The sequence below is a fragment of the Pipistrellus hanaki genome, assembly GCF_964339955.1.
Source record: "Pipistrellus hanaki genome assembly, chromosome: 4".
In the NCBI taxonomy this organism is placed as follows: domain Eukaryota; kingdom Metazoa; phylum Chordata; class Mammalia; order Chiroptera; family Vespertilionidae; genus Pipistrellus; species Pipistrellus hanaki.
The window spans coordinates 99770771-99914262 of NC_140506.1; the positions used below are offsets into that span (position 1 = coordinate 99770771).

The window sequence follows — 143492 nt, forward strand, 5'->3', positions numbered from 1 at the left end:
GGTGATCGCCTCACCAAACATGCTTATGTCCTTATAAAACACATCGGGCGCACACTGCTCACTGCCGGAGGCACCCTCTTTTTTGGTGGATGTAGGAAATGATGTGATGAAATATTCAAAAGTCTATAACTACCTTTACAGTGCGGGAAGAGCCCCCCTGAGCATGAAGCCAACACGGGAGGGAGAGAGTAAGTCCTGATGACATCACTAGGCCCCGTACTGAGCTGAGCCAGACGCACCAAACCCTAAATCACTAGCCTTGCGAGCTAATCATTTTTTCAAAAACGTAGGTCATTTTGATGTGGGACTTTTCTTTTTATTTTTAAATATATTTTATTGATTGTTTACAGAGAGGAAGGAAGAGGGATAGAGAGTAAGAAACATTGATGAGAGAGAAACATTGATCAGCTGCCTCCTGCACATTCCCCACTGGGTATGTGTCTGCAACCAAGGTACATACATGCCTTTGAGGGTAACCGAACCTGGGACCATTGAGTCCACAGGCTGATACTCTATCCACTGAGCCAAACTTGTTAGGGCTATGTGGGATTTTTTTTTTTTTTTTTTTTTTTTTACATGTAACCTGAGAATCCTGACTAGTATGGTGTCAGCGAGTATTTGTCTAATAGATGAAAACATCAGAACTTTGCTAGAAGGAACTTTAAGAAATCTGGGTTTGTTCACTTTTTGTCATATCCAGAAGCTCAATGTGACACTCAAGATAACCTGTACTGGGTCTTCTTTCCCTTTGCAGCGATAGAAAGGAAATGTATGTTTGTTCAGATTAGGAAACATAGGAAGTAAGACATGCCTGCAAAGTATGTTCAGATATTGATTTTAGTGTGTTTCAGAGCACACTAGAGAATACAGAAAAGCACAAAGAAAATAAAATTATGGAACTAGTCATAAATAAACAGTATGGCATACCAGTTATTCCTTTGCATCCATGTTTTTTAAATAAAATTGGGATTATAATCAAATACTCTTGCAGTCTGAGTTTATTTTCATTAAAATATATTTAGATGATTTCCCTAGCCAACAATTATTCTCCTATAGCAACACGTTTGACCACAACCTGGAAAGAATTAGAAGTTACAGAAATGTACAAAGGACAACCTACTAAATACCTACGCACCCACCATGCACAATGAACAACTGTTAATATTTTGTTATATTTGCTTTCAATCGTTATTTTTAAAGAAAAGTATGTAACCAAATCCCCCAACAGGAGTCCTTATTAACTTTTCACAGGGTGAAAGGCCTCTGAAGAGCTCCCTGTGAACAATGGCGTGGGATGCCCCGCCCCCCTGGGGGGAGCCTCGGAGCAGTGGATGCTGGTCCTCTTCCCATGAGCGCCAGTTCCTGCTCTCCATCCCGCCAGTGCTGACTCTGTGAATCCCCGCCCTTTTTAAGATTCATTGGAGGAAGGTGGCATTTGGTTATTGTCATGGTTTGGAGTCTTTGATTCCTGCTGACCTGAAATGTGTTTTTTATATGCTCTGGTCAATTTGTGATTTTTCTATGTGAATGGCATTCTCAGGTCCTGTGTCCTTACTCTGTTTGAGTATTTATTTTCTCTGTTTCATTAAAGATACCTTCAGATACAGCAAATATATTCTGCTGTGCACCATTTGCCATTCAATTGAATTTATGGTGGTTTTGGATATATGTAAGTTTTTATTTTTTATAATAAGACCCATTAGCCTTTTCCTTTATATTTTCTGCTTAGAAAATCTTTCCCCATGTAAAATTATAAAATTATTTACCCAAAATATTTTCAAGTGTCTTTATGGTTTTATTTTTACATAAAACTTTTAAAATCACCTGTAATTAATTTTTGTATATGGTGTGAGGTAAAGATATTTTGATTTTTATATAAATGATTATTATGTCTCTTATCATCATTTATTGAATAAATCACTCTAATGAAAAATGCTAATTTTGGTACATACTACATTGCCTTTTAGATATATACTAGAGGCCCAGTGCACAAAATTCATGCACTCGGTGTGGGGTCCCTCAGCCCAGCCTGCGCCCTCTCGCAGTCTGGGAGCCCTTAGGAGATGTCTGACTGCCAGCTTAGGCCTGCTCCCCCCACAGGTACCAGGCCCAAACTGGCAGTTAGGCATCCTTAGCATTGGTGTGGAGCAGGGAAGAGGCTTCCACCACCGTCACTGCACTGGCCATCTGTGAGCCGGGCTCAGGGCTTCTGGCTGAGTGGCACTTCCCCTGTGGGAGCACACTGACCACCAGGGTGCAGCTCCTGCATTGGGCATTTGGCCCCTGGTGGTCAGTGCGTGTCATAGCAACTGATTGTACTGTCGTTTGATTGATTTGCATATTACTCTTTTATTATATAGGACTAGAAGTCCTGTGCAGGAATTTTGTGTGTGTCCCTCAGCCCAGCGTGCACCCTCTCCAATCTGGGAACCCCTCAAGGGATGTCTGACTGTCCGTTTAGGCCCGATCTAGGTAGGACATCCCTCTCACAATCCAGGACTGTTGGCTCCTAACTGCTTGCCTTCCTGATTGCTCCTAACTGCTTCTGCCTGCCAAAATGATCACGCCTAACCACTCCCATGCCACCCTGATTGATACTTAACTTATCCCTTGCCAGCCTGTTTTCCCTTAACTACCCTCCCCTGCAGACCTGGTCACCCCTAACTGCCCTCCCCTGCAGGCCTGGTCACCCCTAATTGCCCTACCTTGCAGGCCTATTTCCCCTCAATTGCTCTCTCCTGCAGGCCTGGGTCCCCCTTCACCTCCCCACTGTCCTTCCCTGCAGGCCCAGTCACCCCCACCTTCACTCCTCTACTGGCCTGGTCACTTCTAACTGCCCTTCCCTGCAGGCTTGATCACCCCCCACTGCCCTCCCTTGCAGACCTGTCTCTCCCAACTGCCCTTCCCTGATGGCTATCTTGTCACGGCGATCTTGTGTTCACATGGGGCCAGCCAAACCAACGTGTGATGGTCAACTTGCATATTACTCTTTTATTAGATAAGATATTAATTTCTAGAGTTTACTCTTTTTTTGTTGTTGTTTTTAATTTAATAAATCTTTATTGTTCAGATTATTACAATTGTTCCTCTTTTTTCCCCCATAGCTCCCCTCAACCTGGTTCCCACCCCACCCTCTGCCCTTACCCTCCCCCACCACTATCCTCATCCATAGGCATACAATTTTTGTCCAGTCTCTTCCCACACTCCCCACAGCCCTTTCCCCCCCAAGAATTGTCAGTCCTCTCCCTTTCTATGTCCCTGATTCTTATATTCACCAGTTTATTCTGTTAATCAGATTTTTAATCCACATATTTGTTGTTCATAATTTTTATCTTTACCATTTCTTCTTCTTCCTCTTCTTAAAGAATACCTTTCAGCATTTCATATAATACTGGCTTGGTGTTGATGAACTCCTTTAGCTTTTTCTTATCTGTGAAGCTCTTTATCTGCCCTTCAATTCTGAATGATATCTTTGCTGGGTAGAGTAATCTTGATTGTAGGTTCTTGCTATTTATTCATCACTTTAAATATTTCTTGCCACTCCCTTCTGGCCTGCATAGTTTCTGTTGAGAAATCAGCTGAGAGCCATATGGGTGCTCCCTTGTAGGTGACTAACTGTTTTTCTCTTGCTGCTTTTAATATTCTCTCTTTGTATTGTGCTCTTGGCATTTTAATTATGATGTGTCTTGGTGTGGTCCTCTTTGGATTTCTTTTGTTTGGGGTTCTCTGCTCTTCCTGGACTTGTAAGTTTATTTCTTTCACCAGACGGAAGAGGTTTTCTGTAATTATTTTTTCAAATAGGTTTTCAGTATCTTGCTCTTTCTCTTCTTCTGGCACCCCCATAATTCTGATGTTGGTATGCTTGAAGTTGTCCCAGAGGCTCCTTACACTATCTTTATATTTTTGGATTCTTTTTTCTTTTCTGGTTGAGTGTTTTCTGCTTCTTTGTATTTCAATTTTTTTATTTTATTCTTGCGATCCTCTAGTCTGCTGTTAGATCTTTGTATAATATTTTTTATTTCAGTCAGTGTATGCTTAATTTCTAGTTGGTCCTTTTTCATTTCCTCAAGGGTCTCACTAAATTTATCCGCCTTTTCTAGAAAATTCTTGAAAAACCTTATAACCGTGGTTTTGAACTCTATATCCAGTAGTTTGCTTTCCTCCATTTCTTTCATTTGTGAACTGTTTCTTTGTCTCTGCATTTTGGCTGCTTCCCTGAGTTGATAGAGTAGCTTTATGTGCTAGGTATCCTATAGCGCCCAGTGGCTCAGCCTCCCCAGTTACCTGAGGTGGATACTCTTGATGCACCCCTTTGTGGATTCTGTGTACAGCCTTTATTGTTGTTGGTCTCACTGGGAGGAATTAACCTCCCCGCTAATTGACTGTGAGGATCAGTTGTGTCTACGTTGGGAGAACTTCTGTGCTGGAGACACCCTTATGAGATAAAACTTGCAAAAGCCTCTGTGCTCAGCTTGGATGGGGCAGAGTCAACTCTGCCCTAATAGGCCCCTGTGTCTCAGTGTCCCATGGTAATCTCTGCAAGCACCTCTGAGAGAAAGCCGTCCTCGAGTTCTGCCCACTGCTACATAGTCCAGTTCCACCCCATATGAGTCTGGGTCCCCAGAGTCTCACCCGGAACTGGAGTTCAGTGCAGTCAGGAGCTTTTGTCTCCCTCCCGCTTGAGAAAACCAGCTGCACATTCAGTTGCCAGTCCTCTTCACACATGTGGGTGCATCTCAGTACTTCTGCCTCCTGCAGCTGCTCTTGGTCTCCTTGTGCTTTCCTCTTTCCTTCTAGTTGTAGAATTTCTACTCAGCCAGTCTTCCTGTGATTCTGGATGATGTCCATTTTGTTTTCTAGCTGTAGTTTTGAAATTGTTGTGTGAGGCAGCAGTTTAGGTGTTTACCTATGTTGCCAACTTGGTTTTCTCTAGAAAGTTTATTCTGTCTTTAAAATGTAGTTTCCTATCTACTCTAACATGTCCCCTCTTGGTAAAAATGATGGTTATTCTTATACTTTTGTTTCTCTAAATGGATGATTGATCCCTCACCATGTGAGCATGAAGACAAACTGAGGTTTTTCAGTGTAATCCTACCCAAGGCTTCCCACAGGAGATTCTGATGTCAGTGACCCTGGTGGAGGGTCTAGGCATCTTTAAAACACAGATAGTGAAATCATACATGTACATACACGGGTCAATATGTGTTATATGTAAAGGGATCTCTAGTGACAATGAGCCCCATCTCTGCCTTCAGAGTAAGAATCACTGCTCCAGCTCCAAAGGAGCAGAAAACATTGTGAACAGATATAGTGAAATCTTTTTACAAAGCGCAATTGACAATTTCATTGCTAAGCAGTGCTCTCTTCCTCTCTCACTCCACTGCCACCAGGTACAGGTGCTCCCTTGGGGCCAGCGGGGTGCTCTGTGCAGTTGTCTGGGGGATTCAGTTCAGTCTTGGACTTTAAAGGCTCTTTGGCTCATGTTAACATGCCCTCGGAATTAGTAACCCCTAGGCTAGCCTTGGCCACTAAGTCCCCACCTCCTTTCCCTCGGGCCTTTGTGTGGACTCTGCTCGGCCTCAAATGTTCTCCCTGCATTCCTGGCCTCTCCTCCGACCTCAGCGGCACTTTTTTTGGATAAGAGTTAATCCCTCCAGGATTATCTTGGACTCAGAGTCCAAGGCCCTGCTCAGGTGCTTTCTTGGGGGACGCTCGGGCCCTTCTCCTGGGTCAGGCCGCCTGGTCTGTTCTCTCACCACTTGGCCCTCCAGGAGGTGAGCAGCTCACTGGCCTCTTGCCTGGGGCTCCCTGTGGAGACAGGGTCTGAGGGCTGTGTGGGCTGGCTGAATGGGCCAAGCCAGAGTCGCTCTGGAGTCCTGATTTCCCTCTCAGTCTAGCCCTGACCTTTGAAAACGGTGCCATCTCCTTTATGCAAAAAGGAAAGCAGCAAGAGCCAGAAGCGGAGTGAAGGGCTCAGATGAGAGTGAAATTTAGGAGACACAATCAAGGGCTCTTGATCAGACCTCCTTCCCGGGGGATCCTCCTTGTAATAAATCACAGACTCAGAGGGCAATGCCCCTGAGGAACCGTGGCCAGGCAGAGCTGCCGCCCGATGAGCATTTGAGGGTAGCACTCTGCTCTGTGCCACTTGTGCTGCTCGCTAATCCTCAGCTCAGCTCCTGGGGCACCAGCCACCACTGCTGAGAGGAGCACATGGAGGGGCAGCAATTTGCCAGGATCACCCTTGTCATTAGGGGCAGAACTGAGCTGTTTGATGGGAGAACTACAGGCCAAAGCAGCAGGCCAGGGCCTCTGATGCTGGAGCCCAAGAGTCCTCCTGGGGCGGAACCCTTGCTGCAGCCCCGCCTCTGCTGCTGCTCCTGGTCCCCAGCCCACCCCCCACCTGGGCTCCCCAGCCCGCCCCTCCTCTCCCCGCAGGCCCCCTGTAGCCTGCCTGAGCAATGACATAACTCCTTTGAAAACTCCCGGCAAAGGGAAAGGGGCCAATCAAATGTGAGTAATTCCTATTGCAAATCCCCAAAGCCAGGAGCCCTGCATGATGTATCACAGTATAATGCACAGGCCTGCACACAGCACACCTTAAAGGTTTAAGGAGTCCCCTGGCTTTTCAGAACTAGTGTCCACACACAGGTGTTCACACACTGCAGTTACACATCGTCCCCACACAAATACCCACCCTCCACCCACAGGGGCACACTGCAGCCCCCCACATGTGCATGCACACACTCACTCTGCTTTTTCCTGAGGTGTGATCTTTGACTCTGTCTGACATGTTAGGTATATAACTCTGTACTCATTTTAAGTACTTTGGCTATTTTTAAGACAAAATTAGGAAATTTAAAAGCAGCATTTTGCTTACTCATGAAACTTATACCAGTGACTGGGAAAGGGACACCGGCGTTGGGCTGGGGGACTGCCTTTTCATGGGAGTGAGCCCCTCTTGCTCTGCTGGGATTCTTTTAAGCCATGCATCTGCATTGTCTTTTCAAGGCCTAAAAACAGAGGCATTTGGAAAAAGAACAGAAAATGGCCACTTGCTCCAAACAACACGGGCTTAGCGGAAAGCTCTATACCTGGTAGTTAAGATGAAGGCTGAGGCCCATCCTGGAGGGTTCACAGACCCCAGGGCCATGGTGCTCTGCCCCAAGGGCTCAGGCTGGGCTCAGGCTGCCCTGAAGGAGCCCAGAGGGAGGTTTTCTCCAATGGCTGCCCTCCCAGGAGCCCTCTGCGGGGCGGTTCCCTCGGCTGGCTCCCTGACCCAGATCTGTAAAGCTTAGGCCAGGACGCTCTGCAATCTACGGTAAGATGAAAATCCATCCCTTCCTCTTCAGGCTTAAGTGGAATGATTAATCCGGAGGGTCTGACTCTGCAGGGGGCTGACTGCAGCCTTTGAGCTCAAGTTCCTTTGCACCATGTCCTGTGATTTGAGAACCCTGGTCTCTAGTCTCTATGGCAGCTATTTTGGAGCAAGGGCATCAGACCCAGGGAGGACGGGGCCTGCAAGGTGGATGAGGACTTCCAGCCAGCTAATGAGAAAGCTGGGGCTTTCTTCTGAGTCCAAGGTAATCCTGGAGGGATTAACTCTTATCCAAGAACTTCTTAATGAGAGTCCACTTACCTCCCATTTTAGAGACTTTAAAGCTCCTGAAATTTAAAACTAATCAGCAAGCTGGTCTGCTTGGAATGTGAGGACTTCACACAATCAGAAGTTCAAAGGAAAAGAGAGCAGCTCAGTAGCAGCCCGTGCCAGCAGAGCGGAAAATATTAGCTGAAATTCAGCAAATGGCCTTGCTCTGCGTCCCTGCAAAAAGCACAGAGGTGCCAGGTCGGGTCTGAAATGTGGGGTCTGGCTCTGACTTGCAGATGTGTTTTGTTTAGTTCACAAAATAATTCTAAATTTCCAGAAATTTCCTGTGTAAATGTAGTTTTGGGCTTCTTTGTAAAGTAAGAGGCTCTAGCAGGAGCAGGCCTTATTCCTGAATCCGTACGGTCTCCTTGAGCTGCCTGGCGGCTGTGTCTTTGCGATGGGCTGTGTGTGCGCATTTGCCACAGTCTCTACCTTTCCCTATTATCCTTCCAGCTGACAGCCAGCAGGAAGCCAAGGCCCTCAGCCTGACAGCCCACGAGAACCTGGATCCTGCTGACACCCACCTGAGTTTGGAAGATGACTCTGCCCCCAGTTGAGCCTTCTGATGAAACTACAGACCTGGCCAATGCCTTGATGGCAGTCCTGAAGCATAAGACTCAACTAAACTGTGCCCCGACTCCTGAGCCTAAGGCACTCTGAGATAGTAAACACGAGTTGTTTTAAACTGCTCAGTTTCTGGTAATGTTGTTATGTATCAACTAATGTACATTCCTCTGGGCTTGGAGTTTCAACAACTGCATCCCTTCTCAATTTGACCTTATCTCTACCTCTAGTAACTTTACTCATGGTGTAAATCTGCTACATGGTGTAGATTCTCCCACATCTGGGTCATTTCCCAGGACTGACTTGTTTGATGAGGAGGGGGAGAGTGTGACCACACTCAGTTCACACCTTTTTTGAGTCACTCACCAAATGCGTTGCACAATGAAAGGTGTGTTTTTTGATGGTAGGGACTCTGTCTTGTTCTTCTTGACATCCGGGGTGCTAGATATTCTGATATGTGTTCAGCAAATTGCTATTGAATGAATGGGCGTAGCTGAGTGGCTGAATATCCATCACAGGTACTTTCCCCTCCAGGTTTATTCTTCATGACTAGATCGTCTTCTGTCCTTTGAAGGTGCCAGAGTTTAGAGAATTAGATTCCTTTTGGCATTCATCCCATTTCCCAATTTTTTGTTAATATAACCAATGCAGCAATTAAGCATTCTAATAGCCAAGTATTTGTGTCCATTTATGATTATTGCTGGGTCAAATTATACGCACAGTATTGTGGTTTTTAATAGTTACCAGGATTATATTCACCTTCCTAAAATATTCACTTTCCCGAGCACCTGCCAAAGCTAGATAGTATTTTTTCTTGCCAATTTAATAGCTGGAAATGGTATCTTGTTTTTATTTGCATTTATTTGCTTATGAATGAGGTAGAGTATTTTTATTAACTGTTTCTATTTCTTTTATAAATCTACTTTCATGTCCATTAACCATTTTTCTATGGGAACAGTTGCTTTTTATCTTACTGATTTGTAAGAGCTTTTTACATATTAGTTGTAAATGATTTACACCAGTTTTTAAAATTCTGTTTGGAACACATTACGAAGTTTCTATTTGGTGAAATTTACCAGTTCTTCATTTTATACTTTCTATTACACATAAAAAATTAGTTTTGACCTTCAATGTTTTACATTCATATTCCAATCTTTTCTGTAGGGAAGTGGTTGATCTACATCAGACGTGTTATTAAGTTCCACAGCTGACGTATGGCCTTCCTCTGTATTAGTAATGTTTTGTTTAAGCGTAACTGAAACCTAGTCATGGAGAATCAGACAGGGTCCCCTGCAGATTCACACTCATAGATTTTTAATTGAAGCCTTTTTTCTCTAAGTAAGACTCTAGAGACAGTCCTCCTCTTCTAATAGTGGAAGCCACTTATACCTTGCACTAAGTCCTGAGAATGAAGAGATTTCTTGGAAGACATAATCACCCATGAGAGTGAGGGGCAGCAGAATTGGGTCAGTGACATCATTAGACAACAGATAGCAGCCTGGACAAGTGTTCAATGTTGAGGATCCTACAGGAAGTGAAAGTGTCCTGATAGGTGATCAAATGGGATCGAACACTGGTTGAGTTCAGGCTCAGTGCTATGGACTATGCCAGTGCCTTAATATCCACTGTGTTATTTAATTATCCTACTAACTCTACAGGGTAGATATTATTGTCCACACTAGAGGCCTGGTGCATGAAATTCGTGCATGGAGGGGAGGGTGGTATCCCTCAGTCCACCCTGCACCCTCTCCAAACTGGGATCCCTCTCACAATCCAGAACTGCTGGCTCCCAACTGCTCACCTGCCTGCCTTTCTGATTGCCCCTAACCGCTTCTGCCTGTCAGCTGAATAACCCCCTAACTGCTCCCCTGCCAGCCTGTTTGCCCCCAACTTCTCTCCTCTGCCGGCCTGGTCACCCCGAACTGCCCTCCCCTGCAGGGTTGATCATCCCCAACTGCCTTCCCTTGCAGGCCTGGTGCCTTCCAACTGCCCTCCCCTGCTGGCCATCTTGTGGTGGCCATCTTGTGTCCACATAGGGGCAGGATCTTTGACCACATGGAGGCAGCAGTCTTGTGTGTTGGAGTGATGGTCAATCTGCATATTTCTCTTTTATTAGATAGGATAGAGGCCTGGTGAATGGGAGGGGGCCAGCTGGTTTGCCCTGAAGGGTGTCTCGGATCAGGGTGGGAGTTTTCTTGGGGTGTAGGGAAGCCTGGGCAAGGAGCCTGTGGTGGTTTGCAGGCCAGCCACACCCCCCGGTGACCCAAGGGGAGGTCCTGCTATCTGAAATTTATTTACCTTCTACAGTTGAAACTTTGTAGCCTGGAGTGGAGCCAAGCCTTCTGCTTGCTCCGTAACTGCCACCATTTTTGTTTGGATTTGTTTACCTTCTATAATTGAAACTTTGTAGCCTTGAGTGGAGGCTTAGGCTGGCTAGGGCAGGTGGAAAGCTTGGCTTCTTCCATTGCCTGGGAAACCCAAGCCTCCCTCCTGCTCTCTGTGGTCACAGCCATCTTGGTTGGGATTAATTTGCATACTCACTCTGATTGGCTGGTGGGTGTGGCTTTGTACATTAAACAAAGGTATGGTCGATTTGCATATTACTATTGTATTAGATAAGATTTTTAAAATATATATTTTATTGATTTTTTACAGAGAGGAAGAGAGAGGAATAGAGAGCTAGAAACATCGATGAGAGAGAAACATCGACCAGCTGCCTCCTGCACATCCCCCATTGGGGATGTGCCCGCAACCAATGTACATGCCCTTAACCGGAATCGAACCTGGGACCTTTCAGTCCGCAGACCGTCGCTCTATCCACTGAGCCAAACTGGTTTCGGCTGTATTAGATCAGATTCTAAAAATGAAGGAACTTAGCCTCAGGGTCTTGATTTAGGTTTGTCTAGCTCTGAAGCCCTTTCTACCTCCATAGACTGCTGCTTTTTCCCATGTGACACAGGGTGCAGCTGGCAGGAGCAGAATGGCCAGCTGTGGGCCATGTTTCTGGTGAGATGCCATGTGACATTGGTTGGCTACCAAGATGGGCATATAAAGGAGAAATTGGTGAGAGCTTCATGAACTCAGCCTATGGCAAAAATGCCCAGTCAGCTGCTCTGGCCTATAACTGCACATTGACTTCTTGCTAGAGCTTTCTAAATGTGTTTTCTTATATAGGGATAGGGTCATCCTATGTTAACCTGCACTTGTTGTGGCAAATTGCATTGACCCCTCTTCTTTAACCTGTAAGGTTGATGTCATTTTCTCATCCCTTGCGGGTGACCCATAAATGGACCCAATGCTCTCTTCAGTGTTGAGTACCGGAAGTGCCGTGGTGTATCTGTCATTTCTCTGGTGTTTAAGAGTAGCACTCACAATCCCAAGGTTGCTGAGGGATAAGGTAAGTTCACCACATGGATTCATGGAAGATGGACAATTCTGAAACCATATTTCAGTCATGTTTCCCACAAATGTTTATTGAACACTTACTATGTGCCAAGAACCACTTTGACTCTTGGACTGTGCCAAGTGAATTGATGCTTATAACATATCGAATGGCCCAAACTGAGAAAGAACTCACCCTCTAAGAGCTGACGTTCTAGCAGGGCAGGGGGAAGGAAGAGGAGGTGAGGTCACAAAGGTCATGGGTGGGGAGAGCGTGCAGGGCCATCTGGCTTTTCCTCTGAATGACAAGAGAACTATGGCAGGGCTTGCGAGGAGGGCATGACCTGATGCGTTTCACTGGGATCTGGTGGCTGCTGCACTGAGAACAGATTGTAGGTAAACCAAAGTCGAGGCAGAGAGGTTAGTAGGGATCGGGTGGAAAGCTGCGAGAGGATGGTGAAGTAGGCAGGGAGACCGGAATGAAAGTTGGTTGGGAGTGTAATCTGAAGCAGAGCTGATGGGATTCCCTGACATAGCAGATGTGGGATGTACAGTGAGAGGAGTCAGTTGCCATGGGCTGCCTTTAACTAGGAGAGGAAGGCCGTGAGAGACGAGAGAGAGGGGGAGATAAAGAGGTCAGTTTCAGGCATTTGAAGGCCTATTGTGCCTCTTCTATTGCTCAGCACTCAATCACGGAGTGTGGTTGAGATGACAGGAACTTAAACAACTCAGAGGGAACTAGGAAATGCACAGACAAAGCGGTGGGCCATGCCCACAGGACTCTTTTCTGAAAGTCCCAGGAGGAAGCTGCGAAGGGCCCACGGCACCACCGCACTGATCCTGTGGGCTCGCAAGAGCCCTCCAGGTCTCCCGAGAGTCTTTTTTTTTTTTTTTAAATATATATTTTATTGATTTTTTTACAGAGAGGAAGGGAGAGAGATAGAGAGCTAGAAACATTGATGAGAGAGAAACATCAACCAGCTGCCTCTTGCACACCCCCTACCGGGGATGTGCCCACAACCAATGTACATGCCCCTGAACGGAATCGAACCTGGGACCTTTCAGTCCGCAGACCGTCGCTCTATCCACTGAGCCAAACTGGTTTCGGCTGTATTAGATCAGATTCTAAAAATGAAGGAACTTAGCCTCAGGGTCTTGATTTAGGTTTGTCTAGCTCTGAAGCCCTTTCTACCTCCATAGACTGCTGCTTTTTCCCATGTGACACAGGGTGCAGCTGGCAGGAGCAGAATGGCCAGCTGTGGGCCATGTTTCTGGTGAGATGCCATGTGACATTGGTTGGCTACCAAGATGGGCATATAAAGGAGAAATTGGTGAGAGCTTCATGAACTCAGCCTATGGCAAAAATGCCCAGTCAGCTGCTCTGGCCTATAACTGCACATTGACTTCTTGCTAGAGCTTTCTAAATGTGTTTTCTTATATAGGGATAGGGTCATCCTATGTTAACCTGCACTTGTTGTGGCAAATTGCATTGACCCCTCTTCTTTAACCTGTAAGGTTGATGTCATTTTCTCATCCCTTGCGGGTGACCCATAAATGGACCCAATGCTCTCTTCAGTGTTGAGTACCGGAAGTGCCGTGGTGTATCTGTCATTTCTCTGGTGTTTAAGAGTAGCACTCACAATCCCAAGGTTGCTGAGGGATAAGGTAAGTTCACCACATGGATTCATGGAAGATGGACAATTCTGAAACCATATTTCAGTCATGTTTCCCACAAATGTTTATTGAACACTTACTATGTGCCAAGAACCACTTTGACTCTTGGACTGTGCCAAGTGAATTGATGCTTATAACATATCGAATGGCCCAAACTGAGAAAGAACTCACCCTCTAAGAGCTGACGTTCTAGCAGGGCAGGGGGAAGGAAGAGGAGGTGAGGTCACAAAGGTCATGGGTGGGGAGAGCGTGCAGGGCCATCTGGCTTTTCCTCTGAATGACAAGAGAACTATGGCAGGGCTTGCGAGGAGGGCATGACCTGATGCGTTTCACTGGGATCTGGTGGCTGCTGCACTGAGAACAGATTGTAGGTAAACCAAAGTCGAGGCAGAGAGGTTAGTAGGGATCGGGTGGAAAGCTGCGAGAGGATGGTGAAGTAGGCAGGGAGACCGGAATGAAAGTTGGTTGGGAGTGTAATCTGAAGCAGAGCTGATGGGATTCCCTGACATAGCAGATGTGGGATGTACAGTGAGAGGAGTCAGTTGCCATGGGCTGCCTTTAACTAGGAGAGGAAGGCCGTGAGAGACGAGAGAGAGGGGGAGATAAAGAGGTCAGTTTCAGGCATTTGAAGGCCTATTGTGCCTCTTCTATTGCTCAGCACTCAATCACGGAGTGTGGTTGAGATGACAGGAACTTAAACAACTCAGAGGGAACTAGGAAATGCACAGACAAAGCGGTGGGCCATGCCCACAGGACTCTTTTCTGAAAGTCCCAGGAGGAATCTGCGAAGGGCCCACGGCACCACCGCACTGATCCTGTGGGCTCGCAAGAGCCCTCCAGGTCTCCCGAGAGTCTTTTTTTTTTTTTTAAAATATATATTTTATTGATTTTTTTACAGAGAGGAAGGGAGAGAGATAGAGAGCTAGAAACATTGATGAGAGAGAAACATCAACCAGCTGCCTCTTGCACACCCCCTACCGGGGATGTGCCCACAACCAATGTACATGCCCCTGAACGGAATCGAACCTGGGACCTTTCAGTCCACAGACCGATGCTCTACCACCGAGGCAAACTGGTTTCAGCAGGTCTCCAGAGAGTCTTAAAGCCACACGATGTCTGTTCTCTCTCCATGGAGCCTGAGGGATGCCTTGCTACCAAGCTGTGTCCAGGGCACTCTGACAGAGCAAGTGTAGACTGAGTGAGATATGGGACGAGTGACAAAGACAGGGCTGCAGGTCCAGGAACTAAGTCCCAGATCCAGGTGTGGAATGGTGGTCTTCTCTTGGGGGCACTTCTAGTGCCTGCCCTCCCCTGGTCCTCAGCAGGCCAGAGGTGGCACAGCCCTGTCCCCATGAGGTTGGGCACGGCCATGTGATTCGTTCTGAACAATAGCTGGAATGGCAGTGACTTCATTGTCCTGTCCCTCTGGCTTCCTCTGTGGTGAAGAAGGAGGCCTGGGCTCCAGATGGTGCAGGCCCGGCATGACTCCGCAGAGCAGAGTCCCTGCACATGTACAAGGACCGCGAACTTGTGCTGAGCCACTGGCATTCCAGAGTGAATATGTCACCACGGAAAAGTTCCACTCTCTCCACTAAAACAGCTCTTAAGGACAGAAGCAAATTACACCTTACTCTGTTTCCTCCTTCATATCTTATCCTCTTAAGAAACATAAAATCTGTTAACGCTCTTCTAATGCTCGTGATAATACAGCAGGTGTCAGGGCCCTATCCATCCTGAGACTCCCCCACCCCCAGGGCACTCAGTGCTGGTACCTCTGTTAGAGCACTACCCACATCCTGTGCAAATAATTTGTGTGCATCTGAGCCTCCCACTGGACTGTCAGTGTCAGAATCCTCTTTCTCTCCTAAGAATTGGAGGGGACGAAGGACGGATACAGACAGACAAAAGGCACAGCACTGGGTCTCTTCCACCTTCATCACAGTGCTTTTAGTTGACTGCAGGTACTAGAAACTAACTCTTGCTAGTTTAAGTGAGAAAGGGAAATCGATTGGAGGGATAGAGTAGTTCTTGGAATCCAAGGGAAAGAATGCAAGGACCTGAGTGACCCAGGCCGGGCCTGGGATCTCACTCAGTGACAGGACTTCTCTCCAGGGCTCCATGCAGCTTCCCATCCCCGACTCTGCAGCTGTCAGTTGGACTTTCCAAGAGAGAGAAGCCAATGGCCTGGCTGTGGTAGGTGTCTTCCCCTGTCCCCAACACCAGTGACAGGAGAAGCGCCAGGGAGTAGAAACACAAAGGAGTGGCCTTGCAATGTGAGCAGCTGGAAAAGAATCTCACAGAAGCTCATGTCAGGTAGCAGCTGGTCTGACCTCCAGGAAGAGCATCTATCACCTCAAAGCTCTGCAGACTCTCTCGACATGATGCTGCCTGATGAATGCCAGCCAAGCACATCCCCGGAGCCCGCCTTCCATGTCCCAACTCACCCCGAACTTCTGCAGAAATACCTGGACACACATCTCTTTTTAGAGACCAGAATATGTCCAAAGTTTGGGTCATCTTATTTGAACTTATCTGGCTCTTCTGTGGCTCCAGCAACTTTTCTCCTTAATGTTTCTCATAGCCAGGGCCCCTCGTTCCTCTCATGGGCTGTGTCAGCCCTACTCGGGAACTGACGATGACTTTCTCCGTATCTGGCCCATAGGAAGTGTTGGCTGAATTAAGCTAGCTGTGTATCTTCTGGTCCCCTCTTCCGGAGTGGGAAACGGGAAGTGAGCAGGAGTCCACTGGGAAGAGTGTGTGCAGAATCAGTATTGGAAAGAGATCACCCCCACGTCCCATTTATGCATTCATTAATTCATTCAACAAACATTTCCAGGTATCTATTATGTCAATGTTTTTCTAGGTCTGGGGATATTAAAGTGAAACAGATCTTGTCTTGCCATTAACTCATATCTAGTGGGGGGATACAGACATTTAAACAGGTAACTGAAATTGTGGGTGATCAAATAAGAGTAAAATCTTATTAAAGATTATGGCTTGGGAAGAGACCTTGACATGCCCTAGCTAGTTTGGCTCAATAGATAGAGCATTGGCCTGAAGACTGAAGGGTCCTCGGTTTAATTCCAGTCAAGGGCACATGCCCAGGTTGTGGGCTCAATCCCCAGTAGGAGGCAGTCCGATCAATGATTCTCTCTCGTCATTGATGTTTCTATCTCTCTCTCTCCCTCTCCCTTTTTCTCTAAAATCAATAAAAATATATTTTAAAAGTATTTTTTTAAAAAGAGACCATGACATGAATGCTGCCTCCATCACCTCCTGGCTGCATGACCTCAGACAAGTTGTTTGATCTTTCCAAGTCTTCATTTCCTATGACAAAGGAAGGCAGAGTAACTCAGCTTTGCAGTGTTGTTGTATTAGATATAACACGTAAAGTATCTAACATATAATAGATTGCCAATAAATGGGAACTATTAATATAATTATATAATCCAGGGTATTTTTTACATACTTATGCTTTTTCCATAATTTCCAGGAAATATTGCCTAGCACATAAATCCTCAATAAATATTTTTGAATGAATGAATCAATGAACCACCATTTCTTGTGCACTTATCTCATCTTGGGCATCCGTGTACGTATCTGTAAAACAACTTAGAGAAATACAGCAATAGGAGTTAAGATCTTTGTCTTTGGTGTTGGGAATATTGGGTTCTAGCTTACTATGAACTTGGGCTCTGTCTGAGGTGGGTCCCTAGAAGCAGAACCCAAGGAGGGGTTTCTGCAAATGCTGATGCTGTACTCCAGAGGAACTTGTATGAAAGGAAGGAGATGAGGTAATGCAGCATAAGAAGCTAGATGAAGGCCTTGGCGGTTTCTGACGCCTCAGTCTGGCCTCTACGGAGAGCTGTGGAGATTGCATTTCACATCAGTACTGTACTAAAGAAAGGAAGCTGGCTTTTGTACCCCCACATCAATCAGCTGTGGTTGCCTGAAGAATCACCTCACAATTTCTGAAGTAACCCCAGGCATGGTGGTTCCCGCTGACTCCATGGCCATCCCTAGATGCTAGAGAGGAGCTGGGTGCTAGGGGTCTGGGTGCGGAGCCAGGAACAGACTTCCAAGTACTCCCATTGAAATGACAGCCCCTGCGACTGATGGCACACAAGGGAACTAAGAGGTCAGAGCTTAAGGGACGCATCAGAGGTTACCCAGCTCTAAGTAAGAAGTGAATCTTAACAATATCAAGTGTTCATAACAATGTCGGCCGCTGTTGAGCAGTCAGGTTACCGGGTGCTGGGCAGGGGAAGAATGCTTACATGCACCATCTCCTTCACTTCACTGCCCATCACAAACCTAAGGGCAAGTCGTCGCATTACCCCCCGTTAAAACGAGGGAACAATGCTCGGAGGGGCTACACAACTCGCCCAAACCACACTGCCAGGAGAGGCATGGCCAGGATTTGAAATGAGACATGTCAGTTTCCAAAGCCAAAGGATATTAACCACAACTCTAGGGAAATACTATGAAGTATTAATGTGGTTTTTATGTGCTCTACAAATTTCTGGTCCCCTTATCTCATTCCCTGCCCTGTATTCAAGCAGGGAGCAGTCTCTGCTCGCTTCATCACAGGACATTTGTAGTGAAGTGGAAATCAGAGAGGAGGGTGCCCTTTTGGGATTTCTCCCCTCCCCCCTCACCGAAGTCTAAGTTTTAGGGAAGGGGGGTCTAAGAACACAGAGTAAAATGGCTTGAAGAAATGGGAAGATTTATTCTAGTAGAATCAGCGTCTGCTGGACTGCGGAAGAAGGGGTAGGAAGAGGAACAGAGAGAGGGCGAGAGAGGGAGCATCCTTTGGATCCCTGGGCAGCGGGGAGGAACCCACTTCTCAGCAGCACAGAGAAGGAAAGCTGTGGTGTTTCTCAGTAGATGGACCACAGGACGCCTCCCTAAGCCTCTTTCCTTCAAGCTTAGAGTCACAGAGAGGGAGCAGGCAAGAAGAAGCCATGCAGATGGCGATGGAGAATGCACCGGAGATGTGTAGACAGATCACTGAGATTCAAATACGGCCACACTCTGATGCAAAGACATGGATGTGCTGACCTAGGAAGGACCAAGCTAACTTCCTGCAGATAACCAAGCTGAGCTGGAAAACAAAAGGAACATTTATTCACACCTGTCTGAAGTTTGAAACATATACCTATGACCAATGGGAAGAAATTGGCCTTAGGCGACAGGGAGGCATGGCCTGTGTTATGGTGAGTGGGGAGAACTTCTCTGCACTGAAGTCAGCATCACTGGTCATTGAAAGGCAAGCGCTTACCTCTCTGTTTGGCTTTCTCTACCCACTGTCCCTATTTTGAGAGCGGGAGGTATAGAATACTGAAGTCTAAGTAAACTAAGCTAGAACCCTGATAAGAGTATTGCCTCAGTGGAAGGGCATTGAGAAAATTGTCCTCATCATCGGCCCAGGGAAATAAATTGAGGAATTTGTCAGTAACCAAGGCTCTCTGTTAGAAAATTACAAAGCGAACTCACTCATGGAAAAAAGAAGTGCCGAATGTGCAACTCATGTTGATGTTGAAAATCAAATTATAGCCCAGCCATTGTGGCTCAGTGGTTGAGTGTCGACCTACAAACCAGGAGGTCATGGTTCGATTCCTGGTCAGGGCGCATGCCCAGTTGCGGGCTCCATCCCTAGTGTGGGGCATGCAAGAGGCAGCCAATCACTGATTCTCTCTCATCATTGATGATTCTCTTTTCTTCTTCCTCTCCCTTCCTCTCTCTGCAATGAATATAATAATAACTAGAGTCCTAGTGCATGACATTTGTGCACTGGAGGGTAGTCCCTCAGCCCAGCCTGTGCTGCCCTCTCGCAGTCCAGGACCCCTTGGGGGATTTCTGCCTGCTGGCTTAGGCCTGCTCCTCAGTCCTTAGTGCTGCCACAGAAGCGGAGGTGGGAGAGGCTCCCGCCACTGCCGCTGTGCTCGCCATCCTTGAGCCTGGCTTCTGGCTGAGCAGCTCTCCCCCAGTGGGAGCCCACTGACCACAAGGGGGCAGCTTCTGCATTGAGCATCTGCCCCCTGGTGGTCAGTGTACATCATAGCAACCAGACATTCTGCCATTTGGTCTATTTGCATATTAGTCTTTTATATGTAGATAACAATAATAATAATGTATGTGTGAAAATCAGATTATACTCCTGATAATTTAGATTTCTAAAGTGATAAAGTCACATTAAAATTTGTTCTAGAGTGATAAAAACCCCAGGGCTCTCTGAAGACATAAATACAAAACCACTCTGTAATACCATTGCCATAGCTCTAAGTTCCATGGGACTCCCTTGATATAAACAGTACCCACCAGGATTTAGCTGTAATTAAAGAACTATAAACTGTTAACTATAAGAATCACAGACAACACACACAGTAAAATTAACTATCTCAAGAACTTTAAGTAGCAGAATAGCAATCTAAAAGACACTGTAAGTCCATTTAAAATTTTTATTAATATAAAAGAAAAAATAGAAAAATCCTAAAAAAAATGTTAATATAAAAATGATAACAAGCAGACTTGAAAAAGAATCAAACAGAATGTCTGCCAATAAACTATGTGGGCACAGAAAATAAAACCTCAATAAACATGTTAGCAAATTAGACACTACTAAAAAGATAATTATTGAGGTATAAGTTAAAGCTTAGAATATTACCCAAAATAAAGCTCACAGAGAAGAGGATATGGCCAAGATGAATAAATGATATGGAGAACAGAATATACAGAGAGTTCTAGAAGGAAAGAATAGAGATGATGGGAAACAGGCAATATTCAATGAGAATTTTCAGAATTTAGGAAGCATAGTGAGTTTGAGCATAAACATATATCTACATATAAATCCAACAGGTTAAAACTGAAAAAGAACAAAGAAAATATTAAAAACAATAAAATTATCTGCAAAGAAAAAACACACACAAACAGATTGATAGCCACAACAGAAACTCAGACAATGGAATAGTCCCTTCAAACTCCTGAACAGAACCCTGCCAATCTATATTTCTATACTTAATGCAAATAACAACAGTGAAAGACAGAAAAGATGGAGGGAGTTTAATGCTCCGGGAATGTGTTGCAATAAAAGGATAGTGAGCATGGAATGAAGATGTAGGATGCCAGAGCATAAGTGACATCTGGGAGTAACTAAGAAAGCTTCTCTCTTTAAAAAATAGTAATTAATATTGGGGGAGAGGGGAAAAGCCAGGTGGAAATAGAATAACCAGGTAACAAAATGAATCAAATGAAAGAAGGGTGATGAGAGTTAAAGCTTCCCAAGGCCTTTGTGTTGCTCTGAGCAGAATAGAAACAGCAACCAACTGCAGAATCCAGGATGTATATTAAAATCTTAAGGGAGATCAGAGGAGACCATCAATCAGCTGTGACGCCCCAATAGGCGCAAACACGTGGATTCAAGGGAGTTTTTCAATCACCCACGGAACACCACATAACCAGATATCCTGAAAAGAGAGACCATGGGAAGACAAAGAAATAGCCCGCACATGAAAGAAAAGCAGGCATAACCAGAAAAGGAAGTAAACGAGTTAGAGGCAAGCCACCTATCAGAGCAAGAATTCAGAGTAATGATCATAGGATGGCTAAAAAGAATGGAAGAGAAATTTGATGATATGAATAAGAAACAAGAGGAAATGAAGAAGAACCAAGAGGAATTGAAGAAGAACCAAGAGAAATTGAAGAAGAACCAAGAGGAAATGAAGATGAACCAAGAAGAAATGAAAAATGACATCGTTACTATGAAGAACTCAATAGAAAGCATCAAGAGTAGACTAGAAGAAGCAGAGGACCGCATCAGTGACTAGAAGACAAGATGGAAAAAAATACCCAATTAGAGCAGCTTCTGGGGAAAAAAAATTAAAAAGCAGGAGGAGAGCTTAAGGGAACTTTGGGACAATACAAAACAAAACAATATTAGAATAATAGAAGTTCCAGAAGGAAAGGAAACTGAGGAAGACATGGAAAAAGTTTTTCAAGAAATAATGACAGAAAACTTTCCTGAGATAGAGAAGAAAAAGCCCACACAAATCCAAGATGCTTGCAGAGTCCCAAGCAAAATGAATCCCAGAAGACCGATGTCAAGGCATATTATAATTAAATTGGCAAACACCAAGGACAAAGTAAGAATCTTAAAAGCAGCCAGAGAGAGAGAGAAACTTACATATAAAGGAACCCCCATCAGACTAGCAACTGATTTCTCAACAGAAACACATCAGGCCAGAAGGGAATGCGATGAAATATATAAAGTCATGCAAAGGAAGGGTCTGAATCCAAGAATACTGTACCCAGCAAGGCTATCAATCAAAATTGAAGGTGTAATAAGGAGCTTCACAGACAAAAAAAAAAAAGACTAAAGGAATTTATCTCCACCAAACCAGCAATGCAAGAAATGCTAAAGGGTCTACTGTAAAAATAAAGAAATAGAAAGTGAAGAAGGAACACAGGGGTTTAGAATAAAAATGGCATCAAATGAGTACCTATCAATAATATCTTTAAATGTAAATGGATTAAATGCTCCAATCAAAAGACATAGGGTAACAGATTGGATAAGAAAACAAGACCCATATATCTGTTGTCTACAAGAAACCCACTTCAGAAAAAAAGACGCACACAGACTGAGGGTGAAGGGACGGAAAAAGGCTTTCCAGGCAAATGGAAATGAAAAAAAAAGCTGGGGTAGCAATACTTATATCTGACAAATTAGATCTCAGAGTGAAGGCCACTTCATAATACTAAATGGAGCAATCTAACAAAAAGAAATAACCCTGGTAAATATATATGCACCCAATACGGGAGCACCCAAATACATTTTAAAAAAATTAAAAAAAACTACTGGAGGACATTAAGGGAGAGATTAATAGCAATACAATCATAGTAGGAGATTTTAATACCCCACTGTCACCCTTGGACAAATCATCTAAACAAAAAATCAGCAAAGAAATATCAATCCTAAATGACCCACTAGACCAGGAGGAATTAATCGACATCTTCAGAACATTTCACCCCAAAGCCACAGAATATACATTCTTCTCAAGTGCACATGGGACATTCTCAAAGATAAACCACATTTTGGGACATAGGCAAAGTCTCTTCAAGTTCAAGAAGATAGAAATCATATCAAGTATCTTCTCAGATCATAGTGGCATAAAACTGGAAATTAACTACAATAAAAATAACTCTAAGAAATCAAACACATGGAGACTAAACAGCATGTTATTAAACAAGGACTGGGTTACCAGAGAAATCAAGGAAGAAATTAAAAACATCCTGGAAACAAGTGACAATGAAAACACAACAATCCAAAATCTATGGGACACAGCAAAAGCAGTTTTGAGAGGGAAGTTCCTTTCCCTACAAGCCTATTGCAAAAAACAAGAAAAAATGGTAACAAATTATCTAACTCTACAACTCAAAGAGTTAGAAAAAGAGCAACAAGAAAAGCCCAGTGTAAGCAGAAGGAAGGAAATAACAAAAATTAGAGCGCAGATAAATGACATAGAGACCAAAGAAACAATACATAGATAAACAAAACCAAGAGCTGGTTCTTTGAAAGGATAAACAAGATAGATGAACCTCTAGCCAGGCTAACCAAGAAACAAAGAGAGAGGACTCAAATAAACAAAATTAGAAATGAAAGAGGTGAAATAATTTGTTATTTGTTAAGTAACAAAGACCCCACCGAAATACAACGGATTGTTACAAAATACTACGAACAAACTGAACAAACTGGAGGAAATGGACATATTCCTAGAAAAATACAAACTTCCAAAACTCAATCAGGAAGAATCTAAAAATCTCAATAGACCAGTGACTTGGGAAGAAATTGAAACAGTCATCAAAAAGCTTCCAGCAAACAAAAGCCCAGGGCCAGATGGCTTCACAGGAGAGTTTTACCAAACATTCAAGGAAGAACTAAAACCTATCCTCCTCAGACTCTTCCTAAAAATTCTAGAGGAAGGAACACTTCCAAACTCCTTCTATGAAGCCAGCATCACCCTAATACCAAAACCAGATAAAGACAATTCAATGAAAGAGAATTACAGGCCAATATCCCTCATGAACATAGATGCCAAAATCCTCAACAAAATCTTAGCAAATCGGCTCCATCAGAACATCACCATGACCAAGTAGGATTCATTCCAGGAATGCAAGGATGGCACAATATCCACAAATCAATAAACATGATACATCACATAGACAAATTGAAAGATAAAAGTCATATAGTCATATCAATTGATGCAGAAAAAGCATTTGATAAAATCCAACACCCTTTCCTGATAAAAACTCTCAACAAGGTGGGAGTACAAGGATCATACCTCAACATACTAAAAGCTATATATGATAAACCCACTGCCAACATCATATGCACTCCCCATTATAATACCAATGCACTCCCCATTATAATACCAATGCACTCCCCATTATAATACCAATTTTTCTAGGAATATGTCCATTTCCTCCAGTTTGTTCAGTGAAAAATACCAACGGCATATTTCACTGACCTAGAAAGAACTCTCCAAAAGTTCATTTGGAAGAATAAAAGACCCCGAATAGCCACAGCAATCCTGAGAAAGAAGAATAAAGTAGGAGGGATCTCAATACCAGACTTCAAGCTGTATTACAAAGCCACTGTTCTCAAAACAGCCTGGTACTGGCACAAGAACAGATGTATAGATCAATGGAATGGAATTGAGAACCCAGATATCAACCCAAATCACTATGCTCAATTAATATTTGACAAAGGAGGCACGAATATACAATGGAGTCAAGACAGTCTCTTCAATAAATGGTGTTGGGAAAACTGGACAGATACATGCAAAAGAATGAAACTAGATCACCAACTTACACCATACACAAAAATAAACTCAAAATGGATACAGGACTTAAACATCAGACAGGAAACCATAAAAATACTAGAAGCATCCACAGGCAGCAAAATCTCAGACGTATGCCAAAAGAACTTCTTCACTGATACTGCCCCTAGGGCAATGGAAGCTAAAGAGAAAATAAACAAATGGGACTACATCAAAATAAAAAGCTTTTTTACAGCAAAAGAAACCATCAACAAAACAACAAGAAAGCCCACTGTATGGGAGAACATATTTGCAAATGTTACCACTGATAAAGGTTTAATCTCTAACATCTACAAACAGCTTATACAACTAAATAAAAGGAAGATGAATGATCCAATTAAAAAATGGGCAATGGACCTAAATAGAATATTTTCAAAAGAAGACAGAAGGAAGGCCAAAAGGCACTTGAAAACATGATCAAAGTCACTAATTATCCAAGAGATGCAAATCAAAACAACAATGTGGTACCATCTCACACCTCTCAGAATGGCCAACATCAACAAATCAACAAACGACAAGTGTTGGCGAGGTTGCAGAGAAAAAGGAACCCTCGTGCACTGCTGGTGGGAATGCAGACTGGTGCAACCACTGTGGAGAACAGTGTGGAGTTTCCTCAAAAAACTGAAAATGGAACTTCCATTTAAGCCAGTAATCCCACTCCTAAGAATATATCCCAAGAAACTAGAAACACCAATCAGAAAGGATATATATATGCACCCCTATGTTCATAGCAGCACAATCTACAATAGCTAGAATTTGGAAACAGCCTAGGTGCCTGTCAGCAGATGATTGGATCAAAAAAACATGGTACATCTACACAATGGAATACTATGCTCCCATAAAAAAGAAGGAATTCTCATTTGCAGCAACCTGGATGGAATTGGAGAACATCATGCTGAGTGAAATAAGCCAGTCAATGAAGAGAAACACCACATGACCTCACTCATTTATGGATAATAAAGAACATTATAAACTGATGAACCAAAAGATAGATATAGAGATAGTAAAGCAACAAGTAGACTGTCAAATTACAGCAGGTAGGGTAGGGAGATCTGGGGGAGATAATAGATCAACCGAAGGACTTGTATACATGCATATAAGTACAACCAATGGACACAAAACTCTGGAGAGGGAGGGTATGTATGGGGGGGGGGGCAATGTTAAAATATGTACACAGATAATAATTTAATAAAAAAACAAAAAAATTGAAAAAAATCTCAAGGGAAATGACTAAGAGAATAGAACTAAAATGCATAACTTCTGAAACAGCAGAAAGGAAAAAATGCCTAATTAAATCAGTATAAAAGTAGGCATATAAACTATAAAACATCATATCTAATAAAGAGGGAATATGCTAATTGACTATCACACCCCCACAAAGATGGCAGCGCCCACAGCCATAAGATGGCGGCACCCAGTTCCCTCAGCACCCACAGCCTCATTCAGCCTCAGTCCCCCAGTCCCCTCAGCTCCGCCTCACCCAGCATCAGTCCCCCAGTAGTACCTTCACCCCACAGGGGAAGTTAGTTGGGGGTGATCGGGCCAGCAGGAGAGGACAGTTGGGGACAGTCATGTTGGCAGGGGAGCAGTTAGGGGGCTATCAGGCTGGCAGGCAGAGTGGTTAGGGGCAATCAGGCAGGCAGATGAGTGGTTAGGAACCAGCAGTCCCAGATTGTGAGAGGAATGTCTGACTGCCGGTTTAGGCCTGATCGCTGGCAGTCGGACATCCCCCAAGGGGTCCCAGATTGGAGAGGGTGCAGCTGGGCTGAGAGACACCCTCCCCCCAGGTTTCTGGTTTATAATATAAAATAAACTCACTAATATTGTCAACTGTGATTGAAAAATCAAAAATATCTCAAAATAAGATGGTCAAAATAAATCCAAATGTACAATTGCAATCAGTGTAAATGGATTATTATTACAATGAACACACAGGGATTTTTGGACTGGGTAAAAAAAATGTATCTATGTTATTTATTAGAGATTTACCTAAATGGCAGCTTTTGAAAGTAATGGGATCAAAGAAGAGATCCCAGGCAAATGCTAACCAAAGGATGGTGCCTCTGGCTCTGCGGCATCTTCTGCACACAAACCTGGCGCTGGGCGGGGACGGAGCGCCCGGTCACCGGGTGCTGGGTGCAGAGCCGTGCTGCTCGCTGTCCGGCTGACACGGCTCATGAAGAGCAATTTCACAATGAAAGTGATCTGAATGCAAGGCGTGCCTTGGATCAGGCTTCCCAGCGGAGGCCCAGCCAGCGGCTCCGCTCGGCTGTCTGCAGGGAGCTTGCGGGCAGTTAGTGGGGCGGGGACAGATGTAAATGTGTATCACACATTCCCACAAATCCACAGAGGTACGTTCCTGCTCCAAATCCACAATGCGCACAAAAGCACCCAGACCTATAGAGAAGTGTACGCACAGAGCAGGGGCTCTGGGGTGAGAATCTCCCCCATCTGCTTGTCCCTCGGCTCCTGGCTGGGGAGGGTGGGGGAAGTGGGATGCACAGGCCTGCAGTGGGGGCTCCTGGCCACCAGACTGCGAGGAATGACCATTTCGCTTCCTGGCACATGTGTGTAAAATCTGACCCTAGATTGGAATCACAGGTTCTGGAAGCTTTATGTGTCCAATGAGTTTTCAATGATCTTAAAGGCTCATTGGTCCTATCTCAGCCTACATACTGGACATGGTGGAATGAACTCTGATTTCATCCAGAGGAATGAACCTTAGTGACTCAGAAACACTGAAGTGCCGCTTCTCCTACCCCACTTCCTTGTTTTATTTAGAAAAAGGCGAGAAAGGGAAAAGCAGGCATTTGGGAAAAGGCTGCAGTGATGGCTGTATTTCTCTCCTCAGCTCACAGGCAGTCACGCCAAACTTGGTGACTGATGGCCTGGAGGACAGAGCGGGGCCTCATGGGCACCTCTCTAGGCTGGAGAGCTGCCCACCAGACTCCAGCTAAACGGATTAAAGCAGGCAGCACAGTGGATGGCTACAAAACCAGAAGGTGCCGAGCAACTCACACATTACAAAACAATTGAATTAGCAGTGATGTTTTTTGGCCTGAGGCCTTTTTCCTGACTGTGGAAATAAAGACAAACTTTGATCTATTCCACTTGGAGCCTGAGGAAGACATGGGCCAGAATATTTCCTATAACCTTATAGGCTATTTCCAGACGTCGCTGTGGCTTCTTGGGGGGGAGGGGAGGGGGTGGTGGTGTCTGCATGCATTCCAAATGGACATACCCTGCTTCTGGTACAGCAACCCCGGGAGAGAGAAAGGGCCCCTAAGACTTGTGGGAGGCAGTGCTGCCCCCCAGGTAAAGCATTTACTCGCTGTTCCTCAATGTGCACATGCCATGCTTAGTGGAAGTAAAATATGAAAGAGGTGGAGAAATGACAGAACAACAAATATCATAATATATAAAAACTTTAGGTCCGTCACATCTACAACCACTGGAGGCTTGACCAACCAGAAGTCAGTGCTAGGTTGCCTTGGCGACCCAGCACTGACTGCTATGGCTGCAGGGTGGTGACCCAGCACTGACTAATGAGGGGGCTGCGAATCAGGCCCTGAGAGAGGATTGAAGAGAGAAGCAGGGTCTGATCAGTAGCCTCTGTGGCAGCTGTTGATCAGCACTTGCCTATCTCTTTCTTTCCGGGCCTGGCCAGCAGCTATGCCTCCATTTCTCTCCAGGCCTCCACCAGGGCTGCTGATCAACCCTGCCTTTCTAATCAGGCCCCATTGATAGGCCCAAAGATGCTGACTGGCATAGAAACTGACCAATCAGAACCAAATTGGCCATCAGAGGACAGCAGTTGAGGACAAGATCAGGCCAGCAGGGGAAGACAGATAGGGTGATCAGGCAGGCAGGCAGAGGTAGTTAGGGGCGATTAGGTCAGCAGGGGAGGACGGTTGTAATGGGCCAGTCCTGAAGGTGAAGGCAGTTGGGGGAGGCAGGCTTGCAGAGGAGGGCAGTTGGGGGTGACCAGGCCGGCAGGGGAGGACAGTTGGGGCCCATCAGACCAGCAGGGGATGGCAGTTGGGGGTGAGATCAGACAGGCAGGGGATGGCAGTTGGGAGTGACCAGGTCTGTAGGGGTGGGCAGTTGGGGGCAATCGGGCCAGCAGGGAAGCAGTTAGGTGTTAATCAAGCTGTCAGGGGAGTGGTTAAGGGATGATCAGGCTGGCAGGCAGAAGTGGTTAGGGGCAATCAGGCAGGCAGGCAGGTGAGCTTTTAGGAGCCAGCAGTCCTGGATTGTGAGAAGGATGTCCGACATCCACCAAGGGGTCCCAGATTGGAGAGGATGCAGGCTGGGCTGAGGGACATGACCCCCAGTGCACAAATTTCATGCACTGGGCCTCTAGTAGACTTATAAAAGACAGAACAAGCAAAGGTTTTCCTGTACTTAAATAAAAAAACAATTATTTTTCCAGGAAAAAAAATTAATGAAAGGAGGCCTGCCACTAACACACTCTAAAAATGTATTTTACATTTTGAAGATGAAGAAATTATGCAGCAAGCACTCAAGCAGGAAAATAATTATCTTCGAACACAAAAGGAAAACACAACTTATATATTTTTAAAAGATCCGGTGGCCCAGAGCTGCCCCTCGGTAATTAGTGTCAGAGAGACTCGGTGGTGCCTGTCTGGCTTTGAGAAAAGAAGACTGTCCCCTGCCAGATGCGCACCCTGGTGGTGTTGAGGAAGGCCTGTCAGGGAGTCCGGCAGAGGGCAAGTGTTGCAAAGCTCTTCAAGTGAAAAGAACCTGGCATGTAGAACCGTGGACCCTCCCCTGGGGGTCAGAGCTTTTTCCTAAGGGTGTAAGCCAGGGGTCTTCAAACTACGGCCCGAGGGCCACATGCAGCCCCCAGGGGAGTCTGATCCTGCCCGCCAGGTTTTTTGGGCAGTGAGCGCAGCCAAGGTGTTACAGTAGGAATTAGTAGTTCATATAGTCCGGCCCTCCAGCTCTCTGAGGGACCGTGATCTGGCCCCCACTTTAAAAAGTTTGAGGACCCCTGGTGTAAGCAAAGAGCTGTTGTGATTTGATGGATGTTAAAATACACACACTCTTCTAAGGTACATGAATGAGGAGGTATTGCATGCACTGAGCAAGAAGTGGTGAAGGCCTGGACTGGCACATGATGGTGGGATTTGAGGTCATTCTACAGCGATGTTGAAGAGAACTTACTGATAGATTGTGTTAGGGGTGGGGTGGAGAAAGTGAGAGTTCAAAAAATTTCAGATTTCCATTGGAAACCAAGAAGATGGTTGTGATTTACCAAAGTGAGAAACAATGGTGAGGTATGAAGATTAGTGAACTGACTAAGACATGACCAAGGAAGCACTTGGCTATGCATGTCTCACTCATGTCCTCAGCCCCACACTTCTCTGCATGCACCACACCATTCTCTCAAATCTTTCCATTGACCCCCCTGGAGCTCCTATATTGTGATCAATGAATCCCCAACATCCTCAGCCACCTCTACCCCACACCTCCTGCTCCTCCCTTGGTCTTCCTCATTCCAGTAAATGGCGTGTCCACACTGAATTCTTAACCCCCACGCTGCTCATACCTGCTTTCTCCACAAGCACCTCTGGCCTGCCAGCTGCTGAAGTCCAACCTTGAAATTATCACCAACTCCTCTTTTTGTCAACACCCACACCATACACTCCAGGAAATCCAGTGGCTTTCCATGACTCAGAATATAAACCAGGGATCTTACAATATCCCATAAAGTCCTACCAGATCTGCACCCTCTGATAGTATCTCTTGCTCTCCTCTCTTTCACTCACTTTGCTGCAACCACATTGGCTGCCTTCTTGTTGCCTGAGACTCTGAATACATCACCTCAGGGCCTTTGCACTGGCTCTTCCTTCTGTCTGCAGCACTTTTGCTCCCTTCTCCACTTATCCACGTGGTCCCCTCATTTCCTTCTCATCCTTCAAATATGCCCTCATTGGTGAGGCATGCCCTGGTCTGATATAAAGCAACGTCCTTTCCCTTCTTATCAGCACTTGGCATACTCTCTGTACTTATTTGTTTACTTATTTATTGTTGTTTTTCTCCACTAGAATGCAAGTACCATAGACCATTATCTTTGCTTTGTTTACTGCTGTACCTCCAGAGCCCAGCCTATGGGAGATGCCCAATCAATATTGTTGCTATATGTTGTTGCTAGTGACTAAGAATCAAGTAATCTGAAATTTAGTCTCAATTATAACCTCAAGTAACTTCCCTGAGATTAGTATTTCTTAGCTGGGAGGTGGGGAGAGTAATATCTGCCCTGCCTAGGTCAAGAGGCTGCTGTGCAGATGGCTTAGATGTTACAGAAAGATGCAGATATTTTTATAGGCCATAGTCCCATGGCCAAAAATGCATAGTAGAATGTATGGAACTCAACAAAGGGAAGGTTAGCAATTTCTTTTGCAATCACTATGGGGAAGAAAAAGAGTGAGGACCCTAAAGAAACTAGTGAATTCACAGGGAATTCTATGACGAGTTCTGATCTTAAAAGGATTGGTCCATAAAAGATGGAAAGGCAAGCTCAAAACCAAAGATGAATACAAAAGAGTGGTGAACAGGGGCAAGAATGGTTTTATGGAGGCTGTGACAAGAAAAAAAATAAATAAATAGCTAAGGTTCGCAAAAAAGCTAAGGATGAGAAAAATTGATTTGGGGACACATTGGAAGAAGAAGATAAATGACAGAATTGTGCCAGCAGATGACAGATTAAAAACAGAACTCAGATCTTAGTTTGCTTGCAACACTGAAAATGGTCTTCAAACTTGAAATAATAAATCCTTAAAAATGAAATTTGAAGAGCCCCTGAGGTAGGAAAAGAAGCCAAGAGTATTATTTCATTAACTGACATTGGGCCCCGAGACCCAATGTAATAGTCAATCTAATCCCCACTTCATTTAAGGGGTCTTTTTCTACTCTCCCCAAGTTTGGCAACCAGGTTCCCCCTCTGGTTCTGGGCATATCCCCCCCTCATGCACAGCTCGGCCGGATAGGAGATGACCAAGGAGCCATCTCTGTGTGCTGCAGAGTCTCTTCTTATCCACGACCAAGCCCTAAGGGCCCTGAGCCGGTCGGCCCACGTGCTTGGTTGTGTGTGTGTGTGTGCACAAGCGCATTTCTCTCCAGGGGCCGAGGAGGGTGTCTTCTGATGACAGTGAACTAGGCTTCATTGTTACCTGGCATCTTGTCCACCAGAGGCAGGAGAGTTTGGGGACCATAAGGGTTACTGCCCCCCTGCTACTCACAAGTACAAGACAGACATACTTTTGGTTTTCCAGCTCCCTATTAATACTCCAAGAACTTCACCTATTTTCTCCCTGACAGGCTGACCTTGACTGATGTACTCTGGCTGGCCACTGAGTTTCCATGTGGTCATCTGACCATTGGGACCCAACTCTGTACCAATGTGTGCCCCACTTCCCAGCTCATAGGAATGGGCTCCCATTTTGACTTCCCTTCTTTGCTCTTATTCTCACTCCAATGGGGCGCTGGGACCTGGCACCCATGGGGACACTTTCCAGACACTGCCCACTGTCTACCTGGGCTCCTCTGGGCCTTCCCCACCAGGCTCTCTCTCTTCACAGCCGCCACCGTGCCAACCACAGCCATGGAGGGTCATCACCTTGGGCACTGTGCCCTCCACCGAGCCTGGAGTCAGCCCCTCCCCTCTCCCTACCATTCTGTTTGTACACGGAGACTCTACTGTATGTCACGGTCTGTTGGACCTGTCTCCTCCATTCTGCTGTAAATTCTGTCCTTCATGACTCACTTAAATGTAATAGTTCTGAAACATACGAGAAGGAGATTCCCACACAACTTCCAGGAGAAGCAATTGGACTCCGTGAGGGGCAGAAACTGAGCCTCATTCATCTTTGTACCCTGGGACAACCAGCAGCCCTAAATTTTACGAGGAGATAATCCAGAGATTAGAAAGACTCTGGTCTCTATTTCCAAGAGAGACAAATGCCACGATGCCAGAGAGAGTTACATGCAAACCCTAAATGAATCCTTGCCGCTTTGCTTTGTGAGGCTTTGCTGGGAAAAGAAGGACATGTATGAAGCTGACCTGGTTTCCAGTTCTGAGGGGGTTCGTCTCAGCGCTGCCACACAGAATTTGTGAACCTCAAATCTTTTAAAACTATTTAATGTTTTAAAAGTGTTTTGAATTGTAGTAAAATACAATTGTAACATTTAAGTGTGTGTCTTAGTGGCATTAACTATACTCATATTGCTATGCAATCAACATTACCATCCCGCCACCTGTAGACTTTTTCACCTTCTCAAATGGAAAACCAGTAAGAGCCCCTGGCACCACCATTCCACTCGCTGGAAATGTATGACTGCTCCAGGGTGTATTGGAGGGACCGTTCAGCATTTCTCTGTCTGTGTCTTGCTTATTTCGCTAATGTGCTCAAGGTCCATCCATGTTGTAGCTGTGCCAGGATTCCCTTCCTTATTAAGGCTGAATAGTTGTGTACATGAGTTTTAACAAGACCTCTTTTCTCCCAGTATCTGGGGTAAATGGCAGGCACTGGATGCGGGAGGAGCTGTCCTGGGAAGTCCCACACTCGCCTGCCAGACTGCCCGGGACACATTTCTAACAATGACTTCACTGAGGACACGGGAGGGGCCAAGCTGTGTGAATGACACAAAAGTGGGCAGAACAGCTCTCCCGTTGAATGATAAATCTGAAGTCAAAACCTCTGGTCTGCTAGGAAGATATATTGAAACCGAGGAGATGAGAGTTAAGAGCAGTAAGTGCAGTGAGCTAAAATTAGGTTAAAGTGCACGCGTGCATGTGTAGCGTGTCCCCCCACCCCCCGAAGCAGATGAGGATGAAATAAAATGGCTCTAAGAGCAGCATGGCCAAGAGTTGTGGGTTTTAATTGACCACACGCTCAGTCTGAGTCAACAGTGGGATGTGGCTGCCAAAAAGGCAGCTAATGGGACCAGAGATGCACTAATAGAAGCAGTGCCCGCGGGGCAGGAAGTGGCCGCCTTGCTGGGAGCCGCGCCTGGAACGCTGAGCTCAGCTCACTGCCCAGAGGGCGAGGGGGTCCGGAGCCCGGGGCGTTGGACAGAGGACAAACAGTCTGGGAAACAGTGGTGTGAGAGCAGGAAACAATTCGGGGGGCTTGGCAGGTGGGAGAGAGGACTTCGCGGGGCCCAGGAGGTCTCTTTAAGATCTGGAAGGCTTTCTTTGGTGTGGTGTTCGCGAAGGGAACGGCCAGTCCTGGCTGAAGTCTAGGGAGGGCACATCTACCCAGAAAAAGAGAGCACCTCCCAGTGCTGCGACTCCTCGCCACCGGAGACTTGTTTCAGAAAAGTGGTTCTTAGGGCCGAGAGCCCTTGGAGTGGCCACCACAGGCGGCGCAGGCTGCTGGCCTCCAGGGGGGAGACCAGGATGCTTCTAAAGGTCCCACAACGAAGGCCCAGGATGGGGCCGGACAAAGCTCTGTCCGCCCCGTGCTCATGGCGCTGACCGAGGGCCCTGCTTTAGAGGAAATGGCCACTGCCATGTGCCAGCCAGAGGCCAGCCCCCGCTGGATCGCCTGCGGCGTGTCTTTCTACGTCACTTGCCACATTTCAGAACCTGCGATTCCACGTACAGACCTGGAGTCCTAGGCTTCCTGCCCCACACGCGGGCACCTCCCTGCGTGACAGCAGCGCCCGCAGTGAGCAGCTGGTGCGGGTTTGGACAAACCAGAGCTCTCACAGCCCCTCCTCACTCCCTGCGTGGCCCTCAGGCTCTGAGTCTGTGGCCCCTGTGCCCTCAGACCAGGGGTTCTCAGCTGTCTTTGCACTCAGGTGACCTGGGAGCTTCAAGCAAGCCCAGACCAATAGCCGGAGCCTCTGGGGGGACCAGGCTCCGGAGGGATCCAGGGCCAGTGCAGGGCAAGAACTCGGCATCTGGGGGAGGGACTCAAAGACACTCGTGGCCAGCAGACAGAACTTTTGTTTGTTTTTTGTTTTATGATTTTTAATGAAACATTTTAGCAAACTGTTTCCTAAACTGGAATTAAATTTAGTATAAAAATACAATCACCTCATTTTCTTTATTCTTCAGTTTGGCTTTTCTTCTTTTTATTTTTATTTTTATTATTGTTGACAATATTACAGATGTCTTCCGTTCCTCCACCCAGCCCCTACCCAGCCCCTTAGGTCAGTAGATAGAACTTCAAAGAATATTTTATTGATTGATTTGAGAGAGACAGACAGAGAGAGAGAAACATAACTCACTGGCCCACTTATTGATATAGTCACTGGCTGATTCTTGTATGTGCCCTGATCAGGGATTGAACCCGCAATCTTGACATATAGGGGCGACCCTCTAACCAACTGAGCTGTTCTCTCGGCACCTGAACTTCTAATCGTCAAAGAATTTGAACAACTGAATTCAGAAGTGAGCTCCATATTTCTGGAGGCAACAGATCAAGAGCATTTTCGAGAAGAAATCCCTACTTTGAAATACGTGACAGGGACGATGAAAACCTCCGGAGTGTCCTTGAGCACACGCTCAGGTTCCGTCCTGGGCAATTAGACCCAGACAAGGCGGGTGAGGGCTGCACAGGAGCCGAGAGAAAGCTCCGCAGGCGGGGCGGCCCACTCTGGGGGAGCCACGACCTCAGCCTCCGCAACGTTCAGGTCCTTAAAGTGCCTGTGTGCACTCTGCTCACGCTGAACTGGAAACACACGTTAGGGGAGGTAGGGGGAGGGGGTGGAGGGGCGACAGCAGGGGGGAGTGTTTGAGCACACATGAGGATGGTTTGGATTGAAAGTGCAAGGTTCTCTGAGTCAGTCTAATGCAGAGGCCTCAACTAAAGGATTCAAGGAAAGAACTGTTTTCTAGGTCCTAGCACTTTCTCTGACACACTTGCCATGTGATGTTTGCTTAAATAACCTCTTGGAAAGCAGCTGAGATGCTTGCGTGAGAGTTCTTAGCTTTGCAGCAGACCCTGGTGTTGCTGCTGTGAGCTGAACAGAATGCCATTCAGTGGGTACCAGACAGTGCAAGAAGGTTTTGAAACATGCCTGCTTAATAAAGAACAATACCTTGACTTATTAGAAACGATTATACTGGTTAAAATGTATTTTGCATGTGAAAATATTCACAATGTAAAACTCTGTGAGAACATTAGGTTACAGAACAGGACTGCAAGGTCTGATTCAATTTACTTTTATACTTACATACAAAATCTGGGGGAAATCTGAACCTCACGTCTTATACAAAATTAACTTAAGAAGGAGCGTGAACTTAAATATAGAATGTAAAACTGTAAAACTTTTAGAAAGAAGCATAAGAGGAAACCTCTAGGACCTTGGATCCAGGCCTGGTGCTGGGCCGTGTGCCTGTGCCAGGCTGTAGAAGGGAACGCCTGGGAGTGTGGTTTGGTCAAATGAAAACGTCTGTTTTGCAGAAGATCTGTTAAAGAGCGAAAAGGCCAGCTGCAGACTGCGGAAGATATTTGCAAACCATGTGTCCCACAAAGGACTAGCATCTAGAAGATACAGATGCTAGACTCAAGACTCAACAGTAAAAAATAAAAATAAAATAAAAAGACATGAAGGGGCTGTCCCCCAGAAGAACGTGCAGATGGAAAACAAGCACATTAAAAGATGGTTAGCATTAGCTCTCATGGAAACACACCACAACCACAGAGGGAATCAGCAGCCTCCTCCCAGAATGGCTGAAATGAACAGCAGTGCCGACACTAATGCTGGGGAGCAGGCAAGAAACTGGGCCCCTCGGACCCTGGAACATGATACAGCTACTCTGGAAAACAGTTTGGCGATTTCTTATAAACTAAATATGCAATTTCATTTGATCCAGCTATTTAGCTCTTGGCCATTTATCCCAGAGAAATGAAACTTATGTCCACATAAAAACCTGCATGAGTCTTCATAGCAGATATGTTTATAATAGGCAAAAATGCCCTTCAATGGGCGACTGACTAAAGAAACTATGGTACATACATACCATGAAATACTGCTTAGAAATAAAAAGGCATGAGTGACACAGCAACAATGTGGGTGGATCTCTGGGGAGCTGTGCTGAGCAACAAAGTCAATCTCAAAAAATTGCCTACTGTCTGATTCCATTTGTACAACATTTGAGAAAAGACACCGTTTTGGAAGCGAGGGGCTGCAGAAGGGGGTGGAGGTTCACTTTTGAAAGGGCAACATGAAGGACCCTGTAGTGATGGGTTTGCTCTACATGTTGACTGTGTTGGCGGATACACAAACATGAGATAATGTTGTGTGACACTAAACACACGCACACACATGCACACACACATCAGTACAAGTAAAACTGGGTAAATCAGAGCAAGGTCAGTGGGTTGTATCAACGTCCACACCTCGCTGTGATGTTGTGCTGTAGTTTTGGGAGAGGCTACCATTGGGGCAACTGGGCATTAGGATCTTTCGTTAGTTCTTACACCTGCATGTGAATCCACAATTATCTCAAAATTAAAAGTTTAATTAAAAAAAGAGAAATATGCATTGACATGTAAAGATGTCCACAACATAGAATTTCATAGGAAAATAAGATTACAAAATAGAATACAGATACCATTTATGTTGATCCTCTTGTGCATTTATATTAACAGATATAACATCTGGAATATATGTGAAGTGTCACATCAACTAAAAAAGAGTACAAAGCTGATGTGTCATTCAGAAAAGCGCTGAGATGTCTGGAGAAAGAGGAGGTGGGTACAGACAGTGGCAGCAGCAAGGCCGCCAGGTCCCTCCAGCTAGGAGCCACTGCTGCTGCCCAGAGCTGCTGCTGACATAGCTGCCCATCAGCATCATGGGTAACGGACTCTGGGTGTCCCCACTCCCCCTGCTACCACTTGCTTCCAGAACTTCAATGTGGCTGCAACCATTACCACAAGAGAGAGCAAAATGTTCAGGGCCTACTCAAGAAGGCAAATAATCCTCTCCACTAATATTTACAGGGTAAAATAAGATTGTTGTTAGAGTATTAAATTTGACAGTAGAATAGTAGTCAACTTTTTAAGCTAATATAAATTGACTAATTGAAATAAGCAAATACTCTAGAAAAAGTAAGTGTACTGGACAAAAAAACAAAACAAAAAACTGTTCCTCAAGTGTTAACTAAAATTTTTATTGTTAGTTCATCTCATGGTAAAATTGTGTAACATGTGATGAACCTAAAGCAGTCATATTTTATTGCAAAAAAATTAAAATTTAAAAGCTATCAAGACTACATTATAAAATTTCCAAAGGCCTCCTAATATTTAAATTAAAAAAGAGGGAATAGTAGGAGAATATCATGTAAGGAAAAATATCCTGTAAGTAAATTACATCTAGAATATTTGTACTTTAGAAAATTAACTTTCATTTGTAATGCTAACAGCAAGACACCCATGTAAAACATACATGGTGTCAAAATAAGCCAAAGGAAAATCATTTGGGTAAAAAATGAAAAAGGATCACAAATCAAATTTATAGAAAAGATTCCTTTATTAACTTTTGGTCAAGAATATGTTTATATATTTTAAGAAGACAACTCTGTGACCATGTGGATTCCTGCAACAGAGAGGAATTGACAGGACTGCTCCAGCCATGAAGACAGAAGAGAAACAGGCCAGAGACGGAAGATCCTGACGATGCCCTGCCATACTAGCAGTCAACAGCTGTGCGTCGCTACAGGTTTCCCAGGACCAAACCAGAGAGGGTCAGACCTGCATTACCACCATCCAGAACTGAGATATCATTGCATGTACACGTAAGGATCTGTTTGACATAGAAATTGGGATTCAAAAGAACTGTTGGCCCAGAAGGAAACTCACTTCATTTGCCTCGCAGCATAACCATTATTGCTTTCTCATTTTTGGTTCATATAAGTGTATTTTTTATGAGCTCAGAAATGATGAACAACATAGACTGATTAATAAGAACAGACCCAGAGGCAAGGAGGTATGGATCAGACTGTTGGACCTCAGAGGGAAGGTAAGGGAGGGCGGGGATAATGGGAAGAGATCAACCAAAGGACTTATGTGCAGGCATATGAGCCTAACCAGTGGTCACGGACAACAGTGGGGTGGGGGCATGTGTAGAGAGGGGTTTGGAATGGGAATGGGGAGGAGGGGGAAATGAGTTCAAATATGTGATACCTTAATCAATAGAAAAATTAAATAAATAAATAAATAAATAAATAAATAAATAGCAAATGGGGAGAGGAGAGAGCACAAGGGGGAAGGGGAGAGAGAACGAGAGTCCTGGGCTGGGTCCTTTGCTTCTGACTCAGCACTTGGGCCCAAAGCACAGTCACATGCTATCATTTTAAGGACCCGCAGCAAGGACACAAATGGAGGCCCACATACTCTGTGCTTAAACATTGGACAGCTATCAACCAGATCTACAAAATATTAAACAAAATAGATTCTATTATCCAATCCTGACATAAGCTTCAGAGCACCCTGGAAGGCTGAGTCAGACTTAGAATCTGACTCTGGAGTCCTTCACTTGAAGATGAAGGCATTGTTGTCGGAGAAAAGTGGACTTCCCCCACTGTGAGTGGGAGTGGGGTTCTTGGGGTGCTGCTGGAATAAGCATCTCCAGAGGCCCTCATGGGAGGGTGGGGTATGGTAGAAGTTTTGTTTCTAACCCGTGTTTCTGCGTCCCATTTCCCTCGGTCCAGTCACAGAAGATGTGTGGCTGGGGTTTCAGTAGAGCTAGAGGCAAAGCCAGTGTCCAGAGCTTTCTCCCATACTGGGGCCCAGTCCAGTTCAGCCTCAGGCTGGCTGCAGCCCCTTATTCTATTGTGTGTGGTGCCCATGCAAGGGGAGTGTGCCCCCAACAATAGAATCCCAAGAACATCAGAGGAATCAAGAGGGTAAACTCCTTTGTTTAGGGGATTAAGAATTGCAAATGTCACATCCTTGCAGTGGCCACACCCAATCTAGCCAATTACTTGCTCCCAGGGGTGATTGACAGCAAGCACCTTCGCTACTCCCCCTAACTTTACTGGGCATGGACCTATCTTCCCTTTCCTCCTGGCCTGGTATTAGTGACTAAGTGAATCACAATGGTGTCATTATGGGGCAGCCAGCCCTGGCCTATAGCTCGCCCCCTTCTCTTTCCACCCCTGGCTCACCTGCACTTCCAGCTGCCTCACACACAAGCACAGAAACATCCAAGCTCCAGCCCCTACCAGAAAGCTCCACTTCTGGCCCCCCTTTTGGCCTCAGGGTGTGCACGCTGGTGGCACAGCCCACTCTCAGGAGCAGGCCTGGGGGAGCTAGGTGGGCCTGGAAATGAGGGGAGGCTGTTGGGCCAGGTGTTTCCAGACCCAGGATGCCTGGAACGTGATGCCATGCAGGCCTCACAAGCAGGCACATGTCTCTGGTCCTGTGGCCGCCTCACTTCACGGGCGGGCACACAGCCAGAGCCTGCGTCTCCCTGTCTGCAAGGGAATGCAGGAACGTGAGATCTGACTCTTTCAGCTTCTTAGTGGAGGATAGGTTTGCCTGCCACCAAGCTCACTGCGTGAACACAGGAAGGCGCTCAGAGCTTCTGGCCTCAGAGAAGAGACAAGGTCCACCAGGATGCTTTAGCTCTTGGCTGCTCTGCATGGCCAACTCGGCGGTGCACAGAAGATGATGCAACCAATGGTGGCGATGCCGAGGAGGGTGACGACAGAGGCCGGTGTTTGCTGAGCATTCGCTCAGTTGGGCTCTGTGCCAACTGTGATTGGATCCTCACACCTCTAAGCTGTAGCCCTTTGGTACTGGCCCTCCAGCAGAGAAAAGACCTGAAGTGCTAAGATAGCCCACCAGTCACTGGGCAGCAAGCGGGAAAGACAGGACTGAACTCAGGCATGTGGGGTTTCAGGGCCCTCAGGCTTTCCCGCTGCCTTGGCGTCCTCTGGAGAGTCCACCTCAGAGGTGACTTTGAGCCTAAAAATCAAAATGTGTGTTAGCAAATATTGGCCTTGATTACAGAAACCTCGAATAACGCCCTCTGATCCTGAGTAAGGGTACGCTGCACAGAGTGTCCGCTGGGCCAGCTCTCAGGCTGAGCTCGAGTGCATTCGGACACCCTTCCCTCTGGCCAATCTTCTTTAGGACTGAGGATTCCCAGTGGTCAAAGTTCTGGAGACAGGGCTAGGAACCCTCGGGAAGGGAGAGCGGGCCAGAGGGAGCGCGTGCGTCCTGGTGGTGGAAGAGGGGGCTGGCTTTTGTCTCTCTCTCTCTCTCTCTCTCTCTCTGTCTGCCCCGCCAGGTGGAAGGCTGGGCGGCATGGTTTGAGGACCACCTGAAGAAAAGGCTTTTCAGATCTGAGGTGGCTGTAAGAGAAGAGAGGACTCTGCGTGGTGGCAGTGTTTGGACACATGAGATTCCGGGCTGAGTGAGGAGAGGTAAGATCTGGGGCTCGGGGTGCGGGAGAGAGTGCTCTGGGCAAGGCTCCCGGACGGTGTGCAGGCAGTCACGGAGCACGCTTTGGAATACAGCTTTCGAGGCAGAACCCAGTCCTATCGAATCCAGTCTCTCAGGGGGGCTACTCGTCAGCGGAAGGTTGGCCTGACTCAAAGGGAGAACGATCCGAAGCCATGTCTGGGCTCACCTCTGGAGAGGAGACAGGCGTGGGGCACTGAGCTGAAAGCAAGCACTGAGCTGGCAGTGTCACCTGGGCAGGAGGGAGTCACCAAGGCCTGTCAGGTGTCACAGCACCAACTACAGAGGACGCTGTGCTTCCACCACATGGCCCATCCTGCCGATGACCCAGACTCCCAGCCTAGCTCCGTGTGCTGTGCACCCGCCCCCTCAGCTCCAGGCAAGGAGAGCAGGTCCCACACCGCCTGCAGCAGGCAGCCCTGGCTGAAGAAGGCCACCGCAGCTTGCTTTGTTTTTAATGTATTTTTATTGATTTTTTACAGAGAGGAAGAGAGAGGGATTGATGAGAGAGAATCATTGATCAGCTGCCTCCTGTAAACCCCCTATGAGATGTGCCTGCAACCAAGGTACATGCCCTTGACGGGAATCAAACCCAGGACCTTTCAGTCCGCAGGCCGATGCTCTATCCACTGAGCCAAACCAGTTTCGGCTATGCCACACTTTTATAAAAGGAATGATTCATGACGACTTGGATGGTACAAATCCCCACCTACCCACCAGCTGACCTTTCTTTTGTTGTTGTTAACCCTCACCTGAGAATATTTTTCTATTGATTTTTAGAGAGAGTGGAAGGGAGGAGGGCAGACCCACAGAGAGAAACATCAATGTGAGAGAGACATATTAATTGGTTGCCTTTGACCGGAATTGAAACCAGGACCCTTCAGTCCTTGGGCTGATGCTCTATCAACTGAGCCAAACCAGCAAGGGCCCAGCTGACCTTCTTGAACTGTGTACCTGCCCACGGCTGAGGCCCACAGGGTCTGCCTGGGAGAGCAGTCAGGGCTGAAGATGTGGACCTGGAGGGCAGCCACCAAGCACTTTGTCAGAAAAGTTTGAGGTTCTTTCAGAGCCCCTCTGTCACAGACTGTGCTTTCTGTGACACCGTGTCTGAAGGGAGGAGCAATGATATCAATCTATAAGGACAAATCAAGTGAGAGGACACAGCAGCAAATGAGAGACTGCAATAAGAATTGGAAGCAGGACGTGGCCCAGCAGTGGCTGAATGCCTGAAGCAGGAAATGCCGCCTGCTTCCCAAGAATATTGAAATGGCTCAGTACTTGGAGTGTCAGGTGCTGGGATGAGGTTCAAGGAAGAAAGACGTACAAGGCTGAGCAGCCGGACTCCTAGGCATTCCTTGCCATGCACACAGCAAGGAAGTTGTGCTTCATTCTAGACACTGATTCTATAGACCAGTGTTTCCCAAAGTGTGGTACGCGTACCCCCAGGGGTACGGGAAGAGTTTGGTGGGGATATGCACTGCACCGTGCTTAGCTGCGCCTAATTCTACGTTCTCATGAGTACGAGGGGTACTCAGCATTACGAAAATTATAGAAGGGGTACACATATGTCAAAAGTTTGGGAAACACTGCTTTAGACCAATGGACTAACATGTGCTCCTGACAGGAGGCCCCGCACAGAGCCGTGGGAAGGAAATGTGTATTGGTGTGAACCAAGGGGAAGAAGGTTAAAATCACCATCTTATAAAGCGTGGGGCTAAAGTAAGCTTACAGTGTGAGTACACAAAACAGTTAATTCTTGTATTCTTATTTACTAATTATTATATTATTTTCCACATGAGCAACTGTAAACCAACTTTTGCCTACCCCTGTATAATAAGGATGTACTCATGGGTCCCATTCCAGCGTCTTCTCATTCTTCTTCATGTTTGAATGAGGCCAGTTCCAAGACTGCTAGCTGCTTAGATCAGTTTGGGGACAGGGTGGAAGGCGAAGATTTGGGCAGTTGGCAGTTTTTTTGGGGGGGTTTTGTCTCAAAATAATTTTTATGAGGTTGACAAGTCTTTAGCCCCAGGGGTGGATCATCTCTCTAAGTGAGATGAGAAGCCACAGAGAAACAGAAGGACCCCTTTAAGGGTTGAGTCGACTTTAGGAAGACCCATTGGGACTGTATCAATCAGTGTCTACTCAGGAAAACAGAACCACTCTAGGTATTTCAAACACAAGTAATTTAAAACAGGAGATTGGTTCCAATAGTGATGGAGGGTGGGAGGAGCCAAAAGGGAAGGATGCAGTTGCCTAGCAAGTAGCACTCAGGCTGCAGACACCAAGGGGGTGGTGATGATACCAGAGCCCATGACTGTTACATCACTGACTGCTGGAGCATCTGTTACTGTTACTGCTGCCTCAGGAACCACAGCCACATCCACTTTGCAGGAAGCTCAAGGTCACACTCCCACTAACACTGCAGGATCCTGTCTGAGAGGTGCAGGGTCTGTTACTCCTGTGTGTTTTGTGCTACTGAGGCTACAGAAATGCCCACTTCAACCTCCATGCTACATGAACAAGTAATTTGAAACCTACACCTAGCCAACACTGCAGCTGCTGCTAATGCCATGTGAGCTAATTCTAGGAGAACATGGTCTCTCCCCTCCATTGGTTGTCAGTGTCCAGCCAGCGCCTCCCATTGGGCAAACCTAATTGAAAAGCAGCTGGCAAAACCAAAATAGCTAGCCAGGGATACTGGAGAATGTCATTTTCAGGTTCCCTGCATCTTGCAATCCAAAGGGGAGCATGGAAGAGAGGGAAGAGAAATGAGAGGGGGGAAGACTGGGAGTGGCTATTGGAGGAATTAGGTGAGAAAGGACAGTGGCTTGGACTATGATGAAAGCAATGGAGGTGGTGAGAGGCAGTCAAATTCTGTATATTTTTTAAGGTAAGAATCAATAGGATTTGCTCACAGATCAAACATGGAGTATGAGAGAGAGAGAGAGAAAGAGAGAGAGAGAGGCTAACTCTGGATTCTTCTTGGATTGTTCTTGGTCTTAATGAAAGATTAAATTCCTATGCACTTGGATAATTAAGAGCATGATAAAAGCAGGTCTTAGGAAGTAGGAAGTTCAGTTGTGGACATGTTTAGTTTGAGATGCCCACCCATGAGACATCAGGTGGAGATGCTGAGTAGACAGTTCAGGGAAACAGAGATACAAATTTGAGATGTAGTCGTATATAAGTGGTATATAAAGCCATGGGACTTATGATGTCACTATGGTTGATAAATAAGTGATGATGCCCAGGGACTAATTCCAATGATTCTCCAAGATAAAGGTCATGGAGGCAAACAGAAACCATGGAAGAAGGTTGAGAAGAAGCAGGGGGGGGGGGGGGGCGGGGTGTGTGTGAGAACACCAGAAGAACATGGCATCTTGAAACCCCAGTAAACAAAACCTTTTAAGAAGAGTGTCAGTTGTGTGCTTATAGGTCAAGTTCAGCGAGGACTATGAATTGACTTGAGATTAGCACTGTGGACATCATTGGTGACCTTGAGAGGAACGGTTTTAGAGGAGAGGTAGGAGCATAAGTGTGATTGGAATGGGCTCCAAGACGAGTGGAGAGAAGAATTTGGAGGCCCTGGTGAGTAGAGATCCAATGCCTCCCCTCATGCTGCTGAACTGTATGTTTATCCCTATGTATCTGTCCAGTAAGCAAATGCTGGACAGCCACGCTCTTGAGGAGTTGAGCTTTGTGTGTTGATGGGAAGGGCCCAGTGGAGAGGGTTAAAGCTGGATTCAGGAGGAAAAGGGAAGGACTGCTGGAGTCGCATCCTTAAGGAGACAAGAATGGACTGGATCTAGTGCACAAGTGGAGGGGTTGGCTTTATTTAAATCAAGTCATTACCAGGAGGAAAATCAAACATGTGAACGTAGCTCCAGGCAGGTGGGGGAGGTGGTGGTAAAAGCTCCCTCCCAGTTGCTTCTGTTTCCCAGTGAAGTAGGAAGCTGATGAGAACAGGAGAGATGTTAGAGGTGTGAGAAGAGGAGAGAAGGAACTACATCCGGAATGGGACCTCGAAGCGGCCAGGGAACTAACTGTAGGATGATTGCAAGGAAGTGTTAAGGGTCCACTTGAGATTAGAAATGATGAGTTTTGAGTGATTTTGGTCATCATGCCTGTGCATTTGCTGTGTTCAGCAGTGTGGGTGTAGGCACTGGGCACTGGATGGGCAGAAAATTGATTTTAAGCAAGAAATACAGCACAGTGAGAGAGTGCTAAGGGAGTTGATGATATAAACAACAACAAAAAATGAACATCCTGTTTCTCCATGAGTTTAGACTGAGTAAAGAGGGAAGAGAGTTCAGCAAGGCAGTGCTCAATAAACAGATTCACCCCTTTCAGACAAGTTGCTCTAGATCCTCATGACTACAATTGTTGTCCTCCAGGTAAATGGGGTATTTGAGGGTCTTCCCTATATATTTAACCAACAAGCAATGCTGGACACTTGTCATGAGCTCTCTTACTTCCCTAGAATCATTTAAAATATCGGGGAGATAAGCTGGAAACAAAGCCAGAGCGGTCTTAAGTGATTATGGAGAACAGAGATTGATTTTATTCTATTGCCAATAAAAATTTCAAGTAGGTTGAAAGATGCATATCTAGTTGAAAAGTACATATGTGTATCAATCAAAATGGCTTAAATCCAGATGATAATTTATCGATGGGTATCATTTAAAAGTTTGCAGCCTAACAATGGCTAATGTTTATTGAGGGCGAATTGCTAGCCAGGCTCTGATGAAGAGCATTGCATCTGTTATCTGTGTAATCCCAGCAGCAGAGCCAGGATCGGAGGCATCTGCTTCCAGAAAATGCACTTCTAACCACTGCACTCTTGAGGAGATCTTCAGGCAAAGCTGAATCCAGGGATTCGGACATTATTCACAGGACTCAGTCTTTCACTCTCACTCTGCTTACTCTGTTGAATGAATTCCCATGCATGTCAGGCCCCCACCATTCATGACAGCTCAGGCTTAAACGATCCTTATATTTAGCATTTCCAGAGAAAGTCATTTTCCTCTTAAGAAAGTACTAGATCTACATCAGTCTGTTTATAATGTTAGAAAATAGATTCACAATATTTTTAAGTAAAAAACCCTCACGGTTTACAAAACGGTAGATATGGGCTGACCCACAGATAAATACATTTACAATTGGAAAGATATAAATAAAACACTAACAATCGTTATTTCTGAGTGTTATGATTTGGGGGACTATATTTTATTTTTGCTTCTCAGTATTTTCATTTGTTCCTACATTAAGAATATGTTATCTGTATGATAAAACTATTGAAGGTAAACAAAAACTCAATAACAGCAAACAAAAGTATCCCTCCATTCTGTTCTCTCAGGCTAGGTCCTTTCCCTCTCATCCCATCCGGTGCCGCTAGGTTCTGTGTCTCGGGAAATGGATAAATCGGGGGTGGCAGCACCCGAGTGACAGTCTTACCTGCTTCCGTTTGGTTAAAGCCGGGAAGAGGAGGAGGAGTACCCCAGGCCAGCTCTGCAGCATTAGTACTTATTTATTTATTAATCCTCACCAGATGATATTTTCCCATTGATTTTAAGAGAATGGATAGGAGAGGGAGAGACAGAGAGAGAAACATGAATGTGAGAAGAGACACCTCGGTTGGTTGCCTCCTGCATGCCCTGGACCAGGGCTGGGAGCCTGCATCCGGGGTACATGCCCTTGGCCAGAATTGAGTTTGTAAACTGATGCTCTATCCACTGAGCCAAACTGGCTAGGGCTCTGCCATATTATTGAACATGGGAACAGGCTCAGTATCTTTCCTGACACTGTAAGCACTTAGGTCCATTTTGAAATGGAATGTTAGTTCTTCCTGGCAAGCCCTTAGGAGGTAGCATTTAGGGATGCATCACGAAGGAAAGAAGACACGTAAACCACGGGGGTCCCCACTGAACATGCAGCCGAACTCCAGTACCAGGCTGATTCGGAAGTGGCTGTGTAGTCCCTGCCCTAAGGAGTTTCCGTCACATTAGGAAAGCAGGGCAGTCAGATAGCGTGGACTAAATGATGCCGAGCAAGGTGGGCTCCATGGTGCTGACCCCAGGGGAGACATGGCGAGAGCTGGTCGCCAGCCTCCGCGCTCCTGCTCAAGCACGGACGCCCCATTCTCCAGCCTGCGGCGCACACGAGAACATGGCAAATCCACCCGCTTCAGACCGCTTCTTAATTCCTCAAGTACAGATCGGAGTAATCCCCGCCTCCTGGCATGGGGAGAGGATTAAACTGGGTAATGTATCTAAATGCTTAGCCCAGTACCTGCAGCTGAGAAAATGCGCAGTAAATGGCACCTACCATTATTAGAAGTATGTTCGTGAATAGCAGAAGCAAGCCAACATGGAGATGACAAAACGTTTGGAATCTTACAAAGGGCTTCAAATGGCCCCTAATCTTGCAGATCTGGTTCTTTCTGCAAGCAGTATCTGGCTTCTTGAACCTTTGCCCTGTGATTTTGTCCAGAGTAGAGTGCACTAGCATGTACATGTGATTTTGTCCAGAGTAGAGTGCACTAGCATGTACATGTGATTTTGTCCAGGATAGAGTGTACTAGCATGTACATGTGATTTTGTCCAGGGTACAGAGTGTACTAGCATGTACCTGTGATTTTGTCCAGGGTACAGAGTGTACTAGCATGTACCTGTGATTTTGTCCAGGGTACAGAGTGTACTAGCATGTACCTGTGATTTTGTCCAGGGTACAGAGTGTACTAGCATGTACCTGTGATTTTGTCCAGGGTACAGAGTGTACTAGCATGTACCTGTGATTTTGTCCAGGGTACAGAGTGTACTAGCATGTAAAATCATCTTGCCCTCCTCCCAACCTCCCCGCAATGTGGAATGGGCTGTCGCATCCTCCTGGCTCGGATGGGAACTTGGCACTTCACACAACCTGCAGACCACATGGCTCCAATTCACAGTCCTTCGCTTCACCAGAACCACCCTCTTTGGAACATTTTCTCACATTTCACAGAACTCAGCTCGAGAGAGGAAGATGTGAAACTTACATTGACTAAAACTGAATAATAAGGCTTGACTGGTCCAACGACTTCAGGAAAAGAAAATGTCCTTGTTTTATAATTTTCAAATTCAAGGTCTGGAATGCAGGGTGTCAGAGTGAGAAGGGAGATGGTGATAATGCTGATGCACCAGAGACAGGCCCTCGGCGAGGGAGGAGCAGTGCCTTCTGAGATGCCGTTCTGACACTCCAGCTCCTCAGCCCTGCGAGCTCTCCCAACGTTCTTTTCGGTATGAGCTATTCTGAATTCTTCTTTTTGCTTACATTAGCCAGTTTCCGTTTCTGCTGCTTGCAACTCAGTAACCCTTACTGATTCCTAAATAAATGGGAGGGGCGGGAGGTGGGGGCAGGTATGAGTGAGAAGGAAATGAATAAGGAACAAAGAGCAGCAGAGAAAATGGAGAAAGCAGCTAGATCCTATGACTGCTTCACATTTTGAAGGGTTCCAGTCCTCGTCCAAACGTATCCTTTAAAGCAAGCCTCCTCCCCACCTCCACCGTCTCCCATGAAAATAGTCCCTGCTCCTTGTTACTGATGTGGCTACTGCTTTGGCATTGGTCAGGACTCGTTCATTGCAAGTAACAGAAAGATAACTAATCAGTTGAAGCAAAAAAGCGCAGGGACCATGCTTCTGGCGCAGCTGGACGTGGCGCTGACAGGGTGCTGTCTGAGCCCCACCTTTCAGTCCGCTCTCCTCTGTGATTGTTCCAGTCCCGCTCCCCCTCCTGCTGGCGAGGTGGCCACCGGAAGCTCCAGGCTCACTTTGTACTAGCTCATCACCTCAGACCAACAGCGTTTCTCTTTTCCAACAAAAGTCCTGTGGCTGATGCTCACTGGAGGCCTGAGTTGCTTTCAATAAAGTATGATTAGAAAATTATAGTTGTTCGGGCTTGGTCATATGCCTGCCCTTGAACTAGGATCAACCCACACAAACCACACAGGAGAAGAATGAGAGCAAAGCTTTTCTCCAGGAACATCACTTTTCTTGGTTCTTTCTGGATGACCCAATGCCCACGTTAGCCAGGTAGCGAGCCACACAGAGTGAATTCTACAGTCCGAAGGATCTCCATAGGCTTTGTTCTCACCAACCGAATATAAGTGGCAGCAATGGATACAGCGTCCAGGAAATGTCCTCAGAGGGATGTGCCATGTCCTTCTCTGTCCTTGCTTCCTTGCCTTTGTCCGGAATGCGGTCTCGACGGCTGGAGGTGAATAAGGCGCCTGGACTACCGGCCATGTAGGAATGGAGGAGACACGTGTTGGAGCTTGGGTCCCTAACACTGGAGCCACCAGCCCTGACTCACCTTCACCTTCTCCCAGGTGGTAGAAAAGGGAACAGGAGTGCCTTTGACAAACCATAACCCAACATAATCCTCCTCAATCCTTCCAAAGGAAACTCATGGTGCTGCTATGAAAAGGGGTGCGAAGTACTAGGCAGGCCTGTCCCCTGTCTTACTCCTGAGACACTCTGCCTACCACATGGTCGTTACTTTGGGTGGAACTTTGAGGACACAAAGCTGCTGGCTCTGGTGTATTAGAATACCGAGAACTTCAGAGTGTACACATTCAAAGGAAAACTAAGTTTAAAACGAAGCCAAGCACAGAGTTAAGAGAAGGAACTACAATCATTTTTCCCCACTAAGATCAAAATGCTGGTCAGAGTGAGTTAATCTAGATTTAACCTTGTAACTTTAAGAATGGAGGGCAGAAATAGCATGTTTACTTGTGAAAGTGCCTATTAGAACCCTTTTCAACATATCTGTGTTGACATTTTTATTTACAACTTTAGTGAGGAATTAAATTGTAATCAAACACAGATATGACATGATGCCAATAGAAGGGTTGTCTTGAATAACAGAACCATAGAACTACACATCAAAACCCAAAGAGGTTTTTGAAGTTAATCTTGACTCCCCATTTTACTGGTGAGAAAACTGAGGCTCGGAGAGGTCAACCAACTTGCTCCAGGTACACCTGGAATCAAGGGTGAAGCTGTCTGGATTCAATCTTCCTACTTTCTCTTTTTGAATAAATGAAAGCTATATCATGATTCAAGATTCAAGTAGACTTTTAAAAAAACACACACAAAAAAAAACTGGAAGCAGTGAGCTGATGAGACCAGCTACAATGCAATCAGGTCAAATGTGTAAGGACCTACATGCTCGGTCCAGAAAAGCCCACTGTCCAAGCACAGTGTGAGCTGATGTGCCTTAATCAGCAGCACTTGTAAGAAACATTAAAGATGTGAGTTAGCTGCAGGCTTGAGGTGCCAGCAGTGTGATGGGGCTGCAAGAAAGAGATAAAGCAGCCATAGAAACAGTTTGCAGAAGACAGGTCTGAGTCCTGTGAACCTTTCGATCTATACCCGTGATTCCTCCCTCAGTCCCAGGTGTCAAGAGTTTAGAAATGATCTAGACAAATTAGTTGGGCTCTAGGGTGGCATTACAGGGGAGTAGTCAAAGGAAGCGAGGGAACTGCAAAGCACTGTAACAGAGTCATGCTGCCTGGCCCCACCCCAGCTGTCAGTGACTGAGGATGTGTCCATTAAGCCTGGATCTCACTGTCCATGAATGAGAATGGATAACCCTGTCCCTTTGCAGGTAACGGAGGTAATGCATGTCATGTGATTTGCACATTACTGGCACAAAACAAGCACTCCATTAATGTTAGCTACTATCGGGATTAAGGAAGCAGAGTGATGTAGGAAAATGGTAATAACCTAATAGGCTGTGATGAATATTAAATGAGTTAACACTTGCCGAGTGCTTGAAAGAAACTTGGTAGCAATTATTATCTGCAATAGAGGGACTGACCTAAGATTTCCATGGATGGGCCTGGTTTAGGGGCAAAATGTACCCTGACAGGCTGTGGTCCACAGAGCCTGATCAGAAGGATGCTCAGAAGAGTGTGTGTGTGTGTGTGTGTGTGTGTGTGTGTGTGGAGGGGAGGGGAGGGGAGGGAGTGAGGATGGTCACTCAGATATTCTATGGGGGTACTCACTTGACCACCTGGGAAGGGTGGCTTGGCATTGTTATGGACTGACAGCTGCTTTCTGGGCCATGGTCCTTTAGGCCTGTTCTGATGACCTCTGAGTAGGGTGGTCACTCAAGCTTGCTCTGGTCATGGCCACTGAGGCTTGCCTGGAGGCAGACAGAGAAATCATTCCAAGTGGGGTGCTCCTAAGTCATCCCCTCTCTTCCCTTCTCCCTGGGCCAAGGCGGGGAGCAAGTCCCTAGTGCCCTGGACCTGAGACCCCATGGGAGCCAGGACAGCTACAGCAGTCCGCCGCTAGGGGGCGGCCGCTGAGAGGAGCCCGCCCGCGCGGAGTCCGCTCCTTTGGGGTCCGCGCACCCCCACGCCCAGCGAGAGGTGGAGTGACTGGGGTGGGGCGCACGCTCCATGGTGTGAGACAGCCAGCCGCGGGTGTGAGTCAGCGCGTGGGGGGAGGACGGAGGAGCTCCCTGAATAGCCACGGATTCACACTCCCGCTCCGCTCCTCCCGCGTCCCGTCTAGAGCCTGTGTCCCCGTCTCGCGTGTCCCCTCCTGCGCGTGTCCCCGCGGACGCACGGTGCCTGGGCCCCGCTCCGAGTCTGTCCGGGGAGGGGGGAGGGAGGCAGTGTCCTGTGGTTGTCTGTGCAGGTTAGGGGCTTTCTTCCTCCCACTCCACGTGGGTGCGGGTGTGTCCCAGGTGTCCCTGCCTGTGCGCGTGTCCCCGCGGAGGCTCCGCTCACAGGGCAGAGGCTCGGTCCGCGGCCGCGTCTGGCTCCGGGTGCGGCGCCATCTCCACTCAGCGCCCCCCACCCCCGCCCCGGCGTCCGGAGGCAGCGCGTGGGGTGCGGGCCCCTGAGGAGCAGGTGCCCACCCTCCCCACACCCGCTGGCAGGGCGCCCCGGGTGCGGCGGGGCAGGCGGTGTGCCCGGCGGACGGAGGGGCGGGCCAGGTCCCGGCGGGCGCGGGCTCGGGGCCGGCGGCTGACGTCAGGCGGCTCCTTAAATAGCGGCGGCGCCGCCGCCTTCCGAGGAGCGGAGCCTCCGGAGCGGCCGCGCCAGCGCCACCGAGCGGCCGCCGCCACCCCGGCGGGCATGGGGCTGCGGGCGCCGGGCGCGCTCCCAGCGCTGCGCGTCGAAGGGCCGGGAGGCGCCGGGAGCCCAGCCGCCTAGGACGGCGCGATGTGGGAGGCGCTGCGGCCGGAGCCCCGAGCATCGCCCGCCGCCCGCCCCCCGGGCACGGTGCGCGCCCCGCCGGCGGCGCCGGGCAGAGACGGCCGCCCCGCGGCTGACCCGCGTGGCCCGGGCGGCGCCGCCCGAGCCCTCTAGGCGGCCGCAGGGCCGGAGCTCGCCGCCAGCGCCCTCGGAGACCATGCCCCCCGGCGCGGGCCCAGGGAGCCATGGCCCTTAGGGTCCCGGGCCGCGCCGGGCCGCCCCAGGCGCGCAGGGCGCGCAGGCTGCTCTTCGCCTTCACGCTCTCGCTGTCCTGCACGTACCTGTGCTACAGCCTCCTGCGCTGCTGCGACGGCCGCGGCCGCGGCCGCCTCCTCCGCGCGCCCCGCGGCCCCCGCGCGGCCGTCCCGCCCGCGCCCCCGGAGCCCCGGCCCTGCGCCCCCCCGGGGCCGCCGCCCCGCGCACCCGCGCCGCGCCCCGCGGCTTCCAGCCTGTCGGGCTCCCCGAAGCCGGGCACCAAGCGGCTGCCCCAGGCCCTGATCGTGGGCGTGAAGAAGGGGGGCACGCGCGCCGTGCTGGAGTTTATCCGCGTGCACCCGGACGTGCGGGCCCTGGGCACCGAGCCCCACTTCTTCGACAGGAACTACGGGCGCGGGCTGGACTGGTACAGGTAAGGGGAGCCCCGCCCCGCGCCTGCTTCCCTTCCTCCCCCGCCGGTGCTCAGAGCCGCCCCGCCTTTTCTCTTCCCTCCATCCCGCCGTGTGTGTGTGTGGGGGGGGGGGGGGGTGGGGTGGGGGGAGGGCGGGGAGGGTCATCCAGAAGTTCCGTCTCTTCTCTGGACACGCGGTTTCTGGGGTGGCAAAGGGCCCCTGTCCCTGGAGGGAAGGGAGGGCTCTCGCCAACCTCAGGGCGGCGGCGGGCGGCGGGCTGATGGGTCCAGCCTTTGGGATGGAGCGCGGTGCGCAGGGGCGGGCAGGGAGGACGCTTCTCACGGCCTCCTGGCCTCCGCGGGCCTTCCTGGCCTCTGAAGGGCCCTGAGAAGGACGGAAAGAAGAACAGGAGGACTTTTGCGACAGGGCTCTGTGCTGGGGGGTTGAGGGGTCCCCTCAGTTGCAGCTGGATGAGCGAGGGCATCGCGGAGGTGCCGGGTGAGGACGCTCCTTCTGCAGGCTCACTTCCAGCCGCAGGCTCCTGCTTTGGCGGGGCTCAGAGCCCGGGTTCCTGGTCTCCCACAGGGAGAGGATGCCTGGGTGTGAGGCTTGGCAAATTCCTAAGACACTTTGAGCCTCGGGTGTCTCCAGCGTCACACGGGGCGCAGAAGCAGTGTGTGCCCTCTGGCTCCAGGCCTTTCTCCTGCTGTGTGGTGCCACCCTGGGTGACGCCTCTGCCGCCGCCAAGGTGGGCGTTTGGGATGCTGTGAGCTCTCAGACGAAGATCGGCCGGGTCGTAGGGGCAGCCAGTCCACTCCTCCGTGCACTGCTGAGGGTGAGAGTCACCCAGGTTGGTGGGTAGCCTGAAGCTTCTGGAAGGTGGCAGCTGCCGCTGTTCAGTGTCCATTTACCTCCCAAGCCCTGTTTGGTGCTGAGGGGCAGGCCTGGCCCATGTGTTGGCTAGCGGGGAGTCCTGGGGGTGCTATAATGTACAGGTTCCCCGTAACACATGGCTCACAGACTTCTAGACACCCCCCTGACCCTGTAAAGACTTTCTAGAAAGGTCTGCCTAGGATTGGAACTGGGGAGGGTAACACGGTACCTGCACAGTAGCTGAGGCTAATTTTTAAAATGTGTATAAAAGTAAACCCATTAGGAAGTAGAAAGTCCTAAGTATATTGGGCAAAGGACAACTTTATTAGAAGGACCCCACGAAGCTCATAATAGGGGGCCCTGGGTTTGCAAGAAGGGGGGCAGCGGGCTGACTGCCATCTTTGCCAGTTAGCCTCCAGTGGGCACGGTTGTGGGAGCAAGGGTGGCACATTTGCCATCCTCGGGAGACAGGCAGGCCTGCAGTCTCTGTCTCCGGGAGAGCCCGCTGGGATGGTGGGCCGGGGTGGCTCAGTGGAATGGGGTGGCCCAGAAAGGCAGGTCTGGTGCTTTCCAAGCTGTGTCCCACAGGTACCCTCTGGGCATCGGAGGCGAGCAAGGGCAGAGCCGGAGCCTGGCCCCAGGCGGGGACGCCAGTGCATGCCCGAGAGCCCTGTGTGGTCACAGCAGGGGTCCCTGGGGGAAAGGCTGGAGGTCATTGGGAAGCCCGTTGCCAATGTGAAGTGCTTTCTGTGTGGAAAAGTCACAAAATGCCGGCACCTGGCCGTTACATAGTGCGCCCCCAACCCCTGGCCCGCACAGGCGCTGCGCCCCCTTCCCGCGTCACCGGTGCCGCCCCGGGCTTCCTTCCCGGGGCCCTGTCATTCAGGGATGGCTGCTTTTTATTTTTAACCTTGGCATGTGTGACTCGAAGCCAGCTTAGCTGCGAACCTTCGAGATGGAGCAGTGCCTTTTTTTTTTTTTTTTTTTTTTTTTTTTTTTTTTTTTTTTTTTAGCACATTTGGATTCTGCTAAAATTCTCAGCTGAGTCTGGGTAGGTTTTATTTAACATCAAGCAGGCTGACAGCTCCACATCTCAGGGTCTGACTTTCCCTCCCTTCTCCCTTCATGTTTCTGAAAGAACAATTAGCCTGGGGGTCTGCTTGTGAATTGCCATCGATGCTAAGGTAATGCCATTTGGATCTGTTTCCATAATTTCTAGAACATTTCCATGTGTGTGCTTTGCCCTTCATCACCACTCAAATCGGAAGCATTCGTTGCAGAAATGAAGGGGGTTTCTGGGGTCCTTTAAAGGCCACGGCCCCACTTGATTCCTGAATTCCACAACTGAAGGGCAGGGGCCGTGACGCTGCTGCCCCCCGCTGTGTCACAGCTGTGAGATCGGGAACCCAAAGAGCTTGTGGGACAGGCTCACAGGCAAACTGAGGAAAGCTACATCCGTGGACCACAGTCCCCTGGCACGTATGTGCCAGCACGTGTGCATTCCAGCAGGTGCTCTAACCACGGCTCCCCACGGCTCCCCACCAGGAAGCCAGGGCCACTGGCACCTCGGTGATGGACTGTTTTCCAAAAGCGGAGTTGCAGAGTTCCTGGCAGTGGATCTCACATGACTTGTCCCTGCTAAGCCCCTTGGGGATAAGTTCCTGGGGCAGAGGCGGGACAGTAGGAAAACTAAAAGCTTCACCCTCAACCCAAAGGAGAGACTTTTTGCTGTGGGCAGCCAGATAAGCCAGGAGGTGACAAGCAGTGCCTGAAGGCCGGTGCCACAGCTGGAGGGACACCCTCGGCAGAGACCAGGAGGCAGAATGTGACCTTCCTTACTCTCAGCCCGAGCCCACCCTCTCAGGAACAGCCCGGGTCAGCCCCGCCCCCTGCAGTGGTACCTCCTTCAGGGATTTCCTGAGACCCCCTCCCAGAAGCTCTCCCTCACCTGCCCTTCTTACCTGGTTCCCTTCCTTCAATTTCCTTCCCACGGGGGCAGCTGGGCCTGCAGGTGGGGTCGGCTGGCTGCCCGCCTGGTGAGCAAAGTGAAACCACGCTGAGGAGGGACCGGCAGCACCTGCCAGAGGCTGGGTGGTCACCTGGGTGCTGTGATGGGAGGCAGAGTGCTCTTTCTGAATCTCCGGGTGCTGGGCATGGGCGGGCGCCTGCCTAACTCGGGGGGGGGGGGGGGTTGAAGAGTGAATGAAGCACTGTGTGGGAGTGCCTGGAACTCTGGTCCACGGAGATCGGGCAGAGTGTTACCCTGCAGCGACTGTCACCCACCCTCACTCCGCACACTCCTGCGACCACCTCGCACTGTTAGTATCAGAGAATGATTTCTGCCGGCTGCTCTCACCGGATGGGCGAGGAGGTAACTAATTGCTGGGAAACTCATTCCACGAGACAAGCAAGGGTCCTGGCCTTAAATCTCCTTTCAGTTCTGCTTCAATTTTATTTTCATTTTTGATCCCTCCCTTCGATAAAAAGTCACTTCACGTTTCTCGTTGTCAGTTTGCTCATCTTTAAAGTGGAAAGGCTGCCTGACCTGCTTCGCAGTCTGTGAGAGTCAGTAAGACGGCCAGGTGACGATCTTCCCGGATCTGAGGTTACGCTTAGCAGCCTGCCATCACCAAGGGCTGGGAGTGAGGCTGAATCGTCAGGCTCCTCATCTTTTTATTTTTTAATTGATTTCAGAGAGGGGGAGAGAGATAGATACATCCATGCTGAGGGAGAATCATTGATTGGCTGCCTCTTGCACGTCCCCTGCTGGGGATTGAGCCATGACCAGGAATCGAACCATGACCTCCTGGTTCATGAGTTGATGCTCAACCGCTGAGCCACACCAGCCAGGCCAGGGCTTCATCATTTATAAAGGGGTACGAGCTGTGCCTGGTCAGTGGTTTTTTTGGCGTCTTGGGGAGGCTGAGTTTGCGTTTTCGGCGATGGGTGGGGAGCTTCTCTAACACTGAAATGCCGGCAAGAGCAGGGCAGCGTGTGCCCCTGACGGCTCGGTGGCTGCACTGGGACAGAGAGCCGTTCTGGAAACGTTAGGCTCCCGTCGCCATGTGTGTATTTGTTCATTGTGGACGGTGTTCTGGGACCGGGTGAGACAGGAAGACACAGTATTTGCCCCAGGGGCAACGTTCACATAAGAAAGAGAATAAAAACACAGAGTAAGGTGTGTTGCTTTATCCAGCTCACTGCAGCGAAGGATTAATCTTTAAGGACAAACTTTAGGAAGGAATAAAACCGAAGGCAGAGGCCAGGGAAATAGTTAAGACACAGAAGGCTTGAAGCATCTTTAACAAAATGATTAAGACGCGCTGTTGAGGGCACAGATGCCTGGGCGGGCCCCCCGCGCACACCATTGCCTGTCCCCGCAGACTCTCCCCCGGAAGGCGTGTCGCAGCCTGGGTCCCGGAGGGTGTCGCACACACTGATTAAATGGAACCGCTCATAAATCCCCGCTCGCCTGGCAGCCCCTTCGCGGGAGCACCGGGTGACACAGCGTCCCTCCACCGCCCAGCGCTGGCCAGGCCTGGAGGGCGTGCAGAGTGGGCAAGCAGGACTGTCTTTTTGAGCAAAGGCAGCTTTGCTCCCCGGAGCTCAGAGGGTCATGGAAGAGGTTGCAATGAAATAATTAAAAAAGCACAGCTTTCCCCAACGCCTCGGTTAAGGCTGTTAGGTTAAAATGCGAAAATATCACCGACCCTGGGTTCTCAAAAGCATACCCCTCACATTTAGCATCTGACATTAGGGTCTACCTGACGATGGTGGGGTCTCAGCCTCCTGAGGGACCAGCTTTTCGGGGGGGGGGGGGGAGGGACCGCTCCCAGAGGCCGTCTGCCAGGAGACTGCTGGCGACGCCTGCTGGGCGGCCCCGCCTCTTGGGGTCTCTGCAACCAGCAGGCCTCTCTGGCCAGGGAGCTGGCCATTTGGGTGCTGATGGTCACGCTGCCCTCTCCCTGAAGGCGCCTGTCCTGAAATGAGGGAGCACGGGGGCTGACGGCCACCGATGGGTGGGGCTGTGCAGCCTGCTCTTCACAGCGGCTGGCCGCCAGCTGCTGCAGGTCCCCGGCCGCCCAGGGAGCGGGCCCTGTGCTTGCTGGTGCTCCCCGCACAGGCACGTGGGGCAGAATTGCCCCTTCCCGGGAGAGCCCACACCTCATTCCCGAATGGCCGAAAGAGGGGAAAGTGGCCGAAAGTTGGGGGTCCCCGAGGGGCCTCTGGACGGAGGCCTGAGGGCCAGGGGGGTAAGTGCGGGCTGAGTGGGGCTGGAGGGTCTGAAAGGTCACCCGGCCAGCCTACCACTGGGACTCACGGTCCTCCAGGCCCACCTGGGCGGGTCCTCCATTGAGCTGTCAAACGCCCACCATGGCAGGCTCAGTGCCAGGCCTGCTCCGCCACCGTTCTCTCGGCGGGCGATGGCAGTGATGGGCAGAAGTGCTCTGTAGCCCTGGGCAGCTTGACGAGGTGGAAAGCCACCAGCGAGGGGAAATGACAGCATTTAGAGGGAATTGCTGCCCATCACGCCCACAGCCGGGCGGCAGGGGTGCTGCCATGCTCTCCCAGGGCCAGGGCAGGGGCGGTGGTTCCTGCTGTCCACCTCAGTTTCTCCTCCAGCTGCAGCCAGAGGCACGCACAGGGGCTCCGCCGCCAGCTCCAGGCGAGAGAGCTGCTCTGCCCGGAAGAGGCGCTCTGGGCTCTGGGCAGGCAGGCTCCCCTGCCCCTGGCAGCTTCAGACGCCCTGGTGCTGCCTTCCTGATCCCTGCCCACCTGGCCCGTCCTCTGTGGTTATTCTCTTACTACCACTGGGTGAGCTAACACATTCAAAATTGTAATCTTCCCATACAGAACGGGATCATTTCCTTCGGTGTATATACCTTAGAATAGAAACAGTGGTCTCCTAATGCAACTCCAGGAGTGACCGAGGAGAGCTAATGAAACTGCCCTGGTTCCCTCGAGTCCGCCACGCCCCCTTTCCCGGCCACTCCGGTCCGTTTTGTGTGCCCTCTCAGGTGTAAGCACAACACACATCGTGCAAATATAGTTAAAATGCATATTTTTAAAAACAGCCTCATTTGAAAACCATCCTAAATGGAAAGCCAGTGTTACTTAGAAAATAATCGTAAAAATAAATAGATTGAAAACAAAGCAGTGCTCTTGGATGTTGCGGCCTGAGGAGGCCGAGAGGCCCAGGCCTGCCTGCCTTGTTTAAAGGAGTTGCTTCGGAAAGACCAGTCAGAGCAGTTAAAGAAACACCAGCAATGCCAGGCGCGCCCCGTAATCAGCAAGCGTGGGAGTGATGTGGGAAAGCTGATGAGGTTCGGCGAGGGGCAGTAGGTCTTTGTGGAACCTAAAACACCGGGATGGGTGCACGCCAGCCCCAGGGAGCCGGCTGGAGTCTGCAGAAAGCCCAGCTCAGTGCAGCCCGTTCCCAGCTTTCAGTTCTTTGATGTGTTAATGAAGAGGGAGACAAGCCAGAGGAAAACTCAGAACAAACGTGAGCATTAGGAAAAGCACGTTCCCTGGCCGTGTGGCTCAGTTGGTTGAGCATGGACCACTTAAGGGCTGCCGCTCAGTTCCCAGCCAGGGCACGTGCCCACGCTGAGGGTCCGGAGCCCTACTGGTGCTTATGGAGGCAACCCACCCACATTTCTCTTCGACATTGATGTTTCTCTCTCTGCCTCTCTTTAAAAATAAGGAACATTTTAAAAAATGTATTTTGACCTGCAGTAGTTGCGAGACAGTGGCCTTCAGAAGAGCTGGCTCCCGGCGCAGCGGCGTGGGGGTGTGGAGAGGCGGTGTGGAGGTTTCTCCGTCGCTCTCTGGTGAAAAGCAGCAGCGTCCGCTGGACTCTCCCTAGGCGGTCCGTATCGCAGGCTCAGGTTGCAGAAGGCAGCAGCAAGTTAAGGGGAAGGGGCCCGTGCCTTTTTAAAACTGATGAGGCTCATCGAAAAGAATGGCCTCCACCACCTGAGACAACATGGGTGGACCCAGAGGGAATGGTGCTGAGCGAAGTAAGTCAGACGGATGATCTCACGTATGTGTGGACTCTAATGAACAAAATAAACGGGCGAACAGAATAGAGACAGAGGCCTGGAAGCATGGGCAGACTGGTGGCTGCCAGAGGGGAGTGGGTGAAGGAGAAAGAGGCGGGATTAGGAAGGACACACTGGCAGTCACAGAAGAGCCACAGGTGAAGTACAGCAGGGAACAGAGTCGGTAGTGTTGCAGTTACTACGGATGTGCCACTTGAGTACTGGAAATATATAAATAGCTAACCACTGTGCACATACCTGAAGCTAATATAAAATAATACTGAATGTCATCTGTAATGGAAAGAGGAGATAAAACTGTTGAATGAGGATTTAAAGTTAGAAACAGCAAAGTGTGAGGCCCACGTGGTGTCTTTAAAAGCCAGGCTGCCGGGTTGCGCTCCGCTCTGCGCACCGACTGTGAGGCTGGGGCGTCCCCGGGCAGTCCCTTCATGCTCTCCACGGTGTCATCTCAGCCAGGGAAGAGGGAAGTGCTGTCCCTGGACACAGAAAGGAACTCCCGGACGTCCTTTATGTTCATTGGAAGCAACTCAAGGGCGTCTGAGAGTAGCCCCCAGGCTTGCCTCTCGTCGGGCAGGGGGCCATCGGGGCGGAAGGGAAGGCCGTGCGAGCTCAGGGTGCCCTGGCTGCGGCTCACTGCTGGGTGTGGGAGCCCCCGGGCCCCTCGGCTGGCTGGGAGCTGCCTGTGGGGGGCGGGCAGCAGAGGCATGGATGAGAGGCCCTCGAGGGAAGGACAGGGTGGCATTGCAGCAGTGATTCAAAGCGTGGGCTCTGGCATCAGATGAAGAGTGGAGACCTCAGTTCCACCTCCTGCCCGGTGTGTGTCCAGCCACCCCCCACCCCCTTGCCGTGGCCTCTCTGTGCCTCAGTCACACGGGGACATCACAGCACCTGCCACTCGGGCTGCTTCGGGGAGGACAGGCCTGAGAATGTTACCGTGCTCAGCAATGTCTGGCGTGTGGAAGGTGTCCATGTGTGTTAGCTGTCATTGTTGGTCACTGACTTCAGACTTTTGTTGAGCTAAGTGCTGAGGATCTAGAGATGAATAGGACGCAGACAATCCATTGGGCTCTACGTTGTTCGATGGGGTCATTACGTGCTCATGGAAGTTTTTACAGACGTCAGATGGTGGCAGGTACCATAACAGATAACAGGCAGAGCTATAGCAGGAGACAGAAGCACCTGCGGGGTCTGGGAACACGTCCTGGAGGAGGTGGCGTGTCACTGGGTCTCCGTGGGCAAAGAGGAGGACTTATGCAGGGGACGGTGGTCGTGTAAGGATGTTTTTTGCAAATATATTCATCCCATGGTTTCCCCTTTGCTTACAATCAAATCATAAAATAAAGTTGGTTCAGATTACTTGAGTTTGCATGCATTTATTGACCACATGCTGTATGCCAGGCACAGAGCCAAAGCCTGGGAAATGAAGATGAGAAAGAAGAGTCTCTTTAATGAGCTGAAGAAGTCCGATAGCAAGACTGGCTGAGAGAGAGCACTGCTGGACGTGGGGTCACCAAGGAGAGCCCCCTGGGGCAGGTCAGAGAGGCTGCGGGAGGCTGGAGCCCCCGCTCCAGGGGTTGCACTGCTGTGGCCGGGATCTGGCGCTTCTCCTCTTGTGGTCCCAGCTCACACGTCACTCACACACCTTCCGGGGCCGCGCTGCTCCGGCCACATCACCTGTTTTATTTGCCCCGTCCTCGCTGCAGTCCCAGATTTTCCTGGGCTTTGTTTCTTTCCCCACTCTCCCCCAGTAGACTTGAAAGTCCCTGAGAGTCTGTCGTGCTCAGGCCTGTACCCCAGAGCCAGAACGGTGCCTGGCAAACAGTGGTGCTCCATCACAGCTGCTGACTGTAGACAGTTGGCTGAGGGACGGGTAGGAATCGGCGAGTCTGTGCCGAGGCCGCACGCTGGCCCCACTCTCTGTAGGTTTTTCACGCGGGTCTCGGAGACGTGAGAGCGAGGATCCGGGCACTGTGACCCAGCCTCATCCCCCAGGTGTGCACGGAGCACTGCTCTGTGCTGGGTGCTGTCAGCATCCCTGGGGAGGGGGCAGTGAGAACAGCCCTGCCCATGGCTGTGGGTGGCAGCAGAGGGACAGAGATGGACACGCACATCACACCCATGGCTGCGGGGAGCGCGAGGGGAGAGGCAGCAGGAGGGGCAGGTCTAGGCAGGAGGGAGGGAAGGGCTCACTGGGAAGGAGCTGTGCAGCTGAGACCTTACACTTCCCAAGGCTCTGGGCTGCCTGTGGGGGGTGGAGGCAGGGAGCTGGTCAGGAGCTTTTGCAGTGACCTTGCGGGGGGGGGGGGGGGGGGTGACTGCAGGATGCGGATGGATGCGGGGGGCAAAGGTGGCCGTGGTGAGGACCTCTATGAAGGGTTTGACGTCTCTCCAGGCCTCACAGGTGACGGCTGGTGTTGGGTTCTAACCTCCTTCCCAGGCAGCCCTGGGGGAGCGGCAGGCCCATCTGTAGGTGCCCTGGACCAGCGGAGAGGCCTGTCCTGCGGGAACTCAGAGGCTTCCGGGCCCGCGGGCAGGTGGCGGGTGGCACAGCCCCTTTCTGGGGCTCACTGAGGCCTTTTACAAGGCACACCTCCTAGGCTCCCTCTTAGGTTCTCGGGCGGGTGGGTAGCTTTGTCGCAAACTGGAAAAAGGCGCAGGTCACTCAGCGTCTCACCCTTGTTCCAGCCTCTCGGACACGCAAAGCAGGGGAGCTGCTGGATGGCGTGCCTGGCTTAGGGCTTTGTGGGTGTGGTTTCCTCCCACAGAATGGAGCCCGGAATGGTTTCCTGCGAGCTGCCTGGGACCCAAGCCCCACGTTCCCCATGCCGCGCGGGGAATGTGCTCTGCTGTGGCAGCCTCTGCCTGCCGAGCGGCTTCGTTGGTTTTAAGGAAGATGTGCAGTCTTCGCACAGCTTCCCTTCTGCTCTAGCGGGAAGGCTTACCGTGGAGGCCTTTTCCCAGGACCAGCCCGCGTTTCCAGAAGTGGCTGGTAAGCCCTCCCCGCTTACGGCCCCTTCTGGCTGAAGTGCTGTGGAACCTGAATTATTAATTCCGTGAAAAATGTGTTAGTCATTGCAAAGCTCTGTGGTGGCAAACTTGTACTTGAAGCTCCTTTCTTGTATTTTCTCTGTGAACCAGACCTCGGGGCCACGTGGCCACTCTGCCAGCCGCTGCTCCGGGAGGGAGAGAACTGACTTTGTTCCATTGTTCTCCCTGCCGAGGACAGAGGGGGAATGGGCACAGGGACTGCGGGAGGTCCTGTGCCAAAGCCGTTTCCGTGGGCCCTCAAACCCGGACTCACTCAGAGGGCAGCTGAGCGAACAAGGCTGTCCGCAGCACGGAGCCCGAGCCGGGCCGTGGAGGCGGCCGCTGCCCGGGAGCGAGCGGGCGGACGGCAGCCCCGGGCCGCTCTGGGCACGGCCGCGGGCTGGGGCAGTGACCGCTGGGAGCAGCGATGGCATCACGGATCCCACATCCCAGGGACTCTGGGCGCGAACAGGAAGAACGAAGCTGGCTGTGGGACGATGGGGAGGGGGAGGAGGTGGGCTGTCCCATTTAGAGAGAGTGCTGGTCCCATGGGAGGGTACTTGTCCCATTGGGAGGGGACAGCTAGTCAATCCCCCAGGCTTTTTGCCATCCCTCTTTGGCCAGATCTTCTAGGTTTTGTTTTTTTATTTAAGAAAAAAGCTTGAAATATGGCATTTTAAAAAATGTTGTGTCTGACTGACTCAGGGCTTTGGGAGAACACGTGGACCCAGCAGGACACGCCTGTGGCCGGTGTTTGTCGGTGTTCCTCCGGCCTTAGCCTTCCCCGCCTCAGGGAGCGAGGGGGAGGCGGCCCTTTCTCAGCCGGCTCCTCCTGTTCCCGCCCTAAGGCAGTGGGCACAGCGTCAGAGCTGCTTAGGCCCTGTTCCTGGGACGTGCGTGGAGGAGGCATGGCCTCACCACGCTGACGGCTGTGCCGGGAGGAGAGGCCTGACGTGGACCTTGGCCAAGGGGAGGAGAGGGTCTCGCAGGCCATGGGGGCCCGAAACCCCTACTGCTCCTCATGTCACTCACGGTCATGCCCCGGAGTCCCTGGGGATGCGGTGTTTGAGATGCCACCACTGCTCCAGGCTGCCCTCCTGGCCCCTCTGCAGCTGATCCCTGTGCCCAGCCCGCAGTGCCAGCCCAGGCAGCGCAAGGTGCCCACCCTCCTGCACGATGCCCTCCACCCCGCCCTCCTTCCCTCCCCCCCTCCCTCCCTCCTGTACGGTGCCCCCCTCCCTCCCTCCCCTCTCCCTCCCTCCCTCCCCTCTCCCTCCCGCGCCCCGCCCTCATGGTGCCCACCCTCCCGCGGAGGCTGCCGGTGCTCCATAGGGCAGAGGTGCTCAGAGGTGCCTGCTTAGAGGCGAACTTGCTTGTGTGGCCGTGGGCACCCTGAGGTGGTGGCGGGTGCGGCTAGAAGTCCAGCCTGGAGAGGGGCCTCGCTGGCAAGGAGGGGCTGCGGGGGGGCCAGGAAGGTCAGCGGGAAGAGCTGCTGTTCCCTGGACCAGTGGGCACCTGCGGGTGACAGAGCACCTCCGGATGGCGGTGCCACGGGGGCTGGAGGGAGAAATGGCGGGGCCGAGGGCAGCCGCCCCTCAGGGGGACGGGTTGTGCCGGAGGTGGTGGGTTCCCTTTCGCGCCAGCCGAGCATGGGCCTGACCGCGGAGCGGTGGTGGGAGGGCTGGGTGAGCCATGGCCGGGTCCTCCCCAGGCACTGTGTCATCCAAGTTCCACCTGAAGTCTGACACCTTGTTCCTCAGTTTGCAGCCTTCCGGGCGCACCTAGAAAGACTTCATCTCCTTTGTGTGGTATTGTTGCCCACTCATGCCTTTTGACTTAACTTATTTACTTAAACATGAAACTTTGAGTCACCATCCTAAATGCGAGTCACCCTTGTTGGAAAGGGAGTTGTCATGGAAACCAAGCGATGCACTGAAGTCCCAGCCTCTCTGCTGCCTGGGCCGTGTTCTGGTGTTCTGCCCGAGGCAGCCCGTTTTCCTAATAAAGACAGAATCACGCTGTGAGGGGTGTTAACGACGTGTCAGCACTCAGACCGTCTCCATGATGTGATCCAGTGCTTCTGGTGGAATGAAAAAGGGAAGGCAGTTATTTCCCAATGGTGTGGTGATGTGGCTCTTAAAGCCAGGCCTGTGCGCCACCTGAACGTGTTTTTAACCACTGGCGTGTCATGCCCCGCACTTCGAGCAGTGCCAGCCTAACCACCCAGGTCCTTCTTGCTTTGAGGTCACCGGGTCATTTTATCCACAGCGCGGGGCCTGGCGGACACTCCGGAGTCCGGGGGTTTGCGAAGCTGTGGTTGCAGTTTAAGTGCCGGTCAGTGGGGCATCCCGGGGGAGCGAATCCTCGGAGGAGCAGCTGGAACAGACCAGCCACATGGTGTTTTCAGGCCTTTTTCCAGGGACAGTTTCAGGTAGTTTGGGACTCTGGGTTTGATAAGCTGAGGCCTAACCCAAAGTTTCCTTACAATCCCAATGTCCTTGACCCAGACAAACCTTTATTTACTGTTTCTTAAAAAGCTGAGAAGGTCGGCTCTCGAAGGCTTTGTGCGAGTGAAAGGAGGGCTGCGCTGTAGGGTGCCATTCACCACTGTGACACCCAGAGCAGAGAGGCTACAGGACAGAGCACTCCGTGGGCCCCTGTTTGGGGGGCCAGGGGCCGGGGCCGGGGGGAGGAGGGAGGTGGGTGCTGTGACCATCAAGAGGTAGGTGAGAGCATTGGAGGTCATGGAATATTCTGGACCCTGATTGTGTGGTAGTCACATGAATCTACACATGTTACAATTCATAGAGCTGAACACCAGTTAAAAAGTCGGTCTTCTGTAAGATACTTTAAAATATAAAATAAAAAGTAAAATTTTATATTAAAACATCCATGTGCCCTGGCCAGAGTGGCTCAGTTGGTTGAAGAGTCGTCCTGTGCACTGAAAGGTCATGGGTTCGATTCCCGGTCAGGGCACATACATAGGCTGCAGGTCGGATCCCCAGTTGGGGTGCATAGGGGATGCAAAGCAGTGCTTGCCCTCTCTCTCTTTCTCTTTCTCTCTCTCTCTCTCTCTCTCTCTCTCTCTCTCTCTTTCTCTCCCCTGCCTCCTTTCCCCTCACTCTAAAATCACTTAACATGTTCTTGTGTGAGGATTACAAAATAATAATAATAAAAGTTAAAAAATTAAAAAATCCATGATTAAGCAACTCAGCTACTGAAGGGCATCATACACCCCTCAGTAGTGGTTCCTATTGTCAAAGAGACCGAGCTCCCAATTTTTCTAGTTCACAAACCTCCCTAACTTTCATGCAGGTTATTTGTTAGAATCAGGGATAGTAATGGCCTTTAAATTTTCCCTATCACATGCCCACACTCGTGACTGACACTGTGGTCTGAAGCAAAGGTCCAGAAGATTCCATTTAGGTCTGGGGCCACCGTGGCCAGCACAGACACCCAGCAGGCACTTCACAGTCTCCTGACAGCATGTCTGTCCTGGTTAGAACCAGCCCAAGGACTGAGCTAGAAGCATCGCCCTGTCCACCCCACCTCCACCCTGAGCCAGCTCAGCAGGGACAAAAAGCTCCTGGAATGTGCCCTATCCAGCCAGCGCCGGGAGGAGCCGCCCCAGACGACAGACCCACACTTTCCTCTTCCCAGCCCTTGGTAAGGACCCCATGCTCCCACAGCCCCCCTGCCACAGACTCCACTCCCGCCTCTGCTAAGGTGGCCGCCAGTCATGTCCTCTCTTCCCGTGGCATCTGAGATCGGGTACAGAGACCACGTGACCAGCACAGTGCTCAGTGAAGCCTGACTGGTCCTGGTATGGATGCCACGGCGCCCTGTGACCCCCGACCCCCGGCTTTACCGAGTTGGCTGAGTGGATTTCTTTTCCTTGGGTGACTACGTCACTGCCTGGTTGGTTGGGTGGAAGTCACCTGGGCTGGAGGCAAAAACATGAATGTTACCACCTGTAGGTGGTAGTAGAACTCTCAGAAGTGGCTGCAGTAACTCAGGAGCCTGTGTGGCTGACGAGGGAGGTCACGGTGGGGTGTGACCAGGAAGTAATTTAACACAGTGAAGGGGAGGCAGTGATGGGAAGGTGGAGGGTGGGGCAGTTCGGTCGTAAAGCTCGGTGGAGCGGGAGTGTGTGCACAGTCGGTTCGAGGGCCACTCTCAACGGCTCTTCTGTGCCAGCTTCGGGGAGAGCTGGATTACATTGTCTGGTGCTACCACTTCCCAGTGACTGGTTTGCTTGGTTATTCATAGTAACCAATTTCAAAAGTGATGATCCTGCTACTTATCAAGACATCTGGCATCTGTTATGGTCACCATTGTCCCCAACATATAAATACTTGAACTTTTTCTAATTTTAATCCTATCTAATAAAGAGGGAATATGCTAATTGACCACTACACCCTCACAAAGATGGTGGCACCCACAGCCAATAAAGAGGGATTATGCTATTTAACTGCCACACCCTCACAAGGTGACGACGCCCAGTCCCCTCAGCCCCGCCTCATCAGCCTCAGTCCCCCAGCCCTGCAGGGGAAGGCAGTTGGAGGCAATCGGGCAGACAGGGGAGCAGTTAGGCATCAATTAGGCTGGCAGGAGAGTGGTTATCAGGCTGGCATGCAGAGTGGTTAGGGGCAATCAGGCAGACAGCCAGGTGAATGGTTAGGAGCAGCAGTCCTGGATTGTGAGAAGGATCCCAGATTGGAGAGGGTGCAGACTGGGCTGAGGACCCCACCCCCCATGCATGAATTTCATGCACCAGGCCTCTAGTTTATCTATAAGTAAATAAGTAAGCAATTAAGCAAATAAAGTTATATCCACATGGTGCAGGCAGCTTGGCAGCTAAAGAAATATACACTGGATTGAAAGTTCTGAAGCTTTCACTCAGTTAAAAATAACAAGGTGAAGAACGCATGCTCTCTTATGGGGAGAAGGTGGGAAGGAACAGTGTGTATCCCAATGTGGACATTTATGCAGAAGTTAGTTCTGAGAGGACACACAGGAGGAGACTAACAGCAGCAGGTCCTGGGGAGCTGGGTGCACAAGGCCAGGGGGGCTCTCCCTGCCTGCTGGGTGTGGGAGCCATGCCAGTATATCCTTCGAAAATTAAAATGAGAATTGTACATCGTGGGAAAGTAGGAAATTGATAAAAGAATTAGAAAGTTACCCAAAACTGTACTTCTGGTTGTAACTGCTGTTAGAATTTTCTTTATACCATTTGAGACAAATCATGTGTATGTCTTATATACTTTACATAAAGATACATACATGTATATTTTATTACGTTTTAGACATCATTTTATAACTTACAATACATTTAACAGCATGGCATGGCTGCCTTGCCATGACAGTAAGTGTGGGTCTACAGAATCATGCCCAGCACTTACACAGCACTTAGCTCTGTAGCCATACCATTAGCTATTTAACCAAATCTGGCGATGGAAGTTAGGATTGTCCCACATTTTATTATTAAACAATAAAAATGACAGCAGTAAGCATTCTGTCTGTTTCCAGGCTCAGGAGAAATCTCTCGCAGAAGAATTGTGGGTTTGAGAAGCCTGCTTACACACAGACACACTGGCTTTGCCACAGATTCTCCCCGCCCACCCCCAGCCCCACCCCCACCCCATCCACCCGCCGGGACCGCCTTTCAATGCCGGTGCGAGCTGGTCGGTCTTCGCCGTCTGATGCATGAACACAGACTCTTTAACTGGAAGCTCCTGGCTGCTTTAAAAATGTTTACTGCCCGTTTGCAATTTATTTTCTGAGATGTTGGTTACTGTTTTTCCTGCTGGAGATTTTTATTTTTATTTTTATTTTAAAAGGGGATGCTTCATGCTTGAGGCTCCTATTTGGGTTGCCTCTCACTGTCATCATCTCAGACATGTTGCTGGTGGGCGAACAGACGTTGGCTGCCTTTTAGCTTCTCATCTCTCCGTAAAGGAGTTCACATGTTCTGTGTGTTCTGATTATCAAGATATTTGGACATTTTTCTGTCATTTATTTTGTCCATTTTCATTGTTCATTCCCTCCTCTCCTGACTCTCTGTTGTTGAATTAGTGGGGGATTCGTTTTCCTTTTTCTTTGCTGAAGGAGCAGTGGTTACAGCATCATAAAACCTTCAGGCGTGCCACCTAACCTGAGGTCCGCACCGCCAGGCCGCCACAGCCGGAATCCAGCTGCCGAGGCGCTGTGCCACGCCACCGCCAGCTGTTTGCGCGCCCCCTTCCCTCTGCTAACCACCATCTGTGGGCGGCCTCTGAGAGCTCCTCTGTTCATTTTTGAGAAGATTCCACATATAAGTGAAATCATCAGTATCTGTCCTTATTTTACTTAGCATAATACCTCAAGGCCCGTCCGTGTTGTTGCAAATGGCAGGGTTTCTCACGATTTCAGCCATCATTTTCAGGGCGGAATAATAGTCCTGTATACACCCGTGTCATGGCTACTGTGGCCTTGTGGTTATTACCTCTCGTAAGAAGTCTTGGAATTCCTGGTGTGTGTTAAATGCATCTGCAGTTCTGGTACCAGGACAAATTTTTCCTATTTTTGTCACTAGCAGGACAGGGAGGTGGCGGGAAGCGGAAGCCGGCATTGTAACCGTCTTACACGTCCTGGAGCTACGGGCTCATTTGTGGGGGTTTCTCCCTAGGACCGGATCTGAATTCTTGGTCTCATGCTTATGGACAGCCCCTTTCTCCTCTTTCCTCCCTCACACCATCGAGCCTTCAGTGCCTGTCTCGCCGAGGGGGCAGGGTGGCCTCATCTGCCCAGAGTCCTGGAGCGCCCCCTCTCCCCAGCACCACTCACACCGGCTCCTTATCGGGACAGCGCGGGGCGTGGACACTCTTGACCTTGCCGTAGGTTTGAGTTTGGATTTTCCAGAAACCAGAGAGGAGCCAGGAATGTGAGCGCAGTAGTTGGTTTAGGAGGTGACTCCTGAAGGCAGGGTGAGGGAGTGGCAGAGGGACACAGGCGGGGAGGTCGATTCTGAGAGCTGCCGGCCCTGTGGTGCTGGGACCATCCCCTGGGGAGTCTCGGGAACGCTGGGGAGCCTCATCCTTGTCCCTCCAGGAAGCTCACTGGCTGAGCGTTTCCCCGGAGTGCTTTCTTCCTGGTGGCCCTGGCCTGGCCTGTGTGGGAGGAAGGCCGCACCTCGGCCTGGGGAAAGCCGGACAGCCTCAGAGAGGGGCTGGGGCCTGCCGCCGGGCGCTGTGGGTTCACAGGGCCCAGGACAGGCGGAGGGGTTGGGGGCGGCACAGAGGATCTGACAACGGGGCAGCCCTCTTGCTCAGGAGCTCGAGAAGAAGCCCGGTTCTCAGACTTGAAGGGCTCCCCAGGCCCAGGACCTCAGCACCCCAGGACCTACTTGGCTGCTCAGTACTGATCGCTAAGCAATGACCTTGAAGCCCAGTTTCCAGGTGGACTCGGTCTGGACAGAAGATCCCATTCTCCTCTGACCGTGGTCTCTGCTGAAGGCGCCTGTCCGGCTGGGGATGCTCTGCCTGCTTCCCCCAGGCCTCCTCCTCCGGGTGGGCCTCCTCCTCCGCTTCCGGGGCTGCCGGCCCTGTGCGGGCGGCCGGGATGTGGATGGTGGGAGCGGCCGGCCTTCACGCAGGAACACCACCTGTTCCCCTGAGGGGCCAGTGACACTCGCAGCCCTGCCCCCAGGGAGACCTGCTGGGCAGAGCCTCGGCGCTGGGTCCGGGATCCATGCGCTGGATCCGGGATCCATGCTCCGGGTCCGGGAAGTGCGTCAGCTGCTCGGGCTGGGATAAGGACGCGGTGCTCCCACTGCTCCCACCTGTAACTCTGAGCGTTCGCCGGGACCATGTATTCTGAGTGGATCTGAAAGGAAAATATTGATAGAAACTAAGTGCAAGAACATGGCCAGAATCTGGGGGTCGCCTGTGAGGGCCTGAATCTGGAGTCGGGGGCTTCCAGTTTGCTGTCTGCCTCTAGCAGCTCTGAGCAAAACCGCAGGGAGCTGGCGGCCGGGGCGGGGTCCGCGCTGCTGGCCTGTGGCTGCGGCCCAGGCCCACCAAGCACCCTCCGAGGCAGGGGTCAGGAGGCTTTTCCACACTTGGTTGGGCTCCTCCGGCTGCAAAATGAGTCCTTAAAAGTCACGCCACCCCTGTGCCTCCCTGGCTGCCCTGCGCCCGTGTTTCCCCCAGTCCAGGCTGTGGGAGCATTCGGCCAGCCGCCTTGCTGGGGCGTCGTCAGGAAGAGCTGTCGATTAGGTGTCCTCAGCTGCTGACGCCGGAGCCGCATTGAGGGCAGGGTAGGGGCACAGAACGGGCAAGACTGTGGCTGAGAGGACAGCGGCCTGCAGAGGCCTGGGCCCCCGAAAGTCTCCTCTCCTCCTGCCAGCTGGCAGGGTGGGTGGGACGAGTGTCTGCCAGGCGCCCCAGTCCCATCGAGAGCCCAGGGAATGCTGCTTCTTCTCAGGACATCCCGCCTGGGCCTCATGACCCCAGGACTCCGTGTGCACCAGCCACGCCGCCAGCACTGCCCAGCCACCAACCCCGCCCCTGCTCCCCGCACAGCAGCCGCTCCGCCCCGCCTGTGGCTCCCTCCTGATGACCCCCCGCCTCCTCGTGATGCTGAGCGACCGCAGTACCTGCCGTCGCTGTGACACGAAGCACACACCTGCCGCTGGCCACCTCCTCTGTGCGTGGAAAGCGCTGGTACCTGGCACAGAGCTCTGGTTGCTGAGTGAACAAGGATGTCTGTGTGAGTGCGGGCAGGCTCAGCAGCTCCAGGCTGGGAGGGAGTGACCGCCCTCGGCAGCGGGAAGGAGTGTCAGCATGAAGGAGTGCGACCGTGTTCTTCTCCGCCTGTAGCTGGAGTAGCGAGCGCCGTCTGTGCGGCCGGTCAGTGACATCGATAACCTGGGCCTCACCTCGCAGAGGCGTTTCTCAGCTGCACCTCTCCTGCACGGAGCGGCGGCTGGGCCTCCGTGAGCTCAGCGAACAGCTCTCTCCACGCCGTTCCTCTGCTCAGGCTTTTCTGCAGATGGCACGCTTTTCTCCTTTCACCCAGATTCCGAGACGCCCTCCCGGGACACAGAGCTCATCATGTGGGTGCTTCTAGCTCCCCTTTGCTTATCCGTTTCCCCGGGAATGGGGTGGAGGCTGTGCTCCCATCCCCCTCAAAATGACAAATACACACATGCCGCAGTTTCAGACAATTCCGCTTCCTGTGATGCAATCGACTGTGTCTAAATTTGGCCTTCCCAAAGAGCTGTCTTCTCACCTCAGCTTCTTCATGTAAACAGGGATGGCCACTTTCTGGGGGGAAAAACAGCAACCCTCAGAGTTGTGCAAACTAAGACAAAGAGTAGCCTTTAACTTTACTCAGAAGCCCGTTTCCACCCTGGCCGGGTAGTTCAATTGGTTGCAACATCACCCAAAAGCACCAAGGTTATGAGTTCGATCTCTGGTCAGGGCACGTACAAGAACCAGCCAATGAATGCACCAATAAACGGAACAACAAATTAATGTTTCTCTCTCAAATCTGTCAGTTTCTACTTTTGTTGTCGATGTTAATCCTCATTAGGGATATTTTTTCCATTAATTTTAGAGAGAATAGAAAGGAGGGGTCAGGTGGAAAAAGGTGGGAGAGACCCACATCAATTGGTTGCCCTCACATACACCCCAACCCAGACAGGGAATTGATCGGAATTGAACCCAGGACCCTTCAGTTCGAGAGCCAACACTCTAACCCACATGTGTCAAACACAAGGCCCGCGGGCCAAATCCAGCCCTCCAGGCCTTGCAATGTGGCCCGCACCACGCTGTCATCACTGCACTCCGCTGTCAGTTTATGACATTGTCAGTTTATGACTGTTCAGTAAACCATTCGGCCCGCGATTTAGGCTGGATTTTAGATTTTGGCCCCTTCTCTGATTGAGTTCGACACCCATACTCTAACCTCTGGAACAAGTCGTTTTCTGTGATAACACTGGCGCCCAGAGGAAGCTGAGGTGGCGGAGCTGTGCACACGGGGTCTTTGACAGCAGAGGTATGAGGGAGCTCCGTCCCGGGGGGTGGCCTGGTTCCCAGGCTGCCAGATTTCCTCCTCACGTTGACTTCACGCCACCTCATTTCCTCTGCTCCTGTCGGGGGTCACCTCCAGCCCAGGCTGTGCAGATTCCAGAGACATCACTTGCTTTTGCAAGTGCCCAAAGGAGCTCACAAAACAAGGACCCTTCGCTGTGTCAGGTGCTCTGGGAGGCAGCAGCAATGCCATCCGGCTGCGAACTCACCACTTCCCCATGCCCTGCCTCACGCCCTTCGGAGATGTCCCTGTTGTCTAGAATTTATCAATATTTTACCTTCTTCCCACAAAACACAAGAACCTTGGTATTCGAACCTCTACAGCAACCCCCACCTACTATGTTTGTCTAGGATTTTACTTACAACATGTTTTTACCGACGCATATCCTATTATTATAACTTCCTTTGTAGAAAATAGTCAGCATTTTTTAGAGATTTACCTGGTGGTTTCTTTTTAAAAATGTATATTTTTAAATTAATCTCAGAGAGAAAGGGAGAGAGAAACATCAATGATGAGAGAGAATCACCAATCAGCTGCCTCCTGCACACCCCCTCTGGGGATTGAGCCCAAAACTCGGGCATGTGCCTTGCCTGGGAATTGAACCGTGACCTACTGGTTCAAAGGTTGACACTCAACACTGAGCCATACCAATGGCGATCTGGAGGTTTCTGAGTTCCTTTTCCCTCACGACCTCTGACATGCCCTTTCTCCTCTGTGTCCCATTGCCATCCACTGAAGTATGGCCTTCAGTATTTTCTCCACTGGTACATTCTGCATCTTCTTTTCTGAAACTGTCTTATTATGCCATCAGTCTTGATTATTAGTTATCTCTGCATGGAACTCTAGGTTGTGGGCACTTACATAGTGGGTGGCTGCTCTCCCTCTGGTCCTGGACAGGGCACTGCCAGCGTCTTATCTCTGGCTGCTTTGGACTAGAGCCTCGGTGTTCAGTAACTTCACCCCAATGGGTCTAAAGTATGGACTTGTTAAGTTTGATTTTGATTGGAACACATTTTGCTTCCCAAATCTGAGGACTAATGCTTTTTTATCAATTCTGGAAAATTATCAGCCATCATTTATTTTAAGTATTTTTTTTCCTGTTCTCTCTACTTCCTTCTAAGAGCTCCTGTTAGATGTATGTTGTGCCTTCTAATGTATTTCTACCATCCTCCTATTTCTTTCCTTCAATTTCTCTGTATAGAAAGTTTCCTTTTTATTTTTTATATTTGTGGGAGTATTTATTTTTAACAAGAAAAAAACCCTCAATTTGGAAAGACTAGAACTTTTGCCAAAAATTGGATTTACCCATTTTTCCCCATAATGTGTTATCCTTTTATTAATATTTCTACTTTTTCTTTTAACCACTTCAATTATGTTAATTTTGCAAGAACAGACTCAAGAAAAAAGAGGCAGGCCAGACATGTGAATATGGACTGCCTATGGAAGATGGGCATGAGGAGAAGAGTGATCTCAATAATTAATAAGTGTACAGAGAGGGGCCACGCACAGACCAACGATGATAAAGCACAGGGCACAGAGTATGATTAACTCTCAGTGCAAGATGTTTAAAAGATAATCAGGAGAAACATTTATTCAGTTGGGAGTCTCACTTCTCTGTGACTTGCTGCCAGTCCATGTGGTATGCAGAATTCTGCCACTTTTTTTTTTAACATTGTCCTTCCCTTTCTGTTCGTGAGAAGCTCTTGAATTGCAGGCATTGGATCTTCTCTGTTGTTACATGGCTGCAGCAAGATGTGGTTGAAAGACGAATTCGGGGTTCAGATGAGCCTCTTGCGCTGATGCTGTAACCTTGGACAAGGTCATGTCATCTTTCTGATCCTCGATTTCCTCATTTGGAAAACAAGAGTGAAAAGACCTCTGAGGCCTGTTAAAAGGACTATTTGTGACCTGCTGTTTCCCATAGATGTCTACAGTAGCTGCTCAACCTCCGTGGATGGTAGTTCTGTCCAGAAATGAGCTTTTGTTAACCACAGACCAGAACAAAAGAAGTTGGCTTTAGGTTGGCTAAAACATGACTTCCAACAGAATTTTTTAAGCACCAGGATTGCTTCTGCGTATAGTTGTGCAACATTTTCCTTGGAGTGATACCAGGGAGGAATTCTGTGTTCACACCCGCCTCCACCATCCCACGCCCCAGCCCCATGTGTCTGCGCTCAGCCCTGAGGAGTCTGTGACTTCTCACTCTCCTTCCTCCCGCTGGTCTTGGGAGCAAGCCCCTGTGTGTTCACTCTGACTCCTCTCTCCTTTGTGCTCTGTCCGAGGGAGACCTATCGCACATGGGCCGGGCGATTGCTGCAGCGGGGAGAGACCTGACCCTGGCCTGTGGACCGTGGCACTTTGTGAGGCCTTGGGACTGATGTCAGTCATCTTCCCAGCAGGTCACACAGGCTGTAAAAGTACCCAGATGCTTCCCAGGGTCTTGCATTTAACCTGAGATGTCTTTGAAAGCCTTCGTATTTTGAACATTTTGGAAAATGCCCTGATTTTTTGTGATTTGGGGGTGTTTGCACCTTGTGCGCCTTCCCAATGTGGGAAGGGTACGTGGTGCATGTGTGCTCAGGCTCTTGGTGTTTTTGCCTGGAAGCAGCTTAAAGAAAAGGTTGATTCAGGGCGAACAGGGCCCTTATGCTCCATCTTTTGGGTCTGCTTCCTCTGAGCTATCGCGACCCTCAGGTTCTGGCAGACCCAGGCATCACTCAGCACAACACCCCGTCCTAGAACAGAGCCCCTCGAGCAGTTTCCATGCCCATCCTGGGAGCCCCCGCGTTGCCATCCTGAAGGGATTCTCTGACCATGCTAAGGTGATACAGTTCATTGCCATCTTGTCCCCACTCCTGGACCTCAACATGGGAGCAGCATTGCTCCTGTAACATAAAATGCAGGATGCCCAGTTAAATTTAAATCTCAGATAAACAACAGATTTTTAGTGTAAGTCAGCCCCAAATATTGCAGGAGACATACTTACACTAAACAATATTCATTGTTTATCTGCAATGCAAATATGACTGGATATCTTGTATTTTACTTGCTAAAAATAGCAACTCTATATGGGCACCCCTTCCCAAACCACACACAAGAACAGGTGGTTTCTCCAACACAAAATCAGATGCTGTGTTATCGGAACAAGAGACAATGTCCAGGGGGTGGTATAAACCATACGGCTGCTGGTGACAATGACTGTGATGGGCTGGATGGGTGTGATCGCCCTGCGGTGTGTATGTGGACTCTGGTCCTCAGAGAATGCCTCCCAGCAGTACAAATCTGTACCAGTCACCCACTGCTGTGTAACAAATGCCCCAAAACCTGGCCACTTAAACCAATAATTACTTCTCGGCCCCACGGGGTGATGGGCTTACACAGCACCTCATGCGGTTGAGGTCAAACACCAGGGAGGCTGTAAGCATCTGAGCAGTCTGCTGGGACGAAGGTCCAGGCCGGCTCACGTGGCTGGCAGTCGGCTGTGAGCTCAGGCGGGCTGTTGGGCAGAGTGACGACAGTGGCCTCTCCATGTGGCTTGGGCTTCTTAAGGAGCGGGGTGCTGAGAAGAAGCACCCCAGAGCAGGTGTTCTAGGAGGTCCAAGCAGAAGTTGCCGGATCCCAGAAGTCCCAGAACATCACTTGTGCTGTGTGCTGTTTGTCAAGCAGCCACTGGGGCTGGCCTAGATCCAAGGGCAGGGCAAGTAGGCCCCGTCTCTCATGAGAGGAGCAGCACACATGTACAGGAGAGAAGGCACGGACGGGGTCGCCTTGGAGATTGCCAACCACACGTACTTTATGTGCATTATGTAACGTACCCTCACGTTCACTATTAGGCAGCCGCTGACGGGGCCCTGTTTGTCAGATAGGAAAGTGAAGTTTTAATGCAGTCAGGGGACTTGCTCCAAATCAGACAGCTCGAAAGTGGCAGAATGTGGGAGCCCCTTTCATGTCCCATATGGTTCAGGGTTCCTGTTCAGGGTTCGGGTTTGGAGAAGGCCACACACAAAATGAAAGAGAGTAGAAAAGAATTAATTTGGGGAAATGGGGGCCAGGCGGGAGTCCACCTCTAAGGGGAGGACTACTCTGGCCTTGCTATCCCTTTTATTGAGGTTCTGAGATACACCCATATTCTTTTAAATATATGTGTGTGTGTGTATATATATATATATATATATATATATATATATATATATATATACATATAATTTTTTATAAGAGGAAGGGAAAGGGATAGAAAGCTAGAAACATTGATGAGAGAGAAACATCGACCAGCTGCCTCTTGCACACCCCCTAATGGAGATGTGCCCTCAACCAATGTACATGCCCTTGACCGGAATCAAACCTGGGACCTTTCAGTCTGCAGACCAATGCTCTATCCACTGAGCCAAACTGGTTTCAGCTACACCCATATTCTTTAGGCAGGAAATTCCAATAATAGACAATCAGCAAGAATTCACATATGACTAACAGGTGGAGGCTGCTTTAACTACCAATGTCTCAACTAAACAGTGAGTGATTAGCTCAGACCATTCAGAGTAATTAAGGTTGACCAGCCTTCCAGATTCCCTTTTCTCTATTAGTGACAATGAACGGTTTCGGCAGTGGAAAAGCACTGGAACTCAGGACTTCTGACTCCCAGCTGGTATATTTCTCTCCACTGCAGCCCACTCCTCTGGAGGGGAGTGCCTCTGCATGGATTTGAGGATGAAGATGCAGCTCCCTCCTCCCAATATAATGCACATTCTCCTGTCACGTGTGTTTCCACCCCCTGCTTGTTGTATCTGGGTCTCCTCCTGCATTATTTTCGATAATGCTAGAGGAGACCATTTATAATTATCTTAGTCTGAGATAAGATAATTGCAAAGCAGTGATGGTGTCGATGGTTGAGAGAATATGAGTCATTGTTCCATAAATACCCCTCCCCTCTCCCTTCTGTGCAGTGCGGTATGCTTCCTTACCTCATCAGTGCTGAGTGTGGTCATGTGACACATTTTACCCAAGGGATATTAGCTGTTGTGACATGATCAAAGGTTGGAAATGGGCTGTTGCTGGGCTTGCTCTGCAGTCACCATAAGAACATGGCCCAGGGAACCAGCCGGCCCTGGGAGGATGGGACACGTGAGGAGCCTGGGACCCGGCCTGCAACTTGGACCCCCCCCTGCCCAGGGGAGCCTGGCCCAGCTCAGCCTGGACAGAGGTCTTCCACTGAAAGGGAGTTGCTCGCCAGGGAGCACGTGGCGATGTCTGGAGGTAGTTTTTGTTGTCACAACTAGAAGGAGGGGGCCATGGCATCTAGTTGGTAGAGGTCAGGCGTGCTGCTGAGCACCCTGGTGCACAGAACGGCCCCGTGACAAAGGAAGATCCTGCCCCAGTGCCAGCAGCTGAGGCTGAGCACCTGAGCTAAGCGGGACTCAGGAACGTCCAGCCGTAGAGGCCTGCACAGCAGCCTCAGACTGTGACTGGGACCCTCTGGGTTTGGGCAGGTTTCCTGTGAGTGTGATGGGCAATGGCAGGTGGAGTGGCAGGCCTGTAAAGGCTCCTCCCGGGTGGACTTTGCCATCTCCTTGCTGGCTCTGGGCCCCAGGCACGACCTCTGGCCACGTGTGACCCAGCTGATCAGCTCGGACCCTGGGGCAGGAGAGCACCCCCTTGGCCTCAAAGATTCTTCCTTAGCGCGTCCTGGCGTCCTCTTTCTTGACTCCCGAAGCCCTCAGTGACCACCTGCCTCCCAGGCCCCCCGCCCTCCCAGTCACATTCAGCCTGTCTCAGGGATTTCCCCAGCGGGCACTAAGGCTTGTTTCTCCCCGGAGCCTTTTCCCGCGTCCTCTCCGGTGGGCCTCCCCAGCGCGGGTGTCTGTATGTCCTCCACGGTGCCTCATGTCCCCAAGGAAAGGAATCCATTCTCTTCTCCTTGAGGAAAGAGGAAAGTGTTCCTTTTGGTCCTTTATAAAATCTCCTAAGATGTTTTTACATAATCTTGGTTTCCAAACAGAGAGAAGGATCCGGTTCTGACTGTTCTGCACAAAGGAAGTTATAGAAACAGTTTCACTTACTGAACATCCAGCCTCATTTTATACCTTTAGCTGTTCCCTCATCTGAGGGACTTTTCAAACATTGAGATGCATTTGCATGTAGGGAAGTAGACAAGTCTGATCCGCTTCACATCTGTACACACACCAGCTGGGTGAAGAGCATGCAGCCCCTCAGCAAGGCCCTGTGCCTCTCCCGCAGTCACCACCACGGCGGTCATCTCAGTCTGCCATCATCAAACGTTCATGTTGCCTGCCCTGAACTTCACAGTCTATCATGGTACTTACTCATTTTGTCTGTCTTCTCGTCCACATAATGTTTTCAAACCCATCTTCTTTGTTGGGTGTGTATCATTTACAAGATTCATTAAAAAAAAAAAAAAATTCACGCTGGCTGGTGTAGCTCAGTTGGTTGAACATCATTCCATGTACCAAGAGGTCGTGTTCCATTCCTGGTCAGACACATCCAGTAGGGGGCGTGTAGGAGGCAGCCAATTGGTGTTTCTCTCATCAGCGTTTCTCTCCCTCTACCTCCTTGCCTCTCTAAAATGCATAAGAACTTGTTAACATCTTTTTCAATTACCGTTGATATACAATATTTTATTAGTTTCCGGGGTATGCGTAGTGGTTAGACATTGTATAACTTAGGTAGTGCTCCCCCTGGCACCATACATAGTTATTACAATATTACTGACTGTATTCCCTATGCTGTACTTGACAGCTGCATCACTGGTTTGTAATTACCAGTTTGTACTTCTTAACGCCTTTAATCCTCACCTGAGAACATGCTGAGAGAGAGGAGAGAGAGAGGGATGGGGAGAGAGAGAGAGAGAGAGAGAGAGAGAGAGAGAGAGAGAGAGAGGGAAACAACAATGTGAGAGAGAAACACATCATCCGTTGCCTTTCCTACATGCCCCAACCAGGGCTCAAATCCGCACTGGGCATGAGTCCTGAGTGGGCACAGAGCCGCAATCCTCTGATGCACAGGAAGGCCCGCCCACTTTATCTTTTCACCCCTCTCCCGGCCCACTCCCACCGGCAGCACCGGCTTCTCTGTGCCTGTGTGTTTTTGTTTCTGTTTCTAATATGTTTCTCACATGTTAGTGAGATCGTGCTATTGGCCTTTCTCTGTCTGACTTATTTCACTTAGCTAAAAGACCTCAATGGTACCCATGCTGAAGCAAATGGTAGCATTTTGTGCTTTGTCCTGGCCTGGTAATATCCCAGCACACACACTGTTAGTGTGCTCCTCCTCTTTTACCCACTTGTCTGTCGGCGGGCACTCGGGCACCTCCCAGGTCTTGGCTTGTGTATAATTCAGAGGCTTTGGAATGGCTTTCCCACAGGGAAGAGGAAGGATTTGGTACAATGGCTGCCACTCCTCTCTCAGGGGTCCCGGAGTGGAGGAGAGGGAATTAGGGCTTCCAGTGAAGATGGGCATCTAAGCCTTCTCCCAGCCCACACTCCTAGGACAGTGATCAGCCCCACAGGAGGGAACTGGCTTCACCTGTTTGGTAGAAACCTCAAGGAATCTGCGAGGCCGGTGCCGAGGAGGCTGGTCTGCAGGCGCCATGGAGGGCAGGGCACTTTGCCCAGGAAGAGGCCATGGGCGGGCAGAGATCCCTGCCCACAGCCAGCGTGGTGGCCGGGCTCCCTCCGACGCCAGAGGCTGCCCCGAGCAAACGCCACGGAAGGCACCGCCCTGCGCTGCAGCCACAGCAGATGGGAATCTCCGGGGACGGGGTCCTCAGAGGCTGCCTGTCTGGCCGAGCAAGAAGCGGCACACGCATTGGCCTAAGGAGGTTGACTCTTCTGTAGCCGATTTGATGATCTCTTCTTCCCTGGAAAAGCACCCATTTCACCCAACTTTTCAGTTTACAGGCAGGGACACCGGTGATCCACGTGAGACACACCCATCGGTTGCCTCCTGCCTCTGACCCAGGCCAAGGATCAAACCTCAAACCCAATAGGTCCCCTTGAATCCAACCCACAACCCTTCAGTGTACTGAGCCACGCTGGCCAGGGCTCACATTGCATTTTGAATCAGCTGATAGTTGGCTGGAGTATCACTTCAATGGTGTGGGATGTGAGTCTCAAACTTTCTGAGCCTTAAGCTGCTGAGAGTACCGTCCTGTGCCCGCAGGTTTCCGGAATCTTCTATGTGGGGATATCTGCTATCCGGTGCACAGTGGGGAAGGCAGAGCAGCCCAGGTAGAGTTCTTTAAAGTTAGAACATTACTGGGAGACATGTCTAGGTTTAGTGTCTTTCTATCAGTATTTTTCTGATTATGATTTTCACTCTTTTGAAACATAGAGTTGTCATTAATCCAGAAAACTGTTGATCTCATATTGAATATTGGCTTTGGAATCCTATTCACAGATATAGCTTTTCTACGTTCTACATCCTGTTCCTGTCTTTAATACCTGCCTCCTCTCACCACTTCCCCTCCTCCTCTTCCTCTGAGTCCTGGACCTTTTCCAGCTGTCCGTGTCGTCCCTCAGCGGCTCTCTCACGTCGTCCACTCAGCCCTGAGGACAGGTGCGCTGTGATGGCTATGCCATCGCCCGGAGCCACACTCAGCCCTCTTCCCCGTCCCAGCTCTGCTCCTGCTCCATGGAGTCTGCACTTTCTCTCATTTTATTGAAAGTACAAAGCAAATGCCAGTGGGATTTACTTCCGTTTCCTGCAGAAATCAAATCTCATTTGTCCTCTGCTTGTTGTAGGACACGGAGAGCTCAAGGCTTCACACTTCTAAATCACTTTTAATTGGTGGGGCTAAACCCAGGCCCGCCTCTCCTCCCAAGCAGAGGGCGCTGGGCTCCTCTAGGGCCTCCCTCCGCCGGTCCTGGGCTGGCTCTGCAAGTCCGGGGACTGAGCTGGGGACAGAAGGAGGGCGAGGCCACAGGTCACATGTGACAGGCCACATGGCAGGTTCCAAACACCCCTGGTGTCCAGACACCTCAAAATCCTGGGTTTTGTGAGGCTCTGGTCTCTTAGTACAAGTGACATTAAAAACAAACAAACAAACAAACAAACTGGCTTAAACGGAAGAGAAGTTATCTTGTTCAGCTGAGAAAGTTCAGGGGCCATTCTGCCTTCGGGATGGCGGGGTTCAGGGGCCATTCTGCCTTCGGGATGGCGGGGTTCAGGGGCCATTCTGCCTTCAGGATGGCGGGATTCAGGGGTCATTCTGCCTTCGGGATGGTGGGGTTCAGGGTATAATGCAGTTCCCTCCCCCCCCTCAGCTCCATGGGCTGGCCTGGTCCTCAGTCCTTCCTGGTGGGGTGATGCCTCTCACTCAGTCCTCATAGCCTCTCCTCTGAGTTCAGCAGGGGATGTCTTCTCTCCCGGCGTCCCAGGAAGAGCTCAGGCGTAGACCGTTGCTCTGATTAGATCACATGCCCACCTCTGAGCCCCTCCCCACCTCCTGGAGCGGGGCCTTCTCCGTTCGGCAGGGCGGCATGCCCCCTTCTCACGCAGGGCTGGACTGTGCCCCATGTGCATTCCAGAAAGACTGCTGGGGTCCGTACTCTGCGGGGGAGTGGTTGGCAGGCACGAACGATAGCCGCGCAGCCCAGACGCTTCTCCGATAACGGTGAGCCCGCTCGGCCCGCAGCGGCCAGTGTGCCTGGCCTGGCCGGGCTGCAGGGGCACTCGCCGGCGGACCCCACACCCAGGGCCGCACAGGCCGGCACGGGCACCCCGGCCACGTCCTCGCAGGCGGGTGCGGGCCCTTTGCTGCTGCGGAGGGTGCCTCAGGGGCTGTGTCACGGGCAGGCCTCTCGCCCGGCTCCTCGGCGGCTCTTCCCACGGGCTGCGAGCTCTCTCCCCGCGCTGCCAGTGCGGACGCGGCTTCTTTGGCTTATTTTTGCATGTTTAAGTATGTAAATCCTCAGTCTTGTGTCATCTTCCAGAAATAGAAAGCTTGCTGCCGATATAGGATTATTTCTCCCCGGCCCCCAGGTCTGGTCCGGCACTGAGGAAGCTGGCTCCCCGCTCCTGGGTGCCGAGCGTCGTGGTGGGGAGACGGTGGGCCAGGCTCTGGGAGAGAATAAAACGCGTCCGGAGATGCTGCACAGTCTCAGCAGCAGCCCTTTCCTCGGTGCTGACACTGCAGCTCATGCCCGGGTTTGTGCATGCGCTGTGTCCTCTGTCCTCACCCCCCCACAGGCACACCCGCCACCCCAAAGTAAGGAAAGGGGGCTCAGAGAGGCTGGGACACCTGTTTGCTTTTTAAAATGTGTGTTTGCCCTAGCCCATTGCTCAGTGCCCCAGACCAAAAGATCACAGGTTCAATTCCCAGCCTGGTCAGGCCCTCATGCTAGAAGCAACCAATTGATCTCTTTCCTCTCTCACATTATGTTTCTCTCTCCCTCTCTCTCTCTCTCTCTCTCTCTCTCTCCCCCCCCCTCCTCTCCTCCTCCCCCCTCCCTCCCACTCTCTAAAAAATCAATGGAAAAATATCCTTGGGGGAGGATTTTTTAAAAAGTATATTCAGTTAGGTCTCAAACCCATAACTTTATGTGAGATTTCCTGATGTTAAGTGTGATGACAAAAATAATATTAACTTTAATGACTCATGCAAATGTGGCTGAGGGTGTGGAATGGATTCAGGCCGCCTGGGTTCAGGTTGGGCTTTGGGATCTGGGGCCTTTATTTGCTTTTCTGGGAAATGGTAACAGTCCTGGCCTCCGAAGATGGTCAGGAGCCGAAACGCATGGCATGAAGGCTCAGCGAGTGCTGCCCTCGCCTGTCACTCCGTTTGCCTGTTACCCTCGGCTTTCCGCAGTCAGGGTTCACTCTCTCCGAGAAGACAGGAACGCGAACACGTACCTCGTCTTTCCCAGGGTCTCGCTGACCCCGCAGAGCCGGCCGGGGCGCCGGGCATCCCCAGGAGGGCTCAGGATGGCGCTAAGCAGAGCCGTGAAGTCATCTCCGTCCAGGCTGTGTCAGGACGGAAGGGGGATGTGTTGGAGGAAAGTTCACCTACAGCTTTAGCCACGTGCCCAGCCCACACCAGAATAAACCGGACAAGGTGTACCTCTGGATGGAACCGGCGCCCCCACTGTGCGCTGGGAGGGCGTCTCCGTGCCCGATGATGACAGCCCGGACGTCAATAGTGGAATGTGAGAGACGAGCTTCTAATCAATTCTTTTTCTGGTTTAGATTAAAGCACAGAAAATGCCCAAATGCTCCATCTGCTTCCTCTAAGATTTCTGGTAGGCTAGAGCCCAATTATGGCTGCCTTATCCATTTTTAATAATCTTCCTATGACATGCAAACGCAGGGAGGGTGCGATTATACCCACGTCAGCTTCTGTTTTAGAGCTTCCATCTCATCCATAATTGATAAGCACCGGGCTGCTGGAGGGGAGATGAAGGAGAGGCGGGAGGGGTCCCGAGGCAGCGAGCAGCGCCGACACCAGGAAGAGGCACAACCGCCGAGGTCAGGCCGGCCCGCTCAGCGGCGGCACCGGCGGCATCTGCTGGGCCTCGGTGCGGGCAGGCCCGGTTCCCCCGATGGCTGCGGCGGCCCTGGAGCTGGCTTGGTCGTCAGAGGGCCCAGCAGTCAGCTCAGTGAGGAGACGGATCCTGACGTTGAGCTCAGTCCCACAGCCCGGCTCCCAGTCCCTGCGCGGCTCTGGGTGACCTCAGACAGGTGCTGTCCCGCCCTGCCCCTGGTGGAGCCCAGGGCACCCTGGCACCGGCCTCCGGAGCGTGGGCTGCCCTCCGGGGGGCAGCGCTGCGGCAGCACAGGAAGAGCACGCGGGGTCGGAGGAGAGAGAAGCCCGCTCTGGCCCTGGTTTCTGACCTGCCTCCTCCTCCCGGCTCGGTGTCCGGCAAACCCACGCCTCACCCACACTCTGTGGAGTCGCTGTGACAGGAACAGTTTCTCTCCGGTTCGCACCCGGCGTGGCGCCTCTAGGAAGTCTTGGCGCAAGTGTTTCGGGGACGCACAGACTCGCAGAAGCCTAGGCGACGGGGCCCAGTAGGTTTTGCTGAAAATATAATTGAATCAACAATTTACCACTCGTTCTCATGTCGATGCTGCTGCTGCCAGGGCTGCCAGACCCCCTCCGTCCGTCCTTCCTGGGCGGCCTCAGGAATCCCCCCCACCTGCCCCCCTCACCTGCCCCCCCAAAGCGTCCCAGCTGGGCGGAGGGTCCCCCGCCCGAGCTGGGTTCTGAGCCATCCCAGGAGGTCTCCCTCTCCTTCAGCGTTCCCACTGCCATCTGAGCAGCAGCCTGGAATCTGCACCCCGTGCTGAGCTGGCCCTCCAACACTCACCTCTGGACGAGCTGACACTGCCCGATGGGGGGCGGGGGAAGGGGGGGAGGGGGACAGAACCAGAGCCGTATTTCTGAGGAATGAGGGTCACCTACCCTGGGGCCTCTCCTGGGGACGATGGTGGTTCACCTGAGACTGATGGGGAGGCAGGATGTGGGCAAGTAGCATGGGAGCGGGAGCAGGAGGCTGATTGCCCAGCTCCCCGGCCCAGCGCCCGCCCCCCCCCCACACCCTCCCCCCAAAGCCTCTGTGCCTGCTCGTCTGGCTGGACTTTCTGACCCCAGGAGGCCACCTGGCTGGTCCCTGCTTCACTCGAATCTCTGCCTCAGTGTGAGTGACATCCCCCCCGCCCCCCCCCCCCCCCACACACACACATTCTGGAACTTCCCATCCTACTCTGCTGCATTTCTTCACGGCGATCCTCACCAGCCACGTCCAGTTCAGCTTCAGGCCTGGGAGCTGCTTTCTGCCTCCAGACCCGGGGCTCTCTGGTCCCTCAGGGACTCTCGGCTTCGCCCCGGTGTCTGCTTGAGGCCTGAACGGAGCTGGGCCCGCTGGCCGCTGGCGCCATGTGCCTGTGGCCTGGAGGCGGCTGTGCCCCGGGAGGTCTGTGGGGAGGCGAGGTGACAAGGGAGCTAGAGGAGCTGTGGTCCGGCCAGCCCTCATGGTCTCTTGCAGACAAGCCTCTGCCACCACCTGAATATAATTAATTTTAACCCAGGCTGGCAGGAGCCGCCCTCCAGGAGCCATGCGTCCATGGAACTTAAATAAAAAACAGACCTCGTACTGTGCCTCTACCACCCGGCTGTGCCACCCTCTGCCGCTGGTCCCCTGCCCTGGCTCACACTCTCCATGGGCCCCTCTGCTCCTGAGCCTGGATCTCTTCCTACCCCGGGGCCTTTGCACCTGCGCCCTGGATGCTCTCCCCCCAGCTGTCTCCCTCCATCCTGAGCCCAGCATGGCCCGTTGGAGAGGCTGCTGCTTACGGGGGCCTCTCCCGTCCTGTGGAATCTCCGGGACATGCTTGCCTACTTGTTTCATTGGCACTGCTTGTCCTGCCCCACCCCCAGGGGAATGCGAGCTTTGTGTGGGAAGAGACCAGGAGGTTGGCTGTTCCTGCTCACTCGCTGGCCCCACCCCCTCCGCGGGTGGCCATCAGGGGCCCGGAGCCTGCCAGCCAGGGAAAGGGCTGGGAGGTGGTCAGTGCGCCTCACAGCGACTGGTCCAGCAGTCTTCTGGTCGTTCTGCCGTTAGGGTCAATTTGCATATTACCCTTTTATTATATAAGATACAGGCTTGGTGCATGGTAGGGACCATCTGGCCTGCCCTGTAGGGGGTGCCAGATTGGGGGGGGGGAGTGTCTCAACTGTGGGACGGGTCTGGGCTGGGCTTGGGGCTGCTGAGTGTTTTCAGGCTAGCCACACCCCCAGTCAGAGTGGGGGTCCCCACTGGGGGGCAGGACCTCAGGTGGTTTGCAAGCTGGCCATGCCCCCTGCTTTGTCAGGAAGGACGTCCAGAATGATGTCTAGCCAGTCTAATTAGCATATTACCCTTTTATTAGTGTATATATATATGGCCTGGTGCATGAAATTCATGCACATTGCAAGGAGATTAATTAGAGGAAATATTTTAACCCTTTGCACTCCGAACCATTCTGGACATTGGCTACCAGCTACTCGATGCTACTTTGCGGTGGAAACTCAATTCCCCGTAATCACTAATAAACTGCAATCTCCCCTGAGAGGGGACATCCGAGTGATATGCTAGAATTCCGATGTCCCCTGAGAGGGGACAGCGGAGTGCAAAGGGTTAATATTGCTATTTGCCCTTTCTCTACAATAGAAGTACCAGAGATAAAAGAAAATTAGTAAAATGTATATGAAAATCTCCCTCCTGTCAGGGGAACCAGAATCAAGTCCATGCCCACCTGCGCATGCTTCAAAATTGTGGGAGACCCAGCCCCAGCCAGCCCCACCCCTGTCAAACTCCGCAGGGCCTGGGCGCAGCCTCAGGGCCCCTGCCAAGCCCCACCGGGCGGGAGGTGCAGCCTCAGGTCCCCCAGTCCTGGTGCCAGAGCATGAGGGTGCGAGGGCAGGATGACCATTTGCATATTAGCTCTTTATTATATAGGATTGCATTTATTAAAAGGTTAAACCTCATTTAAGCAGATGTTTTTTTATGGGGAAAACATGATTCAAGAAGGTGTAGGAAAATTGAAAATATGCTAACAATTTTACATGCATTTGAAAATAATGTTCAAAAAAACTGCAAGACCAAGAAGATTTTATGTGTGAGTTTAATCAAATACTCAAGAGCCTAGGTTATTTATGCTGTTCAGACATATAAAAAAATGTGCTTTCATGTTTATCTTAGCAAATTGGAATCTCTGACACCAAACTGTGAATACAGATGCATAAACCCTGCATGATAGAGGTGTAAATAGTGTTCAGCAAATCAGCGAAAGGAAGTGCGGAGCTTGAGAGGGAGGGGGAGCTGCATCCAGAGGATGTCTCCCCAGAACCAGGGCCCCTGTTTCCCCGATGCAGCAGGTGGCTGTCCCCCTGGAACCAGGGCCCCTGTTCCTCCGATGCAGCAGGTGGCTGGCTTTCAGATGAGGCCTAATGGGAGTCAGTGGTCATTTACGAAAACAGTGACTTTGCACTAGAGGCTGCCTGCTTTATGCATCGGACTGGCACCCTACAGTGTGCTTCAGCAGCATTTAGAGTAAAGCCCAGAACAGCACGGGACTGCAGGGACTAGTATTGTTCTGGAAGGTACAGCCAACGTAACAGACAAGAAAGAAGGTAAAATAATCACAAATCCTGAAAAGAAGTGACCTCTTTCTTTTTCAAGATTAGCGGATAATGGTATTATCTGCCCAGAGAACCCAAGGGATCAACCAACAGTCTATTAAACCTAATAAGAGTTTGGCAGAGGGGAAAACACACACAAACACACACACACACTCACCCACACACACACAAACACACACACACAAACATTCACACACATACTCACACACACACAAACATTCACACACACACACATTCACACACACAAACACATTCACACACACACACACACACACACACAAACACACACACTCTCTCACACACACACACCAATTCAACAACATTGTGTGTGTGTTGGGGGTGCAGGTTTATTTACAATGTAAATAAAAATATTAAATAAATGCACAAAAATATACATATGAAGAAAACCACAAAACTTTACTAGATAATGTAAACAACAGTGGAGGGCATGGTGTGTACCTGGATGTCAGTTATTCTCAAATTAAGTGATTATTTCTAATCCTCACTCAAGGATATGTTTCCATTGATCTTAGAGAGCGTGAAGGGAGAAGGAGAAGGAGAGAGAGAGGGAGAGGGGGAGAGAGAAGCATTGACTGGTTGCCTCCTGTACGCACCCTGACCGAGGACTGAACTGCAGCCCCAAATCTGAGTAAGTGCCCTGACTGGGAATCAAACCCGCAACCCTTTTGTTCACAGACGATGTTCCAACCAACTGAGCCACAGGGGTAACTTATTCTTTTATTCAAACAAAGGGAAGCATACTCCTGGAGGTCGGTGAAAATACTGAAAAAAATTGTAAACATGGAGAATAAAGTTATTAGATTAAAACATAAGTTTATAATAATTAAAAGTATAGCACTACTATAAAAAGCACCAGTGGAATAGAATCCATAATTTAATATGATAAAATATTTGAATCTGTGGGACAGACTTACTAAAAAATGGTGTTGAGACAACTGGCTAGCTATTTGGAAAACATTCTTCTCTCACAGATGTCAGAATGTCTCAACGTGGTCACAAACTTAAATGTTAAAAACACCGTGGCGCCAGCACATGTATGCAGCTTGCATGGTCGCAGGTTCCAGACTGCAGCCATTTCTTTCCTGAGTGAATCCTTTTTGCTGAGGAATACCTGGGTGACCTTTTGGTTTATGATCAGCACATTTAGAGGCTCCAGAGAAGACCTGATCCCCCCACACCTCTGGGGCTCGTAAGCAAGCAGCTGCAGTACCACAGAGCTGGCGGCCTGGCCCTCACAGGGAGACAGCACGCACCTGTTAGAACTTTTGGCCTTAAAGGGACATACATTCTCTAAGGAAGAGTTGCAGTTTTCCAAACCCCAGCTCCTCACGCTGCTTAAAACTGACAGCTCCTCTCCTGGCCCTGCCCTGCCCTGCAGGGAAGTCCTCTGGGTCACGCTGAGTGCTCCTGGTTTGCAGATGGTTCCCATTTAAAGTGTGAAAATATGTGCTCCGAGGAGCTGAAAACCCACCCGCCACGCTCTGCAGCCTAGAGATACTGTTCTCGGGAAAGACCTCCAGCAAGGCTCCCGCCGCCTGGCTGCAGGGCGGCAGTGCTGCCCCTGTGCGTGCCAGCGGGGAGTGAGAAGCCGGGCACTTTTCCTCGTACGCGAGGCAGACCCAGAAGAGGCCTTCCTGGCACCGAGGGCAAAGGGCCATGAGGACCTGACTGTGGGTCAGTGATGCTTTCACAGAAAAACCTCATCGAAAGGGGAAATGTTAACTGACAGCCGAGGCCGGGTTTGGGGGGGCCTTAGGAGGAGTGCTTGTGCCCTCTGTCAGGTGCAAGCCCTATAGGAAGCACTCTTGTGGGGTAACAGCCCCTCCTCTTCCCCTCCCTCTGTGCTAGAGCTTCCTTTCCTCTGTGTCCCTGGGAAAGTGCACCTGACTCACCATGGTTGTACAGACCAGATTGTAATCTTTTTTTCTTTTTTTTTCAAAATAATTCTTTTTTGCTGGGGAAAAAATACAGTGAGTGCCCTTATCCATAGGGATACATTCCAAGACCCTCAGTGAATGCCCGGGACCACGGACAGTACAAACTCTATATACACTATGCTTTTTCCTGTACATTTATACCTCTGATAAAGTTTAACTTAAAATTTAGGCTCAGTGAGAGATTAACAACTACTAGTAAAACAGAACAGTTGTAATAATACTGCAGCGAAGTTATGTGAGTAGTTTATTAGTAAAATCAGGATGACTTGAACACAGCACTGTGATGTCTGGACAGGGACCTGATGACTGAGATGGCCACTGGGGGACTAACACTGGACAGAGGGATGAGTCACATCCTGACCAGGACAGAGCAGGACTAGATGAGATTTTATCACGCTGCCCAGAATGATGTGCAATTTAAAACTTATGAATTGCTTATTTCTGGACCGTGGTTGCCCACAGGTAACTGAAACCATGGAAAGCAAAACTGTGGTAAGGCCAGGACATCTGGTAAAAACTTTCCAAGAATGACACCAATAAAAGAAAGCATAAAGGAAAAGACTAAGAAATTGGGTTCCATAACTATATGAAATTATTTTTACTCTAAAAATATTATAAAGTCAAAGCAGAATGGTATATTCAACTCATATTCAAGAGTAAACTATCCCTGGAGAACCAAAATGGTGGCGACATAGGTAAACACCTGTACCTGCTGCCTCCCACAACTACATCAAAATTACAACTGAAATACATAACAACTGTCATCCAGAACCAGGGGAAAGCTGGCTGAGTGGAACTACTACAACTCGAGGTAAAAAAGAAAGTGCATTGAGACTGGTAGGAGGTGCAGAGGCATGGAACGGGCTGGCCCCTGACTGCACTACTTTTTTTAAATGGGAGGGAGATACAAGCTCCCACTTTCTCTGAGCTCTAGTGCCAGGTGAGATTCTGGGGGACCCAGACACATATGGGGAGAAACTGGACTATCTGGCATCGGGTCAGGAATGTGGAGACAGCTTTCTTCCAGATGGAGGTGCTCACAATGGTCATTGTTCCTGTGCTGGTATCTCCCTGGTGCAGGGCTGGCTGGCAGCCATTGCTGTTTGCTCCACCCTGGAGTTTCCCTGAGACCCCACGCTACCCAGTTTACAACCCCACCCAAGCTGTGCGCAGCAGCTTTTGCATATGAATGGCCTGTCTTTTCTTAGTCTAAAACCTGTCAAACAAGCTGCAGCTGGGTCAGGGAGCCCCAAAGATATCAAAAGAAGGCCAAAGGCCTGCACCACCAGCACCTGCCTTGCTTCACAGCTGGGCCTTATCTGGGCACTTCCAAACCCGATACAAAGTGGAGGAATCTGCAGATCTCTCTGTAGCTCCTGCTGGGTGGCCTCAGGCAGTGGCTGACTTTGCACCTTCTTGGAGATCCAAGAGCCAGTGCACCCAGTGGTCATTGTGAGACCATACCGGATTATAACTCTTCAAATTCATAAGCGACACACTCAACGAGCAGACTCAGTAAACACCAAATCCTCACTAAAGCAAGTCCTTCCCCATAAGGGTGTTTCTGCACAGCAGCTCTTCCAGTGTAGACACAGCTGATCCTCACAGCCAATTGGCCTGGAGGTTAATTCCTCCCAGTGATACCAACAACAATCAAGGTTTAACTACAACAAGACTGTGCACACAGCCCACAAAGGGGTGCACCAAGATTGTCCACCTCAGGTGACTGGGGAGGCTGTGCTACTGGGCCCTATAGGACAACTAGCACACAAAGCCACTCTGTCAACACAGGGAAGCAGCCAAAATGAGGGGACAAAGAAACAGGTCACAATGAAAGACATGGAGGAAAGCAAACTACTGGATATAGAGTTCAAAACCACAGTTATAAGGTTACTCAAGAATCTTCTAGAAGGGAGCCAGGAAATTTAGTAAGACCCTCAAGGATATGAAAAAGGACTAATCAGAAATTAAGCATACACTGACCGAAATAAAGAATAATATACAAAGAACCAACAGCAGACTAGAGGATCCCAAGGATCAAGCCAAAGATTTGAAATACGAGGAAGCAAAAAACACATAACAGAAAAGCAAAAAGAAAAAAAAATCCAAAAATATGAAGATAGTGTAAGGAGCCTCTAGAAAAACGGCAAGCATACCAACATCAGAATTATGGGGGTTCCAGAAGAAGAGAAAGAACAAGATATTGAAAACCTATTTGAAGTAATAATGACAGAAAACGTCCCCTACCTGGTGAAAGAAATAGACTTACAAGTCCAGAAAAACGCAAGAGAACCCCAAACAAAAGGAATCCATAGAGGACCACACCAAGACACATTGTAATTAAAATGCCAAGAGCAAAAGACAAAGAGAAAATCTTAAAAGCAGCAAGAGAAGAACAGTTAGTTACCTACAAGGGAGTACCCATACGATTATCAGCTGATTTCTCAACAGAAACTATGCAGGCTAGAAGGGAGTGACAAGAAATATTTAAAGTGATGAACAGCAAGAACCTACAACCAAGATTACTCTACCCAGCAAAGCTATCATTTATAGTTGAAGGTCAGATAAAGAGCTTCACAGATAAGAAAAAGCAAAAGAGTTCATCACTACAAACCAGTATTATATGAAATGCTGGAGGATATTCTTTAAGAGGAAGAAGAAGAAAAAGGTAAAGACAAAAATTATGAACAACAAAGTGACAACAAATACATATCTATTAATACATGAATCTAAAAATCAAATGAATAAAAAATCTGATGAACATAATAAACTAGTGAATGTAATAGAATCAGGGGCATGGAAATGGAGTAGACTGACAATTCTTGGGGGGAAAGGGGTTTGGGGGGGCAGAAAGAGATTGAACAAAGATCTTACATGCATGTATGCAGTACCTATGGACAGGAACAGTGGGCTGGTGAGGGCCTGGGGTGGGGTGGGAACAGGGTGGAAGGGAGCTGGGGGGGGGAAAGGAGGGGCATCTGTAATAATCTAAACAATAAATATTTTTTAAATAGAAAGAAAAAGAGTTAACTATCCTTAACTTGTACAGGTTGATAAAATATAAACAAGAAAGTGACAAATATCCTCATAGCAAATAAGGTAATGAGCACAAATAAGCAATGTGCATTTCTATCTACAAAAGAAAGCAAAATGATTGATTTTGTAGTCACACAGAAATATAAAATAACAGCCTCTTTTCACCTGGGAAGCGGGAGGTGGGAAGTACCCTCTTGTGGGCTGTTGTGAATGTCACTTGTGGAAGAAAAAGCCTTGGACTCAGTCACACACAAGAATCCTGCTTTTAGAAAACAGTTTCGAGGAAATAGCAGAGTAGATGCATGATGTTTAATATCTTTTGTTTAAATATTTTAAAAGGCCAACAAGTCTCCAATGTGGGAGATTGGCACGGAACACCACACAGCTGTTAAAGAGAGGAAGTGCATGGATGCAGCTGTTAACAGGGAGATGACCTATTGTGCAGTAGCACGCTTTAAAAAGTTACAGAACAGCACGTTCTTTTAGTGGGATTCTATTTCCTTTTCTGAAACTACTGTGTGTGCACAAAATCCTACAAATGGAACCATAAAAGGTCTGGGAGAATATACCACACGCTGTTAATAGTGTTTATTGCAGTGCTGGGCGATACAGGATCTCGGTTTCTCCTCTTTCCTTGTCCGGTGTGCTATTTCCACCGTCAGGCAGAGAGCAGTGTCAGGAAGTCCGCAGCAATTAAGTCTCAGATCCGTTTCTGAGCCCGGGCCTGCCCAGGGCTGTGGTTCGTCTAAACAGGATCCATCCACACCGTGCCCCGTGCCCTCCCTCCCCCACCCGCCTGCGGTTCCGGGCGCTGAGGTGTTCCTTTTCGGAGTGAGCTTTGCCGCCACAGCGCCCGGAGGTCTCCCAAGTGGGGATGCCACCTCATGCCAGTCCTTTGTGTCCCCTGCCAGACTTGGCTGGTGGTGCGGTGCTTTTCCTAATTGAATAAAGCCCATCATTGCGTTTTTAAAGCATGTGGGCCCATGAGTCATTAGACATTAGCAAATTGAAGATGGCCAATAATGAAGCGGCGTTTTAGGAGCTGTGGGGAGGACGCAGGGGGCTCTCGCAGAGCTGCCCGGAGGGCTGAGGACCTGTGACATCCCCGCCGCAGCGGTGGGACTTGCATTGTCAGGCGGCCAGAAGGAAGCCCAGTGAAGTCACACGACCGGCCTAGGAGACTAGCCCTCGGGGCAGCTGACTCTGCCTCGGCGAGGCCGCACTCGGGCCCGGGACAAGCCTCTGAACACCAGGTCTTCCATCTCACCGGGAGGCCGCGCCATGTGGCAGAAATGAGGATCACACCCAGCTCTGCCACCTTCTGGCTCTGGCCGTGGCAGGTTCCTGCCATGTATTGTATTTGGCCCACCCATGACTCAGTTTCCTGGTTCATTAGAGAGTTCTGAGCGAAACCCCAGTCTCTGCCCTCCGCCTCCTGCAGGCCAGGGCGCAGACGGAGCCCCTGCACACCATCATGGACCAGCGGAGGCTGGAAAGAGCCTTCGAGGCCCAGCCTTACTGGGGCCACGGACCCCTGAGAAAACCGGGTAAACACAGCAAGCCCGCCAGTGTACAGAGCACTTCCTGAGAGGTTTACACGCCTCACATGACCTCTATGGGCGGCACAGTGGTTACCGTCCGCGGGCGGACAGTGAGGAGACAGGTTCAGAGAGCTTCACCGCTACCCAGGATGGCAGGACGTGGCTCCGGTTGAACTGGAGTCCAGGCCATTCGCCTGCAGAGCACAGTCTGCCCCTGGGCTGTCCTGTCTGTGCACCCCCTCCCAGGTGTTTACATGCACAAAACGGCATTTCCCAGGCGGTTCGAGGCCCACGCACCACCGCCGAACCCGCAGGCTGCCCAGCGCTCTGGCGCGAACGCTGAGGACGGGGTGTCCGCAGTCTGACCACTGTGCTCGCTGTGGGAGCCACCCGTCACCCCGTCACCCGCTCCTTCCTCCACAGCCCTGAGACCTGTTGGACCCACAGGCCAGGTCACTCCTCTGCCTCGTTTCACCCGCCATCTACCACCTCCATCCCACCCCCTGCCTCTCCCGCTGTCCCTGACCTCCCTCCAGCTGCTCCCCCTCCGCCCGCACCAGCAGCCTGGCTTCCTCGGCCCTCGGCCGTGCACAGCAGCGCAGTCTCCTGCGTGCACTCCTCTGCGAGTCCGTTCTCTCCCTTTCTGTAAGTCTCTACTCAAATACCCCTCTGGGTAACGCCTCCCCTGGACCCCCTTTGTAAGACGTTAGCCTCCCTCAACCCCCAGCCTCCCTATCCCTGCTTCCTTTTTCTCCTTAGCATGTGTTTAATGAGCTGCATAGTTTATTCATCTTGTTTATTGTCCATCTCTCCATAGCAAAAAGCTTTCCGTAAAGGCAAGGATTTCTGTCTCTTGTTCAGGCTAACCCTGGACTCTGGCACAGTGCCAGCACGTAGTAAATGCTCAGTAAACAGTTGATGAATGGATGGACCTGGCCCAATACCCTTCTACCCTCGGGGCCTGTTATTGGAGGCAAAGACCCAGGGAAGCTAGCACATTGACTCGGGAGCAGTCGTGCCAGTAACGTTTCCTGGGCTGGAAGTCTGTGTGGCTCAGACTCCGATGTTGGCAGCGACCAGGACTCACTTCCAGGACCAGGGTGGCTTCCTGGGAGGGGCAGGCAGGCCTGGAGCAGCCCTGTGGGAGCCAGGGGAATGAGTCCAGATGGCGGCTGCCTCTCTGCAGTCTGTAGTCGACGGAAGCGAGGTCTGTGCCAGGAGGGGCCGAGGAGCACAGCAGAACTCAGGAGCGCTGCGAGCGTGGCCGTAAATCTCTGCCCAGACGCCCACCGTCCCCGGCTCTGTCATCCGAGCATCAGGATGTCCAGTGCGGCCCTGGAGATAGAGCGAGGGGAAGATTGTTTAACCCACCCATCACTGCGCTCATCGACCGCAGAGGTGATTACTCCAGACTTATTTTCCAGAAGATAAGCTCCCCCGTAAACACACCCTGATTTTATTGTCATTCACCCCGAGTTTTAGCTCCTGCACCAAATACAGCAAATGCTGCTCTTGTGCAATATTTGACCCAGAGAGGTCTTGTTTGGCTCACATGGTATTTGAGGAAAAGAAGTATTGGGGCCAACTTACAAATGAAGACATACCACGAAATGGAATTTCTGGCTTGTCTTAAAAAGGGGGCCATTGGACAGCAGCGGACCCCTATTCCTGCTGGCTGGAGAGAGGTGATCGCTCTGTAGATAAGCTGAGCGCCCCACCGCCCTACCCAGCTCTTCCCACGATTTCCTGCCTGACCCATGGAAGTGTCTGAACTGGCAACGCCAGCCTCCGCCACAGGGACCTGGCTGCTTTGCTGAGGGCACAGGAGGGGGCAGCTCTTGACTCCAGAACAGAAGATTCTCCCAAAATTCATCCCAAAGAATCCGAAATATAGATATGTTAAGCGATCTTCACTCGGCCTAAAGCTCTTGTGCTTGTAAAGAGGCAAAATGAGAAGAAGCTATTTACATGGTTTCCAGACGTGCAGCCGCTTCCACGGTGTGCTCCCGAGGAAGAAGGCTGGTGTCAGACCCTGCCACCTCTGCACTCACGTGACGGGGCACGGCTCCTAAGCTCCCCATGCCTCAGGCTCCCACATCTGTCAGTGGCGATAGCCGTCGTTCCTGCCCTGCCGGACTGGAGCTGAGAATTACAATGTTCATGGAAGCACTCCGGGCCCACGAGGGGCAGGTGGTCGACCATGTTTGCTGGAACAGGGACCGTGCGCTGTCAGGAAGGCACTGGAACTTGGCATCTTCAGGGCAGATTCCCAGGCCTGCCCTCCACTCTGAGGGAGACACACCGCTTCTCTGGGCCTGGGCCTCCAGGGCCCCCGGCCGCGGAATCCGCCGCGTAGGTTACCACGTGGAGCTGGTGGAGGCAAGAGGAGCCGAGCATGTCAAAACCACCACGCTCACAGCCTGGCACAGAGGAGACCTTCAGATGCCCAGCAGATCTCCTCTCACTTTTGTACCAAGTCTCGTGGACTCTTTTCCCTCGACTTCTACTCACATCTGACGCTCTGGGCGACAGACAACCTAGACCGAGCAGAGGGGATGGTAGGGGGTGGCTTTTGTTCCTGGCACAGGGAACTTTGACTACTAACCACCGCCTTTGCTCTTTGGCTTTTGTGAGTGACCATGCAGGGGATTCCGGTGGGGGAGTCCGGCCTCTGGCTGGGTCACACACGTCTGCTCTGGCAGTCTCCGACAACACAAATCCACGTGCTCCCCTCGGCTTTTGATGTGTAACCAACCACTCCACACTCTGGCTTACAACAGCCGCTACTGATCCCAGCCGCTCTGCAGGGTTTGGTCTGGCCTGAGCTCACCGGGCAGTTCTTCTGGTCCGGGCCTGGCTCACCTGAACTTGGCTGGACTCACTCATGCATCTGTGGCCAACCAGTGGGTCAGCCAGTGCAGGCTCGTGTCTAATGGCTTTGGTGGCTTAGTCCCGGTACACCAGATGCTGGGGCCCCACTGCCCATCGGTCAGCCTGGGATCCTCCAGCAGGTTCGCCTGGGCACGCTCAGTGGTAGCGACGGGGTTCAGGGCAGCAGGAGGACAGGCCTTAATGCGTGAGGATTGTTCAAGTGTTTGCATGTGTCACCTTTGCTACCACCTGTTGGCCAAAGCAAGTTATGTGACCAAGTTTGGGTCATTGTGGGAGGTTCTACCAAAGGGGCTGGCACAGGAGGGGAGTTCTGAGGCCAGTTTTCGCTGGTGGACCCCACCGGGACCAGTCGGCCGGCTGGCAAACTGCTCCCTCGACCTGAATTGAGTGGGAAACCCAGAGGGCGAATGCTCTGCCCCGCATCCCGCCTTCAAGTTCTCGGGCTCACAGGGAATTTGTTCCTTGGTGGCTGCACCACCCAGCACTCACCCTGCTTCCCCCGTGCCTGGTCCACAACGATGCCATTCCAGCCTCCAGCCCAGGCTTCCCACGTGGCCCAGCATGGCCGTCACTCGGGCAGTGGGCCCATGTGTCTGGCAGTCTGTGCCTCTTAAATGCCGAACTCTGCCAAGGCCATATGCTGTCTGGGAAAGGCATTGTTCGCTGGGAACATCATTGCTGGGAACCGACAGAGGCAGCTGCCGGGGCGGGACCTGTCGCAGTCGGGACCGCGCTGGGACCTGTGTGCCTGCAGGCCCAGGCCGCGGCACCGGCTGGACCCGCCTCCGAGTTCCTGGTTCTCCTCGGTTCTCTGGGCCCCACACCCCTCAGCCGCTAGCACCAAAGCGGGCAGTGTGTTCTCAGTCCCCAAGGCCCTCTGGCGGGGTTCGCCAGGGTTTACACCCCGGCACGTGGCTAGGACTGGACAATCTGGGGCCTGCCCGGTCTTTCTAGAAACCCTGTGGGGAGGCAGCATGGGTGATCCTGTGTCTGTATCCCCGGGCTGGGATGAGTGGGGCAGGACTCCTGACTGCAGCTGGAATGGGGGGCGCACCGAGAACAGGAAAGGGCCCGGAGGCAGGGCTGCAGAAGCATGCCCAGTGGGCCCTCAGCACCGCAGCCAACATGGCAGCACTCAGCATCTGCCTGCACAGTGGGTACTGTGCATTGGCATTGCTACTTTAGAGAGGGGAAACCGAGGCCGGGGGCACTGTGCTGGCTCAGCCAGGTGAGTGGAGGGAATGACCAGCATGCTCTGGTCCGTGCGTCCGTCACTACACCGGCTGCCAGAGTTGGGAGAACGAGGTGGTAGTGGGAGGCTGGAGGGGAACTCGGAAGGACAGAAGCAGATAAGTGGAATGAGTGAACCCAGAGATGGTGGTCATCCATGGTGGGGTTGTCACACGAATCATATCCCCTTAAAGGGGCCGGCACCCTGAGCTTGGGCTGGATGGTCTTGGGCAGCACCCCAGCTGGCCGAGGCAGGTTCCCTCAGGTCCTCTGCCGGAGCTGACCTCTGGCCTCTAGACTTCCAGGACCTCACACTCTGTTGAAGGGGTGGGGAGGGGGGAAATAATCCATTCTTCTCCCTTCTCAATCAGAACAGATGGAGTGGAACCAATTGGCAATCAAAAGCCAGCTCTGTCACTGAGGAGGGGGCTTCAGAGTGTAGTGGGAAGAGCCGCTAATGGCCTCTGCGTTAGACTCACCCCGGTACCAGCACGCCAGGCCGAGGAGGGGAGAGCACCTGTTTGGGGGAGCTGGGCTCGGGGCAGGGCTGCCCCAGCGTGGCTGGCTACTTCCCCAAACCTGCCAGCTCGCTAAGTCCCCCCGGGAGGGGCTGGGGGAGGGGAGGGACCAGGGTGTTAGTCTGGGAGGGCCTTTCCACATGCTCACGGCGGGCAGGGAATGGAGGTCACCCACACGCCAGACGACGCAGTGACGGGAGTGCACGTCCCCCTGTGCCGGGCGGGGAGCCTCTCGCGTGGACGGAGGAGAGGCCTGAACACCCTAGGCCAGTGGTCGGCAAACTCATTGGTCAACAGAGCCAAATGTCAACAGTACGACAATTGAAATTTCTTTTGAGAGCCAAACGTTTTAAACTTAAACTTCTTCTAATGCCACTTCTTCAAAATAGACTGGCCCAGAAGAGTGGGAGAGCCACATTCAAGGGGCCAAAGAGCCACATGTGGCTCTCAAGGCGCAGTTTGCCGACCACAGCCCTTGGGTCATGGCGGGCCCTGCGGAGGGTCAGGCCAGCGTCAGCTTGGATTTCATGCCAGACCCTCCCAACCCCAAAGCGCCAGGCGTGAGAACAGCTTCTCAGAGGTGCCGCCGCGCTGACTGCCAAAGCAGGAGCAGGCGTCGGGCACGGCGCTGGCACCGGGCACCGCAGGGCAGGGCTGTGGGAGCCGCACCGAGGGCGGCCTGAGCCTCCGGCCTTTCCACTGTCAAGGGCGCCTGAAGGGCAGTAGGAGCCCGCGAGTGCCATCCTGAGTGCTTTGTTGAAGGTTTTTAGAATTGGTTGCGTGTGTTACAATTTCTTAAACTTCTGTCCTTCTTGTGGCCCCTTCATGATTTTATGGATTTAATATAGAAAGTAAAATTTAAAAGTAAAATGTTATCACTGTGGTGAATGGAAAACTGGTATCTCTTGTCAAAGAAATACAACGAAAACAGAGGAAGCTGTCCGCTTCGGATAGACGCTGTTGTCTGCGGGGCTCAGACCTGAGACCCGCTCTCTTTGTCAGAAGCAATAGCAGTCAGAGAGGGCCTTTGTGGTCCAGTCTCTGTCCTTGACTCAGTGGACGGAGAGGGCCTGTCTGGCCTGCGGGTCAGTTAGTTCATGCTGAGCCCAGGATCACCCCAGTCACCCCATCCTGCGGCAGGCCTGTAGCCAGTGGGTTCCTGAGGATATTCAGCATGACATAATCCAAACAACAGAATGAGAAGGGATGGAGTACATTGAATGCTGGTAAGTGGTACAAAGCAATAAAACAAGACATGAAGATGGGGAGAGCCAGGGTAGGGGTTTCAGTTTTAAACATTGGTCAGCGATCTCTTTCCTGAGAAGCCGTGCTGCTTACAGACTTCGAGACGGAATGGGAGGTGTGGAGAATCGAGGGAAGAGCGGTGCTCCAGCCAGAGAGAGCAGCAGTGCAAAGGCCCTGTGGCAGGAACGTGTTGGGTGGGTTCAACTGCCAAACAGCCAGTGAGGCTGGAGTGGAGTGAGGGAGAGAGGAAATGGCTGGAGGTGAAGTCAGAGGAATAAGGGGGAAGGGGAATAGATGGTCTGCTGGCATTTGCCCCACAATTCAGGAGGGAAAGTGGAAACTTTAGTCAACCAGCTTGTACTTCATTTTCATCTCGTGATGAAAATGGATCGTCTGGCCTGGCTGCACACTCGACATTAGTGCAATGTCGTCAGCCACCTGGCGTCTGTGTCTGGAAAGCCCCAAGCTCAGCCTTTGCTTTCTGAGCAGTACCCAGAGTGACTGGCTTCTTTCTGGGATTCCAACAGGAGCCCCGAGGTTTCGGCGTCTCACCGACCAGCTCAGGAGCCCCAGTGGCCGAGGCCCGCAGAGGGGGCTGTGGCGTCGGAGCTGTCTGGCTCTGCCGGCTCCTGTGCGGCCGAGGGACGGGATGGCCTCCCCTGTGGGGTGGGTTCTTGCCAGGGCTGCGTGTCCTGGGCCGTGCCCTCGGGAGGGTGAGGCAGTCGGTGGGCGGCGTGGGTGGGGGTGGGCACCCTCTGCTGGGTTGGGGACCCCCTCCACAGGGATGAGCTATGAGCTGCTTTAAACCGCTGCCAACGGGATAGCATGGGTCACACACGTGGCGGCAGTTCCCTCCTGGTGGAAAGGCAGGCAGAAGGCCATTCCATCGAGCCTTCTGCCTCGACTCCTTTGGCCCCACACACCCTCCGCCCTGAGCCAGTGTGCCAGGGAGCTGGCCCACCTCACGTGGCGCTGACTGTGTCTAAGGTGTGGCGAGGGGAGGAGAGGCGCCAGGTGCTCACGGGCTGAGCTGGCGGCAGCGCTAAGGCGGCCACACACAGGCCTTGCGGCCCATCCGTCTGCCAGCTGGAGTGTAAATTAATCTGGAGGTAGAGGCCTCCAGGACGCTCCCACGATGCCTGAGTGCGGAATCTCTTCCTGGGCTCCCCCAGCTTTCCTCTTCTGCCCCCAAAGTGTGGGATTTTCCATGGCCACGCCCTCAGACAGGGCTCGGGCCCCTGGCCTGGAGGGAGACGGTGGTTGCCAACCCTGTGCTGGGCGGGTCCCTGTGAGAGAGAACGAGGAACCACCCAGCGCCACCAAGCTCCATGCGGCCTAGAGCCCAGCCTGTGGGCCTCTAGGGACGGTCTGCCTCCTCGGTATTAGTGAGTAAGCGGATGACCGAGGGAGGGCTCCGATCGGCCGAATCTCCTGTCTCCCTGTGTCTGTGTCCCGTAAAGGTGTGGGGAGAGCTTGAATGTCAGAGAGAACAGACCACCTGTCGACTTTGCCTACCCAGCATCCCTTCCCCTCTCTGGCCGGTGCCTGCCTTGGTTTTCCTCTGGGGAACCAGCTTTGTGCCATGTGGTCTTGGTGGGGGGTATAAGGCAGCAGCCCATCCACTGAGGTGGACACAGGACCTAAGCTGGCCAATCAGGGAGTCCCTTCCCTTGGCCATTGTGATGTGCTCAGGGATGGCATGTGACTCAACACGAGTCCGTCAGCGTTTCCCTGCGATGCTAAGTGGACTCGGCTAGAAGTCAGTCCCTTCCCTGCGGGAGCTCAAGTGTGCTGATGGCCGTCTACCGGGCACACTCAGTGGTGGGCGTGAAGTGCAGGCTGGGAGCTGCTCTTGTCCTGCCTCTCACCTGTCTACCGTTTCCTCCGCCCCCCCGCCCCCAGAGGCCACCCCCACCCATGCTCCAGTGAGGGCAGCAGGATGCACATCCCACCGTGTTTGGATGGTGAGGATCAGGGCATGGTTGAGAGAGAGGGGAGCGTGCAGGAAGCTGACAGGGTAGAAGAAAGGAGACTTCTGTGGCAGAATGCTAACTTCTCACCAATGACGATGCCGGGTTTCCAGGGCCTGTGGGAAGCCGGAGAGGACACTTCAGAGCATCTCGGAACTTAAATGTTTGCAAGGTCAAGTTCTCGGCATGTAATTGGCTGGTGCTGAGCGCACAGGCTGGGCACCGCAGCCAGGAGGACAGGTTTGAGTTGGTTCTCACCATGTCTTTGTAGCTATTGCTATTGTCCACAACCCTTTGCCCAACTGTCATCCTTGAGAAACTTCCCATGGAAATCTTTATTTCTGACTTTTCTGAGCGTATGTGAGCTTTCCAAAGAGCACGTGGGGCAGCGAGCAGGGCGAGCTTCGCTGCTCTCAGGTCCTCAGACTGCGGCCCAGCGCGGCCAGCCAGATGCTCCCATGGCCAGCCAGATGCTCCTGCGCCAGCCAGATGCTCCCGTGGCCAGCCAGATGCTCCCATGGCCAGTCAGGTGCTCCCGTGGCACGGGCAGACGCGGCCCAGCGCTGGCGGAGCGCTCTCTGTGCCAGAGGCCAGCTCCGAGCACGTGCCCCGTGTGCTCCCGCTCTGTGCCGCGAGGAGGGGAGATGGGAGCGCAGGCTCCTTTCCAGCCGAGCTGCCAGCCAGGTGCCGGCCCAGCAGCAGCCCCGCCGGGGGCCGCCTCTGAGAGTGAGGCAGGCAGTGGAACGGCCAGAGCGATGGGCAGTGGGCAAGAACTGAAGGAAGACGAGCCACTTGGCCAGGACAACAGAGTTCTAAACAGAAGTGTTTGAAGAGCTGTAACCGGGAGACCAGTCATGGCGGGCCCGCCGTGCTGTGGAAGATGGATGGAGTTCAAGGAGATGCAGTGAGGGGCTGTCGTGGGACGTCATTCGAGCGGCTGGCTGGCACAGCCACTCCACTGGTGGTGGTGGTGGGGCGGGGAAACGGGTATTTTTGTTTTGCTTTCTGGCTTGACAATAAAATATTAGTGCTGGCTGAGCTGTACACTTCCTCTGGTGTGATCTGAAGTTAGCAATTAATCACACCCTCCTCACTTCCTCGTTCCAAAAGATGAAGAGCATAGATGCCATGGAAATGAACATCAATTTCTACTTGCACTCCTGGCCAGGCCAAGAGCAGGCATCCTACAACCGACCACCACCGCTGCCACCTGACCTTCGGGCCAGCCTGCAGGAGAGGTGGGGCCCCAGCCAGCCGGCCGCACAGGACTGCACCAGCCGTGGCCGGGCGCTGGTCCTTGGAGAAGAGCCGAGTGGCGTCCAGACCGGCCTCCAGGGACCAGGAGGGCTGGCCCTGCCCTGAAGAGATGGATGCGGGCTCGTTTCTAGGAGCTGGAGACGGGGGGAGGGAGGCATGAGGTGAAGAAAGACCAGATGTCACCACACCAGTGTCCTTCCCGAGCCCTCACAGAGCGCCGCGGGGACTGTTTAAGGAGTCGGGCCATCCGTGTCACTGCGTTACCTTGTTCAGCGTCGTACCAACCTATGAGACACGACCAGTACTGTCTCCACTGACAGATGGGAAACCGGCTGAGGACACGCTGTTGAGGTTGAGCTGAGCTTCAAACCAGGCTCCTCTACCTCCAAAAGGGAGCTCCCGGCGCAGAGGGCAGGCAGGCAGAAGCCCCCCGGACTTTGGCAGGAGCTTCACATCCCTGTCCTGGCCAGGGTGGCGCCGCAGCACCGCTCCCCCACACGCAGGCTCGGGCAGCTGGGGCCGGTAAACCTCCGCCGATGGATGGCTGGGTAACATGGCGGTTCTCCCGCTGGGAAAGTCAGGCCAGTCTGATCCCACTGAGCCCCCTCCCACCCCTTTGGCCCCAAGCTCCACCCCCTGCGCCAGTGCCCTCACTCCCACATGCGGCACCACCCGCGTCTCTCTAAGGGCCCCCGAGAGGTGGCCGCCCACCCGGTTCCAAACCTCCAGTTCCGGCCAGGCCCCCGATGCCAGCTCAACCCGGAGATGCCCCTCTCCTGGGCCGAGGGGAGCCTTCCCTGGAAGAGCAGACCGCTCACCGCGGCGTGTCAGAGGGAAAGGAGGCCGTGGACAGCACCGCGGCCAGCTCAGCCCGCTGGCCCGGTGGGCAAAGGCTGGGAGTCAGCGGTTCCCAGGGACCCTCCTGGCCCGGCCTGGCTGTCTCGGAGGGCCGGGTCATTGGAACCAGGCTTGGTCCTCTGGCCCATGTGGGAGCCGGGCTTCCCACACCCCAAGACCGAGCACTGCGGGTGCCTGGCTGGGAGGAGAGCAGGTATCTGTAAGCAAAGGAGCCTGGAGGCCCATTCACTTCCCCCTCAAAACCTCTCCAGGCCGCTAGCTCCGCTGGGCAGCTCAAGCTAGCTGCACCGTCACACCCAGGGCGGCCGTTGGTGCAGAGACACGGGCCTCCCAGCAAACGGCCAGGCTACAGAGCTTCAGAGCAGGGAGCACACTGAACTACCGCCATCCCTTCCCTCCGGTGCCCACAGGCAGAAAGCCTTTCTCGGGAGCATGCTGGGGAGGGTGCTGGCAGCTAAGAGCGCGTCTGCATTACCTGCGTTCGGCTTGGGGACCCAGCATTGGGCCCATGTTCGGCCCAAGCTCTCAGGGCCACTTCCCGCTTCTGCTCCTAGTCCCCCCGCCGCTTGGGAGACGGCCTGGCAAACCAGGGGAGACAGGGCTGTCCCCATTGTCCCTTGGCTGGGCCCGCGAGGATTTTCAATGTGCCCAAAGCAGTGTGTGCGCCACCTGTTTGTCCTCCCGCCCCGCCCATGACCCTGCCAATCAGGAGGGAGGAGCCCTCGCCGCCCCCTGCGCTGCCTCCAGACCCGAAGGTCACCGTTCTAATACATGCAGAGCGCTGGATGACGGTGACTTACCGCCCCTTGAAAAAACATTGGCAGGAGAGATTCCCCTACATAAGCACAGTAACACGTGGGCTTGGGGGTTCTGAAAGGAGTTTTATTAAAGGAGCATTGCTGCACTTTTATTTATTTTTTTAATCGTTGGAATTTTTTCACCATAATGGGATCAGACCTTTGAACAGTTTCCCGCCTCTTTTCCTTTGGGGATATTTAATAAGCAAATTGTACGTCTACCTCAGAGGGCACAGTGCGTGTGCTTCGCCACTCTTTCCCTGGTCGCTACAGGGCTCGGCCCCACGCGTGCGTCTGCAGCGAGCGAGCGCTCCACACCTTCAAGGAGACGCCTCTTCCCTTTGCATCTCCCATGAAAAGGCGCGGCTTTGTTTTGTGACAGTTGTTTGAGGCCCTGGGGAGCATGAGACACCGCAAAGGACATTTAATTCTCATCCTTACACCCCTACCCCCCTCCCCCAGAGTGATTACAGCCATTATGTGATGTATGCGCCATAATCGGTCCCATTTTACAGATGAGAAAACTGAGGTTTTGGGTGGTTAAATAACTTACCCCGGATTTTTCAGTTAACAGGATCAATTCCAACTAGAAGCCAGGCCAGGCTGACTCCAGAGCTTGTGGGTTCAATCACTAAGTTATTGTGGGGGAAGGTCAATGGGGGGGAAGGAGATATATGTACTACTATATGTAATTCTTTAAACAATAAAATAAAATTTAAAAAAATTAAATAAAAATGAAGAGCTGTCACACTGGCCTGAGGCCTGAGGAAAGCCTTCTGGGGCCTTAAGTGAACTGAGGCTTTGCATGGAGGATCCTGAGGCGGCTGGGGTGGAGAAGTCGCCTGTTTGGCTGCAGAGGCGGGGTCTGCTGACAGTTTAGTTACTCCACATGGAGATTGCTGAGGGGGGTTCTGGTTAATTAGTGGTGGAATTTTAAAAAACAAGCAGATGTGCCACGGAAATGCATTTACTTCCCACGCCCTGGGGAAGCTGTGCGTGCTCACCCGTCCTGGCTGGACGTCGGCGGCGTGTTTTGCAAGACGCGGCTCTCCTGGCTGTGTCCCCGCAAGGCCCCTGCATCCGCGCCAGCGCAGGCAGCAGCTCCCCGCTCCGTGTCATCGTGGCCCACAGGCGCCTACTGTGCGCCCGCCGCCTGGGCGGTCCCTGCTTCATCCCCTGCGCTCAAGAAAAGCCGCCACGCGAGCAGGGTGCAGGGTGCTCACAGTCGTGTGTACACGCAGCAGTTTATGCTCGTATTAGTCTCTGTTAGCTACTGCGTTATTTCCCACAGGAACAACTGTAGACCCACTTTGCCCACCCTGTCCTGAGGGAGAGGGAGAAGACACCAGAATAGCCTGGGGCAGCTCCCGGTTACCCTCCGGGCCCAGGCACATGGCACACACACAGTCAGCATGCGTGCATGCACTCTCTGCCTGCACAGGATTTTCTGTTCACTGAGTTAAGTGAGTAATACTCCGTGGGGCAGCCTTTTACCATATGTGTAGCTTTCTGCAAATGTCTTAACATTGTGACAGGATAAATTGAAACTTATTAGCAAGCCATGATGTCCTGTGCCATGGAGAGTGAGTGCCCTGGGCCACAGAGAGTGTGTGCTCTGTGCTCTGTGCCATGGACAGTGTGTGCCCTGTGCCATGGAGAGTGTGTGCTCTGTGCCATGGAGAGTGTGTGCCCTGTGCCACAGAGAGTGTGTGCCCTGTGCCATGGAGAGTGTGTGTCATGTGCCACAGAGAGTGTGTGCCCTGTGCCATGGACAGTGTGTGCTCTGTGCTCTGTGCCATGGAAAGTGTGTGCTCTGTGCTCTGTGCCATGGACAGTGTGTGCTCTGTGCTCTGTGCCATGGACAGTGTGTGCCCTGTGCCATGGACAGTGTGTGCCCTGTGCCATGGACAGTGTGTGCCCTGTGCCATGGACAGTGTGTGCCCTGTGCTTTGTGCCATGGAGAGTGTGTGCTCTGTGCCCTGTGCCATGGAGAGTGTGTGCTCTGTGCCCTGTGCCATGGAGAGTGTGTGCCCTGTGCCATGGACAGTGTGTGCCCTGTGCCATGGAGAGTGTGTGCTCTGTGCCATGGACAGTGTGTGCCCTGTGCCATGGACAGTGTGTGCCCTGTGCCATGGACAGTGTGTGCTCTGTGCCATGGACAGTGTGTGCCCTGTGCTCTGTGCCATGGAGAGTGTGTGCTCTGTGCCCTGTGCCATGGAGAGTGTGTGCTCTGTGCCCTGTGCCATGGAGAGTGTGTGCTCTGTGCCATGGACAGTGTGTGCTCTGTGCTCTGTGCCATGGACAGTGTGTGCTCTGTGCCATAGACAGTGTGTGCTCTGTGCTCTGTGCCATGGACAGTGTGTGCCCTGTGCCATGGAGAGTGTGTGCTCTGTGCCATGGACAGTGTGTGCTCTGTGCTCTGTGCCATGGACAGTGTGTGCTCTGTGCTCTGTGCCATGGACAGTGTGTGCCCTGTGCCATGGACAGTGTGTGCCCTGTGCCATGGACAGTGTGTGCCCTGTGCCATGGACAGTGTGTGCCCTGGAGAGTGTGTGCCCTGTGCCATGGACAGTGTGTGCTCTGTGCGATGAAGAGTGTGTGCCCTGTGCCATGGAGAGTGTGTGCCCTGTGCCATGGACAGTGTGTGCCCTGTGCCATGGACAGTGTGTGCCCTCTGCCATGGACAGTGTGTGCCCAGTGTCGTGAGAGGCCAGACGCTCCTATTGGATTTAATTGATGCTTCTTTCAAATGTAGTGAATGTAGACATGATGACAATTCTGTATCTTCTTTCAGGAATTATGTCTTTTCCTCAGTTTTCTATTGCTGTGTTTTTCTTTTTGATTTGTAACTCTCCACGTTTGAAGATATTGAATAGACTGTTGTATATGGAACTGAGTCCTGGGGTTTCAGCATTTTACCTCCCACGTGATTTTTTCTCTTCCCAAACTCTTAAATGTTTCTGTGGCCACATGTGCATCTTTGCTCCGCCTTTGACATCTTGGTCATAAACCTCCCAGTTCTCAAGAGTGCACACACGTGTCCTCACATTCAAGCTCCCCTCCACTGTGTCCTCAGCACGGGAAGGGATCTTTAACCGGAACTGGCCCGGCGAGGGCGTGACTGAGGAGCCGGACTCGTTTCTCCCAGCTGACTGCCCGGTGCCGCCCGCTCCCGGTCCCAGCCGTGGACACGCCGCCTGTCTCCTGCGCGCTGCTGGTAGCGGTGCTGTGGTATTCATCCATCTGCCTCTTCCTGTCAAACACTCGGCGCCCTTTCCTACCCAGGATTCTTCCTTCTAACACAATCTTACCTTTACTATACATCCCGAAGAAACTTTATCATTGTAATGTCCAATTCAATCTTTAAATCCTCTTGGAATTACATCTGATTTATAAATTAATTCAGGGAGAATTGATGTCTTTCTAATATTGCGCACTTTCCATCCCCCCATTTATTAAAGTTTTAATTGAACTGCCTATAAATTATAGAACAGTATTAAATATTAATCGTGTTAGCAGGCATCTTTGTCTGGGCGAGCGTTAATGAGACGCCGCCGGGAGGTGACCCCCTCGGGCGCTGTGGTCAAACCAGCGGCTCTGGTGCTGGCTCAGGCAGGCCCCCGGGCCCCGCGGCTGGTACTTCTGTGCCAGAACCCCTCCGTGAAAAGGGAGGCCAACACCAGCCTGCCCGGTGCCGGCTGCCGCGCGGCTCCCGTGGCTCTGAGGCCGCTGCTTTGTGGGCGCTGGATGTGGAACCCTGAGCGCCTGTTTGGGGAAGCATCATCTCCCTCCGTGTCTGCGCTGAGGCTGGTGCTGCATTAGATGCCATGACGTGGGTTTCCCTGGCCTGCCGCTTCTGTCCACAGCCGCGCTTCGGTAGTATTGCCCGTCATCTTGTGGACAGAGCACGTGGCAGCTCGGCCCATCTGGCTGCCTTCGGAGGCCTTTGCCCTTAGCTTCTGCCGCACCTCGCCCCCCTCCGGCCCCTGGCCCACAGCTCCAGAGCTACGGGAACATTCTGTGGCAGGAATCCCCTTCCTTTCACTAGTGTCACCCATGCTCCCCGAGCCCCTGAACCATCATTCCAAGTCCAATATGCTTCCTGGGTCACCTCCCTTCTCCAAAACGTGCTCCGTGTGGTGCCTGTCGCCCGCTCTCACACTTCCTCCCCGCATTTTGACTGAACACTTTTTGTCCTTCAATTGAGGGCTGGCCCAGTGGGAGTGCCATGAGCAGCGCCCGCCCTGCCCTGGGAAGCCCTGCCTGAGCTGGCCCTGTCAGTCCCCACGCTCATTCAGTCCCATGGAAGGACCCCTCTGCTTCCCCTCTGCTTCCCCTCTGCTTCCCCCCTGCTTCCCCTCTGCTTCTCTGCTTCCCCTCTGCTTCCCCTCTGCTTCCCCTCTGCTTCCCCTCTGCTTCCCCTCTGCTTCTCTGCTTCCCCTCTGCTTCCCCTCTGCTTCTCCTCTGCTTCTCTGCTTCCCTTATGCTTCCCCTCTGCTTCCCCTCTGCTTCCCCTCTGCTTCTTCTCTGCTTCTCGTCTGCTTCCCCTCTGCTTCCCCTCTGCTTCCCCTCTGCTTCTCTGCTTCCCCTCTGCTTTCCCTCTGCTTCCCCTCTGCTTCTCTGCTTCCCCTCTGCTTCCCTCTGCTTCTTTGCTTCTCCTCTGATTCTCCTCTGCTTCTCTGCTTCCCCTCTGCTTCCCCTCTGCTTCCCCTCTGCTTCCCCTCTGCTTCTCTGCTTCCCCTCTGCTCCCCTCTGCTTCCCCTCTGTTTCTCCTCTGCTTCTTTGCTTCTCCTCTGATTCTCCTCTGCTTCTCCTCTGCTTCTCTGCTTCCCCTCTGCTTCCCCTTTGCTTCCCCTCTGCTTCTCATCTGCTTCTCTGCTTCCCCTCTGCTTCCCCTCTGTTCCTCTGCTTCTCATCTGCTTCTCTGCTTCTCCTCTGCTTCTCTGCTTCTCCTCTGATTCTCCTCTGTTTCCCCTCTGCTTCTCTCCTTCTCCTCTGCTTCCCCTCTGCTTCTCCTCTGCTTCTCTGCTTCCCTTCTGATTCTCTGCTTCCCCTCTGCTTCCCCTCTGCTTCCCCTCTGCTTCTCTGCTTCCCTTATGCTTCCCCTCTGCTTCCCCTCTGCTTCTTTGCTTCTCTGCTTCTCCTCTGCTTCCCCTCTGCTTCCCCTCTGCTTCTCTGCTTCTCTGCTTCTCCTCTGCTTCCCCTCTGCTTCCCCTCTGCTTCTCTGCTTCTCCTCTGATTCTCTGCTTCCCCTCTGTTTCTCTGCTTCTCTGCTTCTCCTCTGCTTCCCCTCTGTTTCCCCTCTGCATGTCTGCTTCTCTGCTTCTCCTCTGCTTCCCCTCTGCTTCTCATCTGCTTCTCTGCTTTCCCTCTGCTTCGCCTCTGCTTCTCCTCTGCTTCTCTGCTTCTCCTCTGCTTCCCTCTGCTTCTCTGCTTCCCTTCTGCTTCTCTGCTTCTCCTCTGCTTCCCCTCTGCTTCCCCTCTGCTTGTCTGCTTCTCTGCTTGTCTGCTTCCCCTCTGCTTCCCCTCTGCTTGTCTGCTTCTCTGCTTCTCTGCTTCTCCTCTGCTTCCCCTCTGCTTCCCCTCTGCTTCCCCTCTGCTTCTAGTCTGCTTCTCTGCTTCTCCTTTGCTTCCCCTCTGCTTCCGCTCTGCTTCCCCTCTGCTTCTCTGCTTCTCTGCTTCTCCTTTGCTTCCCCTCTGCTTCTCATCTGCTTCTCTGCTTCTCCTCTGATTCTCTGCTTTCCCTCTGTTTCTCTGCTTCTCTGCTTCTCCTCTGCTTCTTCTCTGCTTCTCTGCTTCTCCTCTGCTTCTCTGCTTTTCCTCTGCTTCCCGGAAGTGGAAGTGCTGGGTGAGAGGGCACATGCATTTCACATTGGGGGAGATAACATCGAATTTCCCTCCTCAAGGCCGCGTGGAGTTATGCTGCTACCAATACTGAAGAGTACGTTCCACACACTCTTGCCAGCAATGGCTGTTATAATGCACAGTGTCCCCAAAGTGTATACTCACTTCCACAGCTGAGAGCTCAATTTTGAAAATGAAATGTACTTCAATGAACACAGCCTTTATAATTATTCAGTGTGTGTGTGTGTACATTTTTGGGACACCCTATATTTCAAAATATATTTTCCATTATTATAGGTGAATAATATTATTCATGATTAATTTGCATTTCTTTTGTTTTAAGAGAGATGGAGTACCTTTCATATATTTCTTTCCACTCACAGCTCTTTTTCTATTAATCTTCTCAGCCTATGCTCCTAGTCTACAGGCTGTTTCTCCTTTTCTTACAGATTTGCAAGGACTTTGAAAAAATATAATTGAAATTATCCTTTGTTTCTCAAATACTTTTCCATTTTCTTTTATTTTACTCACCATATTTTCCATCCCAGAGCCTCACGTTTGCTCTGTAAGCTGTCTTCCTCCGTGATTTTGTCTCCTGCTCAGAAAGGCTGTCCTTGTGCCAAGACTGAGTTCACAATCTCACGTTACCTTCTACCGTGACAGTCACACTCGAACCCAGGTTCTGTGACTTGCTGTGTTGCTCTGGGGACTGGCTGTCGTTCTGCCGGTGCCAGTTCCCAGCGCCCAATTGGGCCTGGGGCAGTGCCGGCGTCACTGAGTCCGCGTGAGGCTGAGCAAGGTGGCTGGCGGCAGAGTGGGCACAGCCGCTGCACAGTGTAGCTTGTTTATGCCCGGGGCACCAGGGCCACGCCTCAGTCGGCGTGGGCTGCTACAACAAAACGCCGCAGACTGAGTGCTCGAACAAGACGAGTTTATTTCTCCCGGTCTGGAGGCTGGAGGTCCCGGACCAAAATGCCGGCCGATTCGGTCCCTGGCGAGCCCCGGTGGCTTCCTGCTGCGCCCGCACCTGGCAGAGGGAGAGCTCCTGGCTCCTCGCTCTCCTCTCTCTCCTAGAAGGCCCGGAGCCCATTCCCGAGGCTCCACCGCACGGCCCCCCAAATGCCAGTCCCTGTGCCAGGGCATCGGCGACGTGCGGGAACACGAGCACTCGGCCTTAGCGACCAGGCGGTGCTGACCATGCTGTGCCGCTCTCTGAAGACACACGCCAGGAGGATGTGAGGATGTGCTGACCTTCCGAACGATCGCCAAGTCAGGTTAAGTAACGTACCCACCACATTACTTAATGATGGCAACCTCGGTGAGGATCTGGTCTCAGCAGCTTGGAGTGTCTGGCACAGATCCTTAGTGACCGGCCTCCGTGCGTTAGGCCCAGGCATAGGGTCCTCGTCGCAGACAGTGTGCCCTTTGACAGCGCCTCAGCCCGGGCCTGCCCCCAGCTCTGAGTGCGGCTCAGACTCCACGGTAAGGAGCTCTCGGGGTGTGTGCCCGGCTCCTCCCTTGGCGACAGCGGTGACGTGTTCGGCGCAGTGAGCTGTGCCATGTCTGTCACTGAGCAGCAGAACGCGAACTCAGCTCTCACCCGGCCCTGAAGTGGCCACTACCCCTGCCTCTGCGCGCCTCTGTCAGGAGGAGGATGCCTTTCTAGTCTCCGTCGTCACCAGACCGGCTCAGGACACACACACACACACACACACACACACACACACCCCACACAGGCGTGGGAGGAGCAATGGGCGCCCGGGGAGGGAAAGGCAGCCGGGCCTGGCAGCACAGGCAGGCGTGAGCACTCTGCCTCCTCACTATCACCCCCAGGGACATGCCCGCATCTGGACAAATGGGCTGGACACCGCAGGGAAGGGGCTCTGCCCTCACAGCTCCGCCAGCTCCCCTCACACCACAGGCTGGGCAGCCTTGCCAGGCGGGAGGCCACATGACTGGGACCAGGCAGGCTGGGTGCGGTGCCCGCCGTTTCCAGTTCTCTGGAAAAGCCAGCTTCCAGCACGGGACCTTGGCACCTGCCCCCACTGGGCACAGGCACCCCTCAGCCAGAGGAGGCCCACCCTGTGGGGGCTGGGCACAGCGCCCCCTATGGCCAGAGGAGGCCCACCCTGTGGGAGCTGGGCACAGGCACCCCTCAGCCAGAGGAGGCCCACCTGTGGGAGCTGGGTGCAGCTGCTGCTCCTGCGGGGAAAGGGGCCCACCCTGTGGCTCACAGGCCGCCGCCTCGGAGAACAGAGGCTACCCCGGCCACCGTTCCATCCTCAGGGACAGAAGCGTGTTCGATGGGCGTCTGCAGGCACAAGCCAGGCCCTGTCAGCACGGAGGGGGGACACGGCCCTGCCTTCTGTGACCTCACACTCCGGCGACAGGGGATGAGATCATGTGTAAAACGGGCGATTCCACGTGGGCACGGTGGAACCTCGGGGTAACAGATGTCAGGAAAGGCCTCCTGGTGGAGGTGATGATGAGCCAAGAGCTGTGCCTAACAGGCTACGAAGGGCTTCACACAAACACACACACACACAATAGGTCAAAGCCTCTTAGCCTGAGCAGTGCAGGACTGGGGTTCGGAAGAGGCCCGCGTGGCCGGGGCGGCCAGGCCCAGGTCCGGAGAGCCAGGCGGGCCCGCCTTTCCTGGGAGCGGGAAGGGTACGGCTGCACTCGCTCCCGGGCGGTCAGAGTGGGCGGTGGGGCGGAGGAGGGTGCAGGGGCGCACCCCTCAGGTGTGGGGAGCAGGTTGGTTTCAGAACCAATTTCTTTCAATAAAGCCTTTTCCCTCCTTCTGCTCCTAATTGCCCCTCTGGAGACTTCGATGGTTTCTGAGGAGGCGGCTGCCCGGTCCGAGCTAATGAGTCACTGCAGAGCCCGCAGGCAGCGGGTCTTCCGAACACCTCCTCGGGGGAGCAGGTTTAGCAGAAAATAGGATCTTCCCGAGAATCCCTCCATCGGCGCAGGTGTGCCGCCCCGCAGACTCCCGGAGACCTGCCGTGCCGGCCCAGGCTCACTCACGCAGGGTGGCCCTGTGCGGAGGGGCGGCCACGGGAGCCGTCTCTGCCCCGCTGGGTGGTCAAAGCTGTCACTTCCGAGCTGACAAGGATGGAGGGAGGGTTTTCCTGTCGGTGGGGCTGCCGGAGGCCGGTGACTTCTCCTTGGGAAGAGGACCGGCTGCAGGCTTTGGGGACGGCACCCTCTCCCGGGGACACCCACGTGCTGCTGCTTCTCTGTGCCAGACGAAGGCCCGCCCTTGTGCTTTCCCTTCAGCAGGTATTTACTGCAGCCCTACTAAGTGCCCTCATCCCCTGGGAGCTGAGAACGCAGCCGTGTCCAAGACAGACCAACCCTATTCTCCCGGAGCTCTCAGTCTATGGCCAGGGCAGGCCTGGGCAGAGAGAAACATACAAATGGAATTGGATAGACAGCAGAGAGTACCGTCGTGTTACTGAGTGCACCTTACACGGCTGTGCTTCCCAAGTTGCTAAGAATCATAGCATGGGGGCGGGTGTTAAAAATGGAGGGTCCTGGCCTGCCCCCCAAAGCCACTGAACCAGAATGTACAGGGGAGGGGCCGGGGACTCTCTTTCTCTAGGGCAGGCCGGGTGGTCCTCAGACACGGTTTCAAAGGCTGAGTGGCTGAAGGAGCACTCGGTGTGCAGTCCAGGCTCTTAGCTCCGTGGCCCACATGGAGTGTCTGGGCTTTAAAACTGCAGGTGCCAGTCCTAGTGTCCAGCCCGAGCTTCTGATTAATGAGTCTGATGCGCCCCGGCACTTACGTATCCCTGAAGCCCTCCAGGTGGCCCCCGTGGGCAGCTTGACTTGCCCACCACCTCCCCTCGCAGCCCCAGGCAGCCCACAGTCCTGTCCTGAACACAGGGGCCGCAGCCAAAGGGCCATGTGCAGACAAGCCAGAAATGGCACACCTGTTCTTGGACATCTCACTCGACCTTCTTATATTCGGAGCGTGGACTCCCCAGTCTGTGAGCCTGAGCCTGGCACATGGAGCCCCTCCCTCCGCGGGACTCTCTGCAAACCCTTCCTCTGCCCACAGTCAGGATGTCAGCAAGAGGCTGGGCGCTGGACCAGCACCCCCGTTTCTGAGCCCTCAGGATGACCTCTCAGTGCCTTTGACACTAAAGGGCCTCTGATCCCTTGGCTGAACACCTATGGTATGCCAGGTATTATGCTAGACCAGTGGTCGGCGAACTCATTAGTCAACACAGCCAAATACCAACAGTACAACGATTGAATTTCTTTTGAGAGCTAAAGTTTTTAAACTTAAACTTCTTCTAACACCATTTCTTCAAAATAGACTTGCCCAGGCCGTAGTATTTTGTGGAAGAGCCACACTCAAGGGGGCCAAAGAGCCGCATGTGGCTCAAGAGCCGCAATTTACCGACTATTGTGCTAGGAGGGCAAAAATGAATAGGAAACACGCCCAGTGCTGAGGATCTGTTGACATGAATGGATGCATAGCTAATGGCTCCACACACTGGGACGGGGTCCTCGCAGCGGGAGGCACAGAGGGCCGTGACACTAACGGGGGGGCTCCCAGAGGATGTGACTTCCAGATTAGACCTGGAAGGGGAGTCAAGGCTCACCCCAGTGAGGGAGACAAGAAAGATGATCGAGAATAAAAACAAAAACCTCAGCAAGCACAAACCACATGAAAGAGCGAGACTTTGTGTTGAGCGTGGCACGGGCATTGGGTGGCCAGGAAATAGGAGAGATTATTCTGGAGAGGTAGGCGCTGGCCTTCAGACCAAGTCAGAGAACTCAGACTTTATCCAAAAGAAGAATTGATAACTGACAAGGTTGGGTTTGCTTTAGAAAGATTTCCCTGCTGAACCCGGAATACAGACGGGCTACAAGGAAGGAGGGATGAGAGCATGGAGGTCAGAGAGAGAGCTCTCGGTGGAGGAAATGACAAGAGCCTGAGGGGGAAACGTTGAGGAGGTAAAGCCTCTGAGAATGAGAGGCAGCTGGGAGACGGAGTCAGGGACGTAGGTTTCTCCGCTCTCTGAGTGGGCTCCGGGTGATGGCATCTGTAGAAACTGGCAAAGGAGAGAAGTGAGTGGGGGAGGAAGAAGGCAAGTTCAGTTGCTGAGGCAGGGAGCCAGTCCACAGGCAGCCGGGCATTCCAGCCCAGAGCATGGGGAGGCTGGAGCTGCTGCTGCAGATGCACGGTCGGCATCGCGCAGGCGGTGGTGGGAGGCCTGGGAAGGAATGAACGAGAGGTGGGAACACGCCTGTGGCCGGCCCAGAATGGCCTGAGCGTGTGGAGAATTTGAAAAGGGAGTGAGGGCTTCAACACATAACTGGATTAGACTGGTTGTTGGTTTCATTGTAATCTCAACAATATCGATGGAGCCTTTATTGTGCCGTGGACTGTGGCAGACCCTTGGTGATGTAGGTGCAGGGAAAGTGCACCCTGCCCTCGCGGAGTTTACGTTCAGTGGGTGAGCATCGCTCCCACCTGGAGGAAGCCAGGTAAGTTAGGTACTTGGGTTGCAAGCAACAGCTACCAACTATGACTAATATAAAATGGCAAGTACCTTTTTAGAAGGAGGTGTCATAACTCATAGAATGCAGGCAGAAGTGGGAGAACCAGGGCCAGAACTAAGACCACTGCAGGGATTTGCTAAGAGAAGCTGATGAGGAGGCTTTTCCAGGCCCCTATACCTGGTGGGAATGTTCAGTCCAAACATTTCAGTCTTTTTTTAATATATTTTATTGATTTTTTACAGAGGAAGGGACAGGGACAGAGAGCTAGAAACACCGATGAGAGAGTCATCAATCATCTGCCTCTTGCAGGCCCCTTCTGGGGATGTGCCCACAACCAAGGTACATGCCCTTGACCGAAATCGAACCTGGGACCCTTCAGTCCCCAGACCAACGCTCTACCACTGAGCCAAACCGGTTTTGGCTAAACATTTCAGTCTTGATGGCCCATTGTTAGTCTTTATAACACAACCAGAGGCCTGGTGCATGAAAACTCATGCACTGGAGGAGGGTCCCTGGCCTGTTTCCTCTCACAGTCTGGGAGCCCTCAAGGATGGGAGGCAACCTTATGATCAGGGGAAGGCAACACCCCCACCACACTTCTGCTGCTGCCACTGCTGGCAGCGCAAGCTTTGGGTGGCCCTGGTTGGCTGGGCAGCTGACATCCGAGGCTTGCCTGTACCTCAGGCCAGCCCTGGGCAGCTGGGGGTGGATCCAGCCGCACCATTTGCCTGCCCATCCCCTCCCCGCAGGGCTGAAAGGACTGGGGGACTCTGCGGGGCTGAGGGGATTGGACTCCACCATCTTTGTGTTGGTGTGACAATCAATTTGCATATTTCCTCTTTATTCGATAGGATTGGCACTGATTGGCCTAACTTCATTTATGGCCCACCTCTTGGCCCACCAAGATTTTATCCAAAGCAGGAGTGGTGGTTCCTCAAATATATAAAAATCAGGGGGCTCATATCAGATGTAGAGAAATCATTGCTGAGCAGGTTAAAGTAAGAGGTGGGAGGTAAGTCCAAAGGAGGAGTGTCTGACCATTACAGTAATTTTTGCAAAGCTCCATAGAGAATAAAGGAGGCTGAAGCTTAAGAAGGTTATAGGCTGAGAGAAAAATTCAACTGTGTGTTAGCAGCTGGAAGCAAGTAAACGAAATTTAAACAATGACTTGAAGAGGGACAATGAGCCTTAAGGAAAAGTGTACACCCCGGCCCACGTGTGCGAGCAGGGAGCCGCACAGCCAGGCTCTGCACGCTCCCCTCCCACAGGCTCAGCGCACTGTGCCAGCGCCGCTCTGTGCCAGCGCCACTCTGTGCCAGCGCCACTCTGTGCCAGCGCCGCTCTGTGCCAGCGCCGCTCTGTGCAGTGCCGCTCTGTGCCAGTGCCACTCTGTGCCAGTGCCGCGCAGACGTACCTTGTAGGGTGTCCCGGTGGGAGAGAATATTTGAAGTGCACAGGAGCCGTTTGACCCAGGCACAGCGACATGTGTGGTGCTGTTTGCAGTCTGGTGAGAGCTCCCCCCGTGTTTGAGGGAGGGAGACCCTGCAGCTGACGTGCCATTAGGAACTGGGGGCATGGAGCTGCCCTGCCGTTCAGAACCCAGGACGGTGATGCTCTGCAGACCACTGGGACTGGTCGGAATGGCCCCAATGGCACAGCGCTCCTGGCAAAGCCCATCGCCCGTTAGTCTCACAAGCTTGGGAATGCTGTCCCCACTTCCTCTCCACAGTCTTTAGTGTTTTCCAGGGAAATCTGTTCCATGGCTTGTCAAGTCGACTTATTTGTGTTTGCCTTTACATCAATAACCCACATGGAGTTTGACATCCTTAAGGTTAAATGTACTCTCACATTCATGTAATTCTGCCTACTTTCATCATAAAGGCCAACATGTAATTACAATGTATTCCAGGGTCATAATCTGACATAGCCAGATATATAAGAAAAGCTGGCCAGAAGATTCTATTCAAATGTATGTGACTGTTAGCTAATAACAATAGCTGATTAAAAAGTGGCCTTCTCGGTGTTAATAAACACTATGGAGACTTTAAGCTCACACAGGCTCATTATGAACACCGGGCCTGGAAACAAAATAGCAGTTGTGTCTGCCTGTCTGATGCGCAGTGACTGAAAGTTCAAGGGGCTAACAGGCAGGCTTGCAGGGAAGGCACAGAGGGAGCGATCTGAAAGTGCAGGTGGACAGGGAGCTCCTGCCTGGCTCTTCCCCAGAGACCAGGGAGGGTGCAGGGACGGTGTGGGCAATAGGGACACTGGGAGACTGGTTGTGTGTTAAGGGCGGGTGCTTGTGGTGAGAATTTGGAGCACCTACTCTGGAGAACAATAAGGGGCTGTAAAAACAAATGTGCCAAATTACTGAGCAGCAGTGAGGCTCAAGTGAAGATAGAATTAGTAACCATAGGAAGGATCCAGTTTTCTCTCCTGCTGTTGGGCAACCCAGAGACAGAATTAGAAATGATGAAAGGCTGGGAGGATGCATTATTAGGGACTGGAAGAGCGAGTAGTACAGGAAATGGAGGAGGAGGAGGGAGAGGAGGAAGAAGAAGAAGAAAAAGAAGAAGGAGGAAGAGGAGGAGGAGAAAGAGGAGGAGGAGGAGGAGGACGACGAGGAGGAGCTAAAATGATTGTTCATTGGGTCCAGAGAAGGTATGCAAGAAAGTGAAATCAAGAAGATCATAGATGAATTTGAAGGTCGGGTATAATGAGTTGATACTGTGGTAAATGCATAAAGAAATAAGATGGCAGTCCATTCTTTTCCTTGACATTTCTTGGCGAGCAGCTATATCATTCCATGGTCTGCCTTTGTCTTCACACTGTCTTCTCTGTGTGTCTCTTCTCCCCCTTCTGTTGTCTTAGAAGCATATTCCTCACCGGACTTTGGGCCCATCCTAATCCAGGATGAGCTCATCTCCAGACCCTCACCTTACATCTGCAAAGACTTTTCCACATGAGGTCTTCATAGGTTCCGAGCGGACACCTCTTTCAGAGGGTCACCATTCAACCCAGTACATCATCCTAGAGTGGAATTTCAGGGTGAACCATGTCAGAATTAGGGCAGTTCCAATGACAGGATCCAAGGAATGGCCAGAAGTGAGAACTGCTAAAGGAGAAGAGAAGTAGGAGATGTTAGTCAGGTCACTGAGTGGGGATGCTGATGGGGTCTGGGATGAAGAAGACTGGGAGCCAGGATCTATGTTCCAGAGGAATGTGCAGACCAATGCCTTGGGGTTGGTCAGTCATAGTGTCGGGAGTGAGAACCTCTATTGGAACCATCTGAGGAGCTTTAAAAATATCCACCCGAATAGCTTTAAGCAGCCAGTCCCGGATGGGCCCAGACATCGTATGTTTTACCCCTTGGAGTCTAATGTGCAGCCAGCATTAGAAAAACGAGCTAACGGTAACACATGACGTCCAGACAGAAGTCACAACCCTGAGCCAGGGGGTCCCCGCCATCAGGTCTGAAAGAGACACAGCTGGGGGGAGGTCCATCACCATCTCCGGGACCCGCAGGCAGAGCTGGAGAGCAAAGCCGGGCAGCGAGATGTGCAGCCCGCCTGCTCGGCCGCTGGCGCAGTGAGGGCTTCCTCGCTGCCTCGGGCTCCTCCAGGGCAGGGAGTGCAGCAGGAAAAGAAGGCTTTCTTTCCTCTTTTCAAACACAAAGTGCTGAGACTTTGCTTTGTTCCCAGTCAATTTGGTGATGAGGGATACTTTATTTACTGATTTATTTCAATTACAGTTGATTCTCAATATTATTTATATTAGTTTCAGGTGTGCAGCGTAGTGGTTATTACTCATTTCTAAAATACCTGCTCTACCTACAAAACCAGCCTTTTCTCCCAAACAGATTTTCTAACATATTTGGAGAAATCTCTTTTGCCAGAACAATATTCGGTACCTTCCTCTGTATCTTTTTTTTTTTTTTTTTTTTTTAATCCTTTCCAAAGATATTTTCCCCTTTTTTTAGGGAGAGTGGGAGAGAGAGGGAAAGACAGAGAGAAACAGCGATGTGAGAGAGACACGTGGGTTGGTTGCCTCCTGCCGGAGCTGACTAGGGCCCAGCAGGGGAGGAGCCTGCAGCCCAGGGACGTGCCGGTGCCTGGAATGGAACCCACAACCCTTCGGGCGCAGACTGATGCTCTATCCACTGAGCCAAACCGGCTAGGGCTCCTCTGTAACTTTTGAATATGTAATAACCACGTTAACAGTCTCAAGCAGTGTACGAGGTTATACAATAAAAGTCACTCTCTTTCATCCCTGACCCCTCCCTGGCTCTCCCCAGAATCCCCTGCGTTTGTGAGTTTCCCTAGATGCTGCCTCGCCTGTTTTCATTTCATGCTGCATCCTGGAAGTCAAGCTATATTGGTGCACATACCTCTGCCCACTCTGCTAACTGCTATTCCAGCATTTATTTAACCCTTGCTGACGGGCGCTCCCTGTCTGGAAGCAAACTGGTTAAAGACTAAAAAAATCAAGTAGAAAAGCAGATTCTTCGCCAGGTGAGAGCAGGCGGGCCTCAGAGGCACAGGGGAGAGAGGCAGGGAGCTGACCCGCACCCGCCCCCCCTCGCCGCCCCCCCCCCCCGCCCCGCCCCGCAGCCTGTCTGACCGCTGCTTTGCCCGCAGGAGCCTCATGCCACGGACGCTGGAGAGCCAGATCACGCTGGAGAAGACGCCCAGCTACTTCGTCACGCAGGAGGCCCCGCGGCGCATCTTCAACATGTCGCGGGACACCAAGCTGATCGTGGTGGTGCGGAACCCGGTGACCCGCGCCATCTCCGACTACACCCAGACGCTGTCCAAGAAGCCCGACATCCCCACCTTCGAGGGCCTGTCCTTCCGGAACCGCACGCTGGGCCTGGTGGACGTGTCCTGGAACGCCATCCGCATCGGCCTGTACGCGCTGCACCTGGAGGGCTGGCTGCGCTACTTCCCGCGCGCGCAGATCCACTTCGTGAGCGGCGAGCGGCTCATCACCGACCCCGCGGGCGAGATGGGGCGCGTGCAGGACTTCCTGGGCATCCGCCGCTTCCTCACCGACAAGCACTTCTACTTCAACAAGACCAAGGGCTTCCCCTGCCTGCGGAGGACGGAGGCCAGCCTCCTGCCCCGGTGTCTGGGCAAGTCCAAGGGCAGGGCTCACGTGCAGATCGACCCCGAGGTCATAGACCAGCTGCGGGAGTTCTACAGACCTCACAACATCAAGTTCTATGAGACCGTGGGCCAGGACTTCAGGTGGGAGTAGACCTCCCCGGGCAGGTCTCCCTGCGCCTCTGCCTGGGGTTTGTGCTGAGCCTGCGGCCCGCTCGGCCCCCCCCCCCCCCCCCCCCCCCCGCCCCGTCGCAGCGCCGGGCTCCAGCGCCTTCCCGGCGGGGGCTCCGTCAGCCTGGGACCAGGGAGCCCAGCCGGGCGAAGAGTCGGGGCCCTGCCGCTAGCCAGGCAGCGCGGACCCGCCTCGGGCGCCCAGCCCCGCAGCGCCCGGCTCCCCGCAGGCCGCCGGGAGCTGCTGCGGGAGGAGGGGGTCTCCCGCTGGGTGCGCCGTGGCCCGCGGTGAGGGCTCTGTTGCTGTGAGCACAGCGGTCTGTCCCTGTCGCTGTCCCCCCAGAGTGAGCTTGCTGCTTCCGAGTGTCCTGTACCTCCCTGTGAGCTTCCCGCCCCCGGCTGGTGCACGGCCCCGTCCTCGGCCTCCGCCCTCAGCAGCTCAGCCAGAGCCGCAGCGGACGCGGCCGGGCCCTGCGAGGAGGCGGCCCTCTGATGAGGGGACAGACCGGAGCCTCCGAAGGCGGCAGTCTTTGAAGAGCACTGGTGACCTCCCTGCTCCCTGTGGACAAAAGCACATAATTCTGCTGTTACGGGTACTTGCCTCACGCGAGCTTTCATGTTCAGCATGCAACAGAACATGCCTGTCCATGTGAAATAAATACGGCTCCCTCGTGTCCGGAGCACTGGCTCTTCTCTGTGAGGCGCAGGAGCACTGGTTCACTCAGGGCCTCCAGGCAGGGTGGCTGGAGCGGGCGGGCTGGGAGGGAGGGAGAGGCGCGGGTCCCGGCGAGGTGAGGAGACAGGGAAGGAAGCCCTTGCTGGGAGCTGGGGCAGAACCGCACCCAGGCTGCAGGCCACGCTGCTGAAGCAGACGCCTGGCTGTATCCCTCCTGAGGCTTACGTCCCGGGGCCCAAGGGCTGAGAGGACATCAGATACACATCTGCTGGGCCAGCAGGGTATTGTGGAATAATTTCTAACATTTAAAAATTGGGAGGGTTCGTATAAAAATACGGGTGTTGGGTTTATTTTTGATGGAAGCTTGCTGCACAGAGTCTGCATGCCAGAGCAGCAGCGAAGGGCTGCTCCGCCTTCCAGTCCCCACCTGGCCCTCCCCCCCGGATTTAACCCTCTCCTGCCCCGGGGCATGGCTATCAGCCCAGCTGTGGTGACCTCAGAGTGAAGTTCAATGGCGCCAAGGTAAGCCAGGTGACAGTTTCTGGCTCATCTGCTTCTCCTCCCTCACCCTCTGCTCCACCGCACAGACCTCTGGGCCTTTTCCTGGCTCTTTCATGCCTTTGGCTGGACTGTGCCCCACCCCATGTCTCCAGTTAATGGAAATGCCCTGCTCTCATGAGACTGCACTCGTGTCCCTTGCCGGGCATTTGTGGGACCTTCCCTGACCACTCTGAGTTCTCTGCCCGCTCTTCAGTGAGCACTGGGAAGCTTGTACGCATCTCAGCCACAGCTTCTATCAGATGAGAACAGCCCTGTTTGGTCACATGACTGTCTACAGGGTAAAGCTAGTAGCCGGCTAAGACGTCATAGGCACACAGCACATGTTGGATGGATGAATGTGTGAGCAGGTGGGTGGGTGTGGGGGGCCTGGAGGCATGGACTGGAGTGTCCCAAGGACCAGCTAGCTCCACAGTGCCCATGGTGGCCAGGAAAATGCTGGACCACTTTGCTTTGTCTGCTGCATCAGCATCATGTAAGTTCCCTGGAAATGAGAGGCTGGCTTAAAAGGCTGTAGGAGACAAGAAACATCAGTTTGTGTCTCGGCCCCTCTTCCTGCCCCAGGCATGTCACAGGAGGCAGATAACTGTGACCAGATACCCAGAAGCCAGTCTTGGGAGCCTGGCCCCTCTGCACACCCCACAGGCCTGGCAAAGGGACAGCGAGGCCCGTGCGAGCCGCTGCCTCCCTGGAGCTGGGCCCTGAACCTCGGTGGCCTGAAGGATGGGTTGTACGTGGACATTAATGAATTGCCCTTACATTCCTCCTTCAAAGGTATCGGTGTCCTGTGGTCCTGTCCACCTGGGGGTCAAAGCTGTATCCAAAGGAAGACAGAGGGACATGGGGACAAAGAAAGCCCCCAAGAAAGAGTTGGGGAGATTTGCTTCTTTATCCTGACTCCGGAGAATCCAGTCCAACAGGTGAAAATTCCGAGCTCTGTGTGCACACAGGCAGCCATTCTTTGCATTGCAAGCATTCCCAGGCTAAGCAGCCCCTGCGCGAATGAGCAGTCAGAGTCTCCTGTAATCAGCATAGGGCTCATTGCATGCCAATGAAAGATGCTCGAGACCTCAGAAGTCCTAGTTTAAATGGGTGATACCTGTGTACAGGAATCTGCTCAGCAAAATCTGATTCTTATTCCAGGACAAATGCACCCTTTCGCCCAGGCCTCCCCAGGAAAAGCTTGCACAAGTTCGTGTGTGCGTGTGTGCAGTGAGAAGTGTGTTTCTCTCTCACTACCAGTCCAGGGAGCCTGGTGCTTCCACAGTAGCAGCGATTCTGGCTCCCTCCCTCCCCGTGCTCAGCACCCGCCTTGCACTCAGCAGGAGGAAGCGCGGAAATGGACGGAGACCACCCAAAGGAGCGCAAGAGTCTGCGGACTCAGAGCTGTGAGAGCCAGGAGTCCGTGGTGACCTCTGGTGTGCCCTGAGGGAGGAGTGGGGGAGGGGGGGTCAGCTGGCGGCGGCAGGCTGATTAGAGGCAGGACATTCCGTGTGCTTGTTGGCAGGTACATGTGACCTCCTCAGGTCGGTCCTGAGCCGGAGGCAGAGACATAAGAACTGGAATGCTGGCATCATGGGCCACGCCCTGACCATTCGGGCCGGCTCTGTTGTCAGATTTGGTCTCACTGTTTCCATGCCAGCACCCAGTCTCTTGAGAGCAAGTGGGCTCGGCAGAGCCACCTCTCCCATCCGAGCTTGCAGCAGCCTCTCTTCTCAGGCTTCTGCTGCTGTGAATGCGCCTCCTCGGGTGGGCAGGGTGTGGGGTCGCTTTGGCTCATGTTCCCTGCGGTAGAACGCAGTTACCTGGTTGCGTTAGTTGCGAGGGAAGCTGGGATGCATGACCACGTTAGTCCTCGTCCCAGCTCGCGGACCGGTGAGGGGAGAGCCACCTCCTGCTGCCTCTATATGTGACACGCCGGAACCATGCAGGGGGGCGCCGGGAAGGGAGCTGGGACTCCTCTGGAGGAAGTGCGGGAGCCGGGCCTGGCGGTAGGATGAGTAGGAGCTCCTCTTCAGAGCAAGTGCGGCATGTGCCATCTGAAATGCCTGGGGCGTGGTTTCCTTAGGTGAGGTCAACTGGGAGCGAGGGTGAAGGGCTACATTCTGGTCTGGGCCCATCTACACCACACCCAGTTTTACCCCAAGTTCAGAGAGGACCTCACACCTGCCGACCTGGTGCTACGGACAGAAATGGAGACTCACTCACTCTCCAGGGAAAGGTGGGCCAGTCAGCGTAGATGCCCTAGAGTCTCTCTCACCTTACATGGCAGCTCGTAGCCTGGAGAGCCGAGGAACCAAGTCGGTGGGTGAGCAGGTGCCCGTGGGCTCCTCACACGGTGACAGCGAGCCTGGCTCTTGCTGAACTTGGCTTCCTGACAAATAAGGGGAACATATTGCTTTTATCACTTTAAAAAAAGAAAGCATATACACCTCCACTCCCAAAACAAACTTAGAACAAATTTTATTCCGTTTTTCTAGTGAAAAATGAAATAGGAATGTGCCATTTAGGGACTGTACCCCAGCCGCCACATCATGTTACTGTCAGAAAAAAGAGGGAAAGACAGAAGACAGAAAAACATACCTCTGGACCAAGTCAGCCCATTTGAGGAGATCTTCCACAAATTCTACCCAGTCCTTTAGCTTCCACCTCATTGGCCACCTCTGCCTGAAGGGGAGGCCGGCAATACAGTCTCTTAGCTGGACACTCTGTCTCCCTGGCAATCCAGGACCCCGATGCTGAGGAGGAAGGAAAGAATGGGCGTTGGGAAGACAATTATCTGTCTCTGGTACAACGAAGCTCCAGCAGTTTGAAAAAGCTGCCTCTTAGATTTCCAACACCTCACACTTGATCTTCCAAACGGCTCTGATACCTCCCACCTGGAGCCCCCAGCTTGTCTCCCACCCCTTCCACTCAGCTTCACAACAGATGCCCCTGCGTCAGGCTTCCCTGCCCACGTGTGGGTGTGGGCAATGCCCCCTGCCCCAGCGGAGTCCTGAACGCTCTCTCCAGAGGCTGCACAGCCAGCTCTCAGGAGCCGGGGGAGCTGGCTCCACACACCCTGTGTCACCTCCCACCGCCCTGCTCCCCCAGCAGCACATCAGAGGCCTGGTATACCGAAGGGACCTGCGCTGGGGGCCTGGGACCCTGAGTTGCGCACACCTCCACAGGCGTCAGACTCATCTCACCTGCTGATGTGGAGGGTCATGCTCTGAGCATTTAATTCACCTAAAGGCAATTCTATTCTGTTAGAGAGAGGAGGGAGGTGACCTGAACCACGTGAGCAGTTTCATCTGACATTTTGCCCCGGGACATATTCCCCAGGGACGCACACCCATGACAAGGCACCACGGACCTTCGTCTCCTCCATCCCTGCTGCTCGTCGCAATTAGGATCACAATTTTTGAAGCACTCCACAGCCTCTAAGAGTCTAAGCCAACTAAACACATGGCACGTGAAGGGGCGCGTTGGATCCAGATTTCTCAGGCGATTCTGCCTCTCTCGGGAGCCTGTTGACTTTACAGCCCAGTCTCTGAGTGGCATCCATCATGTGGCATCTGCATGCCCCCACCCCCACACACAGAATGCAGCCGAAGGGACCAGACCATGAGTGGAAAGTGGCCAGAGAGAGGAAGGGGAGGGTGTAAGGGCTTCCAGCAGCCTCTTAATTCCTGAGTCCTCCTTGGCCTGCGTGCTTCCGTGGGCCCTGGTCAAAGCCCCGTCCCTCAGAGCTCTCTGAAAATGCATGTGTGTGACTGGCTTTTCTCTTACTCCCTGTGGAGCTTGTGTGGCTGACACGTGTCTGGCTGATCCACATCTGGCCAGAACATAATTAACTAGGTGTTACTAGGCCACCTGACTTTGGCCTTGTGGGAACGGTCGGCCCAGACCCTCAGTATGGAGCTTGTCTGAGGAGTATCAGTCTGATGGGCACATGCCTGTCCTGCAGTGGGGCTGGCATCTTGCCCCCTGCTGCTGGGTCTGCAGCCCTGCTCTCGGGCCTCTAGGCCTGGAGCAAAGGGTGCATTTGTAGCTTGTCCCCAGCTGCTCCTCAGCCCCCGCTGCTCCTCACCTCTGGCCCTCCTTCCATGCTAAGTATTTGGCTCCCTGGATCCCAATAGGACTCCGCAGTCTGTCTCCCTGATGAGCCTGGTTTTCATGGGGTCAGTGCCAGATTCCTCAGTGTGGCTTAAAGGCATATTGTGCCACCATCAGAGTCCAGAACCCTCCGTCCAGAGGCTGTGGGGGGCAGCCACGGGCAGAGGCAGAGTGAGGGGCCTCTGGGTAACACAGCCCAGTGGTAGACTGGCAGAGGCGAAGTGTTCAGGAGACAAAAGTATTGACACAAGACTCCAGTCTTTCTCCTGACTTCAGGTAATGATTACATGACTTTACATCATTTGCTCTTGGTAATAATTAGAATTCTTTTACATATATATATATATATATATATATATATATATTATTGATTTTTTACAGAGAGGAAGGGAGAGGGAGAGAGAGTTAAGAAAGTCTATGACAGAGAAACATTGACCAGCTGCCTCTTGCACACCCCCTACCAGGGATGTGCCCACAACCAATGTACATGCCCTTGACCGGAATCGAACCTGGGACCTTTCAGTCCGCAGACCGACACTCTACCACGGAGCCAAACCGGTTTCAGCATAACTAGAATTCTTATTCCCATTTTGCAGAGGGAAAAAAATTGAAACCCAGAAATTTTTATAAAATTCACTTGTCAAATGTAACAATGCCAGGACTCAAATCTATAACTTCTAACTCCAAATTCCTTGTATTCATAAGGAAGAGACTAAAACTTAAGTTCTTTCAGGAAGAATTTGACATTAATGAAGGTTGTTAGGCCTGGAAATGAAGACCAGATATTCATGTATTTTAGTCCCAGATATTAATATATGAGAAATGGAGATAATAAGAAGAAATTGAGCATAAACTCTGTTGTTTTGTTTGTGGCAAATAGAGGGGTGAAGATTTGACCCTAGCATGTCTCAGAAATCACAGACATAAGGAGAGCAGATCAACATAAAACTCCAGACCAACTCTTCAAGATGGAGACAAATGTTGTCAAGAAATGTATGTGACAAAGGTTTCCAGGTCACTGAGTCCGGACACAGCTCTGAGTCTCTCAAGAGGCAGGTGAGGAGGAAAGTGAGTGAGTAGTGTGCCTCGTGGGACCCACGGATGAGAGCTCAGAGGGAGAACCAGTTCCTCAGAAGGCTCTTTCCTAAGACCTGACGGTCCACATGATGCATCCTTGATCATTATGTTCCCAGGAAACCCTGAGGTCTTGTTGTGAACTAATCTGACAGCTCTCTGCCATGCTGGCTCCCAGTTCCCTGGCCCCGTCCCAGCACGTGAGGGCAGCTGAGCTTTCTGGTCATTGGTTGGGAAGGGTGGAGTCACCATGCAGCCAGAGTCACTTTACATCTCACCTAAGATGAACTTCCAGTGGCGTGTCTACACCCAACGTATGCATGGTGAACTCACATCACACAGAACAAGGACTGCATTCGTGTTCCATTTCTCCCCTTTCTCTGCCACCAAGTCCAACTGTCCACCTACATCAACGTCCCAAATGAGGCCTGAGTCTGCTCCCAGCAGTCCTCCATGGTTCAAAGTGAAGTAATGTAGAGACTGTTCTTTAACATAAAGACTCAGATATAAGATACTATCTTTTCTGAGGGACTCTTCCTTGGGCGGTGGCTGGGGGGACAGCTGTCAGACCTTATAAATGCATATTTGGAGACATTTCAATTTTGAGCCCAAGTGCACAGCTATTAACCTTTTGGAAAAATTTGGCAGCAAAATGGGCTCCAGGTCACTGAGTGAATGAACCTTTTGAGTAGGATAACTTAATGTTTTCCATTTGGAGAGTAAGGTTTTTCCCCAAAATGCAGGGGTTTTTGTTTTTTGTTTTGTTTTGTTTTTTGGCATAATTCACATTTGGCTAATTCTACCTGCACCATTTAGCCAGCAGGTTTGCTGCTTCATGTTGTCTCCTGGAACCTGTGACTACAACCTTGACATCCAGTGATAAGAGAACACTGGTCTACCCGTATGCTGTGGCAAAAAAACATGTTTCCACTTTACCTAGAAATAGCATCTAATTGTTGAAAGGCACAGTCTCATGTTAAGCCATTTAAAAACAATAAAACTTTCTTTTCTACCACCTCTGACTCTTGCAGGAAATCTAGAAAAAAATGAGAAGGAGAGAGAAAGAATTAAAAGCCTTGGATCAATATGATTAAGATCATATGACTGGAGCCATGAATGATTTATATATATGAAATCCAAGCAATAACATACTGAAGGTCTTAGGTTATTCCCTCTAACCTCTCTATTGAGTGAAATAGAGTCAAGCCATGATCAATAATCAGATAAATGAACCGAAGTTGCTGTCCTCATGGAGAGAATGAGAATGAGAGACCCTAATGTTTGCGAAGAATAGATGTGGCATTGAGATTTCAGGGACTATTCACTGGACCAGTGTTGCCCAAACTATAGACATTTGAGCATCATCTTTACAATTTTGGTCATATCTACATCCCACCTGTGCTATTATTGCTCTTACTCTTTTCATCAACCCCTTCCTATTTATTTTGAATGAAAACCTTATGTTCGTACTAGCAGCCCAGTGCATAAATTCATGCGTGGGTGGGGTCCCTCGGCCTGGCCAGTGATCGAGGCTGATGGGGGCCATCTCACCCAGTCCCAATCAGGGCTGATCAGGCCAACCAACTGCGGGGAGGGACCGCAGGAGGTTGGTTGTGGGAGCACATTGACCACCAGGAGACAGTTCTTGCATCGAGCATCTGCCCCTGGTGGTCATTTTGTATCATAGCAGCTGGTCATTTAGGCTTTTATATGTCTAGATCAGAGGTTCCCAAACTTGTTTGTGCCATAGACCCCTTGCCATGTTTTTCGGTTTTGGGTAGACCCCCTACTTACCTGATATTGATTTTTTTGTAAATTTCTAACTGTAGTGAAGTTTAGTGTTAAAATTTAATAAAAAATAATGTACCTACTTTTCTCTGGCATTCTCAAACAAAATAACACTGATTCACTATAATTTGTATGATAAACTACCAGTTTATATATATTTTTTAAATATTTTCTCAGCACTTTCCTATTCAAGATTCAGGAAACGAATGAACGTATTTTTCTCACATTCATATTTATAGAGTGACGAATTGAACAAGTCGGTGCAAGTTCACGAAGCTTTGAGACAAAAATTGGCAAGAATGTTTACTGCACGTATGCTTGTAACAAGATGATACTGGTATATCATTATGTGCAGGTTTTTATCCTACAACTTACACAATTTTATAAACATATATAATAAATTTTTTACTTCATAGGTACTTTTATAAATAATTTATATGTTTTTATATTATAAGATAATATGATGTAAGTAAATAGGTACTATCAGTGTATGTTGAGATCCACTATCGTGGACCCCCATTTTCATTTCATGGACCCCCAAATTTTTTTTTCACTGACGTAGACCCCTTGCAGGTTGTCATAGACCCCTGGGGGTCGATATAGACCACTTTGGGAATCACTGGTCTAGATCATACATGGAAAACCAGTCTCACTAACTCTGATTAATTAAAATTCAGACACCTAACTATTCCTATGAGGAGGTTTCTTTGCCCCCTTCCTTTGATTTTGAAGAAAAGGGGTTTTCACAAACAATCCAAGATTCTTTTCTACCATCTCTCCTCTTCCTAGTGTGGCAAGAATTTACCTGGTTGGTGAGTGCAGTCATTGGTCCACATTTTGGCTGAGCTTATTTATCAAAATTAGCTCCTGATTGGCTGGAGCTAATTTATCAAAAATCCTAGTTTTTGTCTTTCTCTTCCCCTCTTCACACAGACTGGAGTCAGGCAGTGATATAGGTAAAAGGGTTTGTTCCTCAGACTCATATATTCCTACAGTGGCTGCCCACAGTGCCAAGGATGGAATGAAGTAGGGAGAGCATCAATAGGTCCCCTTGACACAAACAAAGCCAGGCCTCATCCTAGACTTTATCATAATAAGAAGGTCAGTGCAATCTCCCATCTTCCTATACTTTTGACTTCTTTCTCAGTTGGTTCAGAATTCAGAGGGAAAGAATAATAGTACTTAATGGGGTCCTTTAAATCCTAACAAATATGAAAAAAAAAATTTAATCATCAATATGTTACCTAAAATCTTCCCAGTACCAACAATGAGACATTCCTCCCATTTGGAAATATATATATATGCCTAATATGCAAATTGTCCCCTCGGGAGTTTGCCTGAGAGACTAGGAGTTTGACCACTTGCTGTATTGTGCACTGACCACCAAGAGGTGGCGCAGAATGAAGGAAGGCCCCAGCTGGCAGCCAGCAGCTGGGGAAGGGAGGCTCTGGCCAGCAGCCAGAAGGCCTTGATTGGCCCTGATCTCTGGCCAGCCCTAGGGACCCTAATTGTGCACGAATTTCATGCACTGGGCTTCTAGTATTGGATAATGACTTGGGAAGTTGTAGAACTTTATCTTTTTTCTAGCTAGAATAGACTATATTTTGAGTTTATCTGATGGATTCTATATAAAGAGTTACTGATAACATTTTGTGATACTGGGGAAGTAAAAACTGAGATCAAAATCTAAAGCATTCCTATTTCATGTTTTCTTGAGATTTGAAACCAAATATTGTCTCCAGGAGCAGCATGATATGCAGATTTCAAAACCAGGACAGCGGGGCATCCACAATGACAGCAGGTGGGAGTCACACTCTCCTCCTCCCAGGTCCAAGGGAACTACAACGGAATTATAGAGCAATCATCCTGAATGACCAACTGAAGACGAGCTGAACAGAAGTCTCATAACAAAGGATTTACAGAAGAAGCCACATCGAAACTGTGAGGAAGGGCAGGGAGTGAAAAGGGCTTGCCCCACACCCACCTGGGGTGGCTGAGGATCCAGAGGAATCTCTCAGCTGCAAAGGTTCCCCTTAAAGAGGGTGAATGTTCCCAACCCTGGCGCACTCCAAACTGCGTGCCGAGCCATGCAGAGGCACCTCTGCAGCGAGCGCCTGATGACAGGGCACTGAGAGGAGAGGAGAGGGCCTGGAAGCTTTGGGAGAAAAATTGCCTTGCCAGCAGAAACGCCTCCCATGCAAGGCTGACTCCCCTGGAAAAGCTCCCTGCTCACCACCGGTAACCAACGCCCGGCGCTCCAGCCAAGGAAAACTACAAAGTGTAAGTGTCCCCATGTCCCTTTGTCCAAGACAAAGAGCCTGAACCAGGACCCACAGGATCTCTGACCTCTTTTGTTAAACTCAGGGATGGACAAGAAGTACCCCTCTGTGAAGATGCCCAAGGAGAGAGAAATGATGGGGAGAGGGCACTGAGAGAAGATTCAGAAATTTAAAGAAAGATTGTGCGAGAGGGTCCTTCTTAGACTTAAGCCTTAAGTCTTAAGGCAAGAAAAGTGGAAAAGTATTTGGTAATAAAATTCCTATTTCATGTTTTCTTGAGATTTGAAAACACATTACCTTTTATTAAAAAACAAACAGAAATTAAGAAATGCAATCTTTAGCCAAAAGGCTCCAGGGTGGTTAATGGGACAGGCTTGGGTTTGGGCAACCCAGTTCAGATCTGACTGTGCTTTTGTGAATGGTGTGAGCTGGACCTCTCTGCTGGTTTCTCATCCAGGTGGAGGGCTGGTAATGGCAAGCCCGGCTCAACATTCTCGAGAAGATGACTGAGATGATAGATGCCAAGTGTTCGGCAAAGCAGTCACTAATTGAAGTATTCTTTTTGCGTGTTAAAAAAGGAAAAAAATTGCCGAAACCGGTTTGGCTCAGTGGTAGAGCATCAGTCTGTGGACTGAAGGGTCCCAGGTTCGATTCCAGTCAGGGGCATGTACGTTAGTTGCGGGCACATCCCCAGTGGGGGGTGTGCAGGAGGCAGCTGGTCGATGTTTCTCTCTCATCGACGTTTCTAGCTCTCTATCTCTCTCCCTTCCTCTCTGTAAAAAATCAATAAAATATATTTTTTTAAAGGAAAAAACTTAACAAATTTTAAAATAAAAATGCACAGCTTCTGGCTTCCTGAGGGTGAATTTAGCCTACGTGTTTACCTCAATTCTCTCTCCAAATACCAGAGATGATAAAAAGCAAAAACCTTTGTAACGCGGAAGAGAGAAAGCTATGACCAATAGATGCGGAACTCTGGGGAACTCCTGGGAGATGGAACATAGATACAGACAGAAAACTCCAAGGGCTGAGCACGAGGCTCTGCGGGGTGGGGTGGAGGCAAGGAGACCTTAGCAGCTGGTCCTCCCCTCCCAGTGCTGCTGGTGGAGAAGAGTGGAAGCTGCTGACTCAGGGACTGATCAAGGATGAAATAAGCTCTTCAAACGTTTCCTTGGGTCCATGTTGTGTATTGGTTTTTCCTTCAGAAGGTAGGAGCAGTTGGCAGGAGTTACACAGTGTGTGTGTGTGTGTGTTCCAGGTCCTCGGGCACAGCAGCCTTGTAGCTCCTGTCTGTGGAGGGTGACCAGATGGACATGTGCGGAGCCCTCCCTCCACCAATACAAAGGCAGCTCGCAGGACAGGGAGTTCCGGACCCTCTGAACTACCCTCATTCCCCCAGGGTGCACACACCTTCCCCGGAGCAGGGGGCTTGGAGAGACACTGCTGCTTGTTAGTGCTTTCTGTCATCTTCGGCATCAGCTGCTCAGCCAGCAGCCTACTCCGGAGAAGCAGTGACAGTTCACAGCTGCCGTTAACGGGCTGTTTTATAGGGAACCACAATTATAATTGGATGTCAAGTGTTGTGCATCTCAGTAGATGAAAAGCGCCAACCACTGGAGCCCGGTGTTTAATGTTTTAATTGGATGATTAAATTTCCCATCTCCTCACTCCTCTAGCTTCTCAGTGTGGCTTCCAGCTGTGGCCCCGTCTCTGCCAGTACTATCTTCTCCAGCCCAGAATCTAGGCATTTGCTTCTATAAACCTATCTCTGGCCTATAACTTTTTACTGGGCATGGGTAGACAGCCACCCACTGGCCTGGACCCTGGAGAAATAGGGCAGCTACCAACTTTTATGATAGAGAACCCCCCTCACACTCCCCCCCAAAAAAATCCAGCTATGAAAGCATCCCAGGTCCCTAGGTTTGCTCAGCTCACTTTGCACAAACTGAACCCCATAGCATTTGGCTTGACAAACCCAGTCCATTCAGAAGCTTACCACAGGGAGTACCTGGCTCCTTCAACCCGCTGGCTACAGGCTCTTGGCAAGGACTATCTTCGCAGTTTACAGCCAGAATCCATCCTTGGAGTTCTCCTCCTCCAGATTCTTGGGCATAAATTAATATAGGAGTCACCAATAGGAAGTGATATAGTTGATTGGGGAAGTGGCAAATAGATTGAGGCACATGCCAAGAATGCCTTTATATGTCCACTCTTGGGTGAAGGAGAAAGTATGGCCTCTGCTAATGAAAGTGAGAAAGACCTCCTAGGAGATGCAATGTTAGGAGCTCGCTGAGAAAGAGAAGGAAAGGACAATCGAAGAGAGATGTCTTAAAGGTGGCGGTCCTGAGCCCACCTGCCTTATCATCTCGGATCTCAGCTCAGCCAAGAGCCTAGTGTCAAAGCCAAGAGTGGAACCTGATGGAGACAGGAGAACTCAGCGAGGCAAGGAGACAACAGCTCCCAAGGAACTCAGACAAGCCTAAGTCCAATCCAAGTCCCGGAGCCCTCTCCATAACCTGTTCCAGAACATGGACAAATCCAGAACTCTGGAATAGCAGCTCTGAATTCAGTCTTGCCTAAAATCCATAACCAGGGCTCAAGTCCCAAGCTCATGTCAAGATAAGGAATAAGGTAGGAGTCAAAGGCATCAAGCTGTTGGAAACCATCAACCAAAATTATTCATTATTTAAATCCAGAACCCTCTGACCCAGTATTTCTCTACTAGAAGGAAACTAAACTCTGATTAGACTTGTTTGATAACAGCCCCAAACACCTTATTTAACATGAGAGGCCCAATGCACAAAGATTTGTGCAAGAATGGGCCTTCCTTCCCCTGGCTGCCAGCACCGCCTTCACTCTGGCCAGCCTGAAGCCACCTTTCCACCTTCCCATGCTTCCCAGAGGCCCAGAGTGCCTGGGCAGTGTGTCTGCCCCACCCCTAGCTGCTCAGTGCTTGCATATGCAAATTAACCCACCACCTTTGTTGGGTTAATTTGCATACTCCTCCTGATTGGCTGGTGGGCATCACAAAGGTACAGTGAATTTGCATCTTTCTCTTTTGTTAGTATAGATGGTCTTTCCATTCTCTGGGAAAAGACTGTCTTCCATTCAATTAGGAACCCCAAGGTTAACACAGATCCCAGCATAATAAGTGCTCACTCCGTGACTAGACAGGAAACACGAGTCAAGTTAGAAGAAGGTGGTTTTTGGAGTCCATCAGACCTGGATTAGGATCCCTGCTCTGCTCCTTCTTAGCTGTGTGACCTTGAGCACATCTCTCCCCTTGCCTCACCTCAGCTGTGGAATGGTGTCCACAGGGTAGCTGTGAGGAGAAAACGGAACACTGAACCTCAGCTACCTGGCACAGAATGTTGCTTTCCTTTTTCTTTCTCTGAGGGTAACATCTCTGAGGATGGTATTAGATAATACCTATGTTTTCTAACCATCACTGAGTGCAGAATCCTCAGAAGGTTTCAGATTCACAGAGTCCGTGTGGCCAGCCTACTGCCCAATATCCTATAGCACATCTTTGCAGGGCTTTCTGTATCAGTTATCTATTTTCATAACAGAACTGTGTGACAGACAAGCATAGAACACCAAGGTTGTACAACAATAAACAGTGATTGTTATTCATCAGTCCTGGACTGGCTGAGCTGGTCTGCTGATCTAGGCCATCTTGTACATCTGCAGTCAGCTGGGTCATCAGCTCTGCTCCAGGGCATTTTCATGCTCCAGTTGGCCAATCTGGGCTACTTCCCATGGTGGTGACAGGTTTAAAGGGGTGAATAGAAAACTACAACAGCCTGAGAGGTATGGGTTCAGACTGGACAGAGAGAGAGAGAGAGAGAGAGAGAGAGAGAGAAACAAGGCCAGCTCATGTTCCAGGATGAAATGCCTCTTGATAAGAACTTCAGAGTCACCTTGCAAGAGAAAAAGATTCAGAGAAGAGGATTGTGACTGCTTTCTGTAATCAATTCATTATACTTCCTTTGTCCTCCTCCTTCAGACTCTTTGGTTTTGAGAGGGTATCATAAGAGGCTGGAAGGAATGCTATGCTTGGACTGAAGAGAGAAACACCTGGGTTCTAATATCAGCTCTAGTGTTACTTAGCCTTTCTGGACCTCAATTTCCTATCTATACAGTGATGTCAATAGTAGGACAAGTGATGCCTGGCCTATTCCCATTACTCCATTGGAACATGGCCCCCAATAGTAAGCACAGGAAGAAACATCTAAGCACCAGACTGTCAAAATCACTGGTGTTGGCCCTAAGCCTACCCACCTACAGAGGCAAGGGCTGTCCACCGCAGATCCCCACACAAGCCAGGACCTGGGACACCCCAGAGTTCAAAGCCAAGTAAAAAACCATGGGGCACCAGGAGGTGGTCTTTCCCAGGAAAACGTTTCTCCAGGCAGCTCTGCCAGTGGTAGAAAAGGAAGTCAATATGGATAAGCAACTGCACGATTCATTCACTATCCACTTTTTACTGAAGTCTGTGGGAAAACCTATGTTACATGACATGCTGCGTTCACTCAAGGTAGTTCTTGTACATGACACGTGTTTTCTCCTCTGCCCTCATCTGCTATCTCCCTTCCCCCAATGCAGTTCCAACAGCCACACACAGCTCCTCTTCTAGTTACTGTTCATTCCATTTGCATTTTCTCATTATAATGTTTTCCTAAAGTGGCAGTCCTATCACTCAGGCCATCAGACACAGTGCCTGTGCAGGTTCAGTGCTTACTGACATCTAAATTCCCCTTGCTTAAAACCCACTCTTGGGGTCAAAGGACAAAAATCATCCCACTGTTCCACATGCCTTAGTTCCTCACTTTGTCTTTCTCCAAAGAAGACTCAGCTGACCTTCATGGGTCCTCCTGAGTGTACTCCCATAATTCCCTTTCCTTCCCTTCAGCAGCCACAATATCTATCTCCTTCTCCAGGTGAATGCCCCCTGATCAATACCGCCGACTCAAGACCTACCTCGTGGAGCCGGGGAGAGATTAAATGGATGATGCATTTCTGTTGTTAGTAAGATGCTTAATACATTGCAAGTAACCCAATAAAGATTAACAACCAGTCCTGCTATTAGTATTAATGTTAGCGTCAGAATTAGTCTGTCACCAGCTCCTGTAGAAGTCACTGCAGTCTTTTTAATAGTTATTCCCACATCCTACACCCTCTCTTCAAGGCAAGATGCGTCCTCCCACTCCAAGTCCTCTAGTGCCCTCCTCTCGGGATTTGCCCCTCACCTCACAGGCTTCTACCCCAGCAGCTCAGGGAACAGTCTCAATTGGCAAAGAAGCGTCTATCTATGCCAAGTCCCCAGAGGAGGAAAGAAGCATTTTCTGTGCTCACACCCGAGCCAGGCAGCAGCGGTGCCACAGGGAGCGGGTGGTCCTGGGGAGGCACTGAGGAGCCTCCCTTCAGAACTGAGAGGAGGAAACCAGCAGCTGGCAGGAAGCGAATGTGATCCCACGCTCTGGAATGGCTGGGCTGGCTGGAATGGAGAAGGTTGATAGTGGAGTGGAGAGCGTTTGAACAACTGTGTTCTTTGCACATCCTACTCATCCCTAGTTTTCACCAGACATTGTTTACACAAAGGAAGGTGTGGCAGTGCTTATGGCACCGTTAGGCATGGGTTACTCCTGTTAACGAAAAAAACATTGAAACCTGTAAAGAATTTTTGTGAGTTTATTAGACATGTGCCGGGAAGCAGAACCTCAACGGATTGAGATAATGCTCCGGAGAATGGCGGGTTACGTTTCTATATTTATACATTGCAATCAAAGGAAAGGGACATAGGTGAGTTACATGAAATTCGTGGGCGATAGATTAGGGAGGTGGGACAGAGCGAAGCGGGGAAACCTCTGGGATAGGGTAAAAGGTGAAATGATGGACATGTGCTTCCTTTACAGAGAGGATACAGGATACTCTAACGTAATTAACAGTTGACAATTAACTTGATAACAATAACAATGAGGGAATGTCTTGAGGCCATTTGTTGTGCCCTGAGGGGTCCGGGGTAAAAGGAAGTTACATGTTACCCAGACATCTCACAGATATGTTATCTTAGAGGCAGGGAAAGGCAGAAGGACTCAGTAAAGGAGATCTAAATTGATCTTTGTCAGGTGAAATATCTGGGACATGACTACCCACTATAACTTGTTTGCAGTTAGATATTTAATTTTCAAACCATCTTTTGTGGTTATTTTAGGTCTCTGAGTTTGCAAGACTGCCACGCAGGCCTTCCCTGAGCTTGTCAGGTTAGCATGTGGCTCTTTTCTTTCTCACTCCTGAGCTGTGAGCCTGGAAGCTAAGGTAAAGCCACTTCTCTGGAGCTCCTCAAAGACATCCTGGGACCAAGGACAGGCTCTGCCACCCCCTGGTCAACCAGAAGCACAGCCATTGCACCCTCAATCGTTTCTCTCACTCAGTTATTTCTTTTTTATGATAAAGCCAACGTTATCTTCTAAATTTATCTTTATTGTTGAAAGTGTTATAGATGTCCTCCTTTTTCCCCCAGTGACCCCCTCACCCTTCACCATCCCCCTCCCCCCAGGCCTTCACCACACTATTGTCTGTGTCCATGGGTTATACAAAGTTCTTTGGTTAATCTCTCCCCACCCACTCTCCTCCGCCTTCCCTCTGAGATTCATCAATCTGTTCCATGTCTATGGATCTATTCTGTTCATCAGCTTATTTTTTCATTAGATTCCACATATGACTGAGATCATGTGAAGCTTGTCTTTCTCTGACTGGCTTATGTCACTTAGCATAATACCAGGTCCCTCCATGCTGTCTCAAAGGATAAGAGATCCTTCTTTTTCACTGTTGCGTAGTATTCCATTGTGTAGATGTACCACACAGCCTTTTTAACCACTCCTCTCCTAATGGGCATTTGGGCTGTTTCCAGGTCTTAGCTATTGTAAATTGCACGGCTATGAACACAGGGGTGCATACATTCTTTCTGAATAGTGTTTCAGGTTTCTTAGGATATATTTCTAGAAATGAGATCACTAGGTCAAATGGTAGTTCCATATTTAATTTTTTGAGGAAACTCCATACTGTTTTCCATAATGGCTGCACCAGTCTGCATTCCCACCAGCAGTGCACTAGGGTTCCCTTTTCTCCACAAGCTCTGCAACACCTGTTGTTTGTTGGTTTATTGATGGTAGCCATTCTGACCGGTGTGATGTGCTATCTCATTGTTGTTTTGATTTGCCTCTCTCGGTTGATTAGTAACTTTGAGCATTTTCTCATATGTACGTCCACTTCGGAGAAGTGTCTCACTGGTCCTTTGCCCACTTTTTTCTTTTTACTGGATTGTTTGTCTTCCTTTTGTCAAGTTGTATGAGTTCCCTATATATTTTGGAGATTAACTCCTTATCAGATGTATCATTGCAAATAAGTTTCTACCATGCAGTAGGCTCTCTTGTTATTTTGTTGATGGTTTCTTTTGTTGTGCAAAAGCTTGCTATTTCGATGTTCTCCCATTTGTTTATTTTCTCATTAGTTTCCATCTTCTTAGGAGGTATATGAGTAAACATATTGCTATGAGAGATGTCTGAGATTTTGGTGCCTATGGTTTCTTCTAGGACTTTTATGGTTTCATATCTTATATTCAAGTCTTTTATCTATTTTGAGTTTATCCTTGTGTATGGTGTAAGTTGGTGGTTTAGTTTCAGTGTTTGTTTTCATGTACCTGTCCAATTTTCCCAGCACCATTTATTGAAGAGACTGTCTTCATTCTAATGTATGCTCTTGCCTCCTTTGTAAAATATTAATTGAACATAGTGGGTTGGATTGATTTCTGGGTTCTCTGTTCTGTTTCATTGATCTATATGCCTGTTCTTGTGCCAGAACCAGGCTGTTTTGAGCACAGTGGCTTTATAGTATAACTTGATATCTAGAATATATATACAATAACTTTGTTCTTCTTTCTCTAGATTGTTGCAGTTATTTAGGGTCTTTTTTGGTTCCATATAAATTTTTGGAGTATTTGTTCTAGGTGTGAAATATGCTGTTGGTACTTTAATAGGAATTACATTGAATTGGGTAATATAGATATTTTAATTATGTTGATTCTACCAATCCATGAACATGGTATATTCTTCCACTTGTTTGTATCTTCCTCTATCGCTTTTTTTTAATGTCCTGTAGTTTTCCAACTACAGGTCTTTTACCACCTTGGTTAAGTTTATTCCTAAGTATCTTAATTTTCTTGTTGCAATGGTAAATAGGATTGTTTTTTCAGTTTCTCTTTCTGAGAATTCATTATTGGTATATGAAAATGCCATTGATTTCTAGGTGTTATTTTTTATCCTGCTAATTTGCCAAACTCGTTTATTAAATGTAGTAGTTTTTAGCGGTATCTTTAAAGTTTTCCATGTACAGTATAATGTTATCTGCAAAGAATGAGACTTTTACATCCTCCGTTCCAACTTGGATGTCTTTTATGTCTTATTTGACCACTATAATTAAGACTTCCACTAGTATGTTGAGTAACAGTGGTGAAAGTGGACACACTGTTTTGTTCCTGTTTGAATTTTATTTTTGCCCATGCAGTATGATGTTGGTTGTAGGTTTAAGGCCTAATGAACAAAATTCATGCAAGGCGCTCAGCCGTCACAGGAGAGGGTCATTCAGCCATCCAGCCTAATTAGCATATTACCCTTTTATTATTATAGACCAGAGGCCCTGTGCCTCTAGTGCCTTTCATAGTCCAGGAGCCCTCAGGGGTGGGAGGCAACCCGGTGATCAGGGGAAGGTGATGCCCTCATCACATCTCTGCTGCTACAACTGCCAGCAGTACAAGCCTCAGCCTCCTTTGGTTGCCTGAGCCTTGGGCAGCCCTGGGTGGCTAAGCAACACCATCCAAGGCTTCCCTGCACCTCAGGCATTGGCTGGGCAGCCAACATCTGAGGCTTGCCTTGCCTCGGGCCAGCCCTGGGTGGCTGGGGGGCTGAGGAGACTGGGGGACTCTGAAAGCAGGCTCACAGAGTGGCCGGACCCACCTGGGGGCAGGCCTGGCTGTGCTGAAGTCCTGCTGCCCTGGCAGGGCTGAGGGGACAGGGTGTTGCCATCTTGTGGCTGTGGGCACTGCCATCTTTGAAGGCGTGGCAGTCAATTAGCATATTCCCTCTTTATTAGATAGGATGGCCTTTATTATGTTGAGATATGTTTCCTCTATTCCCACTTTGCTGAGAGTTTTTATCAAAAATGGGTGTTGGATTTTTGTTGAATGCTTTTTTTGTGTGTCTATTGAAATGACTATGTGATTTTTGTCTTTCAGTTTGTTTTGTGATGTATCATGTTCATTGATATGTGAATATTATACCAGCCTTGCATTCCTGGAATAAATCCAAGTTGGTCATGCTATATAATCTTTTAATATATTGCTGGAACCGATTTTATAATTTTTGTTGAGGATTTTAGCATCTATATTTACCAGGGCTATTGGCCTGTGTTTCTCTCTTTGTAGTATCTTTATCTGATTTTAGAATGAGAAGAATGCTGGCCTCATAAAAAGAGCTCGAAAGTGTTCCTTCCTCTTGGCTTCTTTTTTTAATAGTTTGAGGAATACAGGTGTTAGTTCATCTTGAATGTTTGGTAAAATTCCCCTGTGAAGCCATCCAGACAAGGGCTTTCATTTGGTGGGGGTTTGTGTTCATTTTTTTTGTGGGTTTTTTGTTTTTAATTACTGCTTCAATTTTATCAGTTGACCTATTCAGAAGTTTTATTCTTCCTGATTCAGTTTTGGAAGATTGCATTTTTCTAGGAATTTGTCCACTTTGTCCAGATTGTAGAGCTTGTTGGCAAAGTTGTTCATAATATTTTCTTACAATCCTTTGTATTTCTGTGGTGTCAGTTACTTCATTTCTTTCATTTCTGATTCTATTTATTTGGGACCTCTCTCTTTGTTTCTTGATGAGTCTGACTACAGGTTCATCAATATTGTTAATCTTTTCAAAGAACCTGCTCTTAGTGTCATTGATCTTTTGTATTTATTTTTAGTCTCTATGTTATTTCTTTTATTCTGATCTTTATTTCCTTCCACTTACTCTGGGCTTTTCTTGTTGTTCTCTTTCTAATTCTTTAAGTTGTAAGGTTAAATAGTTTATTAATAATTTTTGTTTCCTTTTTGAGGTGGGCCTGTAGTGCTATTATGAATTTTCCTCTCAGGACTGCTTTTTCTGTGTCCTTTGCTGTGACTTTGGGTTGTTGTGTTTTCATTTTCATTAGTTTCCAAGAAGTTTTTGCTTTCTTCCTTGATCTCATTGGTAACCCATTTATTTTTTAATAATATGATATTTAGCTTCTATATATTTGAATGTTTTGGGGTGTTTTTACTGTAGTTAATGCCTAATTTCATGCCATTGTGATCTGAGAAGATGCTTGATATGATTTCAGTCTCCTTGTTTTGTGTCCTAACATGTGGTCTATCTTTGAGAATGATCTATGTGCACTTGATGAGAATATGTATTCTGCAGCTTTGGGGTGAAATATTTTGGAAATATAAATTAAATACATCTGATCTAAGTGTATTATTTAGTCACTGTTTACTTGTTGATGTTTTTGTCTGGAAGATCTATCTAGTGAAGTTAGTAGGGTGTCCCCTGCTATGATTGTATTGCTGTCGATCTCTCCCTTAAAGTCCTTCAGAAGTTTATTTTTTTGTAATATTTAGGTAATCCTATATTGGATACATATATGTTTACCAGGGTTATATCCTCTTATTGGGATGGTCCTATTAGTATTGTGTAGTTAACTTTATTGTCTCTTGTTATAGACTTCATTTTGAAGTCTATTCTGTCGGATATAAATATTGCTATCCCAGTGTTGTTTTTTTCATTTCCATTTGCATGGAAAATTTTTTCTATCCCTTCACTCTCATGCTATGTAAATCTTTAGTTCCGAGGTAGATCTTTTGTAGACAACATATATTTTGGGCATGTTTTCTTATTCATTCAGCTACACTTTGTGTTTTGATTGGTGAACTTAATCCATTTACATTTAAGGTTGTTATTGATAAGTACTTGTTCATTGCCATTTTAATTCTTTATGCTATGTTTCACTCTCTCTATTTCTTATTATTACAGCAGTCCCTTTAACATTGCTTACAATGCTGGTTTGGTATTGAAGAACTCATTTATCTGCCTTTTTTTTTTTTTCTGGTGAGCTCTTTATTTCACCATCTATTTTGAATGTTAACCTTGCTGGATAAAATTATCTTCATTTCATATCCTTCCTTTTCATTACCTTGAATACTTCATGCCATTCCCTTCTTGCCTGTAAAGTTTCTTATGAGAGCTCCTTTGCAGGTAACAACTTGCTCTTCTCTTGCTGCCTGTAAGATTCTCTTTGTCTTAAATTTTTTACATTTTAATTATGATGTCTGGGCATAGGCCTGTTTGAGTTCTCTTTGCTTGGGACTCCCTGTGCCTCCTGCACATGTGTGACTTTTTTCCTT

The 143492-nt window shown here is 50.7% G+C and overlaps 1 protein-coding gene across 1 annotated transcript; it reads left to right on the plus strand.

Annotated features, from left to right (window-relative positions):
- Positions 1-51664: 51664 nt before the first annotated feature.
- On the plus strand, positions 51665-121561 carry HS3ST2 (heparan sulfate-glucosamine 3-sulfotransferase 2). Its single transcript, XM_084882759.1, has 2 exons — positions 51665-52464; positions 120914-121561. The coding sequence occupies exons 1-2, from the start codon at positions 52022-52024 to the stop codon at positions 121530-121532; spliced, it is 1062 nt and encodes a 353-aa protein (XP_084738885.1). The 5' UTR covers positions 51665-52021; the 3' UTR covers positions 121533-121561.
- Positions 121562-143492: the final 21931 nt, after the last annotated feature.

Excerpts from the sequence above, each read along its gene's own strand:
- HS3ST2 (XM_084882759.1), top strand. The coding sequence starts at position 52,022 with ATGGCCCTTAGGGTCCCGGGCCGCGCCGGGCCGCCCCAGGCGCGCAGG. Across the intron at positions 52,465-120,913 it reads CGCGGGCTGGACTGGTACAG|GAGCCTCATGCCACGGACGC; the intron begins GTAAGGGGAGCC and ends CTTTGCCCGCAG.